The 121,896-nt window shown below is 33.2% G+C and overlaps 16 protein-coding genes and 1 pseudogene across 18 annotated transcripts; 6 read left to right on the top strand and 11 right to left on the bottom strand.

Moving 5' to 3' along the window:
• Positions 1–5,409: 5,409 nt before the first annotated feature.
• LOC123912779 (coiled-coil-helix-coiled-coil-helix domain-containing protein 10, mitochondrial) lies at positions 5,410–7,672 on the bottom strand. Its single transcript, XM_045963346.1, has 5 exons — positions 7,522–7,672; positions 6,832–6,879; positions 6,678–6,749; positions 6,404–6,579; positions 5,410–5,677 (listed from the first exon to the last, which is right to left on the bottom strand). Exons 1-5 carry the CDS (start codon positions 7,541–7,543, stop codon positions 5,579–5,581), a joined length of 417 nt encoding a protein of 138 aa, XP_045819302.1. The 5' UTR covers positions 7,544–7,672; the 3' UTR covers positions 5,410–5,578.
• A 1,714-nt stretch (positions 7,673–9,386) lies between these two features.
• Positions 9,387–18,829, bottom strand: LOC123912778 (dynamin-related protein 3A). Its single transcript, XM_045963345.1, has 20 exons — positions 18,215–18,829; positions 17,822–18,104; positions 17,689–17,717; positions 17,482–17,583; positions 17,208–17,276; positions 17,062–17,121; positions 16,732–16,845; positions 16,537–16,585; positions 16,253–16,362; positions 15,209–15,301; positions 14,999–15,091; positions 14,773–14,910; positions 13,053–13,166; positions 12,841–12,936; positions 12,679–12,721; positions 12,358–12,503; positions 12,112–12,258; positions 11,199–11,251; positions 11,010–11,109; positions 9,387–9,992 (listed from the first exon to the last, which is right to left on the bottom strand). The coding sequence occupies exons 1-20, from the start codon at positions 18,542–18,544 to the stop codon at positions 9,855–9,857; spliced, it is 2,307 nt and encodes a 768-aa protein (XP_045819301.1). The 5' UTR covers positions 18,545–18,829; the 3' UTR covers positions 9,387–9,854.
• Positions 18,830–21,810: 2,981 nt separating this feature from the next.
• LOC123912777 (GATA transcription factor 19-like) lies at positions 21,811–27,212 on the bottom strand. Of its 2 annotated transcripts, none has more exons than XM_045963343.1 (12): positions 26,834–27,212; positions 26,255–26,350; positions 26,023–26,156; positions 25,407–25,508; positions 25,174–25,288; positions 24,883–24,939; positions 24,252–24,320; positions 23,528–23,596; positions 23,125–23,193; positions 22,388–22,456; positions 22,170–22,241; positions 21,811–22,085 (listed from the first exon to the last, which is right to left on the bottom strand). In XM_045963343.1, exons 1-12 carry the CDS (start codon positions 26,984–26,986, stop codon positions 22,044–22,046), a joined length of 1,047 nt encoding a protein of 348 aa, XP_045819299.1. In that variant the 5' UTR covers positions 26,987–27,212; the 3' UTR covers positions 21,811–22,043. The 2 variants fall into 2 exon arrangements, with proteins under 2 accessions (XP_045819299.1, XP_045819300.1); XM_045963344.1 differs by having other exon boundaries at positions 25,174–25,279.
• Positions 27,213–29,654: 2,442 nt separating this feature from the next.
• On the bottom strand, positions 29,655–32,428 carry LOC123912776. Its single transcript, XM_045963342.1, has 4 exons — positions 32,215–32,428; positions 31,766–31,856; positions 30,911–31,178; positions 29,655–30,107 (listed from the first exon to the last, which is right to left on the bottom strand). The coding sequence occupies exons 2-4, from the start codon at positions 31,835–31,837 to the stop codon at positions 29,959–29,961; spliced, it is 489 nt and encodes a 162-aa protein (XP_045819298.1). The 5' UTR covers positions 31,838–31,856; positions 32,215–32,428; the 3' UTR covers positions 29,655–29,958.
• A 671-nt stretch (positions 32,429–33,099) lies between these two features.
• Positions 33,100–34,422, top strand: LOC123912775 (costars family protein-like). Its single transcript, XM_045963341.1, has 2 exons — positions 33,100–33,303; positions 33,980–34,422. The coding sequence occupies exons 1-2, from the start codon at positions 33,223–33,225 to the stop codon at positions 34,157–34,159; spliced, it is 261 nt and encodes an 86-aa protein (XP_045819297.1). The 5' UTR covers positions 33,100–33,222; the 3' UTR covers positions 34,160–34,422.
• Positions 34,423–34,670: 248 nt separating this feature from the next.
• LOC123912774 (KH domain-containing protein HEN4-like) lies at positions 34,671–41,885 on the bottom strand. The gene is made up of 7 exons (XM_045963339.1): positions 41,194–41,885; positions 37,988–38,371; positions 37,608–37,877; positions 36,288–36,587; positions 36,127–36,209; positions 35,333–35,444; positions 34,671–34,981 (listed from the first exon to the last, which is right to left on the bottom strand). The coding sequence occupies exons 1-7, from the start codon at positions 41,716–41,718 to the stop codon at positions 34,841–34,843; spliced, it is 1,815 nt and encodes a 604-aa protein (XP_045819295.1). The 5' UTR covers positions 41,719–41,885; the 3' UTR covers positions 34,671–34,840.
• A 5,254-nt stretch (positions 41,886–47,139) lies between these two features.
• On the bottom strand, positions 47,140–50,079 carry LOC123912773 (fructose-1,6-bisphosphatase, chloroplastic). Its single transcript, XM_045963338.1, has 3 exons — positions 49,388–50,079; positions 48,242–48,638; positions 47,140–47,748 (listed from the first exon to the last, which is right to left on the bottom strand). The coding sequence occupies exons 1-3, from the start codon at positions 49,796–49,798 to the stop codon at positions 47,348–47,350; spliced, it is 1,209 nt and encodes a 402-aa protein (XP_045819294.1). The 5' UTR covers positions 49,799–50,079; the 3' UTR covers positions 47,140–47,347.
• Positions 50,080–50,502: 423 nt separating this feature from the next.
• Positions 50,503–52,445, top strand: LOC123912772 (nicotinamidase 1-like). Its single transcript, XM_045963337.1, has 5 exons — positions 50,503–50,740; positions 51,095–51,278; positions 51,573–51,703; positions 51,809–51,994; positions 52,113–52,445. Exons 1-5 carry the CDS (start codon positions 50,600–50,602, stop codon positions 52,203–52,205), a joined length of 735 nt encoding a protein of 244 aa, XP_045819293.1. The 5' UTR covers positions 50,503–50,599; the 3' UTR covers positions 52,206–52,445.
• Positions 52,446–53,537: 1,092 nt separating this feature from the next.
• LOC123912770 (protein EXECUTER 1, chloroplastic) lies at positions 53,538–63,630 on the bottom strand. The gene is made up of 13 exons (XM_045963335.1): positions 62,965–63,630; positions 62,696–62,812; positions 62,510–62,575; positions 61,813–61,919; positions 59,777–59,858; positions 57,672–58,499; positions 57,435–57,558; positions 57,139–57,305; positions 55,109–55,183; positions 54,888–54,980; positions 54,631–54,777; positions 54,129–54,200; positions 53,538–53,846 (listed from the first exon to the last, which is right to left on the bottom strand). Exons 1-11 carry the CDS (start codon positions 63,355–63,357, stop codon positions 54,685–54,687), a joined length of 2,145 nt encoding a protein of 714 aa, XP_045819291.1. The 5' UTR covers positions 63,358–63,630; the 3' UTR covers positions 53,538–53,846; positions 54,129–54,200; positions 54,631–54,684.
• A 2,797-nt stretch (positions 63,631–66,427) lies between these two features.
• Positions 66,428–70,329, bottom strand: LOC123912769 (annotated as a pseudogene).
• Positions 70,330–72,187: 1,858 nt separating this feature from the next.
• On the bottom strand, positions 72,188–75,656 carry LOC123912768 (beta-ureidopropionase-like). Its single transcript, XM_045963334.1, has 6 exons — positions 75,361–75,656; positions 74,476–74,583; positions 73,672–73,860; positions 73,358–73,585; positions 73,053–73,277; positions 72,188–72,757 (listed from the first exon to the last, which is right to left on the bottom strand). The coding sequence occupies exons 1-6, from the start codon at positions 75,466–75,468 to the stop codon at positions 72,395–72,397; spliced, it is 1,221 nt and encodes a 406-aa protein (XP_045819290.1). The 5' UTR covers positions 75,469–75,656; the 3' UTR covers positions 72,188–72,394.
• A 2,693-nt stretch (positions 75,657–78,349) lies between these two features.
• LOC123912767 (magnesium-dependent phosphatase 1-like) lies at positions 78,350–79,554 on the bottom strand. The gene is made up of 4 exons (XM_045963333.1): positions 79,368–79,554; positions 78,979–79,150; positions 78,745–78,861; positions 78,350–78,648 (listed from the first exon to the last, which is right to left on the bottom strand). The coding sequence occupies exons 1-4, from the start codon at positions 79,478–79,480 to the stop codon at positions 78,514–78,516; spliced, it is 537 nt and encodes a 178-aa protein (XP_045819289.1). The 5' UTR covers positions 79,481–79,554; the 3' UTR covers positions 78,350–78,513.
• A 1,652-nt stretch (positions 79,555–81,206) lies between these two features.
• On the top strand, positions 81,207–83,161 carry LOC123912766 (ycf20-like protein). Its single transcript, XM_045963332.1, has 3 exons — positions 81,207–81,340; positions 82,034–82,289; positions 82,456–83,161. The coding sequence occupies exons 2-3, from the start codon at positions 82,108–82,110 to the stop codon at positions 82,898–82,900; spliced, it is 627 nt and encodes a 208-aa protein (XP_045819288.1). The 5' UTR covers positions 81,207–81,340; positions 82,034–82,107; the 3' UTR covers positions 82,901–83,161.
• A 2,681-nt stretch (positions 83,162–85,842) lies between these two features.
• LOC123912765 (guanosine nucleotide diphosphate dissociation inhibitor At5g09550) lies at positions 85,843–89,211 on the top strand. Its single transcript, XM_045963331.1, has 13 exons — positions 85,843–85,974; positions 86,495–86,557; positions 86,666–86,749; positions 86,837–86,944; positions 87,027–87,199; positions 87,354–87,465; positions 87,552–87,632; positions 87,716–87,778; positions 87,881–87,982; positions 88,111–88,235; positions 88,321–88,531; positions 88,786–88,860; positions 89,035–89,211. Exons 1-13 carry the CDS (start codon positions 85,888–85,890, stop codon positions 89,086–89,088), a joined length of 1,338 nt encoding a protein of 445 aa, XP_045819287.1. The 5' UTR covers positions 85,843–85,887; the 3' UTR covers positions 89,089–89,211.
• Positions 89,212–92,058: 2,847 nt separating this feature from the next.
• LOC123912764 (3-hydroxyisobutyryl-CoA hydrolase 1-like) lies at positions 92,059–99,098 on the top strand. Its single transcript, XM_045963330.1, has 14 exons — positions 92,059–92,186; positions 92,437–92,517; positions 93,457–93,525; positions 93,778–93,841; positions 94,798–94,877; positions 94,979–95,062; positions 95,233–95,317; positions 95,709–95,794; positions 96,573–96,694; positions 97,632–97,692; positions 97,808–97,906; positions 98,273–98,374; positions 98,457–98,498; positions 98,723–99,098. The coding sequence occupies exons 1-14, from the start codon at positions 92,154–92,156 to the stop codon at positions 98,861–98,863; spliced, it is 1,149 nt and encodes a 382-aa protein (XP_045819286.1). The 5' UTR covers positions 92,059–92,153; the 3' UTR covers positions 98,864–99,098.
• Positions 99,099–100,784: 1,686 nt separating this feature from the next.
• LOC123912763 (mitochondrial import inner membrane translocase subunit TIM22-4-like) lies at positions 100,785–104,594 on the top strand. 2 transcript variants are annotated; one of them, XM_045963328.1, is made up of 6 exons: positions 100,785–100,914; positions 101,103–101,277; positions 102,022–102,212; positions 102,303–102,375; positions 104,159–104,284; positions 104,318–104,594. In XM_045963328.1, the coding sequence occupies exons 2-5, from the start codon at positions 101,145–101,147 to the stop codon at positions 104,242–104,244; spliced, it is 483 nt and encodes a 160-aa protein (XP_045819284.1). In that variant the 5' UTR covers positions 100,785–100,914; positions 101,103–101,144; the 3' UTR covers positions 104,245–104,284; positions 104,318–104,594. The 2 variants fall into 2 exon arrangements, with proteins under 2 accessions (XP_045819284.1, XP_045819283.1); XM_045963327.1 differs by having other exon boundaries at positions 104,159–104,594.
• A 189-nt stretch (positions 104,595–104,783) lies between these two features.
• On the bottom strand, positions 104,784–112,994 carry LOC123912762 (MADS-box protein JOINTLESS-like). The gene is made up of 9 exons (XM_045963326.1): positions 112,834–112,994; positions 112,335–112,548; positions 109,987–110,068; positions 109,666–109,730; positions 109,270–109,369; positions 109,115–109,156; positions 105,525–105,566; positions 105,324–105,424; positions 104,784–105,083 (listed from the first exon to the last, which is right to left on the bottom strand). The coding sequence occupies exons 2-9, from the start codon at positions 112,517–112,519 to the stop codon at positions 105,065–105,067; spliced, it is 636 nt and encodes a 211-aa protein (XP_045819282.1). The 5' UTR covers positions 112,520–112,548; positions 112,834–112,994; the 3' UTR covers positions 104,784–105,064.
• Between the last annotated feature and the right edge of the window lie 8,902 nt (positions 112,995–121,896).

Here is a 121,896-nt window from a genome sequence, read left to right as displayed (position 1 = left end):
TTACTTTTTAGTCAAGAAATGAATTGATCATTTGATAATCTAAAGTTGATGTTGAAGGTGGTCATTACAATGCGATGCCATCTATCGCCACCACCACCACCACGAAGAAGCGAAACCCGGCAGCCCAATAGAGCACTGCAGCAGGACGTCCGACCTAGATCCAAACAAAGCACGTATAACCCAAATAGAAACCGACCTCCAAAACCAAAATATTGGTGCCATCTACTGCCAACACAACACCAATCACCGAAAAACGAAGCTAGAGAAGCGACGACGTGAGAAAAACGATGCGTTCTCCGGCAAAACTCCAAAAGCAGTCCACAACGAGGAAACGTCGACGAACTACTGGTGGTGACGCAATACCGTAAGGCATGATCGCACCACCCAATCACATGGCTACATCTTGAAAGTAATAGTTTTGAATGAAAATGGGAGGAGACTGACGACAGATATGAACTTTGAGACTAGAGAGAAGTCAGAGTAATTTTTGTAGAGAAAGAAAGAAAAAGTAAATCCAATTACAATTTCATATAATATATTGATCTCTAAATTTTAATTCTTACACATCAAACATCGTACAAGACAAAAATTTGTTTAATACTTTAAGTTTACCACTTTATTCTATAAATAAATTTTCATGGAAATACATTGATGAAAATTTTGTTTAGATATTTTAAAAAATATGTTTGGTTAACATTTAAATATTTTTGAAAACCTTTACAATAAAAAGTTTAATTGCTAAGTATAAGTGAGGGTGAAATACAAAAATGAGACTGTCGTACAGGTCATTAGCCGAGCTAGCTATGTGTTGCATTGCATACATGGAAACAAGCGCAACAACCTATTACGCGCAGCAACAACACATATTAGATTCACAACACGACTTGTCAATTATCACCTACAAGTTTTATTAAGTGCAGTTTAGATGCAGCACTCTCATTAACTGAATTTAAGGCTGAAATGGGGGTGTACATAAATAAGAGATGACAAAAGACAATTTATAACCGCTATGACAATAGTCAATAAGTGTATTACGATTGCGGAGACAGAAGTTTGGAATTTGCAGCGATGCCTTCAATGGATAGCAACACTTGGACACCAAGGTGATGTTTGACATGGGTTGCATTATTGTTTTTAATGTGCACAATAATAATTGCAATAATTTAGAGTGTGCCTTACTTTTTTTTTTTTTGATAAGCTAGAGTATGCCTTACTTATTGACAAATGTAAGACTTTACCGAGCAGTAAACAAATGAAAATGTTCATGCTCTTGCAAGGATTACTTTATTCCACCCTAGGGAGTTTAATCTCTTTTTCATATGTTTTTTTATATGGCAAACATAAATTTTTAATTGTGATTCTTAATTCATTGATCAACATCAAATTCAATCATTTGTTCTATTGAGATTGTTTACCAATAATGATAATAAACTCTAAAACCACCATTCAACATTTGATTATTGAGTATAAATAAAAGAATGGCAACAGAACAATTCTGATTACTAGGTTTTTTCAAATACACACAAATTTGCAGAAAATAAACCACCAACTGACAGAAATTTAGATTTAGAAGCTAATTCATAGCATTACTAAAATGCGTCTTTAGCGCTTTAAAACACATTAACCAATCTTATAGATTTCTAAAATTACGATGGATTTTTTTATAATCAGACACAAACAGCAAAAGCAATAGTCAACTGCATGCGTAACATACCACTTAGACCTAGTAGTCCGGAAGAGAGCATCACTACTAGTCAGGAGTGGGACTGTTGAGGGCCCTTCTGTAGGTAGCTATGAGTTCGGAGCTGGAAGCAGGACACCAATACCTTGAAGAGGTATAGAGGTCAACGATGAGAGGTACCTAGAAAGTAGAACTCGCCAAGAGTCATGCAAATACATAGGCCCCATCCCCTCTCTTTTAGATGAATGGGGTGGTTTGTTTGGTTTATAACATCTTTTCCTATCTACGGTCCCTCAGAGCGAGGGGGTAGGCAGGTAGTATGGCCCCTCTGACTTCCAGCTATGTGTTGTGCAGCTCCGGCGAAGCGAATGAAGGGAAGCTCGAAGAGCGAATAAAGAGAATGCAAGCTATGCAAAAACGAATTTCAATCATTTTCTTAGTCGGCCAGAATATGCCCTCAATCTCTTTTTGACACAGGGTGCATGAGTGAATCTTGATCTGTATTCAAGGTATGTCGTCATGCCATCGAGGGGCTAGTGTGACCATCCATAGCATACGACGGGCGAGAGGGGTACGTGGTGGCTTAGTGTGTGTCCCCCCCCCCCCCCCCCCCCCCCCAACACCCTAGTTCTAGTTAAGGGTGCTTGATAATATTCCATTCCTTGAAAGCCTGTGAATACTAGAGCTAGGGAAACGGTTTCATCGAAAGAGTAGGCGGTTGAAAGACCCACCTCTGAATAAACGATTACGTTGGGAGATATCAAAGGGGAACCTCACCTAGTTTATCTGTCACCATAATCCAACCACCACCAAAAGCTGCAGTGAATAATAATTACTGTCGAAGAACCAACACCCCTCCACATTCCGCGGCGGCAAAAGGACGTCGGCGACCCTTCCACCAGAACCGAACCTCAACACACGCCAGATCCAAACACCACGTCAGCACCACACCACCATCACACCACCACATCAGCACCTCACCACCACCTCAACACATCACCACCACTGCACCACCTCACCACCTCATCACCTCCAACAACCACCACCCCAACACGTCAAAAGTGGCGGCGAACCACCACGTCAAAAATGGCAGCAAACGGTAGCGAACCACCAGATCTGTCGCCACCACCACCACGAAGAAGAGAAACTCAGCAGCCCAATAGAGCACTGCAGTAGGACGTCCGACCTAGATCCAAACAAAGCACGTACAACCCAAATAGAAACGACCTCCAAAACCAAAAATCTGGTGCCATCTACTGCCAACACAACACCAATCGCCGGAAAACGAAGCTAGAGAAGCGACGACGTGAGACTCCGACAAGGTGGAACCGGAGAAAAACGATGTGTTCTCCGGCGAAACTCCAAAAGCAGTCCACAGCGAAGGAAACACCGACGAACTACTGGTGGTGACGCAATACTGTAAGGCATGATCGCACCACCCAATCACATGGCTACATCTTGAAAGTAATAGTTTGGTTAACATTTAAATATTTCTGAAAACCTTTACAATAAAAAGTTTAATTGCTAATTATACGTGAGGGTGAAATACAAAAATGAGACTGTCGTACATGTCATTAGCCGAGCTAGCTATGTGTTGCATTGCATGCATGGAAACAAGCGCAACAACCTATTACGCGCAACAACAACACGTATTAGATTCACAACACGACTTGTCAATCATCACCCACAAGTTTCATTAAGTGCAGTTTAGATGCAACGCTCTCATTAACTGAATTTAAGTCTGAAATGGGGGTGTACATAAATAAGAGATGACAGTAGACAGTTTATAACCGCTATGACAATAGTCAATAAGTGTATTACGATTGCGGAGACAGAAGTTTGGAATTTGCAGCAATGCCTTCAATGGATAGTAACACTTGGACACCAAGGTGATGTTTGACATGGATTGCATTATTGTTTTTAATGTGCACAATAATAATTGCTATAATTTAGAGTATGCCTTACTTATTGACAAATGTAAGACTTTACCGAGTAACAAACAAATGAAAATGTTCATGCTCTTGCAAGGATTACTTTATTCCACCTTCTCACATTATTTATGATGTACTTTTTTTTTTTTTTGAAAATTTATGATGTACTTCTTGATTTCAAATAAAATCCCTTAATTTGACTTGTGTAAAAAAAAAAAGAGATGTTTACTACATATGTACTCCCTTCAATCGGATGATGGACAATTAATTTGATGAAAATAAGAAAGCCAAAATCTACTTCAAAAAAGAAAAAAGCCAAAATTTGATGGAATTTGCCTATGTCAATCTGAGAATGTGAAAGTCTATTTTTTTTATTTTTTTTTACCATCGGTTTAATCTGGTTCGGGGGACAGTTCTGACATCAAGTGGTTCTAGCCCCTCCCGATCGCAGTTGCGGGGATCGAACCGCGATCCTCCCTACCAAGTTCAGCGCCAATCACCATTGAACCAACTAACAATTGATTGTGAAAGTCTATTTTAATTGCCCATTTTTTCTCCCTCTTCTTCCGCTTGACAACCAGAACGAATAAGGAACCTTAGAATTAACCTTACCTGTCGATGATAAAATAGGATTTGAGAGGAGTGAAGTTGCTTGACTGAATAGGGTAAGGAGTGGTACCTGAGATTGATTGCGATAAGTCCTTCTAATATATATTTTCTTCTGGCGTTTGAACACAATTGAGAAACATAAAAAACAGTGGCAGTGTTGTGCGAATTTTGAAATCAAAGCCACGTCATTTGGTAATGAAAGCTGAACTACTGCTCCTTGATCTCTGAACCCTTCTGCAGAAAAATATTCTTACAATAGTGTTGGGGGAAAGGTTTCTCTCCACTGCAAGGACTCAAGTGTGTATCCTTACCTTTCAATCCACCATTTTTTGTTTTTCCTCTCTCTCTCCTACCTAAATCAAAGGGTGAGATTTAACAGGATGGTAATGTCACATGAGACAATCCCCACCCAGTGTTGGGACTCTGAGTCCCCAAAGAAGTCTAGTGTGACAGTAGCGGAGGCAGCGGTACAAGATGTGTGAAGTTTGATAGTAAAATTGAAGGCATGGAAGTTGAAGAAAGTAAGGATGAAGACAATATGTCAAAAGACATAGTGCAGCCAGAAGATAATAAAATCAGTATTCCTACACTTTTCAATTGATGGAAATAGAACTACCCTTTTAAGGAGGAGATCAAGGATGGCCCTAGGGAGTTTAATCTCTTTTTCATGTTTTTTTATATGGCAAACATAAATTTTTAATTGTGATTCTTAATTCATTGTTCAACATCAAATTCAATCATTTGTTCTATTGAGATTGTGTACCAATAATGATAATCAACTCTAAAACCACCATTCAACATTTGATTATTGAGTATAAATAAATAAAAGAATGGCAACAGAACAATTCCGGTTACTAGATTTTTTCAAATACACACAAATTTGCAGAAAATAAACCACCAACTGAAAGAAATTCAGATTTAGAAGCTAATTCATAGCATTACTAAAATGCGTTTTTAGTGCGCTTAAACACATTAAGCGATCTTATAGGTTTCTAAAATTACGATGGATTTTTTTATAATCAGACACAGCAAAACCAATGCACCCGCAGATCAGTAAGTATGCTCTATTATGTTTTCTTAGATAAACTTTATTTGTTTGAATATCTTCTAAAAAACAGCTTGGATAGAGAAGGCTCGACAACAATTAAAGCAAAATCCAAGCATGCTCTAATGAAGCAATGAAAGTTAAGGACAAACAAATTTCAAATATCAATAACAAATAGAACAATAGATTGATGCAACTTTCACTTCAGTTTGTCACCAGACAAATAGAATTTATTGAAATTATATCTTTCACCAGTTGTAACCATCTTAGTACACAGACGCATACTCCAAACCAAAACATGTCATGGGTAGTTTACATGCTCAATGAGGCTCCAGAGTTCTTTTTGCATTCTGCTAGCATATCCATGTAAAACTGGCACTTGCTGATGTCACTTCCGTAGTAGTTGATACACTGCAACCATATCAACACAAAAATTAACAAAAAGTATAAAATTGTACTGGCAAATTCCTAATGAGCGAGGGATATTTAATTTAAAACAGAAACAAAACAATTCAGATATAAATATTTCAACATGACAATGCTCGGTTCTTGTATAATTAACAAGTTAACAAACAATGACAGACTCAAAGTGAGGTATGTTGATAAAGAGGAAAATTATGTTTCTAATACAAACACAACTATTCATGGTGTTATTCAATTATTACAGCCCAAAGAATCTCAACACATAACAATCAAAACATATAATAAATTTAGCGTACATCAACAGTCCCAATCCAATAACCAAAGCAAAGTCATACAACAGTAACATATTGCTTGACCAAAGCAAAATCACCAATAGGCAATATGATGACATAAGGATAATATATATAAAAACAGATACAGAGAATTAAGAACAGAGCTGTCTTTTGCTTTTCATAAGGAAAAGAAACAGACTTATATTGTTATTAGCAGCCTTTATTGATTTTCAAAACATTAAAACATATATTTTACTGTCAACGTCTTTCGAAGTGGAAAAGAAACCTTTTAAGGTTTGTAATTGTTATGTTATTATCAAGGATACAGTACTAAACCACTACATTCAATGTTAAAAAGCAGATTATGTATATCCCAAAAACTATTGATGATATAAAACAAAAGGAATTTTCAAGAAATAAGAGAACAAGATAAACAACATACATCCTGGAATGCCTTTGACTTATCATTGCATGCATCACCACCAAAAGAGTTCGCAGTTGGTGCTGGGGCGGCAACAGCAGCTTCATTACCAACTACTTCGTGTTGAACAGTGCGGGGACCCATAACGGCAGAAACAGCCCTGTGTGCCAATTCACTTCCAGCGCCAAGAGCCATACCTGCAAAAAAAAATTGAAATTTAGTACCAAACATGAACATGAAATTTCCATTATAAGGATCCATATTGCATAAGCAACATTTGTTTTGCTTGACATACCTTGGCCAATCATACCCATCATACCACCACCACCACCACTCTGAACATTAGCTGGAGGAGGAGCATGGTTAACTGCATTAAAACATTAAGATAGTGTTATTAGGAAAGTTCTTTAGCAAAGGTTACCATGTTCTTGTACTGCCTTTATGCATACCTGGAGCAGGGCGAGGTGCAGCCCGTGGAGCTGGACGAGCAGATCTTCCTGCAGTAAGAAACAAAACAATACGGTAAAAAAAAGTACCAGGCAAAGTAACGGTGATCTTTTGATCCATATTAAATCTAACCAACAATCAAATTTCAATTCAATTAAAACATATCAATATTAATGGTGATAAAGTTGATTGATGATCAATAATAATAGCGACGAATTTCAATCCAAGGTTACCAGTCAATATTCTGATTATATATATATATATATATATATATATATATATATATATATATATATATATATAAAGAAATTCTTATATAAACACATCTTCAAAGTTGATTGATGATCAATATTTACGAGTGTGTGTGGGTACATATGTTGATAATCATATGTTAATTTCACGCCCAATCTAATCTAAACCATAGCCCTAAATCAACCCAATAAATTCATTTGTTGGTTAATTAGGGTTTTTTTGGATCAACCAGAACCACAGAACAACCAAGTAAAAAGCAAACACAACAACCATTTAAAACAAAAAACAAATTAATCAAGAAACCCTAATTTTCCTAAAACTTAAATCAAAATCCGAAGAAAAAAAAAACTAGATATCATGATGGGTGAATATACATCAGAAGAGTGGTATGGGAATGAAGAACGAAAATAATAAGAGAAGATCTGAGATGAGAAGGTTACCTCCGGAGCTACGGCGTGCCATGGTTGAAGTTTTAGGGCAAAAACGCAAATGGGAGCGAAAGGGGATTTTTAGGGGTAAAAGAAAACGAGTAATTATCGAGGAATAGTACAGAGTTTGTAATGCGGTGCGAATGGTCTATTTAAACCCTAGAAACATTGGAAATGGTCTACGAGAGGCGTGTCGCGTTCCCATTGGTTTATTCCGGATCTTACTCGAACAGTCTAGAATCGAATTTGTATATGCTCAGCAAATACGTAAAATATTTTTTTTGGTAAGGAAGCAAATACGTAAATATTATTAGTAGTAGTAAACTTTTTTTTTTTCAATTAAAAGAAAACAAAAATAACCTCTGATTTTCGGAGAATAGAACCGGTAATTCAAAACTAAAAGGCGTAATAAATAAAATCTGACAAAAAATTAAATTTATATTCTATTAAATAATTCGTTCTAAAGAAAATTAATTAACTACTTGAACTCAATATTTTTGTTAAATAAATAATAATTTTAAGAATAATGTTGAACATAGGAAGGATGAAAGCACAAATGAAAAAGCTTAGTTTAATTGACAAATTTTAATATTTTTGACCAACACTAATGAATTGGTTTAGCCGTAAGACTTACGAGATTTAGTTGTATTAAACGGTGTACGGTCCAAAAATCTATTTTTCTTTACTAAAAATAAATAAATAATACCTTAGAGTAAGTTTGTAAAAATTTTTTTATAAAAATAAAATGGTACAAATGTGACAATTAAAACAATCCAACTATATTGATATTTCAAAAAAAGTCATCTAAAGCACCCTAATAAAATATTGTGAGGCAATGTACTTTTTTCAAAAAATTTAAATTATTTTATATAAATTCTACAAAAAAAATAAAATAAATTTCCTCAAATAAAATTGGATAACCTCAAACTTTTGACTACTAATTTAAGTTGGAATAAAAAAAATGTCATTGAGGTTTTTTTTTTTTTGACAGAGGTCATTGAGGCTTTGTTAGGAATTTAGGATTGAAACACTTTTTAAGTGTATTGATTATTGATTACTAACAAAGCCTCATTGAAATTAAAAAGAATTGAAGTACTCTTGACAAAAAAAAAAAAGAATTTAAGTACATATTAAAGAAATGTTGTCACTTAAACTAATTCCCCAAAAGTTTCATGCTACTCAATAGTTTTCTTTCATACTGCCTCTTGTCCTATTTATTTATATTTATATAAATCCTAAGACACTAAGGGACCTAATTTACTTAAAATTTTGAAGACACCTTTTAATAAGTCTAAAACTATTTTTTCAACATTGAAAAAAAAAAAAACTAATTTTTCACCATAAAACTTTCTTTTTAGATTTTTTAACAAATGGCGTTAGGACACAATGACACTTGTTAACAATGCTCCTTTCTAAAAGTACAATTTAATCTTTTTTTTCCAACATAAAACTTTCTTTTTAGATTTTAGATTTCTTAACAAGTACTCCTCAGTAATACAGAGAAGACAAACTTCTGGCAAAACTAAACCTTTCTTAACAATTACTCCTCAGTAATACAGAGAAGACAAACTTCTGGCAAAACTAAACCTCGAAATAAACCAGGGCATAAAAGTAATATCAATAATCAATACACTTAAGAAGTGTACTATGTTTCTTATATCAAGGACAGAATATTGTACTATCAATAATTAGGGAGTTTTTGTTGTTATTCTTACATTTATGTTGTCAAGGCATAATATGGTTGGCGGTTTTCACCCAACCAGATACGCAGAATTAAGAACAGTGGGACACTTTGCCAAGTGATGTATGAATTCAATATAGCAAATGTAACAAGAAAAAGTAACAAGGATAAGTCCAAAAATCAATCTGACCAGCCATTCGAGATATGCAAGTTTGCTATTGAGGCGAACAAATCAAGAATGAAAAGAATGCAAAACTCACAGGACACAACATGGAAAGTTCCTATGAACAATACTAAATATACATGAATGTAATGAAGGATGTGAAAGATCATCCACTCCTGTTATTCGTTCTGGAGCCTGAAAAAATAATGGCAACTCGATATGAGAATAGAAAGGAAATTACTAATTAGTAATTGAATTCAGTCCAGCCAGGCCCCCAAAAATTGAAGCACAAATGTATAAACAAAATACTGAGTTTAAGCCAATTCCCTCGGCCAACAAACATGACTAGCGCTCATTTGTCAGCCATGGGATCAAAACCTGACATGTATAACCCTCAACTTCCATTTGAAACTTCACAAGCATGCAATGGTTATTTAAGCTAACCAAGAATGTCAATACTTCAAATACTTTCGGCTCTTGTAAGAAGAACACACAAACTTCTTAGATATTGTCTCCTGAACTGCTAGTAGAATACATAGAAGAAGTTGGCAATCCACGTATTTTAGGCAAGCCAGTTGTTTCCGACGAACTGTGTCCCCATTCAACTGTCTCAGCTTCAAGAGGTAGTTCATCCAAGTCCTACGAAGATGAAATACAGTCATCAGAGACCAACCATATTTTGGGGTGCATCTAAAGGTGAAATACTTTAATATTTTATGCAGAAAAGATCATGGATTTCAAGATCATATAAATACGTCTAAAAGTGTCATGAGAAGAAACTGATTAATTAACAGTAACAAGTCAACTACACTCATGTAGAAAACGGTGTCATCATGTCCAAACATTGAGACAACCTAATTAGTAATTATTCACAGAAAATCAAGGTTTCAATGATAATATTAATACCATAAACAAACCAGTTAAAAATTTACCACTACTATGAGTGCTTACCATGTGAGAACCAAATGTAAGTAGTCAACAACTTGAATCAAGGAGAACCACAATTATCTTCTAATAAAATATTAATCCAATTAAATATAGATGAGCAGAGTAAGGGTGCATTTGGTTATAAGAAAGTGAGAAGAGAGAAAAATGTAAGAAAAAGTGGAGAGAGAGAGAGAGAGAGAGAGAGAGAGAGAGAGAGATGAGAAATAGAGTATATTTGATGTAATGGCAGGCAAGAGAGAAAGAAGAGAGAAATAGAAATGTAAAACCCGCGGGCTCATTGTTTTTACTCTCTTCCCTACTCTCCCTAACCAATAAGAGAAATTATCAATCTCTCTTCAACTTATCTCTCGCCTCTTTCTCTCTTTCCAATTTGTACTCTACCAACCACACCCTAAAGGAGAGCATTGATGCAATAGTTGGTGATATCATGTGATTCAAACAAGGTCACAGGTTCAGCCATGGATCCACCTTCTTACAAATATAATGCAAGACCTGTTATAAAACTACACAATGAGGCCAAGCCTCTCCAGGACCTAGCAGTATCTTTATAACACCCTTTTTCTCTCTATAGATGCTGGTCTAAGGCAAGCAGATCAATATTAACAGCAAATATCACGGTCTCTCCACAGAAAACCAGAAAGTAACTTTAAAGGAGATGCAAAACTGTCATATAAAATAATGCAGACTGAAGTGTTACAAAAATCTCACCCTATAAGCTTGTTGATAAGCTCGGAGCAGTTCTCGACAGCGCTTTCTTTTAACGGCTATCTCAGCAGGTTCCTGCAACATCTCTTCAAACAGATCGTCTCTGGTTTTAAAGTACATAAAGAGCAAAATTAGCAATCAAAATCAGACAAATTATATGAACTCCAAAATAAATCTGAATCACCGCTTTACCTATATAGATTTGCGATGAAGACATTGTGCAGCTCTCTCTTTGTGTTATTTACCTAGTTATAGAGTGCATGGAAATTCAGGTATGTTCAAACACTCAAGGAAATATGGTGAAATCTAATGAATCTAAGCTGTTAGAATATTTAGGAAATATCACATAACACTGTCATTATATATTTTAGAGATCTCTCAACTCAAGACTTGTTTACTTATTACTCCCTCCGTCCCAAACCTTTAGTCTTTTTACCTTTTTAATTTTGTCCCAAAACTGTAGTCCTTTTAAGAAACCAATGCACATTTAGTGATACTTTACCATTTACCCTTACTAAAGTTAAAGCATTAATTAAATATATTTTCTCTTTCTTAATAAAGTAAGGGTAAAAGTGACTTTACTTATCATTTTTTATCATTTCTTAATCTCCGTGCAAAACTCCAAAAGGACTAAAGTTTTGGGACGGAGGGAGTAATAAGGATCAGCCTATCAGGAATCTAGTAATAATATAAATAGGGATTAGTGCATTGTCTTTTGTACACAATACCACACCATATATTATATAATATTACAGTAAGTTCTATCATCCAGATACTTTTCTTTCCCTTTTTCGCCTAACTATCATAATTTCAATATTAACAAATCAAGGAGAGAATTAAAACAACTGATATCACTTCTAACCATGCATTGAGCAAAAGCAACTAGTGGATTAGCACCTGTCCCATTATGCATCAGTGCATCACATCTGATGGATGGTCATTAATCAGATTGCAAAACAGATCCGGTACATGGGAACAGAAGATTTTTGTATACCACATAACATACCATTCAATTTGAAAGCATCATATGATATCACTTATTTTAAATTTATCGCTGAAATGTTTAATTAAAAAATGCAAAGACTGAAAAAGGTAGGGAAGATACCAAGAAGTGCATAATCGCCTTAGGAACAAAATCTTCAACATTTTTTCTAACAATCTCGTAATACGATCTCAAAAGCAACTTTGTTGCTGTAATTTGAACAGCTAGTGTGTCTGAACTTCTCTCAGATGACCTCAAGACAGCAGGGGGCTACAAAACCCAAATCACATTAAATACACATGTGGGGACACACACATGGAACAAATTGTTATACTGACGATTGTTTTAACTATAACATAATATATACACCTCTCTCAAATGAATTATAGAGGATGATTGCACACTTTGAACTGGATCATTATGAGGTTTACTATTTGTATTCTCCTTCACAGTCACACGGTTATCACCTCCACCAAAAATAGATGAGATCCCCCAACTAGATCCACCAGTGGATCCTGAGGGGAAACAAACACCAAGAAACCAAAAATTAATAACTTCATGATAAGACAGATGCTTGTTGAAATATCAAAGAGAGTTGATTGAACAAAACAAAATAAAGGTGCAAAATTAAATGCACAAAAAAGCACAAGCATTAGAAAACTCAAACATTAAAAAGAGAAACCAATTTACCTGAATGTACTACTTTATCAATATCTGATGCAGCACGCACACCCTGTTTTTTTATTCATATCATAAGAATCAACAAATTAGAACAAGTTAATATAGTATCACTTATCTTGCCAGGGTATAACATATGCAAAATATTCGGTCAACTAAACAGGACAAAATTACATGATCAACCATTCCTCCATTAGCATGTCTTGCAAGAATAGCTCGAGACTTTACACTTCTTTCAGAAGCTGATCCTTTATCAGGTTCCACAGCATCCTATTGGAAATTAAAATGAGAATTAATGCCAAAAATAGGAAAGGACAAAACTAGTTTTCACAGCTAGTATGAAAAACAGTGCATAATTGGATGAGAGCACAAAAATGTATGTGTACCTTCAATTTAGAAACTGGCAGAGAAACTGTAGAAGACTTGGTCTGTTGCGCTGCAGCTTCTAATGCTTTACTTCCTCCAATAAAATTTGGGTGGGAAGTGTTTATGTAATCCATCTGCAGAATACAGTAGTTTAATTAATACATCGAGGATAAGGAATAGAAGGTTCACTTTAATAAGTTATTCTTATCTGTGGCATGATAATGGTTTTCTACTAGAAGTCCAAAAAATTATCAATATTTTTTGTTGAAGTTCTAGGATTTTAGATAAAGAGGAGAGAAATTATAAGAGTTTGAATATTATTGATGATCACAACTTGATACATAAGAATAAACACTAATCCTTATTTATAGGGATATATAGACTCAATCTTGACTAAATAGAGAAATTAGGAAACTTATAATAACAATAATAATAAGTAATATAAAACCTAACTTAAAAAATAATCTAAATAAAATATATTACTCTCTCCATCGCTTATTATAGAAACATCTAGAAAAAATCACGAGCATTAAGAAAAGTTGACGGAGTAATAAATTTGTCCAAAATGTGTTAGAATTACACATTTACCCCAATAAGTACTAGATGGGATAGGATTAGAAATGACAGAGAGAGTTGGGGTAGCACCTAGTAGAAAAGATGGTGGAAATTAGGCTTAGGTGGTTTGGGCGAGTAGAGAGAAGACTTGTGGATTCTGTTCTAAGGAGAGTAGATCAGATGGAAGGTATTCAAATAACTAGGGGGTAGAGAAAGACCTAGAAATACTACAAGAGAAACTATTAATACAGATGTAGAGAATAATGAGTTGGAAAGAAATATGGTATATGATAGAACATTATAGCTTCGTTTGATCCATGTAGCCGACCCCACTTAGTGGGATAAGGCTTGGTTGTTGGTAGAGAGAAAATTCATTTACGTTTTTCAGTGGTAAATTAAATAGGGACATTTTTGTAAAGAAATCATTCACACATGTGGAATTTTGTAAAGGGTCTTATGCTAAGGGACAAAACAAGTTAAAAAGGGTCGTATAAATTGGGACGGAGGAAGTATAAGATATTTTCTAATATTGTAACACTCCTCCTTAAGCATACAAGCTTTAAACTTTTTACAAATATACCCTTTGAAATAGAAAATGTAATACCTGACATAATTAAACCCAAAAAAGATATATTGGATAAACCAATGAAGAACTCCAGAACAATCATTTGTGCCGAAAATTAAAACAAACCACTGAACAATCAATTGAAGAAACCACCAGCGACTTTCATGAACAGTAGACAAACCAAACTGAAATAATAATAGCCCAGCGCTAACAGCAGCTGAAACCTAAACTATCGAGAAGATGTCACATCTGCAAACCAAACCAAAAACAATCTAGGGCCAGTGCTACCCATAGCTCAAGCCCCAACTAGGTGTAACATCTTCAAACCAAACTGAAACTATATTGGATCAGCGCTAACCGCAGGTGAAATCCTAAGGAAAACTTAAAATTGATGATAGTGACAGTGTTACTACATCGAAACAGACTGAAATGATAAATTGAGGATTGGAAAGAGCAGCAGAAACAGATATTTGGTGCATCAAACATCAACACTAAAGAAGCAGCGCGACTATAACAACAGGAGGTCATGAATTTTGAGCATCTAATACTAATTTGAAGATTGCAGTAGAAGAGGAAGCACATATACATTTACATAACCATGATGCAAAATTTCAGCATACCTCCATTTCTATGATGTGGTGTATCATAATCTCTGAGGGTTCAAGGCCTTCTCGTAAAAAGTTCCCAATAACTTCATCCATGCGTTTTCTCAAGAAAGGGAATCGCTGCAGATCATTCACCATACAACGATGGCTGATCTGAAAAAGATATAGTAATTAATCTGGCATACATTTGTGTGGAACTGAAACTGAACAGAGGTGAAAGAAATGGCAAGCCTACCCTTACCTTCATTAATTCATCATATATAAACCTGGCACATTGAAGACTTGGATCCAATAGCCGAGATATTTGCCTTCGTACAAGGACTTCAAATGGAACCTAATTACAGGAAAATAATAGATAAGAATGTTCTTCAGTTGGAGGGAAAATTACATAATAAGATAATGTGTTCGCTGAAGAAAACTTAAAATTATAAGTGATGAGAACAAGTCCTACGTCTGGAACAAACAGTGCTGCTTTAGGTCCAGTTGCATTCTGTATGGCGGTACGAATGTCATCATCAGTCAAGTCTTCACACGGATCCACTTCCTACAAGATACATCAAAATTAATTATATGATAGGATTCACTATCTAGCTCTGAAGAAATGAACAGAGCAACACAACATAATCATTGGATCACATGGACTTCCACATAATTTTACTGTTGCCTGAAAATGAATTGCTTCCTTCGTTATTTATAAGACATTTTGGCACTTTTCCCATTATTAAAAAAAGTTGGTAGTGCAATTAATGTGTATCATTTGTGTATCACTACAACTAAATTATCCTTTGCGTATAATTACTTTCAATGTTGACTTTTCATATTCAAAGAAAAATTGGTGGTATTGATTAGGGGCATATTTGAAAAAAGAATAATAATTGTATCTAGAAATTTGCAAAGGGTCTTATATTTAGGGACAAACAAGTATTCCAACGGGGTCTTATAATTAGGGGTGGAGGGAGTATGATTTTCCTTTTCCCATTGAGCAATGGAGGGAGTATGATTTTCCTTTTCCCATTAACCATTTCAATTTGCTACCAACTTGTTTGCATCATAGTTTGCTTGGACCGTAAAAACAAGGAAAATGAAGCATTTAGTTCAACAATTGCAAAATCAAAATGGTCATGTGATTTGAACAAAAAGACTGACTAAAAAATCAAACATTTGATTAATCGCAGCATGTCAAAGGTCTTTGTCAGGTGTCAGAATCACAATTTAGATTGAATAATACTTACATTTGCGTTAATGATGTAAGAATAATGAGCAGAGAATGAGTTAATGGACTTCTATCCATTAAAAAGGAAAAATTGATGAGAAGGACGCAAACTACAACAAACAGATATATGGCAGATTGGTCGTTATTTGGTAATAAATTACACGGGTTAATGGCATAATTATACCTATACCCATTTTCTGTCCTTAATTTCGACATCTCATGATAGTGCACCTACATATAGTATTCTAACACGATCATATATAAAAGACAAAAAGTTCATACCTCTAAACTCCCCACAAATATGGACTGAAAAATGTAATTAATCCGTGCTCCACCTGATAGCTCAGATGTAGACATCGCCTCATTCTTCCCGTCTACCATGGAGGTGAATGCTTTTTTCAAGAAAGAAAAAAGGTGTTACTGACTTTGGGGGATAGTTAATAGTAAATTATTTATATGTGGAAAATTAATTCACAAATGTGATCACAGATCAGAAATGGAATAAGTTTGCAAAAGTGAAAGCTGCAGAGGAGATAAGAAATCAGATGGTAGAGATAGTTATGTACCGTCAGAGTATTTAGAAAGGATATTCAGGATAACTGCACCCTGTCCAGCCTGTAAGACATGAAGAATCATATAGATAAATTAATGTATGGTCAGCCAAAGCAGAAAATGTGTTGCTTTATATTACAAGAAGGAGAATCATCATACAATATTATTTATAAATGTCATAGAGACACATTAAAAAATTTAACACATGCCTTGGACTCTGAGATTTCTCCATAGCTTTGATGTTCCTTTGCAAGAGTGACTAATGAAGTGCTTATACGTGCTTTCAGCCCTGGTAGCACGGCCTTGATATGTTGTGCAAGAATCTGCAAAAGATGAATAGGCGAATGAATATGCCTATGAAATGCCCAAATCCAGAAACTGGAATCTTCTAAGAATTTAAATTGGTTTGATATTTTGGGTAATTTCTAGGAACTCAGTGTTTTTAATTGTATAAGCAGAAAGTGCAATTAATGCCACCATTTAAAAAATTAAAATAAATAATAAAAACTAATTTGGGTTTTCAACATTGCAAAGCTTACCTTGTTCAACTTCTTTGCCAATTGAGGAACGCCACAACTATCAGCTAGACCACTATATATCTTGAATAGCACAGAAAAAAAAAATCAGTATAAAGAAGCTTCATGTAATGAATATTAATAACTACTAAGCAATGGCACTTCCTTACGGGATGACTGCGGAAAAACTTCTCTTCAGCAACAAGAGCATCCTTTATACTCCGGTTCATCAGAATATCCTGATTTGATATGAAAACAGACAACTGAATTTCAGTATTACATATTGATTGACCTAGAGTCCTAGACACTAATCATGCAATTTACACAAGTGCATATTTGTTTGTGCTAACAACATATTGCCCTGATGTTCATGCACTCAATATTTAACAACAACCTAGAAACTGTCTGCAACTCATTACAGCAGGATGGAGTAGAATACATTACCTCCTGACTACGGTTTACAACACCGACATAACCAAGTCGGAGGGGAATAACTTTTCCCAGCAACAGATTCCGAGCATCAGTACCTCTGTCCATAATATCCAACTACGATCCAAGTCCAAGGAATACCATTCTTAAACTCGTCAAAACAAAGAAACCGCATAACAAAATTCACAATTACATTTTAATGTCATAGAGAGTATACAAAACCTTGGTTATGACGCCTATAGTTCTATGACCTACAACAAGGACAAAAAAAGAAAGAAAAAAACATTTAAAAACCAATCACATACATTTGAAAAAGATAAAAATTAAACAGTTTTCAGGCATATGAAACGCCCACCATCGGGATCAGCAGTTCCGGCCATTTGAAGAGCATCAGAATTAGCCAAATCTGAATTAGCCGGAGTAACAGCAAGAATGAGACAAGTGGGAACTTTGATATAAGACATAATCATGGTTCTAATTCGAGCTTCGATATCCGACGGTTGATCACCAACAGGAACCTTGGTAAGACCAGGAAGATCCACAAGCGTAATATCGAGAACATTAGGCGAAAAAATCTTCAAACGAATTTGCTTATCAGAAACACCTTTGTTTCCACCAGCTTCCCTATCAGTTTCAGCCTATAATAACAACATTACCTTATATAATCAATATCAGATTCAATTCAATTCAATTCAAAAATTCAATTAAACTAGTTTTGTTGAAATTGAAAGAGGTGAAATGAACAAACCTGAATTTCAGAACGGATTTGGGAGAAATCATAGAAGGTGCGACCAGGTAAATGAAGAAACTCGGCGGATTCAGTTTGAGAAGATGGAGTGTGAACGAGTTGGAGAACAAGAGGTCTTCTAGTGCAGATTTCGTTGCCGCGGGGGAGGAAGTCGCGACCGACGAGAGCTTCGAGGACGCTAGACTTGCCGCTACTTTGGCTGCCGACGACGGCTACTTGAGGGAGGTCGATGGTGGATTGACTTCCGACACGGCTGAAGATGTCTTGAAGTTTGTTGACTAGTTGGATTACGGTGGATCCGAGCGGGGCACCGTCGTTGGGCACCGCCATAGGTTGATTAGGGTTTTAACGGCGATTGGATTGGAAATGTAAATGGTAGTTAATTCTTCTGAGGTTAAGTCACTACTTGGTGGTGTGATTGTTGTGCGCGCTTTTCAACTACTTTCACTTCTTTCTTCTTTCGAATCAAAGAAGTGAAACAGCTTTTTTGAATGATTATGAAAAATCTCAGTTTAGGGAGTTTGGAATTTTCAATAATCCATAATAGTACTATTTTTTTTTTATTATCAAAGTAATAGTACTCCTATTTAGTTTATCAAGAATGATTAATTGTTTATCAAGAATGATTTTTATTTTATTTTTTATAGAAGAATGATTAATTTTCTCGATGAAATGATAATGATTAATTTTTTTTTACACATGATAATACAAATTCAATGATTTCGTTGAAAAAAAAAATTCAATATAACTCAATGATACTCCTCCAATCCTAAATATAAAAAAATATATACTTTTTAATTCATTGAGAATCTAATGTATTTAGTTTATGAGTTTAATTATTGCGCACTGTCGGTGTAAAGATTTTTTACACATACATCTAATGATGCGTTGCCACATCATTTAATGAATGTGACACATCATGTGTTTTTAAAATATCATACATGATGTGTCGGTATATTATTGGACGCATGTATAAAATAACTTTACATTGACGGTGTGTATAAATAAAGGGTCTTGCTACGAGTGTTGTCGGGGCACTTTTTAAGCATTCCATTAAAAGAAACTTTTTATTCAAAAAATTAAACACTCTAATTTCCAATGTGTTGACTTTATGCATTTCCATAAAAATTCTATAAAAAACATACTATTTAAGGCTTAAAGAGTGCCCCGGGGACACTATTTAGCATTTGTCATAAATTAAATTCTTAGTTTATATTATAGACTAGATACATTGAATTCTTAATGTATCTAAAAAGTAGATGTTCTCTTGTATTTATGACCGAATGTATTGATAATGACATCAAGAAACTTGTCCCATGAGCATAGCTCAGCTACATTACATGTTACATATAATATACAGAATCGGTACTTCCACTTATTTACGGGGAAATACATTAAGGACTTCTTAGTAAAATAAGTAAATAAATAACAATAGGGAGTTTTGTAAAAGAAAATAAGCAACTCTTACTATCATAAACATAACAACAAAAGTTAGATTTACATTGAGCTCAAGTGATCGGGAGATGACTGAAACCACTTGATGCAAGATCTGACCTTCAAACTAGATTAAACTGGTGGTAAAAAAAGAAAAAAAAAATATACATTGAGCTCAAGCGAGGTCCTCCAAGGACGAATCATTCGCGAGAATCTAACTACAATTTTTGGGAGGAACAATTATTTATCAGACTATTCTTAATCAAATTTTATTTACCTATCATAAAAAAGAAGTTAAATTCATCTCATTCTCCCCATCACAATAACAAATGATTAATAGGTCGGATCATTCCATCCATTTGATAAGAAAAATAGTTAGCAATCTCCTACATATATTTCTTATCTTTTTAAAATCTATTGGGTCACCTTACATAAAATTATCAATTACACAACTCCTTCATCTCATGAGAGAGCATTCTCATCCCATTACTATTTACTAGTGTTAGAATAGAAAATATTATATTATTTGTTAGAAAATATCTCTATGATTTGGTTTGTTTATTCTTAGCCCTATAATAAAGGGATTTAGTTTAGATTTAAGTTTATTCACTTGGTTATAAATACCAAGGTAGTCATACTATTTTATTAATGTAAATAGTAATGTAAATATTGTAATTAGGGTTATTGACTCCATTATCAATAATATTTTATTGTTCCTTATTATTTTCTCCTATTTTTTCACCTAAATTACCACAAATTTCAACATGGTATCAGAGTCATGGTATCCACCTTGAAACATAATTCCGCTGCAATTTCTCCCGAGAATAATTAATTCTTGGTTATTCTTCACTTTACCTTTTTTATCTTTTTTTCATATAAACCCTAACCGTCATTAGAATTTATTTTTATTTTGTTCCACACCTTTGTGGTTCTTGTTTACCCCTTTGCTTTCTTTTCTAACCCTTATTGATATGTTACTTAACACATGCAGTCACATGCCAATTTTTCATGAATCCTTTACCTTTAACCACCGTTTTTTCCCAAGATTGATCATCAGTCTCTCTTGATCTTGTTTTGGTGGCCTAATTACCTGTTTTGTGATACCTTAATCCGCGGGCATACCCCGTTTGTGATCCCTTAATCCGCGGGCATACCCCGTTTGTGATCCCTTAATTTGCGGGCATACCCCGTTTGTGATCCCTTAATCCGCGGGCATACCCCGTTTGTGATCCCTTAATCCGCGGGCATACCCCGTTTGTGATACCTTAATCCGCGGGCCCCGTTACCTTTAATCATGTTACCCGTTTGTGATTCTTTAATCCGCGGGTCCCCGTTACCTTTAATCCCGTTACCCGTTTGTGATTCTTTAATCCGCGGGTCTCCGTTACCTTTAATCCCGTTACCAGTTTGTGATTCTTTAATCCGCGGGTCCAGTTACCTTTAACCACAGTTACCCGTTTGTGATTCTTTAATCCGCGGCCCCCATTTGTGATATTTCAATCCGCGGGTATTTTTACTTAATTTGATAAGGATTCATCTCTTCAGTCGCTCCTCTACTGCTTCTTTGGTTGCTGCTCTTCGTTGGCTTGCTATCAATGGATTTAATTTATTTTCAGGGTTAATTTTGTAACAAGCTTAAAGCTTAGTAAGCTTTAGCTTGAGGGGGAGTGTTAGAATAGAAAATATTATATTATTTGTTGAGAAAATATCTCTATGATTTGGTTTGTTTATTCTTAGCCCTATAATAAAGGGATTTAGTTTAGATTTAAGTTTATTCACTTGGTTATAAATACCAAGGTAGTCATACTATTTTATTAATGTAAATAGTAATGTAAATATTGTAATTAGGGTTATTGACTCCATTATCAATAATATTTTATTGTTCCTTATTATTTTCTCCTATTCTTTCACCTAAATTACCACAAATTTCAACAACTAGGTTTGTTGTCCTCATTTTTCATTTCCTTCTTTTGTTTGTTTTTCGATTGCATTATACTACTATCTTTTTAATAGTTTCTCTTTGTATGTGATGTTTTATGTTTGTGTATAGCTAAGAAATTGGTCAATATTATTTAGTATTTACCATCTCTCTTATCTCCCTTCTTTCTCCCATTCAATTATAACTTGAAAATACGCGATTTCAGCAAAGAAAACAAACTCAGTGGGAACAACTGAAGGGATAAAAATAATTAACTATTCACATTATGTACAAGAACTATCATGTATGAAGATTGTTAAGTCTCTACGATAATCTACTTCACAGTGCTTCCAGAAACAGTTTGTCTATAAAACATAAACCATCTCCAAAAGTCCAGAGTTAGTTGAACCAGCGCCACAAATTTGGTTCCATCATGAACAAACCATGCCTCGGGGCGCGCACACCAATGTCTTTAGATCATAGCCAGTAAGTCCTCATGTTAGAATCCTCGATATCAATCTGTATGTATGCATGTCAGAACTCATCTCATAAACTTTTTAACAAGTAACTGATAGATAAAGGCTAGAAAGATCGGATGGATACCAGATCATCAAAACCTGCAGGAATCTCAAATTCAGTCCCAGAAGCATCGGCAAAATCCTCCATAGTATTATCCTGTATACCAATTGTCAAATAATGTCCTAAGACTGGGGATGTTATCAGCTATCGCCTCAAGTCTCTCAACCCTTTTCATGACTTTCTCCTCTCACAAGAAACCTCATTTGAAGAATATGAAGTCAACAAAAGTAAAAGAAAATTACCTGATCAAGCAGATCCTCCACTTGAATGGACAGATTGTGAGTAACCGCTTCAGCAGATTCGAGCATATACTGTAATCATATCATCAAATACTCAATGAAAAAAAAAAAACCAACATTGAGCTCCCAAATAAATAAAAAGCAAGCACGCCAAAAAACTAGAGAAAACTATTATCCTTATCCACATGTGGCTAAAGACGCTAATTAGGCATTATTAGACTAATCTAAAAACTGCATAAAAAAAGACTAATCCAAAAACTTGCATTACCAGTAACATGAACTGGTCTCAATTTTTTGGAGGAAACTGATTGACAGGTGTCTCCTGGTTAAAAATGAATGGAAGAGAAAACTAAATTTGAAGTTGTGAACTTCATATTACGAGACTTGTGTAAGCTAAAGTGAATATCTGCTTCATTTAGTTATTTTTTTACAAATAATTTTGAAGTTCTGAATGACAAGAATTTTAGAGACCGTAGAAAATATGTTATTACATGTTTTTGAGTTCTGCCAAAGTTTTTTTTTTCTTGACGCCATGCCAAAGTTTATCTGATTATTAATTTATGCATATTTCAATTGTCTATCTATTCAATGAATTGAATTGCATTGCATAAGCATAATCTCATGCGACCAAACAACACAAATTTCCTCATAAACAGCCTGGGGCTAATTTAGTTTCTTTAACTCAAAAAATATAATGATTCCACTAATACAAAGTTTACAAACAAATAAATATATAAAACCTGCTCATTTATCATCTCATGTGGCTGTCTGGCATCCATTAGCACAGGCTTTGTTTCCTGGGGGCTTTCCTGTGGAATAAAAATACGTAACAAAACAAAATTAGAATTAGTATTAGAGTCCAGTCATGCAAACAAGAGTACTCAACTATCTGAACAATAATCAGCACAGGATAAACAAAATAGAAAAACAATATATTTGCCACATGGATCCTCAAGCAAAACAATATACTGTCATAGAGTTGCACTATTCTTTGGGCTATTCTGAAGACCCATAAAAAAGACTGGTAAAAGATAAAGGGACACAACTAATGTTCCAAGGAAATAAGTAAAAGAAAAGCTACATTTTTCGTATCAACAAAATTGTCATTAATTTGCGGAAGAAAAGTTCAAAAGAAAAAGATACCTCCTTGTCCTGGGCAGGACATGAATTTTCTGGCTCTGTTTTTAAAGGCTTTATATTAGTTGAAGTATCCTGAAAATAAACAGAATGCTATTAGACTTGAAATTCCAAGCATCTTTGGTTATGAACAAGTGTCAAGAAACTTCAAAATGGTGACCAGTAATAGATTACACCCTAATTTTCATTGGATTTTGAGGGCAAGTAATCAAAATAAAAAGATGATGTGTGTATGTGAAAAAGGCTGTGTTAGGATCACTCGTCCATAATCATTAACCCTCTCATTAAATTTAAGATCTTTAACCCTCATTAATCATCATCCTTGAATACTGTAGAAGATGAAGATGTTTGTATGTGAAAAGGTGTGCATATGCAAAAGAACAAAAAATGGTGTCTGAGGTATGACATGCATTAGCATGGGCTTTGTTTCCCGGGGGCTTTCTTGAGGAATAACAAAACGTAATAAAACAAAATTAGTATCAGAGCCCAGTCATGCAAACAAGAGTACCCAGCTATCTGAACAATAATCAGCACAGAATAAAAATAAATAGAAAAACAAGATATTTGCCTCATGGATCCTCAAGGAAAACAATATACGGCCATAGAGTTGTGCTATTCTTTGGGCTATTCTAAAGACCCATAAAAAAGACTAGTAAAAGATAAAGGAACACGACTTAGTAAAAGAAAAGCTACATTTTTTGTATCAACAAAGTTCAAAAGAAAAAGATACCTCCTTATCCTGTGCAAGACATGAATTTTCTGGCTCTGTTTTTAAAGGCTTTATATCAGTTGAAGTATCCTGAAAATAAAAGGAATGGTATTAGACTTCAAATTCCAAGCATCTTTGGTTGAAAACAAACAAGTGTCAAGAAACTTCAAAATGGTGACTAGTAGCGGATTACACCCTAATTTTCATTGGATTTTGAGGGCAATAATCCAAACAAAAAAAATGAAGATATGTGAAAAGGCTGTGTTAGGATAGCTCGTGCATAATCATTAACCACCCTCCAATTAAATTTAAGATCTTTAACCCTCAATCATCATCCTTGAATATTGTAGAAGATGAAGATGTTTGTAAGTGAAAAGATGTGCATATTCAAAAAAAAAAGAATCAAATGGTGTGTCTGAGGGTCAGCCTTATTTGCAACAATTCTCTGAATTAAACATGTGTTGTACAGGTGTCACACGAGGGTCGAACAAAGATGTGTGTCTGACACCGAGACACACTCAATCCTAGGAGTGTACTCCGTCTGTCCCATATTATAAGCAAAAAAATACCAGTTCTTGAAATAAGTGTGAATTTTTTGTGAAGATCAGTATTAAGAAAAGTAAAATATGAATGATGAAGAAAAAAAAAATACCAGTTCATTCTGTTCTAGAGCAATCCCTCCTGCTTTGCTGAGATCTCTCAGAGTTCCCTTCATATCAAAAAATCATGTAAATGAAGATCAGTAATTGAATACAATAAATAAATTCTCCTTGGTCACTTCAGGCAAGATGAGAATACAAAAACTTATGACATTACAGGAGACAAAAGCTCCTGTTTAAGCCATGGGTTTTAGTTGGTATAAAATAAAACTACAACAGAAAGCATACAAAAATGAGACATAAAATATAATCCTATGCCAAGCTAACAGAAAGATATTAATTACCTTATTTGCCCACATGAGCCCGCAGGCATTGCATAGAGATCTTGGACCAGCTGGTCCTCGACGCATCACTGGAGTAGACTTCTCACCAATTCCACAATGTTGGCATCTACGCTCCCTTAACAATGGCAGGGATGCAACAAAACAATAGCCATATTAGCACCAATTTTTAGAATAATAAGGTTAAAAGGTTGTGTCCTTAACTTTTAAACAAATGATATAGCTTTGAAACTCACGTAGATTCTGAGCAAGGTGTACCGTTGCTAGAGTCCTGGTTTTCAGAAGGAGAACAGTACTCTTCCTTCAATGATGCAAACTGTCCGTTCTTCCGCTGCATCCTATTAGATAAATTAATACCATCAATCTCAAAAGCACGAAATGTCAAGATGAAGTGCAAAATATGTTAGTGTCTAAACTAAAAACTCCAATTCTTTATTCAGAAAGGAAGCATATTCTTATGCCGTGCAAGACACATACAACAAACAGTTAGGGACATAATGCTACATTACTAATTACCAAGGTAGTCTTTCAACATAAATGCAAGCATATTTAAAGAAAGAAAGAGCGAGGGAAGCTGGGGTAGGCAAGCTTACTCATGAAGCAGTAACACCAATGTGAACCAACTATTTGCTCAATCTCAGACTAGCTCATAAGTTTTGTTTAACCAAAATAATTAAAAAAGAAAAAAGAGGATGAGACAAATATGCATTTTTTGTCAGGTTTCAATTTTTCAAATGTTTGTAACTGTGACACAAATTTATAATGTTAAAGAAGAAAATGTGAAACAACAATATCAATAGGAAAACATCATATGGCAGACTGCACCAAAGATCCCAACTACCAACACCCTACCTCTCAGCAACCTCTTTACGGCAAGTGTACCGAACTTTCTTCTCAAAGCATCTCTCTTTTCGTTTTTCACGGAACCTAACAAGTGATTCAATTCTCCGTGAAAGCTTTGAACTACGGGAAGGATCATTTATCCCCTGGTATACATAAGAAAATTAAAAATGCTTAATAACATGTTAAGAAGCCATTAGTACTGAAATATGTCTGGATAAAGAGTTATTTCGAAATAATATACCCAAACGTCCTGACATTTTTGCTGCACCAAACAGTCGGAGGTGGTGACGGCATTCGGTGTCTCCTGCCCTCCTAAGAATAACAATACAGCCTGCACCTGTATTTCAGAATAAAAGAGTGAACAAAGACTGATAACAATTTAATAGGGGTATACAAGTAAGATAACCTATGAAGCAAGGATACTACTCAGATTAGCCGTGTTCCGGTCTCCGACACGCGTCAGTGTTGGACACTGACAGGACACTTATGACTACACTAAATTCTGTCATTTTCTCAAATTATTATCGGCGTCGACGTGTCACCGTCTATCTTGTGTCTTGTCCTTCATAGAAGATAACTCTATACTATTTATTTATCTTTATATGATAAAACAATAGTCAATAAAAAAGGGACCACTGAGGTACCCTTTGTAATGGGGAAGTAAATGCACCTACATGTAACCAAAAAAAGGTCCAATCATTTAATTAAAAAAAAAAAAAAACTTAGTTATTAAAAATAGATAATTAATTTGGAATTTGGGAAGAATGTTAACATGAAAATGATTTGGAATTGGAAGTAAAAGTAATAGAAAAAATGGAACCTTTTCAGGAGTTATGGAAGGGAAAACATAAACTTCGCCTTCAAAGGAAATGGCGAGTTCATTGGCACGAGAGAGTGGAGGTTGTTGTTCACCTTCATCAGAAACCACAGAGTGCAGCATTAATCCGTTGTTGTTCTGAGATGAATTCACCATTTTGATTACTCAAGCTAGCATCACTCAAATTGAGTGGGTGTTGGAATGGGAACCCTAGAGTAGAGAAGAGAAGAAGAATATTGAAAAGGCGTAGAGAGAATGGAATTGAGTTGGAGTTGTGCTGTTTCCAAGATAGACAAAGGAGTCAAGGGAAGACTGCCACTGAACTCACTCACTCACTCTCTCCATTTTCAAATCTTTTTTCTGTGCATTTTCTTGTGCCTTGTGGGCCTTGTGTTCGTTTGTTCCCGATTAAAAAATTACTACTATTATTTTTTATATTTAATAATTTATTGGTTTTTTTTGTTTGTTCAGGTGGTTTTTATTTCTCTAATTCCACTTAAATATGTTTTCGACTTTTTTAATATCTTAAATTAGTTTATACATGTCTTTCTAATCTGCTCTTAAATAGGTTTCTGATTCTTTCAATACCTTAACGGAAAATGTTAACGAATGTTCTGGGATGAGGGTTGTCTCGAATCTCGAGTGTATTTTTCATTGGATATCCTCAATCATCCATCGATTGATTCAATTTTTTAATAATTAAAATTATAAGTGGTGAAAAAATAAAGGGTTGAAATTTCCCTAAAAAAAAATTTATGGGAATTTTTTTTTCACTTTTTAAGAATTTCACTTTAAAAAATTATTGATGTAAATGTTAAGTGACACATGAACAATGATATCACACGATTTAAGTGTCATGTAGTCAATGGTCAGTTTAAAACAATGATTATTTGATAAAAGTTGGTAAAATTATGGACTAATTTGACGATAAGTTGAAAATGTCAAGAATTATTTTGATAGGAAGTGGATGAAGACAAAGACTTATTTGACAGTAAGGGAAACAAATGTTCATGGAGGGACAAAATTGAGAAACATTTGACAGAGACAAGAACTAATTTGAGATATTAAAAGAGTCAGAGACCTATTGAGAGCGGATTACAAAGACAGATATCAGTTTGTTAGTTTATTCATTAATTTTTAGAGATCTTATAGAAAAATTGAATTTGTTTTGTGTTTGTTTAATCGTAATAAATATTTTTTTTAATAAAATAATCTTTAATTTTTTCTAACATGTGCTCTCACATTAGCACGATCTAGTTTTAGCAAGATCATCTCTAATCTCTAATAGAGCACCAAAGGAAACCATTTAAAAACAAGCAAGTTTATCCGCATAAGGATTATATTCTCTATAAATATGTGAAATGAAGAAGTTCATAGACCTAAATTTAATAATGCAACTCAACCATCTATTCTTCCATTGCCAAACTAATTTTCAATTCAACATTTCTATAAATGGCGTTTTACTGTACTTTTCAAAACCAACGAAATCATTTTATCCAATAATAAAAGGCAAAAGCTGTACTTTTTCACTTTCACTTTCCACTCTTTTTGTACTGTAGTTGTTTTGATCAAGATCTAAAATAGAGATAGCACTAAGGAAAAGCCAGAGAATAGTACTAATAAACCCACTTCCAAAACCACTTTGAGCGTTCCAATGGGGCAATTCAAAGCAAGATATCCAACAAAAGAAGAGTGGTTGATTCCACCTGTAAATCCCATTACTCAAATCAAAACCTCTAGTGTTCATAGGTTTTATACATCAAATGTAAGAATGAGAGGTATGGCTTTTTACGAAGCATATGAAGCAGCAACTGAGTCAATGGACAACAAAGAGTTATGCACTAATGTCGGTTCTATGTTATGCGACGTCTATGATGGATTCAGAAGTTCCGTCGAAGAAGCATTGTATGGAATTGGTGTAAGACCAACTATGGTTTGGGTACCATCTGATGATCACACTGCTCAAGGATTGGTTTTGGTTTGGCCTTTCATTCTTCTCAACTTTGCATGTTGTATTATTATGCTTTTGAAGAATTTTACTGATGAAGTAAACTATAAAACTTTTATGATTAACTTTATTACTGAATTGAAAGAGATAATTGGGCATGATGCTGATTTGGAGGATTTTCCATTTGAGTTCAAGAGAGCAAATGCAATTAGGACTAATCTTGGTTCTTCTGCAAGATTATGTCAATATGCAATTAGATTTATCATGAAGAAAAACTCGTAATTCGGTTGAAACAGATCGAGAAATTGGTGGTGTCGTGCATCAATATTTGTGTAATGTGTTAGCTTGGTCTGATATGCGTCATTTCACACTTATCAATGACATGTTAGTTAAACCTAAATCTACTGTTTTGTTTAACTCTGCTATTACAAATGAGGTGGAAAATTACCTTGAGGCATGTAGTGTTATTACCTCTCATATTTGTCCTCGGTTTTTCATGTATCTGGCTCCAAAGGTGGCTTTGTCAAAGGTGGATCCTATGAGATTTCCTACTCTGATTGTTGTTGCTCAAGAGCTGGAGAGGAGAGACAGCACTTGTTCAAATGTTGGTGAATTTGAGTTAGCTTCAATGGATGGAGTAGACCCAGAAATAGTACAAGATTTGGTGAAACTTCATCGCAAACTTATGCCACATAACCAATGTCCAGCGTGAGACTAATTTTCTTGTAATACTTTGTGACTTAAATTTGATTAGAATCATTAGGCAGACAAACCGTGATTTAATTTTATGTTGATCTTGTTCACTATATATATATATATATATATATATATCAGTGTGATTGTGTGAGTTAATTTACTGTTGAGCATCTCTAATGGTAAAACAAAAACCAATTTCTTAATTCTTTTTTGTGTGCCAAAAAGTGCTATACAAGATTCACAAACTTCCAGGGTCTTATGATGATCTAAAACTTCGGGACTCATAATTTACAGAGTGTGACTCAGAGAAACAGATGCATAGGTTACTAGTTGGTGCATGTAGAAGAAGTAAAGTTGAATGGTAGAGATGATCCATGATAGTATTTAGTTTACTTAAACAGAAATACTAGATAGACGACCTAAATGCCTTAAGAAAGATTTCTCCTGAAGGCACTGCAACATGCCATAGTCAGCATAAAGCATCTTACTTTGGTTTGTCATTTAAGGTTACAAGCGATTTAAGCACTCCTGGACTTATAATGTCGGTGAGAACACCCATCTCTGATATAAGCATGGTCTTTTCCTTCACAAGGCTCTGTAGTTTCTTTGCCTCAAAGTCAAGTTGTGCTTGATCTGTAATTACACACTTTGTAAGAATAGGCCAACCAATTCTCAATAGAAATTAGCATTTAGACAAAAAGGAATTGACATAGAGCTATAGTTCAAAGTTGGACTTTCAGAATAATAATTATAATGATAAAAAAAGTAACAGAGATATTCAGTCTCATCTTAAGAAACTTTTGAACTATAAGTTGATACATAATAGTATACTGATCACCCATGTTCAATCATTCGCTTGTAACTACTAAGTACAAATTATCTGTTTCATGGTGAAAAACAAACTAATATAAAAGGCATTTGGAAGCAGTTCAAGTTAATTAATTACAGACAAAAGACTCTTTTAACTGGCATTTGAAAACCTACACAAAGCACTGTTTTTTGTAATCACATGATGAAACAGCTCACCACAAGCAATTTTAATATCTTCAAAAAATGTATAAAGATTTTTTTTAAAAAAATAACCAACACAAAATTCCATCTGCATATTGTTTCATATATCAAGGATAATGGTCAAGAATTCAGATTCAAAACTAATGCATATAAGTATATTACCAATAAAAGATGGAAAATAATCTCAAGTGTTCCTAAATCGCACTGAAGCAAATACGGAAAAATTCCAATAATTATGGATTTTTATCAAGTAAATACTACGGAGTGGCCACATACATAAGTATGAGTAATGAGTATTTTTGCCACATAGATGAAAAAGACAACTTACACAAGCATACATTTACAAAAAAAATTTCATACTTCATTTTTCAATATTGTTTTTCTTAACAATTAGAGGATTCTGAGAGCAGAATAGAATAAAAAACCTGTTTCCAATATAGTATGAGCAGCATGAAATGGAATTTCCATAAACAGATCAGTTCCTGGAAACATCATCCAATTCTGCTCAAAAGAGTCATGGTTACCACATGTGGTGCACACCTCTTGTACCAAAGGTCTTGAGCCGGTTCCTGAAACTCCCTTCATTATTGATCCAAAAGGAGATGGAACACTACTCATTGTTGTCCGAGCCTTTTTCCTTAGTGCAGTAAGTGCTTCTCTGTTCCCATTCCTCAACTTATCATTCTCAACCAGCTGAACATTCACCAAAACGGGAAATTGCATACCCATTTAATTTTCTAGAAAATATAATAAACAAGGGATCCAGTAGAAGGAAAACAAAACAGTTTTTGTTAATATAATGAACAAAACATCTGTTGATCGAAACTGCTGAATTTCAGGCAGCTAAAGATATGGCATGGTAACACGGAAATTATTTTTGGGATCAAGTGATTTGTTAATAGTACACACAAAACAAATTGCATGAGTCATTTTGCACTAGGTTGGTTCTTGTAGTATTTTTTCTTATGAAGTTCATGTTTGGGTTCTGGTTTGACACTTCGATACATAATTGTCAATTGTAGATAGCAACATAGAGTGTGGTTTGACACTAACATGCATACTACATATAAACTACCCAAAAAAGCTATTAGCTATAGCTGAACAAAAAACAATTACTCCGTTTGCGACAAAATATAAGTAAAATTCATCTTTTTAGGTTCATTTGCATAATTAATGTATCTGGTTATAAACTTAAACAAGTGTTTTCTCTTTACTGCGGCACTATTTTCTATGTTCTCAATGTAGTAATGATTCACCTCGAATATGAAATTTGGAATTACCTCATGTCGAGCTAGAAGAAGATGTTCAGCTTCAAGTTCCAATTCTGTTAATTTCTTTAGAAACTCAGCCATATTTGAAGAAAATAAACTCCTGCAAAGTTGTAAGAGTCACGACGGTAAAAAAATTTCTATAATTAAAAGAATATATATAATTTTCATTGCGCTAACACATTGCAATCCATTGGAAATAGTGTCAGATTCACGAATTATATAACTACATCCAACTTGAAATTAGTCTGAAACAAACTTGAGTGAATATGAAGTTAAATCACAATTAATTGCTAAAAGTTTAGGAACCTAAAGTATCCGCTAGTGAAGACTATAATAACTGAATTGCATTATCCATCGATAGGAATTTAACAGACAAATAGTTTATAGAAAAACTCCATTATGACCTAAGAAACAGTTTCCAATCGCACAATGAATTAAGGAAGAATTAAAAAGCTTACTGTACGAAGGGCGCGAATCACGACGGCAGACGCCGCGGTAAAGACGGAACGGAGATGCAAGTCCGCCTGCGTTTTCCGGCAGTTGAGTTCTGATAGTAGAGCAGCAGAGATGAGCCTCCCTTTAAAACAAAATTAAATGGGCTTGGACTTACGATTCCATCTGGTTAGAAAATTTCTCTTCCCCCTCCTATGGATGTTTTCTCTCTGCAATCTCGTGAATCTTTTATTAATTTTCAATTTTGCCCTTAAAAAAACTTCGGTTCGTAGAAGCCAAAGTTTTATTTTGCCTTGAAAGCAAATTTCAGTTTCTAAAAACCAAAATTTACTCTGAATTTGCATCAGTAAAAATTCGGCTTCTGCGAACCGAATTTTTCTGCAAGGGCAAAATTGAAATATTAGAGGTATAAAAGATTCACAGTAGGTGGGGAGAAAACTTCCCTCCTATGATACTTCCCCACCCCCCTAAAAAATCTGTTTTGGCCCTTGGAGAAATTTCGGAATCTATTTTCCGAAACAAAATTTTTTTGGAATCTATATTCCGGAAACAAATTTTATAGTTGCAGACAATATCCATTGTAGTTTCACTTCTTCTTGAACTGATTCTTTTGTGTATTCAAGATTTAAATCAATGTCAAAGCTTGTCTACACTCATTTCGTATTAAATACAAGGTAATGCGTATTTTAAAACGATCCTTTTGTGTATTTAAAGTTTATAATTTAAATAATTTTATTTCCTTTATGTTTTTTATTAGAGACCATTTTAAATATTCGAGCAGACCTCAAAATAGTGGGGACGACAATGATCATGACACTAGATAGACCTCCAAACATTACTTTAATCTATCAAAAGTCCACCATACATTTTATTTTAGTAAGTAGTATAGGTACAAATATAAAAATCTCATAAAGAAAAAGATACAAATATAAAATGCTTTTAGGCTGAACATAAACTTCACATAAAGAAAGACATTTTCTTATTTCTTGTTTGTCTGCCAAGATATTGTAACAATGAATGTAGAAGAGGAGGTTGAAAAGCTCAGGGAAGAAATCCAGAGGCTTGGAAAGGTTCAACCAGATGGTTCTTACAAGGTATAGGACTCCTCCTACATCTTTCTATATATCTTCTCATGATGCATAGATAACCCCTTTAATTAAGCACCTGACTCAGATCAAGAGATGTATTGGTAGAACACTTATAAGTTATATGCGGTATTTATTGAATATGATCACTTTCGTATTATTCTTATGGATCTAGATCACGAGATCATTCACAATTGTTGGATCTTCATTTCTTCACAGATCCATTTTTATTGTGACATATATATCATAAGAAACATGTGTGCTCACAAACATATGCATAATAATTACCAACGTATCTATAGTTACATTTGTTTACTTTATACAAACTATGAGGTAAAGATATCATGTGAGATTTGTTCCGAACAAAACTGATCTGGCTGTCCCTTTTTGGTGCTCACAAAGATTTGCCTGTCAATGTTTGCCTTGTGAGCACCGAAAAGGGACAACCGTCTTCAATGTTACCTCATAGGTTGTCCCTTTTCGGTGCTCACAAAGATTTGTTCCAAACAAATCCATGAATCAACTTAAGATATAGGAAGTGATGGCAAATTTATTTGCCTGTCAATGCACATCTATGTGAAATTTGTAGTTCACCTATTATCTTAAGATGAGTCTGTTTTGATGGTCTTATGACAAAATGCATAGTGCTTTATTAGTTGAATAAAATATGTAATGTATTGTGAAGGTTACATTTGGAACAATCTTTCACGATGATCGGTGTGCAAATATATTTGAAGCACTTGTTGGTACACTAAGAGCAGCTAAAAAGCGTAAAGTAGTTGCATACGACGGTGAGTTACTGTTGCAAGGAGTCCATGATGATGTAGAAATCACTCTTAATCCTGCCCCTGCTGCTGTCAACTGATACAATTGTGAAGGGTCATTGATCATCCTTTGCTGTTTAAATTGCTAACTTGTTTGTTTGGCTGGTGTGATACTATTTCGTGTGATTGTGTAATATATGCATGTGTGGATAAGGCTTATACAAAAAACATGCTTGTGGAGAGAACTAAGACATGTATGATAAATTCATTACCGTTTAGTTTGTGAATCAAATGTAAAACCAACATATTTTGAGTGGCAACTTTTCATGCAACTATTTATATCTATATATTATTATTACCTTTACTTTTATCCTATTTATTCATAAACTGGCCACAGAACCATTGAAATTCATGGCTTGACTTTTCATCTGATGTTTATATGCATTAAAATGTGAAGTATTTAAAGGTGAGTTCGTCTAAAATCATGAAACAGAACTACATTCAATAGTTGAATCAAAACATGCTATGGCATCCTTATTAGGCAAATATTTTCAAAAAAGTTTTTGAACACAAGGAGTTGAAGTATACCCTAAAGAGCCTGCGCTGAATTGATTTATCAAAAGATTACTGGCGTAGTATACTTAAAAGGCTGTACATGCTATCCGGCGAGGTCAAAAAATACCGCAAAAACGGGTCTAAAAATATACCGCAAAACCGGGTAAAACTAAATTGCGAAGTTTAAAACTGTTGAAAATTTATAGGACATCCGAGAAGGGATATTGTCATGATGATCCATTGAGAATATATGCTTGGAGAAGGCTCTGAGCTGCTTGAGTTTCATCAGGTGTGCCCGATAAGATAATAGTTGTCCTGTTACTTGTTCCAGGACGAGGTTCACGAACGGTAACCTTGGCACCTGATATCTGATGATGAGAACACAACTAGTTAAAAAGACAGTTAAAGGTACCTTTCACAATATCTTTGTAACAAGTCTCATTGTTCATATGAACAATACCACACACCTATCAAGACAAAAATATGAAAGCACGACGAAAATTTCTAGTCCTTTCAGTATCAATGCATAGTTTTTGCCATTAAAAAAAATATGCACATTATTTATCTAGGAACAAACTTTTGAACAGATAAACAATTATGAAATCAAATTAGTGATCAATGATACACACAAGCAAGTTCACAATAATTAACAAGACAAGCTTGCAAGCAACAAAATAAACTGTAATCGTATGTGAAAAAACTTTTACGAGAGTATGTACCTGTCTTAGTTGATCCAGATTGCTACCATTTTGCCCATATACAGAGCCAATAACGTCATTGGGAACCATAATTTCCACGGTAGTATTAGTTACAATGACATTTTTGCTCCCACTGCAGACCAAAAATGAGTAATAATCAGAACATGACAGTTTGTGCATCTTAGTCTATACTCCATAATATTTCAACTCATTCAGAAACATCGGTTTCCCTTCTTTTTGCTTTTAGGGTGAGGAGAGGTTCTCCTCATTCCAAAATTCCGAATGTTGAGGCAAACAATCAACCTCAACAATGAATTATAGTGGAATTACATATCACCTACCAATAGGCAACTCGTCTTGGATACAATACCAAGTCATGCAATTGTTATGGGACGCCCAGTCAACACTTGAACAAATCCTTGTGGGCATCAGAGACCATTTCATAGGAGTTCATTCATATGACTTCCCTCAATGCCAGGGTTCCAAATAATATCAAACAAAAAAAGATTCCAGAAATTTCAAAATTTTGTCAAATATAAGATGCTAGTCTAGCACAATGATTTGCCACCAGACAGTTAAGTACATGGTATAGCTTAATTCTACAAAAATAACAAAGCCAGTATGAGCTCAAAGATACGAACATGCAAGCACACAATCTGACCAAGGTTATGCACCAAACCATAAGTACCACTTCCTAGTCATCCAGATCTTTGATCTTATGATACTAAGAAGGCCTGTGATTTGTTCTTCATTAAATTAAATAACTGACTTATATTAAAAGCAGGTCTTTTTTATTTTGCATATATATCACCAACCTGGCAAGTTCTAAGCCACCTTTATGAGGAGTCAATCTCCTGCTAACATCATTGAGGCATTTGGAATTTATCCCACCCACCGCCTGTCATCAAAGTTAATACTATAATAACAAGGGATAAGTTGCAAAGGAAAACCAGCCAATAGAGAGAAAGAGGAATACCTTTGGTGCCCATACCCCTGGCGAAGAAGAACTATCTGAATTTTGAGACAGTGTGAGATGATCTATGCTTTGAGATAAAGAATGGATATTACGACCATGATCAGGAGTAACATAGTCTCCCAGTCTCCCATTGGGACCAGTTCCACCACTGTTTTGCGCATGATCAGGAGTAACATAGTCCCTCAGTCTCCCATTGGGACCAGTTCCACCACTGTTTTGCGTTATGCCAAAAAGATGATCTCGCAGTCTACTAGTAGCATTATATAATGCATCTTTAACATTTGGAAAGTCACCTGATATCTGAGGGGAAAAAATGACCGAAGATACAGTAATTAATAAATGCCTGAAGACACTGCCAGATTTTGATGACTAAGTAAACGAAGTACAGTGACACACACATTATGATTACTTCATAGGGGTGAAAGTATATGCATCAGGAAGACCATCAATATCATTTTGACTAATATGAATGTGATTTTAAGAGTACAAGTATATAATAAGATACAAAAAAAAAAAAACTCAACTTTAGAATATTACTCTTTCCCTCCATAAAAGAAAAGATAACTTATATTTCAAATACAGCTCATAAAGGGAGATGTTTGTCTGAGAGATAAGCAAATCACATGTTTGAACACACAAAGCACACCCCAGTTGTTTATTACTTACAAACCAGTCAAGGACAAGAAAGAAATAAAATAAAATATGAAAACAGAAGAAGTAACTAAAACCCTTAATGCTGGAAAAATAAACTCGCTAGAAGATGATCTGACTCGATCATGTTTCTATTTGGGTTGAGCATAACATCATAAACTGATGAGGACCTCGGGAGCACAAAGAGAATCCATATTTTAATAATTATTAGTTTGTTTTAATTTAAATTGTAATAGTTTAAGTGTTATTTTAATTAAATGATATCAGTCCAATATGGGCCTAGAGCCTTATAGCCCATTTTGGAATATGTCGTCTTTCTTTAAATACTATTGTAAAACTCTCATTTGAGACAAGTTTGAAATGAAATAGAATTTATCCCATGAGAAATGTGAGTGAGCTAGGTCTCCTCTTTTGAGTTCTTGGATCAGAACTTGTTTGAATCTTATCAATGGCTTCCTTACCATTGTGGCGATTCCTCTTGGCTTATCAATCATCATGATTGTGGCGCCTTCTTACCATCTCCTTCCTCAATTCCTCTTGTCTTTTATTTTAAGGGTGAGAAAGTTTATTCTTTGACATAACAGGATACAAAAATGTCATGTTGAGAAAATATAAAAGCATTTTTCAGCATATTTTGATTGTAAATCCAAATAGCAATCATCTCCGCACCTGTACCACTTGATCATTATGTGATGCACACTTTGGAACTTGACCATTCCCAGTTATTCGGATGCTAGTCCAGGTAGCCTTACGCATTTCTGAGACTATTGCTCCTCCTTTCCCCAACAAAACACCCACTTGGTTGGATGGCACTACAAGTTGTGCAGTGACAGGTGACTCCTTGTATGAGTCTTGCACCTTCCCAGCAAAACCCTCAACAGACTTGCAGAAAACAAGCACAACAGCCGTCTGTGCTGGAGAAGATCTTGATTCATGATTCTTCCAAAAAAAGAAGCCATCAGCAAAAGGAAAATCAATAAGTACACATAATGATACACATAATAAAAGACAAGAAACAAGTATACGAAAAACGATTATATTTGACAAACCTCTAAAGCAGTGATAGTAATTAGCCGATCCTCACACTCAACTACTGGAGGACCAATGCAAATAGTAGCCCCAGTTTCATTCTGAAGAGCTTTAACAATACAGCCTCCTCTGCCAATTACCGCACCAATTCTCTCACCGGAAACAAGAATCCGGAAGGTAACTTCTTGCTGAAGTGTTTCCGGGTCTAGAGCTGAGGCATTGCCATTAGATCTGATGGATGAAGTATACAATGCAGCCTCATGTTGAATAGCAGAAGTTTTAGATTGAAATACTTCATTAGGTCTGTGTTCCATCATATTTGTTTTGTCAAGTGGAGGGCAATCTTGAAGCCGACCAGCGACAGCAACAAGGGCCTTCTTCACTGATGATGCAATGCCTTGTATCTGACAACAATAAAAAAAAAAAAATATCTACTCGGTATTTCGAAGAAAGAAAAAATAGCACAGATAAATTCGAAGTTCATTTAGCATAATCACATGTCCTTTTGATTAGTCTATAAAATGTTCACAGCCTTAAGCATGAAATTGAAGTCCTGTTTTACATTGCACCCAAGGTAGTAAAAGCTAAAACATAATAGAAACCTATAACACACTTCAAGACAAGACTCCCTATCCCTCTTATGGCAAACATAACCACTAAATAGGTCTACTCCTTCAACTTGAACTTCAAACTCTACTAGGGTGGAAAGTTAACTAATCTATTCAATTACGGAAGTAATTTTTATGCACCGACATAGTTGGATCAGTCATTTCTGGATAGAATGACAAATTAATTTGATATCCAAGAGGATTCTACTACTAAGGTCACATCATAAAGAGAAATACGTAAGAATCAGGAGAGCTGAACAGTGTTTTACCTAGAGGCAGCCTAAGCTAGCACACAGTACAAAATTTTCCTTCGACGATCAATGAATTCCAGTATTGCCCCTAGGAAGTGCCATACTAAACAAATTCACTCATGTGACTGGCCGAAATACCCAACCATCTAAGTTGAACAAATACTTGTATGGTACCGGTACCAGTTACTAGAATGAGGTACAAGATTTTTCCCATAGGTACAAATATGTCAAAATAACTTTTCAAAAACAGGAAATAGATTCTATATAAACATCACTAGATTGTATAGACGATAAAAACCACAAATAAGTGTAACATATAACATACAAATATAAGGGGAAACATCAATCAGACAAAAATATAGGAAAACGGAAAAATGAAGATGGAAAACAGGATAAGATTACCTATATGGCCCAAAATAGGAATATCCAATCTAATATGAAAAGTATCAACATTGCAAAAAAAGGAAAATACCTATTTCATTTTTAATAAATGTCATTTTTTTGGTACGTGCCGCAAGTATCTAACACGTACTCGTACAGGTACATACCATGTATGTGTATGACTTTAATTTTTGGAGCAGTAATGCTTCATAGCTAACCATCGTTACCATGCCTTGTGACAAGACCATGAGTGAGCATGTAGATGCACATTCACAAGAATTTATCATGCACCCATATGAGTATTTTATTACTTTCCTTTAAAGCACGTTCTGTTTAGATTGCAACTAAGTTGGAAATTTACACATTATCAGTGCTATGGTTTCCCATTTAACCATACTAACCAATGTCATCAATGACAAGATCTATACAGACAATAATTTATTAGTATTACGCAATTAACCGTCTGAGAATTTTACATGTTTAGATTTTGAATTTTGTTGGGAAACTTGCACATTTTCCATGTTATGTTTTCCCATTTAACCACACTAACCAATGTGCTCTTTCTCTGTCTCCATTGAATGAAAATGAAATCCACCATCTCCGTTATTGTCTTTCACATATCAAATACTCCTTGTGAACAAGGTGAGAAGTTCAAATCAAGGTAATTGCTCTTCTCCCCCCTAGTGTTACTCAAACAAACAAAATACACTGCCAAAAGATATCTTCCGCTGGGTTGGGGGATTCTGAGACACACGGGGGGAGAAGAGGAACTCGTGCACCAGTTCGGACTGCCCTTTATTGTTCATTAACAAGCAGGGTGAGGGGTATACACGAGTTCAGAGATCCCTCCTTTAACGGAAGTTATTTCTACAACTTCTTTAATTCATATTTTCAATAAGTTTAAGTAGTTTAAATAGAGTGATATAATGGTGGATTGTGGTTAGGTCATAGGTCAAATATCCATCCATTGAATGGATCATGGATGCAACAGGTTTTCACAAGAATTCATTAACAAAATGGTGTACTTATCTGGAGATGTGTTATATTGAAATTTGAAACAAATTCGACAACAATTTGTATAGTTAACAACATTCAAATATATGGTTAATTGCATTCAGTGGTTGCTCTCCACTCATTAATCATCCATTCAACACAATTAACCACAATTTCCCGGTGTTCATATATATGATTTTCAAGTGTTCAAATATACATGATATTCATTAACCACAATTTGCGTTCTAATTTACAGTTAAAAGGTTGTGGTCAGTGATGTTCAAAATACTGATTAATCGTGTCTGCTGAGTGAATGGCTGTTGAGTTACAACACCTTGTTATATTCATTAATCATCCACTCAAGGTAATTAACCACCTAAATTGTTGTCGAAATTCGATGTCAAATTTACACATCAAAATATCATTTTTATGTATCTTTCAATTCAACATCTAGTCCAAAATTAATCCAGTTTGCCAAACCTTAATTATTCACTACAAGGCAGCCTGAAACTATCAGTATATCACCATCAACATCACCAACACAGAAGTAATCAAATGCACTATTCCCTCTGTCTCAAAATAAGTGTCACTTTAGGAATAAAATTTTGTTTCAAAATGAACGTCATTCTCACTTTCCAATGCAATATTTTTCAATCGTACCCCCTTAATTATGCGCTATTCTCAAGGAAACCAACCAATATAGGGATAATTTAGAAAAAGTAGTACTCCCTTAACCTTAAACGACATTCTTTTCGAGACAGAGGGAATATTCAATAACATTGAAACAAAAAAACAAACAAATATTGATTTCAACAATCAGATAAAGTGATTCACCATCAATTCAACATCTAGTCAAAAAATAATCCAGTCTGAAATTATCAGTGTATCACCATCATCACTAGTGCAATAACATACCAAAAAAAAACATTGATTTCATTTCAGCAATAAGATAAAGTAATAAAAAAAAAACAAAAAAGAAAGTAAGTAATTGACCTCAATGATTTCATCAGAAGGATTAGTGCAAGCCGGCAACTTCTCATTCAAAACCCTAATTCGACATCCGGTATCAATCCTAATCTTCTCAACAACCTTCCCACCTTTTCCAATAACAGAACCAGCCTGACCAGCATTAACCAACAATCTACAAGAAACTACTCTATCACCAAAATCAGAACTTCCTTCACTCTCAGCAGCAACATCAAGAATCCTCTCAAAAACCTTAAGCAAAGCCTCCTGTGGCTTAGTTAAATCTCCATCAACTTCACCGTCGAGTTTAACGATGACGACGATAACTCTTTCAGGACAATCAAGCGGAGCTTCATCAATTCGGATCTTACAGTCGATGAGTCGTTGCAACGATTTGATAACGGTACCAGCTTTTCCGATGAATGCTCCGATACGTGACGCGTGGCAGAGGAGACGGAAAACAACATAGCCTCTAGTGCGCTTGAAAGAAGCGCTGTTGTTGTTGTTGGAGTCGGAGATGGTGGTGAAGGATGGTACAGTGTTGCTACCCATAGTGACGGCGGTTAGTGGTTTTGTTTATTTATTTAAATAAATAAATAAATAAAAATGTTTTTTTTTTTTGTTGCTGCAAGGTTGAATATAGAAGAGTTGCAGAAAGTGGGAGAAGGAAAAGGGGGATCGGTTTTATATGTGAGGGAGATGAGATAATGAGCGCGCCGTATTTTTATTCAATTCTGTTTTTGTTTATTTCTATTGAAGATAATTCGAGATATTTTTGTTAGAACAAAAAAAAACCTTTTTTTTCTTTTTATATAAATAAAAGAGGACCAAAGTTACTATATTATTTTATTTCTATGTAAATTAATTTATTTTTTTGTGCTTTCTTGATTGATAATAGTATAATATTTTACATTAATTAATTTAATCAACGCGTGAATTTAAATTTGTGATTTTTGTTTCTTTATATTTAAAAGTGTGCATTTATTTTTTTACTTATAAAGTGTGTGATTCTTGTCAATTTGATTATTTGACCAAAATAAATTGTAGTTGTTCTATTTTAAGGATATTTTTTAATGAGTGTGTATTTTTATGGTAATAAATGGGAATTAAATATTTTCTAGAATATATACCATTCATAGTTTTTTTTACTTAAAAGAAAATACCCATTCATAATTTTTTTATCAACTTTAGTAAAAACAAATATCAATTTTAGTAAAGAAGATGTTTTTTTTTTTTATCAATTTTGGTGAGGGGTTTGAGTAGTATATTATAGTTCATGGGTTCGATCCCCAGCTCATTGTAAACAAAAAAAGATATTTCTTTTATCAACTATTGATTAGTCAAACAACAAATCACCTATTCTTAATTAATTATTATTATTAATAAATATTCTATTAAAAAAGTAATAATTGTCCCAGCGAACTTAACTCGGTTGGTAGAGACTTTGCATATATAAACTCCTTCCGGTCGTTTTTACGAGAACACTTTGAAAAAATCATATAGACCAAGGAAACACATTATACATAGTTATTTTCATTTAATACTCTTATAAATTTAAATTTATTCCATATATACATTTATTTAATTACTCTTAATTTAACTATTTTACTTATTTTTAATTTTTAATATTCTCTTTCATAAAAAATAAGAACATAAATGAAATTAAATATGGATATTCCGGATTGATATCGGTAACAATAAAAACCGAAGAAGATATTTGTACCAAAACAAAATCGAAGAAGATAGGTAAATGTATTATAAACTAATGTAAATAGGAGCAATAGTATAGATGAAGAAGAGAGAAAAGAGAGAAAGAATAGTGTATGTTATTCACTATTAGGATTAAAGTTACATTATATTGATACATGATATCTATATATAGGTAAACATAATGGGCCAATTACATGGGCCAGGACATCCACTAATAATATTCATAACACTCCCCCTTGGATGTCCATGGAGGATATGCTTCATTAAAACCTTTACTAGAAAAAACTCGGTGGGAAAAAATTCTAGTGAAGGAAAAAGAGTACAACATCCTTTGTATTTGAACTGCCTCGTTAAAAACCTTATCAGGAAAATCCAATGGGATAAAACCATAGTTAAGGAAAAAAGAGTGCAGAACACAATTATATCTTCCCCTCATGAAGACAATTATATTTGAGATGAAGAAGGCCACTGAATCTTCTCTACTAGTTGATCAGAAGCTTTACTTGACGATGACTTTTGTAGAAAGATCTGATTATTCTCCTTTAATATACTCTTCTCTAAATTAGCTGTTGATGCTGTATTATCTTCTCCCAATTTCTTGTATGTGTAGAATCACAAACTTCAACAAATCCACATTTTGAACTTTATGGATGTGATGCTAAAACTTCAATATAATTGGATGATATTTTTGTATCTCTAACATAAAAATTATGTACTTGACTTTGTTCCAATATCTTTGAGTTTATTGATATCATCATATACATAATTAGCAAAATATAATAGTGTTCTCAACGGAACTAATATATGGTACTTCAAGACCAATTTAAGTAACCGATCATTTTCTTGAAACATGAAATGATCTTTGTTCACATCAAGTGACATCAAATTATATTTGTTAATATCAAATATATTTCATTTCAAACTTTTCTTTAATCAATAGATTTCAACTCTTCAGGAGTTCCGATCAAGTTTATATCATCATTAACAAGTAAACCATACAAATATTGTAACACATTTTTCAAATAAATCGACTCTTTCATGTGTTACTAAACATAGTCAAAAGAGATTTTGATTTCACTTCGGGTGAATATATCTCTTCACATTCAATGGCAGACTTTTATCAATATGCTTGAATAAAAAGTCAAGCTTTTTGTATTTCGACATTTTCTATTCACACGAAAATTGGTTCGTATCTCATCAAATTTACATCTTCAGGTATATGGACGGCTGGTCCAAAAATCTTTCACTTTGCAAAGTGGCTTTACGTAGTAACTGCGTCTTTTCATTTACACAATCATTGTGTTGTCTATAATTTTCAATAGACTTTGATTCATGATCCTCATTATCTCTTATCACATATAGCGCTATATTATATATATCGTCAACGTTGACTTTCTTCCAGTTCCATCATATTCCATTCATGACATAATTTTCATTCATGACATAATTCGTCGAGAACTCTTTAATAATAAATTTCAGGTACCTGATAAGTTCTTCTGGAACTGAAAAATCAATTATGTCAAATACTCTTTTCATATCCTCGTTTGGGTCATCTTTCTTTTTAGCTCATTTTCTTATTTGAGGATTTTTATCATTGGAACCGACTGACCTACCACACTTCAGGGTGGTTAAAACTCATTTGCAATATAAAATTGTCCAATAGAGACATCTATTTTGATTGGAGCATTAGCAGCTGATATTTGATTTCATATATTTTGCAAATTATTTATCTTTTGAACATTTGATTCAAACTATGAGGATCAATGTGAGATAATAACATTATTTTATTTCAAGTGATTCATTTGAACTTCTGGTTCATATTTTTCAGTTGCTTATTCTCTCCCCCTAATATTTGGAAAATTAACTCATCACTTGGTAATTAGCCTTCAGGGCTGTAGATAATTCTCCAATTTTTCTATCTCAAAAAACTTTATAATATATGGAGATTCATATCAAATATTTTTTTCCCAATATTCTTTAATAACTCCTCTTAGTGCATTATATAAATTAGAAGTCATGATCTCATAAGTATCGGTCATGTAATTAACTTTAGACGTATAAAGAATGGATCTTCAAGTCCATTTTTTTTCTTGTATGAACATACTACCGGATGTTTCATAGTAATTTCAATTGACATAAGATACTTATCAAATATTTTCTAAGAATTTAGAAAATGAGATCTTAACAAAACTATTTGAGAAAATAATCTCACAAACTTCTGGTTGTGAGTAAATATGCATGTGACCAATTTAGTTGATGCATCAATTCAAGTCAAATGTCTAAATGATCCAATTTCTCAAATTATCAATTTCTTTTGGTAACTAGTAACACATAAAAAAATTATTAGAATGAAGGAACTTCGGGCCCTTCAATACATATCTATATTTTTTTTTTCGCATCATAAAAATCCGAGATTATCCAACCGGTCTTGCCAAAGATAAATTTAATACGACTTGTAAACTTCTGGTTTACAATAATTTGTGCTTCAATTGCACTAATAAATTAAATTTTAAAGTTCTTCAAGAACTTTATGATGTAATTTATTAGTGCAATTGAAGCACAAATTATTGGATTGAAGAATCTTTTGGCTCTTCAATACATATTCAATAATATAATAATTATTTTTTGCATCATAAAAAAATGTATAAAATTCAGACATGCATAAGCAATCTCAAAAGCAATTCATTAGAAAGGATCGGTTACATGGAATGCTATCATGAAAGCCCTTTTGACTCTCAGAGAGGGTTTTGATTATCGCTTGGGTAATGATAATTCCTCTTTCTGGTTCTCTAATTGGTCTGGTACTGGTAAATTAGCAGATAAGGTCTTGTATGTGGATATCTATGATTTAGAAATGTGTGTCAAAGATGTCTACACCTATGGGAATTGGAATTTTAATATGAAGATGAAGAAGAGAGAAAAGAGAGAAAAAATAGTGTATGTTATTCACTATTAGGATTAAAGTTACATTATACTGATACATGATATCTATATATATAGGTAAATATAATGGGCCAATTACATGAGCCATGACATCCACTAATAATATTCCTAGCAAAATGGTCAAAGTAAAACATTTTACCTTCAATTTTTTTTTTAATTATAGAAAATATTATTTATACCATTTTTCTTCTAACTTTTTTTAAAGAATTTTATAGTTTTTATTTTATGGTAATTATCCATTGATGGACATATTATTATAGAAAAATGTTTCAAGAATATTAATAAAATGATTTCCCATTGCATTGTTTTGTAGGAATATTTTATTCAAAAGCCATTTCCCTATAATTGTTGTCGTTTCTTTTTTTGTTGTCGTTTCTTAGCGATCGTTAGTTAGTTTAGTTGTGATTGACGCTGAACTTTGGTAGGGAGGATCACGGTTCGGTCCCCCACAACTACGATCGGAGGTGGCTGAAAACACTTGATGCCAGAACTGACCTTCGAACCAGATTAAATTGGTGATGAAAGTAAAAAAAAAAAACTTGTTTTATCACAATTATAACAAACTTTTAGTTTATCCAATTTATCACTACCAAACAAACCTTGTTTAGTTAGTTGAACCAAATGCTATTTACTAACATTCCATAATTTCAAATGTTACACAATTTGGTTTTACAATGCGAATCTTAATTAGCTAATAATGTGTCATCAATAACAGTTATGTATAATAATGATGTGTAACCGTTATGTGTTTTTTTTTTATATATAATGATGTGCATCCGATATTTTTTTGGTGTAAATCAAGTATCCTCTGCACGCAACTGTAGAAACTAATCCCTCGAGCCTCGTGGAACCCAAATGAGTGGCAAACTCTCCATAAGAGTTTTAATACTGCTGCAGGCCCAAGCCAAAGATCGAACCCAACACCTTGGTTAAGCTATAAGAGACCCGCACCATCTCATCTAAGTGCTCTTGGGTTATCCGATATGTTATTATGGTTAACGAAGTGATCGATTTTTTTTTAAAAAAGTTTTCATTGTTTTTTACTATAATGAAGTGATCGAATATTAATCATGTTTATTTGATTGCATTCAAATACCACACATGCGTTGCTAAACATCCGATATCTACCTATTCATACACATGAGAAAATATTCATACACAAGAGTCAGAGATTGAACCCCTAACTATTTGCTTAACGGACCCAAAACCCTTAACATTTTGAAGGGTATGAATGCACACATTTTTAAATCATGCTAAAACATTTATACACTTAAAGCCATAGAAATGGAGAGCTCTCCATTCCTTTTGAAAAATGAAAAGCATTCCTACTCAAATCACCATAAAACTTTAACAATAAGTGAAGAGAAGAAAGTGAGAGAGGATTCCATTTATGTGTTTACAACCATGAAAAAGAAAAATAAAGTGCAAAGTATATATTAACACAAATGATGTTTACAAAAGATATATAAAGAACAAAAATAGTTAGGAAACATGAAGGTTGAACACTCAAAATTTCAATGCTATAGCATCAAACCTCATAACCAGGATTTACTTTTTGTTGTACATCTCCATAACTTTCCAACTCTTCTATATCTTCCAAACTCCCTAAAAAGAGAGGAAGTCTTTGGTGCAGTTTAACTGGTTGAAGGGAAAGAATCCTACTTTTTCCATCAGACCCTCTTCCACCAGCTTGCTCCACAATGAAACTAAGAGGGTTTGCTTCATAGACAAGACGAAGGTGGTCCCTCGGATTCATCGCCACACCCCCATACAACAAAGTTCGGTGGAGATCAGCCACTAGAGAACATATATACCTTGCAGAGTACTTCTTAGGGTACCTGCCTTTTCCTTGTCTCACAGTATCTATATATTTCCTTAAACCTTCGGGCCAATCGAAATATCTTGCATCATTCACAGAATATATTTGCCCTGAGTAACAAAACAAGAGAGTAGTCAGCAACATAAACTTAGGGGAGGTTTCGATTAGTTTATTCGAGCTTATCTACTAGCATAAACATTTGTGAGTTGTGAGACTGTTTGGTAGTACTTATGATAACAACTTTTGACATGTTCATCATAAGTTGTTTTCAGTCGAAACAACTTTTGACGTGTCTCTAAGCCGACTCTTTAGGATAGCTTATGAAAACAATGTATAGCTTATATGATAAGGGTTTATGCTATAAGCGCATAATTAAGCTATTTATCTAAACAGGGCCTTAAACTATAAGCATTAACTTCTACACGAAGAAAGAAAACAATGACAATATCCAACTAAAGGAAATTAACCTTATTTAAGATGTTTCCAACATCGGATAATATAACAGAAGACAGGAGTTATAAAGTATCTATGAAATTAGGAAGGTTAATATTAGATTTGCAAACATTTATATTGTGTATGTTATAATTAAAGTGCATGTGTTACCGCGGGGAGGAATTTTAATGCTTGGATTTGTGAGAATGAAGTCTCCTGTTGAGCGGTCGAGAGTGAATGCATGTGTTCCAGAGCCGAAGGTAATGCAGAGTATAGTTGCAGATGAATAGAGAACATAACCAGAAGCTATCAGCCTATTTCCACTTTGAAGTGAATTCAGTAAAGCCTTCTCCTCTGTTGGTAGATCATCTAGCTCCTCAAGGCGCTTATAGATACCGAAAATTGTACCAGTTGGAATGGATGCATCGATATTTCGTGAACCATCTAGGGGATCTGTCACGACCACATATGGACCATCGTCACTTATCCAAGTTGGTGCATCATTTTCTTCAGAAGCCATGACAGCCACTTTTCCAGATTTTTGAAGTGATGACAAGATAATCTCATTCTGCAATGATGCATGGTGGGGAGAATTGATTAATCAGATGCTCTTTTTCTTTAATAAAGGATTTTATTAATAAAGTAAATTACGCCATTTATAGACATAATGAGTTTAATTGAAAATAACTCGAATGCTGATATGAGATCAAAATTATTAGCCTAACAATCCATTTAATAACATTCATAGAACTGCTTGTCGCGACTCGCAATGGTAATATAGGTTATATATCTTATGCAAGAATTAGATACATCGATTTGAGTCATGAGGATAACCACCAACACTCTAACATACGCATTCTTAAAGGTTTAAGTAGATATATCACTATCAGCAATCAAAGTAAATGGCGTTCTACAACTTAGAGATAAGGGTTAGTTTACATTAACTTTCCATGAGTGATTCAACTGATGCACATGGAAACAAGCATGGAATGAAACCCTCATCTCATGTTTACCTTAACTTATATAACTCATTTTCAACAACCCCCTTTTGTCATCATTCCCAATAAAATCACACACAAACACAATGGAAAAACATCACACAACTAACCACAACAATCTAAAAATTAATTGAATTGACTTATCTGAGTTTATCTACTGACATAAAAACTTGTGAGACTCTTTGGGAGAGTCTATGAAAACAACATATACATAAGTTGTTCTCAGCCTATTTCCATATGCTTTTTTGAGCTTATTTTCATAAGTTCTCCAAGATAGCTTATATAAAAAAAAAAAACTTATAACATATATAAAACATACCGTGAGAATATCAAGAGGCTTTGGAGCATCCCTATCAGAACCACTAGCTGGAACATCCGTTTGTTTCCCAATACTATAATTGAAAGGAGAAGCAACAAGAGCTGCAATTCTCTTACAAGCATACTGTATGTGATCAATCAAAACCACCAAATCATCATTCACACCAATTCCTCCTCCCTTACCCAAATACTCAATCAATGTAACAAACCCATCATCACTTGTTGTTATTGCTGATGATGATGATGAAGAAGAATTACTCAAGGCTAATAGTGGTTTTATTTTTGTTCCGAACTTAGAAACTGAACCCATTGTAGGATAGCTGAAAAGGGTCGGAGTTTTTGGTTGGAAAGTTTCAAGCTTTGGTCGGAAGGTCAAGACTTGGGAGAAGGGTGGTGTTGTTGCTGACTGCATGCTCACAAAACTTATCCAAAGGTTGTTATTTTCATTTTCAGAAGTTAAATTATAAAAAGTGAATCAAATTGTCTCCGGACACTACTAGTTAGAGTCCACGTTAGAGGTAATTTGTTTGATTTTTTATAATTTCAGGAGGGTGTTTGCCTATTTCCAAACTTCAAGGAAATATTTAACAAATTTTAAAATTTCAAGAAATATTTAACGGTTTACTTATTTTGCCTTTGACTTTAGCTTTCGTAACAAAAACACATACGTTGTTTCAAAAGTTGTGTCTAAATAACATTTCTCTTATACTTTATAGAGGTCATATTCCCCCTACTACGGATAAGTCAAAATAATTCCCCTTACGTAAGTAATACTATATGCTTTCGGTGTATTAATATATTTAAAAGGCTTAATTAGTAAAACGATCCCTTAAAGATATTTTTGGTTTCACATTGGTCCCTTAAAGAAAAAAAGGTCTGAATAGGTCCCTTAAAGAAAAAAAGGTCCGAATAGGTCCCTTAAAGACATCTCCGTTAATCAGTTTGGTCCCTAAAAAGAGGTCTGAATAGGACCAAATTGATTAACGAATATGTCTTTAAGGGACCTATTCAGACCTTTTTTTCTTTAAGGACCTATTTGGACCTTTTTTTCTTTAAGGGACCAATCTGAAACCAAAAATATCTTTAAGGGACTATTTTACTAATTAAGCCTATTTAAAATTACAATAAGATAGACATACAAATAATGGTGTGACATTGAAATTGAATACACCGATTGCCATATCTGAAAATCAGACTGAGAAGTGAAAACAAGATGGCGTCACACACAATTGAACTTTTGAAGAATGAGATTCCTCTTGAGCAAGAGTCAGTGGTTTTAGCTGAAGACACAGTAAATGGTCTTGTTCTTGTTGATATCATAAATGGCTTCTGCACAGTTGGTGCTGGAAATCTGGTACTTATATCTTCTACTCAACTAGAATCTTCTCCACCGGCTATAGAACCGTCAAATCTAAAGAGAGATAAAGTCCTCTTTAGATGTGATGATTCTATGACCGTTTAGATGATTCTAGAGGATTATATTATTTCATAGATTTCTTAGAAATGAGAGTTAGACCTGACTCTACTCTATAATATTGACTTATAAGGTGAGGATATATATTCGGATCATCTTGTAACCGATGTGACACAGTTCTTTTGTGATTGCTTCACTAAAGAGTTAACTAGTCTTGATAAATTTTATGTTAACACTAGAAATGGATATTGAAATTCAAATCTTAAGAGATGATTAATGATATATAAATTTCAGGCACCAAGAGAGCCCAATAGACAAATTTCAGAAATGATCAATGAATCAACAAGACTAGCTAAGCTTTTCTGTGAGAAGAAGTTGCCAGTTATGGCTTTCCTTGATTCTCATCAGCCTAACAAGCCAGAGGACCCTTATCCTCCTCACTGTATTGCTGGGACTCATGAATCAAATCTAGTTTCAGGTTTAGCAATTATTCACACATGTTTCTCTTTATTCATTGGTTTATTGTTTTATTTTTGCTAAGATTTTTTTAGGTAAATATTCTTCGGCATACATTTTATTTGGATATGTATCAGTAAACTCGCTGATGTGGACAATTGTGATAGATTTACAAATAGGGCGTTTATTAATTTTTCTATATTAAACACTATTTATGGACCACTTCAACAATATATCGGTACATATTCAAATAAGATGTGTATCGGAGTGTTATTTTTTTTTAACTATTGTCTTATATTTTTGTGGAATATTGTAGAATTGAATTGGCTAGAGAATGAAACCAATGTAACAATCAGACGTAAGGATTGTTTTGATGGATATGTGGGATCAATAGAAGAAGATGGTTCAAATGTTTTTGTTGATTGGGTGAAGAATAGGATCAAAACTGTGAGTATATTTTCAAATTTAATAATTTAAAATAAAATAGACAAGAGAAATTATCGTTAATTAAAATGAAATTAATGATTATTTTACAACTATCTCGAATCGAAGGTGGTGGTGGTAGGTGTATGCACAGATATATGTGTTCTGGATTTTGTATGCTCCACAATATCAGCTAAAAACCATGGTTTGCTGAAGCCTCTAGAAAATGTGGTGGTATATTCACATGCTTGTGCTACCTTTAATTTCCCTCTTGAGATAGCCACAAATATCAAAGGATCTTTAGCTCATCCTCAGGTACATGTGTAACAATTACAAACTATTTACCTTGGATTGTTTTTCCTTTCTGTTTTTAGTAGTATATAGAAAATAGTAACAAAATAGTAGTTTTCAACATTTTATATACAATTTGCAGGAGTTTATGCATCATGTAGGTCTGTATATGGCCAAAGAACGTGGAGCCAAGATAGCAAAAGAAGTGTTGTTTGGTGCAGTAGACAAAGTATAAACCTGTTGTGATAAACAAAATTCTCTAAGATGCATATATATTATGGTTCGGTTGGTCTAAATAAGTAGCAAATGGTGGTAGGGGACATATCATCACATGCAAAATATAAGCAGCACCTTCGTCCCTCCGTCGACTGTATGTACGTCTTGCGGTGGTTCAATCTTTTATCTTGTCTAGAGATTGTACTTGCTTGTTTCTTTTGTAATGTTTTTCTTCTTGAAGGAACCAATTGATTATGTCTCTTCTTTTTGTATTTTTATCTCAATATATTTTTCTCACTGTCAAATTAATTGAGATGGTAAAATTCATTTTTCTTTCTTGGTTACAAAAAGGGCTGGAGCCTGAAAAAGAAAAAATTACAAAGAGACTACACGAAGTAGATATCCTCAACAAATCAGCTAACACTAAATGACTAAATTGAGATGAACAAGCCTCAATAAAGATCGAGAAAATGCAACCGCCTTGCACATTTGCGACCTTCCAAAACACCCGACAACTCAGACACATACGCATTACACATAAATCAAACTCAATTTATTAGAAGCAACTTTGTGTTTGCTTCTCTTTTTTGGTCAAAGATATTTGTCTTAAAATTAGCATTAGGAAGCTAGGAAGCACCGACACTTCTCAGATTAGGCGTGTCCGTGTCAGACACGTGTCGATGTCCGTGTCCGACACCGACACTTATGATTACACTAAATTATGTCATTTTTCTAAATTTTTATCGGTGTCGAGGTGTCAGTGTCCGTGTCGTGTCCGGTGTCTGTGTCATGCTTCATAGTTAGGAAGTAAACCAAAGCATATTGATTCATGGATCTTGGAATGTCCAACCAGACCACAGAAAGTGCCTGTAATATGAGCTGCTCTTGGCAAAAACAAAATGAAAAAAGGAATTAGTAATTGACATTTTAAAAAGAAAACGTGAATTTAAAACATTTCCCCATAATTTCTAAATATAGAGATCAATTATAGAAAAATTAAAATAAAATATTATTCATTCTCTTTTCCTCTACAACTCTTCAGCTTTCTCAAACAGCATGAACTTGCACCCTAATTTTTATTCCACCACCACATTTCCATTTTTTATCCATTCCAAACCGAGATTAAGCAGGTCTCAATAAATTCACTGCAAATATTGGGCATACACTCCCAAGTTCATTCATTGAAGGTAAGGCAAGAATTAAGAAGAGGCACACCAATTTTATTTTTTTGACGAAATAACGGTTTTGTCATGTCCAACTAAAATTATCACTCAAAATTTTGGCAAGACCCTTTCAGGACTATATATAAGATTTAACGAGGATGCTAAAAAGACCTGAGTACTATCCAAAGTGGGAAGATGAAATAATGCGACCTGTAATGAAATATTTGATTCATCCTAACAGAAAGAACAATGAAACCCTGAACACAAGACTACACCCGATTATGAAATTATGATACAAGGGAATATAACATAAGAATAATTCCGACCACTGTACAAATTGATGAAGGATGCCATGTGAACCTTACACCTCTACAATACATGAAATGAAGTGCACTGCGCGTGTAGTGCTGATATTATGAATCCAATAAGTTGAGTTAGGAATACACAAGCAGCCCAATGCTCAAAAACAATGCTGCTTGGCAGAAAGCTATTTTACACTGTATGTAAGAGAAAGTAAATATCAGAGGAAAATGTTCAATGAAAAAAAGAATAAAACAGCCCTACATAGTTAAAATAAATGATTTAATAGATAAATGCTACCAGGGAAAACAAATTTTACACAAACATTCAATCGTATTTTACTATCATGTCTCAATGTAAACAGATTTTAACAATATTATGGAATGACGACATAGTAAAATAAGATTAGACGCATCTATAAAACTTGTTTACATTGTTGGCGTATAATTAGTAAACTCTAAAATTAAAACACTGAATACCTTAACCAGAAAAGTCTACAGTGATGGATGATATCTTCCATCGAAGCACAGGATTTTAGCATTCCTCGAAACCTGGAACCAACAGAAAACAAAAACAGAAACAGTTATAAAATAATCATAAACTGCATACATTAAAGAAGCTTAAGTCTTTTATAGAAAACAAAAACAAAAAGATATAGACCAGATAGAAAACAACCGGAAGGAAAACTTCTGTTGCTTATAAACGAATCTTTGCTTTCATTACTAAAACATTCCAATATTAGAGATGGAAGTCGGCTATGCTAGGCTTTGCATAAGTTGGCCAGGTCACTTAATTAAAACACTGGCCTTCGCCTTAGATGCTCATAAAAACGCATAAATTTGTCATGGCTTAAAATAGGCCAATTATAGGTTTCAAATATACCCAAGCCTTTAGCAAAGTTATTATATCGTGTATATAATGTATAAAAATAATAGATGAGCTGCCGGTTAAGCTAAAAAGGCCTTTTTAAAGAGAACTTACGCTGAAATCTGAAGAAAGAATTTACAAGTCTCTGATAGTATGAACATTGAAACCCTACTGTTGAAGCCTAAGCCGATTGAAGAAGACCAAAAATTGATACTCAGGGGCCCAATACACAAATCCAACAACAGGCCCTGCTTTTATGTGCTGCAAAAAATCAACAAAAGGCAAGAAACAGTTAAAAAATATTGTACAAAAGTAAGCTGGAATTACAATAGGAAAGGTTAAATAATTAGACCAGGCTGGAGAATACAAACCTTTCCATCAAGTATCACAAGTTCACCATCTACCCATCGAGGATTCTGGAACCCTGGCTCAGCCAATCTTCCTTCACCTTTGTAGCGAGCAATCTGAAGTATTAATAACATCAGATAAGATTACAGAACAATCATAATCTCCTATTGTTTATTGTGAATTGATGGCAATTCAATAAACGTTTTGAAGGGAGTAGAGAATGGAGGAAGCAATAAAACCATACCACTCCAAATTCTTCAGGAATTATCCCTTTATGTGGAAGTTGATACCTCTTTCCAACTTTTGCGCGAAATGCCACCTAAGGGGGAAAAAAGAACATCATTCATGAGATTTATGATAAATAATACATAATGCGAAAATCGGCTTCAAAAGGAAACCATGCCTTTCAGACACAAAATACAAGAAATATCTTGGTTTCCATTGAACTTGGTCAAAACCACATCATATTTGTCTGTTTCCAAAGAAATAACTATTCACTTCTGAGTTCCGTCAAAAAAAAAAAAAAACTATTCACTTCTGAGTTCTAACAGAACACATTGAAAATCTTCCCCCAACCTAGTAACAAGCTTGAAATTTTGGTTATCATATAATAAAAAACAAAAGAACAATAATAATAAAAAACAAAAGAACAATAATGTTAGTTTTCAAAGTTTAAGATGTTTAACTACTTCACAAGACAAACCAAATTGAAAGGTTGGGCAGCACAACATGTAATAAGTATCAACTATATTACATTAGTTATTATTCCATAATGATGCTTTTAAATATAGCAGAAACACATAATATATTCATGTCATAGAACACCCACAAATTATGTATGGGATGCACTCATCCAATAGATGTGCTACTGTTAACACAGTGCCTACAACAATTGCCAGCAATCAAAAAATTGTCAATCAATCAACATTATGTATGGGGATGCACCCCATTCAGAGCACATCATTAGCCTTGCTACCCCGAATTACTTCTAAAACAACATTTCAGTGCTCGACAATATGTTATGACTAACTGGAAGTACGGAATCTCGATTTTCTTATTGTATATTATGTCCATGAGCTGTTTGAAGCTCAACAGCACACAGCACCTCAAATACAAAAATCCATGGGATAAATTTGAAGAAAAATAGTTCCCTAGATCTTCTCATATATAAGATGATTGTGACGCTGTTTAAAATTATCTCCTCTCACTTGTCCCAAAAAAAAACTCCTCTCATAACATACAAAGAACGACCCAAATCATCGTTTGCAGCGTGGGTATAATCTTTACACATGTCTTATAAGTATTTATCACTTCAAAATTGTATATAATTGTATCTAGGGAGCTTCTAGTATGGACCAGGATGCTTCCAGTTTCAATGGTTTTTTAAATGTTTATGTATTTCAGATTTGAGGCATCAGATATTGAAACATTTACAATGTAAACCTTAGTTCCACATTTGGCAAAAAAGGTGAAATTGGATATCTTGGAAATGCCATCTCCATGGTCCGACACATGGGTTCACCTTTCGAACTCTTTCTGACAGAGTCTATATTAGAGGCACCCTTGTTTATATATATATATATTAATCAAGTTATCAAGTATTTTTAATTCATTACAAAAGAAAATGTTAAAAAATATTTAGCCTATGTAACAATTTTGATTTGAATTGAAAAAATCATTTATCACCTTCAAATTTATTCAAACATTATTAGTTACTATTTTTAATAAATGTTTTCAAATTAATAAAGAAGATAAATCCAGTTATCTTGATAATGACAACTTGCATAGAAAACTCATTGCTATCATGGTTTACAACTCACAGATATTTCTCACCCATCAGCACCAACATCCTTCAACTTTTATTAACACAAACACAATCAAACACTACATCCCCCCTCCTCTCTTTTTCTCCCAGGTGAATTGTATCTATAGAAACCAACATCACAGAATGATGAAGGATGAAAATTTAAAAAAGAGTGAAGACCCATTTTGGTCCCTCACAAATTTTTTACGGGACGATTCAGTCCCTAACAAAAATAAAACCCAAATTAGTCCTTTGACATTTTCATACTAGGGACAAATTAGTCCCTCTGTTATAATGAATCGGGGACTAGTTTGTCCCTAATATGAAATGTCATGGACTAATTTGGATTTTATTTTTATCGGGGACTGAATTGACTTGTCAAAAATTTGTGAGGGGTCAAAATCAAAATGGGTATTCACTCTTAAAAGAATAATAATTTGGAGGTCAATAAAATAAAATCATTATATTACCTGGCCAGCTGGTACATAAGGATCCCCAGTTAGTTTCAAGGCTTCTACATATTCATAAAACTCAAGATCCGAAGTCTCCTCCCTACCATCCTCTTGCCATTGACCGTATCTACGTCTCATTTGAATAACTTCAGAGGAGTAAAGACCATATGCACCAATATATAAGCCTGTTTGAAAATGAGAATATTGGTTACTTGGTTTACAGTACAATATAGATTAAAAACTAACATTCTACTGTCAGCAGTCAATAATAAGTGCCTCATAATAATCAAATGACAAATACACTAGAAAATCACCGTTTAAAGGATCAAATGAAGTTGGTATTTCAATGCGATTGAAAATCGTTGACCCGGATAATGGTTGATGATTCTGAGCCTGGCTTAGAGTGAGACTTATCAATTCTCCTACCTCTTTCAGCACCTATAAGATTGAAGCAATGCATTATAGTCTAGCAACTTATGACTACATTTTAATAAGGATATGAATTTTGCCAAAAAACTATGATTTGCAGATTATTTTATTACTTAGCCTACCTTTGCAGGTACTTTTTCCTTGCCAATGAATTTAGCAAGGTCAGAAATAACATGATCAACTCTGCGACGACTTTGAAACTTAATTGATTTATCTGATGAATATTTCCCTTTGTCACGATCATTCAGCTGGCCGACTTCGTTTTCAACAGTAAAGGAAAATGAACGACGACCCTTCATCTCCAGCTTAGCAGCAACTCGAAGCAAATCTCTAGGGGATAAATTGCTGGAAAGTTTCTGCACAAGACCACTAATGACAACTTTGACAGCAATTTCATTCTGTTCATCAATTTCAAAAGTTCCCAGATCAGCATTTATCTCAATCTCATCATCTCCCTCTCGCTCAGTTTCCATCTTAATGTCTTCCAGTTCCAGACTTTCAGTATCACTTTCCTTCTCTTCATCTTCATCTCCATCTTCATTGTCATCTTCTTCATTGCCATCATCTTCTCCATCTTCTTCATTGCCATCTTCTTCTTCTTCTTCTCCATCTTCATCTTCATCCCCACTCTCTTCTTCTGCAAATAACTGCTCAATCACCTTAGATACCATATCCTTGTCTACTTTCTCTGGAGTTATCACTTTGAAAATCTTCACCTTTTTACCAGGAATCATATCTTTCAAGACATTCTGAAATCCAGGCATTCCCTCAGCAGGGTCAGAGCCATCGTTCCTATCATCATCACTTTCTGGATCTTCAGTACTCACAACAAACCGCTCACTTCTGTCTTCTGTAGATTCCATTGAACTTGATCTCCCACTAGCATCCAATGTTTTAGTGGACGTTGTTGGGGGGCCATGGTAGGACCCTTTTCGCTTTAGGTACACAGCCTGAAAATTAAAAGAATACTTTATTGCAGTATTACTGTCAGGATAACAGAATAGGTTGAGACTGAGTTATATATTATTGTTATTAATACTACATTTTTTTAATTTTTTTTATTATCACTGTTATTTTTATTTTATCATTAAATGTAGTATATTCATTTCCATATAAGTAAAACATGAAACCACAAAAAACTGGTTTAAACCCAAACCAAACCAACAATGGTGATTTCCTTCGAAAGTTTAATGAAAAAAATAAGTTTGGATTGAAACTCTCTATTTTGGATGCAGTTAACTAGTATTGAGTTAAATATATTTTTGGTCCCTACAATTTTTTTATGCATGCAGTTTTAATCTCTGCTTTTTCAAAATTTTAAAAATTGTTCTATCCTTAAACTTTTAAATTTTTGAATAATTATTTCAGGCATGTTTAGAATACTATAAAAAGTTTCTTTACAAAATTTAATGATAAAAACTTATTACTAATCTTTAAGTCTCCTTCATGTGTATCATTCCACACACTTCATTCGAGAAAACAAACCAGTTTTGAGACTGTTTGTTTAAACCAGTTTCAGAAGCAATGCACTCAATTCTTGCATGCAATCCCATTTCCTCAGCCATCATGCATGTCATGGCTTAAAATTGAGTTTTCTAAACAGAATAACTATCAGAAAATTTGTTCAACTGTCAGCATAAAAAATGATGGCTTAATTAGTCTATTGGTCCCTTAAAGACATTTTAGGTTTCACAATGGTCCCTTAAAGAAAAAAAGGTCCGGATTGGTCCCTTAAAGACATATATGTTTGCCATATTGGTTCTTTCCGTTAAATTTTAACTCCAAATATAACAAAAAATTCCAATGGTTAAAATTTTAAAAATTAACAAGGTTTTTGGTGGACTACTTACACTTAATGGCATCCACAATTCAGTCAACTAAAACTAACGTTTTTTGTAAAAAATTGACGGAAAGGACCAATGTGAGAAACGGATGTGTCTTTAAGGGACCAATCCGGACCTTTTTTTCTTTAAGGGACCATTGTGAAATCTAAAATGTCTTTAAGGGACCAATAGACTAATTAAGCCAAAAATGATCCTTAGCAATACATATATATTCAGATAGCAAAATTTTGAACGGGAATAAAGAATCCATTTTTGGTGCAATGAGTTTTCTTTATGAAAACATGTAATTTAGCTAAGATGTTAGATATGATTGCTCTCGTCTTTAAAGCAAATACCCCAGAAAAAAACAAATAGAAGTTATAGGTTCAGTCAAGAAGAGATACCTGCGACTTGAAGTCACCTTTTTTATCCATTGTAAGAAAAAACTCAAATAGAGGAACACCAGCAGCAGAAGTTCCAAGTTGCCTAGTGAAAATATGGTAGAAGGTTAACAATAGAAACCACACAACTGGCAGAACAACCAAAAGTATCACATGCAGAAATAGTTTGAAACTATTAGATTGTTATAGTGTGTCTAACTCATTATTACAAAACCAGCTTGAAAAGTGGAGGATACTTCTAATTATAAAATATTTTCGGGCTTTATCTCTTTTCAATGCAGGGCTTGGGTTTTACCCAATACACCCGCTCGCGCCCAACCGTGTTGGCAACACTATTGAGCTTGCTGTATGGATAATTTGGTGGGTGGCTTGGATCGATAGGCTCCGTTATCATATTAGGTTTTTATATTGGTTCTAACTCATCCTTACAAAACCAACTTGTAAAAGTGAGGGATGTCACTCATTATAAATTTGACATCTAGACTTTTAGACTGGGACTAAGTCAACCGTACAAACTCTGCATTGTTCCCTCTAACCTTTGAACCAAAGCAAACTCTTCCGGCAGATAAACAGAGAAGGAAAAAGGAAATGGGAAGGTTTCTATTTTGATTTCTTATAGTAGGTAAATGAACTGAGGATGATGAAATCAAGTAACTTACTTATTCGGATCAACGTCTTTTCTCTCCTTTTTCTTTCTTTTTTTTTCAAAGAAAAAGGGTAAATCACGGTCCAACCTGCAGAATCGGCCAAACCGCCAATTTTCCCGATTTTTTTTTCCGGTTTCTGGTTTTTGTCCCGGTTCTCTTGTTGGGCAGTTTTAATAGCGAATCAGACCGGTCTTAGGTCCGTTTCCCGTTCAACCAGTCGAACCGGTTGGTCCGGTCCGATTTTAACTACCTTGATAATTACAGTTTATCTTCTCTGTTTAAGCACATGCAATGTGAAGTTCAATCCTATTTGCTTGATAAACACAAGTAGAAATAAGATTTATATTTGCTTGATTAACACAGGTAGAAATAAGATTCGTTTAACAGAAGTTCAATCCTTGCAAACAAAGTTGTTCCTATTTGGTTGATAAACACAAGTAAAAATAAGATTCTTCTCAATACTCTCCCCAACAAAACGACAATCTATTTCAATATCTTTTGTTTTGTCTACTATTGAATTCGACAAAATATGCAAATAGCTGATTGACTATATCACCTTAATATCACTAGGGTTTTGCACTACACCTAGTTTTGTAAATGTACATGCACAATGGCACAAATCTAACTAGTAAGCAATTACTATCATTGTATTTATACACAAAGAAACTAGAGTCACAAATAAGTGTATCAGCATATGTTAAGGTCCCCTTCGATGAGCTTATTTAAGTTTATCTACTACAAGCAGCGCTTGTAATTTCAACAATGTTCCAATGAGCTTATTACAACAACTTTATAAGCCTGCATAGAGCTACTTCGGGATTAAGACTAACAGAGTGTGCTAAATTTCTATGATCAAAAGAAAACTAAAAGAAAGGGAGAGAACATGAGAAAATTATGATATAGCATTTTTTGGAGATATATTGAATATTCTAGAACTGAATCTTTAATTATATTTATGTGTTATATAGAGATATATAGATCTGATTCTTTTATAATGTATGTATTCAGTTAGACTGTAATGCTAAATATTCCAACACCTAAACATTCGAGACATAACAGAAACATTAGCCGAGATACGTGCTCTACAGACTAGCTACTCTAACATAAAATATAAACACAAAAATGGTTAAATTATTCCGGAACACCTCATCTATCAATGTTTTCTGTAAGTTTCAGGTTGAGGTTGGACACAACTTGAAACAGTTGACAATCTTGAAAAAATGACTATGGCTACATATCATAGATAGTGGAACTCCAACACAAATATTTTAGAACCATTCCTCCCCCAATATAGTGATGAGGTGGTGGCACATCACCTATACAAGAATAAGTTTTTTCTTTCAAGAGGCAAATCAGCTCACATGTTTTTTATTATCATGATATAAAAATTACCTAGGACTATAACTCCTTGCCACATATCTTCCATGCTCTGGAGTTATGCGGATAATTAAACCATGTGGATCATTCACATCTTTTGAAATACCAGCCCACCAACCCACCTGCAAGAGCCAATATATGTGTAAGTTTAAATAATTTGTATGGGTTAGTTCAAGATAAATAATAATAATACTGAAAATTACAAAACAAAAACAGATGTTACAAACAACGCAGATCATTGGCTTAGCATACAACACTAAAATGTCCACCACAAGTTTAATCTATTTTAAATGAAAATAAAGGATACAATCAACTAATACACATATTTAAAAGAACCGGAATCATATTTGAAATGAAGGTGAAAAAAGAAATGTACCTTAAAATTTGAAATCATGATAATAAGCAAACAAAACATTTCATAAATGGATTATTATTTTCTATCTGGCTATCTCATAATATTGACATTAGGTTCCACATCTGATTTGCAAGCTCAAAGGATAAATTTAGTCTAAAAAAACTCCTAACAAATGAAGTAGCAAGGAAAGTCTTGTCTTGATGTCAAAAACAAATTATCAACCCAAGTAATAGCAATTTAAACACCCAGTATGTATTCTTAGGGTCACCCTATGACATTGCATCTGACACTCTATTTCCACCACAATTCAAAGACATTCATACAAGTTGCCATTAAACAAATTCCACAAGAACTCACAAGTCCAGCACCAGCGTTATCTCTTAGAAGAGCTGCATCACCGTACCGCTCTTCTTTTATGGCTCTCTGCAATATTAGAAAATATACAAATTATATTTAAAATATATTAAAAACATACACAGTATTGTGAATAATTAAAGCACAAAAAGCAGCTAATTTATAACATTCATTTGTCAAAATCCCTACTTTGAGAAGAGATATCACTTTTCCAACACTATCATTGTTAGATGCAGCTGCAATCGCCACTTTAACCCTAGCAGCTTCTTCATAATCCTCCACATATACAGCATGACGTAACTGAGACTGTTAAGCACAAAAAGACCAAGCAAAATTTTTCAAGATAAATTAGCATCGAAACTATATAAAAAAAAATAATAAATTCTAGAATCAAAATAAATTAGAATCGATTGAATCATGATATGCAGAAACAAGAGGACGAAATCACAGAAATGCACCTTGAGGATGACAAGAAGACGTTCCTGGTCATCGACTTGATCGAAATGCTGACGCCAACGATTCCAATCCCAATCCCATTCTTCATCGTTAACATCAGTGCGGTCTTTAGCAGTAGAGCGGTCTTTTCTGAGAGAGTTCATGTAAGAATCGAATTGTTTGATCGCTCCGGTGAGGAATTCGTTGAGCATAGAATCCCATCGGCGGTTGGTGGCGTCGTTGTTGTTGTTGGTGTTGTTGTGGTTGTCATCGGAGACGGAGTTAAGACAGATACATAAAGGTTGAGAAGGGAATTGAAGAAGTGAAGGTCGTTTGAGAGGGAAGGTAACGGAGGAGAGGTTTTGCTTCGGGAAAGTGAGGTTTGGGGAAGAGATATTTGGAATCATCGAAGCCATGTGGTGTGTGCGTGTGTGTGAGAGAGAGAGAAAGGAACGAAAATGAGAAAGAAAATTGGGAAAATGTTTGTTATATGAAGCTATGATATGGTGTGTATGTGTTAGTTAGTGTTGTAGCAGCTGAATGATGTGTGATAATAATGGAAGGGAACAATGTGTGAAACATGATGAGGTTATGATCTTCACTGTCGATAAATATTTGGGGTGATACTCACCGCTGAAAATGTTTTGAAGGAATAATAAAGGGATAAGGATTACATTTTCCTTCCTATCAGAAATAAAAAGAAAAGACTGTAATGATATTCACTACGATATATAAAATATTTTTTTACACGATCATCCAATAAACAATTACTTCCTCCAGCCTCATATGTAAGCTAAAGTAACTTTTTAGATTCATTGGGAAAGTGGTGTATTTGGTCTATATTTCAGACTAAATACATTCATTTTACGATGAATCTAAAAAAATTACTTTTGTTTATATATGGGGTCGGAGGGAGTATCATTTTGCAATATCATATCAAAAAAGTGATGTGAAATGGGGTGTTGTGACGGAAAACATGGTTGATAAAAAAATGTTTTGCATATTCCTTTTTCTCATAAGAAAATGTTTAGAGAAAATGTTTAGGAAAATTTTATAATCATTTATATCTTTTTTTTATTTGTCATTTACCACAAGTTTAATCTGGTTCGGAAGTCAGTAGGTGGTTTCGGCCCCTCACAATTGTCGTTGTGAGAATAGGACCGCCTATCAAATTCATCGTCAATCAACCCTAGACCACGATCGATAAATCATCGTAAATTTTATTTGAAACCGTTTCAAACCCTTCGTCCAACGTAAATTGAAAATAAATTTATCTTCATGTCTCTAATACATCAACCCTATTCATCAATTTGATATTTCCTGTTAATTCAAACTCTCCAATATACTTATTTAACCCTATCCTTTATCATTGTTCCAATACCTATCAACTCCAAACGCTTCTTCCGCTTACCCCTCGTCTCACTCGGAGCTCAATCCGTTCGTTCCCTTCTCTTCTCTCTTATGACGACAACTAAGTCAGCAGAGCACATACCGTCACAACATTACATCACACAGCAGGTATATGTTTGAAGTACTATGTTCTTGTATTTTTTGGGTAAATAATTGTTGTTTCTTTATAAGTAATAATCATATTCATAAGTAGTACAAGGAGTACTCAAATCATTATTGGGTAAATAAGTGTGATTTGTGCTGATGAAGTAACCGTAATGAACAAGAAAAATGGTAATTAGGATGACTGATGAGGGTTTGCAGAGTTGTTCCTAAAAGGGGAAAGATATTAGGTTCCTCAATCTCATAGTATTTTTTTGAAAGGAAATTTTGTTTTAATTTGATTGTATGATTATGCGTGTATCTGAATTTTCCCTTTTATCCATTTATTGTGATACTAATATTGTTGTTCAATAATTGTATTGTGTTGCTGTTATACAATCATGTAACAGGAAATATGGTCTTGGTGTTCATGACTTCATGCACATAAGTTGATCGTAAGAAAGTAAGTATAGGGTATACTGTTTCTCTGTGTTCTTTGTAGATGGACAGCTCTGATGAATTTTCAAATGTTAATTTCGATGAGGATGAAGATAATGAACATTATACAGACCACAATGTATCTGATGATAGCATCGAGAATTCTGATTCTTTTGTAATAGGTGGTAGGTTTGTTAGGATTAATACCACACAAAAGATGATATTGAGGGTCTGATTTTGGTAGTGAAAAAGAAGCTTATGACTTTTATGTAAAGTATGCAAAATGCACCAGTTTCGTTGTTAGGAAAGATTTTGTGAGCAAAAATGTTAGGGGAACGATTGTAATGCGGCAGTTTGTGTGCAACAGACAATGAGAATGAAACAAAAAACACAGTAGATCATAGATCTGTCATCCAGATTAATTGTGATGCCCACCTTCGTATACATTATAATGTAGAGAAGTTGATATGGGAAGTGACCGCTTTTGAAGCATGACATAACCAAGAACTAACATCATCTAAATTTATACATTTCTTATCTGCCTACCAGCCTACCATGAAATAACTGATGTTGACAAAGCTCAAGTTAACAGTTTGCATTCAAATGATATCCAAACATGTCATGTAACGAATCACACGGTGGCAAACAAGGTGGCTATGATATTGTTGGTTTTACAACAAAAAAAATTGTAAAACTATTTTGGCAAGAAATCAATTGTTGATATTAAAGATGATGATGTTGTTGTTTCTTTAAGCTATCCGCGGGGGAAAGCGGGCATGGATCCTATGTTATTTTCCATCACTACAAATGTATTTTGCAAAATAACATAGGATCCATGTCCGCTTTCCCCCGTAGATAGCTTAAAGAAGAAACAACATCATCATGTTTAATATCAACGATTGTTTTCTTGCCAAAATAGTTATACCAATCTTTTTTTGTAAAACCAACAACATCATATCCACCCTTGTTTGCCACCACACGACCCATTATATGAAATGTTTGGATACCATTCGAATGCAGGCTGTCAATTTGAGCTTTGTCAGCATCATGGTTATGTCGTGCTTCAAAAGTAGTCCCATCTCAAACTCTCTACATTATAATGTATACGAAGGTGGACATTACAATTAATCCGGGTGACAGATCTATGATCTCTTTTCCTATCAACCCTCGTCAAGTGTTTTTTGTTTCTTTCTCCTTGTCTGTTGCACACAAACTACCGCGTTACAATCGTTCCCCTAACATTTTTGCTCACAAAATCTTTCCAAACAACGAAACTAGTGCATTTTGCATACTTTGCATAAAAGTCATAAGCTTCTTTTTCACTACCAAAATCAAGACCCTCAATATCATCTGCCGTCATGGTATTAATCCCAACTTTTAAAATATAATATATAAATGATGATGTGGACAAAATTTACTTTTCTATTGGTTGAATCTTTTATAATACCAGTACATTAAGTTTTGGCATGAATACAGTAGAGTTTTCCTAATTTATTTATTATTCTATTTTTCCCTACTTTTCACTTGCTAGTGATTGTGCATGAAAATGATACTGAATAGTGAATATGCTACTGTTATTTAATTCTTCTCTGCGGTAACTTCCCAACAAAAGCAGTTTCAAAACAGATAAAAGGCAAACTGTTACAAGATAGTAGTTAACTGCATAAAAACCAACATAACCTGTAGGGCATAGAGAGCCTAGTATCCCAACCTAAACCACACAAAAAAACCAAATGGGACTTTGTTTCCCACCCTTATTCTATTGAAAAAAATGCAATGAACACTTTCTTGCATAGCTCATGAGGATTTCTTAAGTGAGGGATCCCGGATGACTTGAGGCTCGAATTCTGGTTTCACATACCGAGCAAGTGTCTCCGCATACATCTCGTATCGTGCGGTCATTCTAAAACACCACTTGTCTTTAAACTGTCTACACAAAGTTAAGATCCATATCTGTTATTAATAAGCCATTCCTTTTGCGTGATAAAGACGGCGTGCAAGATGCATCTGGGGCTGAAACATAACTTGATCCATAAAAATATCCCGGATCTACATGTGCTGCCTTTCCATCACCAGGAGTAAATGAATTGAGGAATGTCTCAGTCCCAACACGGTTGATTGTAGCAACAAAGTAACTATTTGCTATTGCAGCATAACGTCCCTAAAAACATAGGCCAAATTCATTCAGGGTACTTCGTGTTTGTAACAGTTAAGTCCTTGTAACAGTAGTAGTTATTTATTTTGGTAAACAAAAAGCATAGTTAGTAGAAAAGAGTCTAACATGTCTTCCATCAATATAAAAACAACTAACCTCTATTGGCCACATTGCTTCAGTGAGTTCACCAACAGTGGCACAAGGGTTGAAAACAATTTCCGCGCCATTTAAGCCAAAAGTTACACAATTTAAAGGATGGTGCCTACCATAACATATATTAACAGCAATTTTTCCAAATGCCGTTTCAAATACGGGGTGACCTGTATTTCCTTCCATATAATACATGCTCTCATTGAAGTCTCCAACTCTTGGTATATGGTTCTACGAAATGTGTGTTCATTAGATAGCTAAAAGAAGTGCTTTTGCATTAGAAGCAAAAGCAGAAAGTTTAGGAAAGTTACCTTCCTGTGTATTCCAATTATATTGCCATGATTTCCAATTACAACCGCGGTGTTCCAAATAACTTCTCCATGGTTCATATCCCTCTCAAGAATTGGGCTTATAATCACCATGTTATACTTCAACGCGTAGCTTCGCAAAAATTTCGTTGATTCTCCATCAACAGGTTCCGCAAATTCACACCATCTTTTGTCTCGTGTACAAATGGCAAATGGCATCATCCATGCTTCCTACAATGAAATTATTAAAAACAAAAACCAAAGGTTTTCTGATAAATGTTCATACTTCATATGCAAGCAACCTACTTGCAAGCATAATATGTTGACTCCTGATGAACCAGCAGCATCAAGAATTGGCTTTACTTTCTCAAAGATAGCCTTCTTTTGGTCCACAAAGTGAGCAGTTGTTGGGAGGGCAATAGAGTTTTGAATCAAACCGACCCTCACGACTCGAGGTTCCCTTATTACTTCTTTATCAGCATGAAAGCTGTAAGCCTCAAAGGAATAAACTTAAAATCATGAGACCAACCAAAAGTTATAGCTTAACTTCTTAGAATTGAGAATTGGGTCTAACTCATCCTTACAAAATCGGCTTGTAAGGTGAGGATTGCCTCTAGTTTATAAACACTTAGTCAGGTCATCTCTCAACCGATGTGGGACTTCTTAACACACTCCCTCGCGTCCAGCGCTACTGGGCTTGGTACGCGGATATAAATGGTAGGTGGCCCGATATCGGGTGGCCCAACGGATCTTGGAGAGGCTCTGATACCATCTTAGAATTGAGTATTGGGTCTAACTCATCCTTACAAAACCGGCTTGTAACGTGAGGATTGCCTCTAGTTATAAACACTTAGTCATGTCATCTCTCAACCGATGTGGAATTTCTTAACAACTAACAGATAAGTTTCAACCAGACAAAATATCCGACATATACTCTGTCGGTTTAAGGAAGCAACACAACCAAATTAATCCATGATACCTGGAGGTCAAAACCATGTGTGGCAGAGAGAGATGTTGTAGATTCTGGTAGAGCAATGGCTTCAAGTTCTTTTCCACAATTAAGGCCAGTAAGCAAACGATTGACTTCCTGCAAGAACATGAAGATATGTTAGTTAGTGATTGTTTGTTTTTAGGATCGAACCCGAGACCTCCACCTTAGTGATTATGTTAGTTTTAAGTGTTATTGAAAATTTCATAAATTTAGCTTTGACAAAATATAATTCATAAATTTTTATCATTTAAATTTTTTATTTCAAATTAATTATCCAAACAATAAAATTTACAAAAAAGAATTTAAATTCCCTCAAAAACCACCTATCCAACCACACTCTTTTAGAAAAACAATTGGTAATTAAGGACAGGGCAAAGTGAATAGAGAAATTATATATTTTGACACAATTTTGACATTAATTTTAACAATAAATTAGATGGCTAAAGTAGTTTGAATGTGTACAATTAACGTAGTTCAGTAAGTGGTTAATGAAAATAACAAGATGTCACGGTTCATTAACTATATACTCATTTGTGATAAATTGTGTTTAGTTGATGATTAGCGAGATCGAGCAACAATTTACTAAGGCTTAAATATGTTTTTGGTTCCTATAGTTTCTCAGAATTATTATTTTAGTCTCTGAAGATTTTTTTCACACTTTTTAGTCATGAAGTTTTTTCCTTCAATGGTTTTAGTCCATACTTTTCATTTAACTCGTGCATACCATTTGAAATATGTTTAGTACATTATATGAATCTCTGTTACAAAAGTTTAAATATTTTTAACAAAAGATGAATTAAATATGAATTTATTAGTTTTTTGCACATAAAAATTCATAAATAATTCATCTTATGTTAAAAAATTCTAAATTTTTATCGGAGATGTTCTTATAATATTATAAACATGAATACAAAAAATCATTCAAAAATGTGAAAGCATACACTAGTTGAATGAAAAGTATGGACTATAAACATTGACGGAAAAAACTTCAGGGACTAAAAAATATGAAAAAAATCTTCAGAGACTAAAATGAAAATTATGGGAAACTATATGGACAAAAAACGTATTTAACTAAATTGTGTTAATCATATAATTTGGTCTCAAAATTTGATGTCAAATTTGTGTATCAACACTTGACTTCACTATACAAAATTTCACATGATGATGAATAACATAACCAAGGAAAGTCAAAAGAGCACTTGAAAGAAATAAAAAAGATTGATCAATATTTTAGCATGTCAACAAAATGAATAAATTATAAATGGGTTTGAGTTTAGAGTATAATAAAAATTGGTTTGAGAATATAATGACCTGGAAGTGATGTGGTTTGAGATTATCCTTGAGAAGATGGTGAAGGGAATCATAGCCACAGATAGAATTATCCTCAGAGAGGTTGAGTAATTCATTCTCTCCTCCATTTTGGGACTTCTCCAACTCCATTTTGAGACAGTTTGTAAGAGTGGCAGTTTGAATGCCCTTATTTATAATGATGAATTCATGTTTTGTTTTTTCTTTGTAATTCCATTTTCTCATTTAAATCGTAGTTTATTATGTTGCGTGTAGTATTTGATTTGATGTAGAATTGCTAGCCAAGTAATTAGTAAAAGGTCATTGCAATGGAAATATATCGTGTAGTAGACTGTAGACCAAGACTAATAGTGATTTGGAAAAAGTACACATAAAGGATGTGGAGTAGCAATTTTAATAATGTGTGCTTATTTTTCAATTTTAATAAGGCATATACATTAGTTACTCAATGTATCTAAAAAATAAATTTTCTCTTTTATTAAGGAAGTTTCGTCGAAGAAGGCAGCGTGGAAAAGAAAGGAAGGAGGTCTCAAGAGGTGGAATATATTCAATAATGGTGGAAGTTTTAGACCACTAAGAACTTTGTCGATAAGAATATTTAGTTTTTTTTTGGCCTTGAGCCACCACCACCATAAGCTTAATCTTGTCCAATAGTTGAATGTGAGACAAGTGATTTTGCTTAAAAATCCTTCACAAATAAAATTCTTTCAAATGATCCAAATAACTTGAAAACAACCGCGACCATCTTCCTAAATAAATGAGAACCTCATAACTGAAGCGCGTGCATATCCCATATGACAGAAAAACATTAAGAAATTCCCAACCAACTAAAATCACGAAAAAAAAAAACATAATATTGTAATATACTAAGGGTTAAGAAGTTGGAGGTCCAGGTAAGTCCTGGCAAAGAGAAAAACTAACATAACATTGTAATATACTAACAACTAACATTGCTTATAAAAAAAAAAAAAAAAACGAAACCAAAGATGACCAAAAAAATCACCATAAAAAAAGGATGAGAAATGCTCTCCTTTTTTCCCACCCACAACCACATGAGCATAAGAGAAGCAGAGTTTAAGATACCTCTCCTTGCCAAATTATCCTTCGTCGGAATCTTGTTAAGGAAAAGCATCCAAGCAAGCAGGACAACTTTGTTCCAAATAAGCTTCTTACAAGGCATGGTTTCCACTGGCATTGCTCGAGTTAGGGGTGTTCGCGGTTCGGTTTGGATCGGTTATGAGGCAAAAAGTCATCCGATCCAAAGAAAAAATAGCATGCGGTTTGGTTCGGTTTTTGGATGACTAAGAAAAATATCCGATCCAATCCAATCCAATTTTATGTAGTTTACTTCGGTTCGGTTAGTTCGGTTTTATTCGGTTTTTAAATAAACAATACATAAATACTTGTAATATAAAAAATATATTTTATCTGAAACTATTAGAAAATAAAATTAAGCAGACAACTGATTATATAGCTAGATTTAAAACATATACTGAAAAAATTATATATATAGAATACTTGGTGGACGGTTTAGAAAGCCATATTTTCAGGATTGCAAAAAAAAATCGAAGAGTATTATTATGGAAAAGAAAAAGAACCAATAAAAATTTTATGATTGTTGCCGTTATGACAATCGAGTTTTAACATGGGATTGTATATTGATTTGGAGTAACTATAAAATATATAAAATAATTTAAAACCAATATATAATAGGTTAATGTAATATATCATACTAATAAAAAGAAAAATAAGTATTAAAATATATGTTAAGTCAAAAAAAAGTATTAAAATATATGTATGCGGTTTGGTTCGGTTTGGATTGGTTTTGAGAAATCAATCCAAAATCCGATCCGATCCAACGGTTTTTACAAAAGGGCATCCAAATGCATCCAAAATTATTCGGTTTTTTGCGGTTTTCGGTTTTTTTGGATCGGTTTTCGGTTTTTAATTGGATTGGTTTGGATTTGAGCACCCCTAGCTCGAGTCAAAAGCCGATAAACTCCTCTAACAGTGTAACCAACATCAGAATCAAGTTTCTGAGATCGCTTATCAGCAACATTGACCTGCAAATAACAATTTTCCGATAAAGAACAACACTACTCCACCAACTCCTCCTCCCAAGCAAAGAGCCTCCTCCACCTCCACCCTACCCCACTGATCCCCCAACGGATCAACCTGCCTATACACATCTCTGCCATTGGCACACATATCAACAACTAGCTCAAACAAACGTCTGAAACGAGTGCAAACAACACCTCAAACAAACGTCTGAAACGAGACACTAGAAATGATGGTACATGTCATGAGGACCCCTCTTCCAATAAACAACGAGAATGGATAAATGAATAAAGAAATATGAAATGCTACGATGCATATGAACTTGAACACACCTTAACAATTAAAAGAAGGGAAAGTAACTTCAGATTCATTTTATTTATGTATAATTGAATTAGTTCATTTTAGAAAAGGGAAAAAAATAAAAAAAGTGATTTTCCTTGTTCTTGACAGTACTGAGAGCTGAATAATGGAAACTTCATTTGAAGCTGTTTCTTTTGAACATAATACATAATATCCCACACAGAAAACATATTAACACTTTCTAGCACAGGTTATTAGGATCTCTTATGAAGTAAGGGGTCACGGATGACCTGAGGCTCAAATTCTGGTTTCACATACTGAGCAAGTGTCTCTGCATACAACTCGTATCGTGCAGTCATTCTGAAACCCCATTTGTCTTTATATTGCCTGCACAAGTTAAGATCCATGTCTGTTACTAATAAGCCGTCCCTGTTACGTGATAAAGACGGTGTGCAGGATGCATCTGGTGCAGAAATATAACTTGATCCATAAAAATGCCCAAAATCTGCATGTGCTGGCTTGCCATCACCAGAAGTAAACGGATTGGGGAATGTCTCAGTCCCGACACGGTTGATTGAAGCAACGTAGTAACTATTTGCTATTGCAGCATTACGTGCCTGAAAAAACAATTTAAGCCATGTATGAATACGCAGATGTCCTACAAGTGTAAAATCTACAGTTTTTGCATTTAAAATTAGTCACTACTTGTGCAGGTTAAACGGGAAGATTAATGCACGCCGATTTTCTAATTTTTTGGCCATTTATGAACTAGTTTCCTGCTGAATATTACCTATAGGTATTAGCATCAAATAATATGTTGTAAACATTATGAAATTAGTAGAAGTTGTAAACATTATGAAATTAGTAGAAAGGAGTCTAACATGTCTCTTCCATCAATATAAAACAACTAACCTCTATTGGCCACATTGGTTCGCTAAGTTCACCAACAGTGGCAGAAGGGTTGAAAACAATTTCTGCACCATTCAACCCAAAAGCTAACCAATTTAAAGGATGGTGCCTACCATAACATATATTAATGGCAATCTTTCCAAATGCTGTTTCAAATACAGGGTGACCAGTATTTCCTTCCACATAATATGTGCTCTCATTGAAGTCTCCAACTCTTGGTATATGGTTCTGCGAAATGTGTGTTCATTAGATAGCTGAAAGAAGTACTTCTGCATTAGAAGCAGAAGTAGAAAATTTAGGAAAGTTACCTTCCTGTGTATTCCAATTATATTGCCGTGATTCCCAATTACAACGACAGTGTTCCAAATAACTTCTCCATGGTTAATATCCCTCTCAAGAATCGGGCTTATAATCACCATGTTATACTTCAACGCAAAGCTTTGCAAAAATTTAGTTGACTCTCCATCAACAGGTTCTGCAAACTCACACCACCTCTTCTCTCGTGTACAAAAGGCAAATGGCATCATCCATGCTTCCTACAAGTGAATTATATACAAACAAATACTATAAATTTTCTGATAGAAACAAGAAATCAACAAATGCTCAATTGCATGCAACCTACTTGCAAGCATAATATGTTGACCCCCGATGAACCGGCAGCATCAATGATTGGCTTTAGTTTCTCAAAAATAGCCTTCTTTTGGTCCACAATGTGAGAAGTTGTTGGGATGGCTATAGAGTTCTGAATCAAACCAACCCTGACAACTCGAGGTTCCCTTAATACTTCTTTATCAGCATGAAAGTGGAAAGCCTGAAAGAAATAAGTTAAAATTATATAAGCCTAAATAACATAATTTTCAATGCTGTGGAAAAAAACTGTTGTACCGTCTCGTTTAACCAATAAGAGCTAATAGATTCCAACAATAATTTGACAGACAACAACCATACAAGAAAAAGAAAGAAAAATTGTTCCCCTGGTTAGGCAAGAGTGAAAATTAGATGAAGGAGAAGCGAAAGCGAGTTTTGAGTTTTCACATTTTGCTATAATCATCCCTATACATACACCCATTCTTTCCATATATATTACGCTCCTGCCAACTCAAATCAGAGAGTTTGCACTTTGCAATATACATATAAAAGCAACTGTTTATCTTAAACCAAGTGATTTCACTTTCTGTTGAACATTGATGGAAACAAATAAATAACTGTGTAATTCACTTTGATCCATGGCTTAAAAAGCAGCAGCAGATATTCGCGATTTATGTATACAATTGTTTTAGAAGCATACTTTTCATAATTTATGTATAAAAAATAAATAAAAAAATCCATCATACACTCCATCATTTCAAGGAATAAATACAACCAAATTAATAGTCTATCTTTAATCTTGAGATATCATTTGGGAAAAAGTGAATTGTATTGATACCTGGATGTCAAATCCGTGTTCCACAGAGAGAGCAGTAGCAGAATCTGGGAGAGCAATTGTTTCCAGTGCTTTTCCACAATTGAGCCCGGTAAGTAAACGATTGACTTCCTGCAACAATGTAATTAAACCAATTTTAGAAGGAATATTTACAATCCACTTTCCATGAAGATTGAATAATATTCAAAAGTAATAACATGTGTATCTCAAGGAAGCAAAATTTGAAAAGAAAGATGAAATGAAATCACCCAATTGTTCAGATGCTACTACAAATGCATAGCTAAAAATAATGTCCTTGGATTATTTAGAAATGAAAAATCCCCATATTAATATCTAAAAACTTGTTAAAAAAGTTTGATTCCTGTTTCGGACTAGGACAAGGTCCAATCCTTTAGTTCACCTTGAGCTAAAGGATGGCCACCCTCAGAAAAAGAAGAAAATAACAAAGTATGTGATGCTCATTCTACCTTTCACACTCCTAAACTCTTACTAACTTGTGTGTTGGAGTGTTTGCATGTACCGGATGGCCAAAAGGTGGAGTTGATGATCTCGTGGAGGTACCTGCAAACACGAGGATCATCAACTCCACCTTTCAGCATCTCCGATCTCTAGGCAAGTAAGGGTGTATGACAAAGACATTCAAGTCCATTTCGAAGAGAGTCACAAAACATGACATCACATCACTATACAAAATTTCACATGATGATAAATAACATAATCCAGGAAAGTCAAACTCAAAAAGAGCACTTGAAAAAGTACGTAATATATATAGAAGAATGATGAATTCAGCATATATGAACAAATCCGTTGAAAATTACTATTATTATGTATGAATTGATAACAAGTTCAACAATAGATAGTGATATAGCATGATGAGTGAATAATGACCTGAAAATGATGGGGTTTGAGATTATCCTTGAGAAGATGATGAAGGGAATCATAGCCACAAATAGAAGAAGCATCATCGTTATGTTCTCCGTTTTGGGACTTTTCCATCTCACTCGTTATCCAATCTACGAGAATAGCAGTTGGTTGGAATACTCTTCTTCTTCTTCTTCGCCGTGAATCGTGATGATGATGATGATGATGATGATGATTTGTTTATTTATGATTTATTTATGATGACGATGAGTTCATGGGTTTGTTTTCTTTCGCACGTGAACCCATTTTATCATTTTATTTTTATATTATACCTTAATTTTAATCAACCAATAAATTCCTAATTTTTTCACGCACTTTCTTTTCTTCAATAAATTTAATATATTATATAAAAAAAACAAAATTTAATATGTTATGTACCAAAAAAATTTAAAAAAAAAAACTTTAGTTTTCTAAATATATAGCATTAATTAGATTTATTGAAAAAGACAAGAGTAATTCACAAATGATACAATTGACAAAACATATCCTTAAAATACCAAATTGATAATTAAATAGGAACACTAAATCCGACGTAAATAGACAATATAAAAATGGAGGGAGTAACATTTTTTATTTTGCTAACGAGTGTTTCGTCGCTCTTTAAGCATTTAAGATAATATATTTTATGAATTTGTTACGTAAATGTGTGAAGTTTATATATTAAAAATTAAAACTTTTGAATAATTGAATAAATAATATTTTTAAATAAAATACTTAAAAAATGTTTGGGGCACTCATTAATTAGATTTTTTTTGGTAAATAGTTTTTTTTTATTATTTTTACGAAACATAAGAAGTCAAATAATATATTAAAATTTTCTACACATAAGGTGTGTCTAAAAAGAAAATAAAGTTGTTACAAAAGCAAAGGGAATAAAAAAACATAATTGTCAGATAGACTCATATCTTGAACAAATTGATGGACTTTTCATCCAAATATTCAAGTCACAGCCAAAGAATATTTATGGTATCTTCGAATGTTGACAACTGTTTAGTTTTGTTTCTAGTTTAATCGTAGAAGGTTTTCTTCTAGGATTCTGAAATGTAATAAATTTTATTTTCCTTGTTCTCTTTCATACTATTAATTTAGAAGGTTTATTTTGCTAATACATTTAAGTTTTGAATTAATAATTGTTTGTTTCGTATAAAAAAAAAAGAAAGAAAGAGGGGACGTTTGGAACTTTATTCCCAGGTATTTTAAAAAAAATATGTTTGGTTCATATTAACTACATTCCTAGGAATTACTGATAAAAGTGGGTAAAAGAGAAGTTATTGGAAGTTATTTAAAATGTATTCCCATTTTCATGGGAACTTTTCTTTCCCACCCATTTCCTTGGGAATAAAATCATGGGAATAAGAGAAGTTATTGGAAGTTATTTTATTCCGATGAAACTTCATATCCAGGAATAATTTCATGTCAACCTTGTAACAAACATGAGTATATTTATTCCAACCCATATATTTCCAGGAATATTATTCCTAACCTTGAAACAAACACCCCCAGAGTGTTTGTGCGCGGAGTAACAAATTAAGAACAGAAATGCTAAATGGTACGAGTAGTCAAAGGCAAGAATTGCAAGAAACATGGTGTGTCAATTTTTAATTAGTGAAGAAGCTTTTGTTTCCTTATTTGGTGGAAATCAAGGGGGCATGTGTTCATGAAAATAAGCCTTCTTATATTTCTTGTTTTGACTAATTCGTACCTTTTATCATTTTCCAATTAAGAAACCGTCCCAAAATTTTGGGGCCAAAAAGTTTTCAATGCTAGTCTCTAAGGTGTTATTTCTTACTCCCTCCGTTCCAAAATATAAGCAAAAAGTTGTCAACAAAAGTTGATGGATTTGGTTTAAAATTTAGTTCAGATACATTCACTTTTGTTGACCCATTTTTGCCTATATTTTGGGATGGAGGGAGTATTTTTTAACAAATTATTTGGAGTATTAGTTAAAGAATTAAAAAGGTAAATTTTATATTGAAAATAACCGTTTTAATATCTTATAGAGGCTTTGGCTATTATGCACAAGTCTTACAAGTCTTGTATGGTGCATAACCATTTATTATCATTGGATTGAGTAGTACCACGTGATCTTACGGTATGACTTCAATACACACACATGTCTCATCTTCTTGTTCACAACACAGACCCACGTGTCACCACACCCCACATTTTCCGACCACTCTCCACCACCGTTTGACCACCAATTGATGAGTCACCACTCACCACTCACCACTCACCACTACCAATTTTCTCTCCTTATCAAGCTTTATCTCTTACATTAAATAGATTGTTGAACCACCACCATTGTCATCGGAGCTCTATTGGCCATTTTTGAAGAAAAAAAATCAGATCTGCGTTGCTTGCCATCTCTTTTACGAAATACAACAATTTATTTTATGATGGAAGAACTTTAGATGTTTAATCGCTGCATTTTCGACGACCGCAAGCTTTGATAGTATTGGCCATGGCTTGAACACCCATCATCCACGATTGTGGTCTAGTGTTGGTGATGGTTGGTATTTGCATGACGGCGCTGATACTCTCACGACCGCGGTGAACTGTTTTGGGTGGCACAGCGGTGACGAGAATAATTTGGAGGTGACGGGAAGAATTGAGTGAGTGAGAAAGAGATCATGTATTGCAATGACATTATAATATTGTAAGGAACAATTTAATCTAAGGGTGAAATTTAGTCTTGCACCGTGAAAGACTTAAGTGGCTAGTGCATGATAGCATTCGCCTCTTATAGAATAGTGACTATATAAATTCCAAAATTATTTTATTATATTTGGTATTTTTTATTATTATTATATTGATTTGGTTATCTTAAGTAGTGCATGAGAGCACTGGTTGACATTTTCCCAACGCAATTTAACCCACAAAACATATTTATACATGCTGCAATACTTCACTCGTCTCAAACTTTTGGTTCTTTTAAATACGATAAAATTATATAAAATTATACGATTTTCCTTTTAATTTACTTATTCACATCACACACAAAAAAATACACATATTTCAATCCATGAATAATATTGATGAGGTTCCGAATAAATAATGCACATAAAGAAAATTCATTTGGACATCCAATCTCCAGTTGGAAGAATATGGCTTCTGAGAACATTACTTGCGCCTTTTCTGCTTGTTCTTTGAATTTGATACATCCCAATTTTGAGAAAATCTTGAGAGGCCTTCTCTAAATATTCCAAGATTTACACCATTTCTAACCAAAATACTCGTTACTCCCAATTTTTGAATCTGTTATTGCCACAACATAAATTGATAATCACTTTTCCACACGAAGAACAAAATTCAAGAACTTAATTTAAAAATAAAAAATAGAAATATAGATACCTCTTGTATGTTATTGTTATCATCATCGAAAAAGAGCATAGAGTTATAGGAGACCCCGGTTCTTGAATAAATTTTCTGAAAATGTTCTGTTTTGTGCGTCGAGGTGTAAAATATTTCCTAAACAATTTAAAACAGAAATTAAATATACGAATAAAAGGAAATTCATTAATCACTTAAGCTCGGTCTACTGGTTACGTCAACTAATTTTGTCGAGTTAAATTTGTATTAACAAACCTTGGCAGCAAACATTGAGGTGATATTGAGTTTGTCAAGAAAAGTGGTTGCAATGTGAGGAGTTGGTGATTTGGAAGCAATGGCAGTTTGAATTCCTTGATCTTTGAGTGCAGTCAAGATGCCTCTGGAATGAGGAAATAGAGAAGGAGTGTCGTGCTTCGAGCGGCACTCACTGAAAAATTGAGATTCAACCTATGTTTAGTATTATGGATGGTAATCCACCGTACTTTTTCAAAAACTACAATCTATAATTTCTGCAAAATCACGGTAACTCTGACATATCCATCAACCATGATACTAAATATATACTCAATTCAATTGGTGCAGTAGTAATAACAACATATATAGAAAAATTACTATAGTATACTAGAGTAGTAGGATTTACAAACCAGTAGAAAGGCCAAATAGTGTAATCGAGATCGAAAACTACAAGCTTTGGTAGTACTTGGAACACTCCCATCATTTGCACTGCTTCAGCCCTCACATTCTCCAGCTCCTCCATCTTTTCTTTCTTTCTCTCAAAGTGGATGATGGATAGATGGTCCTAATGGTCCTTGTTATCTGTTGTGAATTGTGATGTACTGATTATTATTTATAATCAAACATGAAGTCGCGCATCCACTTAAATTATGACATATATTCATAATTAATTTATGGATTTTGCTAACAAGTGTCCCGATCACTATTTAAGCATTTTAAATCGTAAATTTTTATAAATTTTTTTATCAAAATATGTGAAATTAATACATTGAAAATTGAAATGTTTTTTTTTTTAGAATAAATAATTTCTTTAAGTAAAATACTTAAAAGAGTTCCTAAGAAATACTCGTTAGCATTTTTCTTAATTTATATATCATTTTTGTCTCGTATGGATAGGCGGTAGCTGAGTAGTAGCTATTAGGAATATTGTTGTAGGGGCAAAATTTCGTCCTTAAAATAAGTAAGTGGAGCGTCAAACTTCGACTCCGACATATAAAATGATATTAGCATCTCTGTTATTATTTTATGTTCTTTTTACTACTACTTCTCATGTGAGAGATTCACTACTAAAATAAGTTTTTAAATAGGTTATTTAATTAATTTTTTTAAATTGAGTTCAAATTATTTATTAATAGATTTTTAAGCTAAAAAAAATAAAAAATCAAATCCCAAAATTTTGAAATAATTTTTAAGGGTCTTGCTAATGTGTTCCCTAAGGGTAAAAATTTATAATTTTTTAACATAAGATGAATTATTTATAAATTTTTATGTGAAAAAACTAAAAAATTCATATTTAATTAACCTTTTGTTAAAAAAATTTAAACTTTTGTAACAGAAATTCATATAATGTACTAAACATGACCATAGAAAAAAAATTAAAATTCCAAATGGTATGCACAAGTTGAATAAAAAGTAGGGACTAAAAACATTGACGGAAAAAACTTCAGGGACTAAAATGAAAATTTTGTAAAATTATAGGGACCAAAAACATATTTAACCCTTTAAAAATCTATAGGTATCGTTTGACCTGACTTTTTTAGATCTTAGAACGTATCTGAAAGCTAAAAATGAAAATAAAAGCTTAAAAAAAAACTAAAGATGTTCGATAATAGTTGTTTTTTTAGCTTCAAAAGTCTTCTATTTAGTATTTATGTATTTTACTCATAAAAATTAGGCAGATTTTTTCTATAAAAAATTTCTTGAAAATCTATCTGGTCTAGCTTCTCCTTTTATTGAGTAAAAAAGTTTGAAAAAAGGTAGGCCAAATGATGGCTAATGCTACGGTGTACCATCTTCACAAGTGGTCCACCATGGACAAGTGATCTACCGAATATGAATTTTACGAAATTTACTGTTAGATTGAAAGTTTATATCGTATAGATCATCCATAAATTTTTGAATTTTTTTTGAAAATCATTTGATATATTATTGAGACCCATCAAGATTTACGTTATTTAATAAACCGTTAATCTTGATGTGTCTCGATAACATATCAAATGATTTTCAATTTTTCTAAATTTTTCTATGGATGATCTATATGATATAAACTTTCAATCCAACGGTGAATTTTATAAAATTCATATTCGTTATAATGTTATTCATGATTGGTCTACCATGGACCACTTAATGAAGTGGTTCATATTAGAATTTACCCCAAATGATATCTAAAATTTTTTAATTTACAAGAACCCGGTTCAAATAAAAAATTCACCCGACCCGTTTGGAGCAGATCGAATGAGACCGGGCTGATCCGAACGACGGTGGCATCAAAATCAATACAAGGCTGGCTTTGCATTTTTGTGTAGGCCATGGTCCTCTTCCACTCTCCACTTCCGGTCACCGGTTCTCATCATTCTCTCTCCAAACAAAGATAAAGATAAAGGTATGGTAACTCTCTCTCTCTCTCTCTCTCTTATTCCATATGTAATGTAATTGCTGACTTCAATTCTTGAACTCCATGCTTTTCCCTAACTGAATTTTTCTGTTTATTTATTTCTATTTTATTCACTTAATTGCTTAATGCATTAATCACTTCTAATGTATTCACTCATTATTTATTTTATCAATTTAGCTGATAAACTGTTTTCATAAGGTTAGTAATCTAATACTGTCACACTACACTCCCCACAATTTTTGCAGCTGTTGTGCCAAACTAAATTATGATAGTAGTTAAGAGCTGAGTTACAAAATTAGCTATCGCTTTTGAATTATTTTAAGTGGCTTTGTGGAAGACAGTATTTCTCTAAGAAAAAAATAGGATGATAATGAGTGAATTAGTTTACTCTAAATTCATTTAGTTTTTGCTTATCCCGATTTGGTTTCGGCCATTTACTACGATACTCTGTGAATAAGTAACTTTTACAACACGAATGCAACGATAACAACATTCGGAGCCTTTTTATGCTAGGTAAGGTTGTCTACATGGAATAATAAAATATACAATATGTTTCTCATGTTTTGAAGAACAGTGGTTGAGTTGTGTAATGTTAAATGTAACTACTATTTAGTTGATCGAAAGAAGGAATGTTATTGTGTTTTAGGCTTTTAGCTTAAACTCTATTTTGAAATTATGCAGATTAGGAGCCTAAGAATATCAATACACAAATCTGAAGACTTGTACAACTGGTTAACAATTACTGTTCAGAATACATGGCTTGTCAAATGGGATCTATGAATCTGCAGTGGAGGTTATCATTGACAAAGAATGAAGGATGCAAAAGATCATTTATAGCTCTCGCAACTTCTAGAATCCATAAATGTTATTGTGAGCCACGTTTTAGTGGACTAACTCCAAACGTTGGCATGAAGTGTTTGCCTTTTTCTCAGTGCCGGTAACTCAACTGACTTTAACACTTTGTTTTTTCCGTTGGTCCAAAATGAAGTTCACAATTTGTTATATGATAGTTATTTGCATAATATAATCCTTTGATCGGTAAGAATGATAACGTGAGGGGAAGATGTTTTAATGTTTTAATATTTTTCAATACATTGGTTCAGTTTCCTGGGAAGAAGAGCTGGGTGGAAAGTAGCGTTGGCGTTGAACACAGATGGATTGTCCGATAATGGTGAGCAACAAAGCCTCAATGATTCGGGTTCCAGTTTAGGTGGCACACGATTGGGTAGGATACTGAGTGCAGGTGGCAAGCAACTTCTAGATAAGCTGAATTCAGCTCGAAAGAACTTCCCTATGAAAATATTCCTACTACTTTTGGGTTTCTACACAGCAAATGCACTAGCCACAATCCTTGGTCAAACCGGTGATTGGGATGTTCTGGTTGCTGGAGTTGTGGTGGCTGCAATTGAGGGCATTGGTATGCTAATATATAAAAAGGTACCTACTGAGAGGACCGGGAGGTTGCAATCTTTTCTAGTGATGGTGAACTACTGGAAAGCAGGCATATGTCTCGGCCTCTTTGTAGATGCTTTCAAGCTAGGAAGCTAAGGACCAGAAACCGGTCTCTATTGCTCTCTTCAACATATTATTGTCTTCCATAAAACCATGGTAAGCCATAAGTGCAAAGTTACTTTTCTTCTAATGCTACCTTAGTTCTATTAGTACTTAGTGCACATGTAATTGTATTATATATGAATACCATTATTTAATGATGCATATTGCACAGTGCGCCGTTGCATATGCTTCTGTGAATGAGAAACTGTTGTATTCTTGACTCAACCTGAATTCATTCAACATTTGCTTTAGGAATCCCCATGCACAATCAATTATATTATATAGAATGTATACACAAGATTCATAATTTAAGATTGGAAACTAATAAATAAGGAAAAGAATTATATGCGAGTTATACAAAAAAAAATAAAAAAATGTATGAAATTAAAAAGATACTTTTCAAACCCCCCCCCGCCCCCCCCCCCCCTTAAGTTAGTGCATGCAAACCACATGCAGTAACCAAACTTGTTAAAAAGAAACTAAATTTGGTGACCTCAGAAACTGTGAGAATACTTATAATTTATAAGCTGATATCATTAGAGTTTACAAATTCAATTGCAATTTTCTTAGTGTGAACTTCTTATTTGTGAAGTGATAATTACTTTCTACGTGTTTTGTTGTTGTTCTATAAAAGATTATGTTTGACACTAGAGCAACTTGATTATCATAGTCAGTTCAGCTTATGAATTCAATCAAATTTCACCTTGCAAAGTAGCTATTTTTCAATCTATACAAATCTCAGAAGTAATTTGACAACTACAAGGAAAGTATCATGAGAGGATATAGATCATGGGATTGATGGCTTTAAGGAGGAACCTTTCCCATCCTCAAGCATTTCGTAAGCACACATTCGAAAAAATGCGGTTTTCCTGTCCAATTAATGTGTATTTTCATACAAAAACACTGTTTTTTTTTTACTTCCTATTGTGATGTGTATTATTATGTGCGGCTTCTAAGAAATTCTGGGATTTGGAAAAGTGGCTCTCGTTGTTGTTTCGTACCAAGTTGAGTGCAACTGTTCTAATATAATAATAATCATCAAAGGCTCATAATGGATTTGAGTCTAAAGAGGCTCAACCAAATCTACAATGTGATTGTTCTTCTGCCCCGCCTTGCTCACACAGAAAAATTACATTATAGAGAAATATCTTATTATCTTCTGATAAACTTTATACTATTGGAAGATATCTTCCGGTGGAAGGGAGATTTCTGAGCAATGCATGAGGAGAAGAACAATCACTGATCTACAAGGTACCTGTGCACCTCTTGATGCGATTTAAGAGAGATAGAAATATAATTTTAATATAAACGGAGAGGATTCGGAGTGCGTACTAGTTTCCATATTACCCACCATTTGCCCCCATATTTTAAAATTGGGGAAAATCAAACTCACTCAATTCATATTTTTTTATCCGGGGTTCGGACGGCTATCTGCGGATACAAATTTTGTTGTCATACTTTCACATGAATCAACTACATATTACGATCATACAATGGACATGCATTACAATTGTATGATCATACGATTTGAATACAATTTAATTCATGTAATATATATTTTTTTTTTTTACAATTGCATGATCATACAATACAATTCAGTAAGACACAACAAAGGTCATTATAAATATTTGTTTAGTAAAAAAAAAAATTCATTATAAATATTTGTCATAGTTGATATTGAATTCAACAAATTTTTTTGTCACAATAGTTCTAAGATATTGTAAATATTTGAATTATTTATCCAGTAATAGTTTTCATAGTTATTAAAGTATTTATCAATAGAGAAATGTTAAAATCTTCTACATTTTTTCCATCATACAGTACATGAACTTTAGCAATTACTTATCTTAAGTTTTATTTTGTCATATAAAAAACATTTTTAGTAAAATATCTCGAGCAAGTATGATAAATAAAAATTAATGTCAATTATCAAATAATTCATAAATACACAGTCCCTAAATAAATAATAATAAAAAAATTTGAACAAAAACACGACACTTTTTTGTATAGAGATTAAATGACTTAATTTAGTAATTTTTTTAGGGGGAAAAAACTTAAATAACCGAGTATAAAAAATATACTTAAAATAATATACTTGTTTTACAAATATTTTGATTTACAAAAATATTAGCTCTAACTTGTTTTTTTTTTTGTGAAGTGGAGTTTCATTAAAGCTTTTTACTCATTATTCATGAGTTTTATTAGATGATTCTACATAAAAAAAATTGGTTTTTTTCGCAGACATATTGATTGGAAAAAGAAAGATGTGCCTCTGAAAAACCTTTCCTACGTCGTAACTGCACAAAAAACATAAGAGATGCCTTGAATTGGGGGAGGGAAATTACAAACTGTGTTGGTGGATATTACAACCTTGCCAGACGGTATCCACCTACCAACACAAGATGAACCTAACGGCAATACACAGGCAAGCAAAGGGAAAAAATAGTACATAAAATCTCACGACCAACCCAACCCCTGATAATGTCAGACCAAACCGTTGCAATCATAAGTTTATAGAGGCATACGATAGAATCATTATTAAATAAATTGCAAGATTGGTTATCCAAAAGGATGAAAATCCTACCTACATTGTATCAATATCAATATGTATTTGATTAAAATAATTTACAATAATAAATAAATCTCTTTATAAAAATCTCATTCGAATAATTTTGTTTTTTTTCTTTTATTATAATTATAAACAAAATAAACATAAAAATTGGTCCTTAAAAAGAGTAAAGACGTGTAACCATGGTAAGAAGAGTTATTTTGAGGTATGAGAGCGTTAGTCTCGTTAGTTTGGCGCTAAAGACGTGTTCAGCTTCAAATCTATTAACATAAACACAAGCCTTTCCTTATTCCTCTCCTCATTCACTCCTCAAATTCTCTCTTTTCTCTCTTTTTTTGTCTTTGTCTCTCTACAATTGTATTTCAATCTCTCGTGCTTATTCTTCTTCTTTGAATCTCTCTCTCAATCTACCATGGATGAAGAATATGATGTAATTGTCCTAGGCACTGGCCTCAAGGAATGCATCCTTAGTGGTCTTCTCTCAGTTGATGGCCTCAAAGTAATTCATTCTTTCTCACACACTCTTTTTTTATTGCAATTAAGTCTTTTTCTCTTACATTTTTTTTAACTCAAATGTATTAGATTGTGAATTGTAAAAGAGGTAATCTTAAATTTGATCACCATGAAACATAGATACCGACACCAGACAAGACACATATACTTGGTAATAATTTGAGAAAATGAACCATGAAACAGAGACACAGATACCATACAAGACACGTACACTTGATAATAATTTGAGAAAATGAAAATAATTTTTACATCGAACACCCGTTAATTTGAAGTATCAGTGTTACATAATGCTACGTAATTGATCAATGTAAATATTTTTAACAATGATGACATGCCATTTGTTACATGGTAATTGATCTATACACCTCTAACATGATTAAATCTTGTTATAGTTATTTCTTTTGACAACTCTATTATTCCTCAATTTTCTCAATGCTGAAAAGGAAAATTGTTTTGTGCATTTCAAAAGATGTTTAATGACAAAGAATGTTGTATGCATATGTCAGGTGTTGCACATGGATCAAAATGACTACTATGGAGGGGCTTCTACATCTCTCAATCTTACACAGGTCACTCTCCTCTGATGCAGATTTTCAATATAAGCACAGAAAATATCTCTCTCTTTTTTGTTTCATGTTAGTTCGCTTTTCATATCAAATCCTTTTTCTATTATGTAGCTATTTAAGAGGTATAGGGGAGATGACAAGCCACCAGAGACCTTAGGCTCGAGCCGAGAATACAATGTTGATATGATACCTAAGGTAACTGTTCTCATATACTTTTTTCTTATATGTTTTTCTTTTCGATTCATTTATGGCGAAATTAACTTTTCATCTGTATTATGTTAGTTTATGATGGCCAACGGAGCTTTGGTCCGTGTGCTCATCCACACCGATGTTACAAAGTATTTGAACTTTAAAGCTGTTGATGGAAGCTTTGTGTATAATAAGGGAAAGGTATGCACCATACTTTAGGTTACAAGCTCCTGCATATTCAGAAAAATCTTACTACATAATATCTTTCTTTATTCTTTTTCAGATTTACAAAGTTCCAGCAACAGACGTTGAAGCACTCAAATCACCCTTAATGGGTCTGTTTGAGAAGCGCCGGGCTAGGAAGTTCTTCATTTATGTCCAAGACTATGAAGCAAATGATCCCAAATCTCACGAAGGCCTTGATTTGAACGAAGTTACCGCAAGGCAGCTGATTTCGTATGTATTTTCTTCCTTTCTTCGTCTTTTTTCCAGTGAACTATTTTTCCTGTTCGTAAGCCGCGTATGATCTACAAGAACTATCAATTATTCTAACACAATTCAATACATTCAATCTACTTTTCTACATTCTTAATAATTTCTCCAAATGCAGGAAATATGGATTGGAAGATGATACAGTTGACTTTATTGGTCATGCCTTGGCACTTCATCTTGATGACAGTTACTTGGATAAGCCAGCCAAGGATTTTGTAGACAGAGTTAAGGTACTAATTTGCAAATTATCCTCATTTGCGATATGTTGTATTCTCAGATAAATTTATAAGCATGTAATGCTGTTTGTTTTGTATAGACTTATGCAGAGTCCCTCGCACGCTTTCAAGGAGGTTCACCTTACATATATCCATTATATGGACTGGGAGAGTTGCCTCAGGTTTTCCATATCTACATTTCCTTTTAAACTTAATATACTTACGAAACTACGAAACTAACTTCGATACCTTTGATTACTGGAAGGCATTTGCACGTTTGAGTGCTGTGTACGGTGGAACTTACATGCTGAACAAGCCAGCATGCAAGGTAATAAGTTTGTGAAGATACTTCTATACTCACGAAAATCAGTTGAATTACTATAAGTTTGCAATGATATTTCGCCTCACATTTTAGTATTACGTTACATAGGTAGAGTTTGACGCTGATGGGAAAGCCATCGGTGTGACTTCAGAAGGCGAAACGGCAAAATGCAAGAAAGTCGTGTGTGATCCATCATATCTGCCTGATAAGGTATCTCTGCTAGATTGCCCGTTTCTCAGACTTAATTATTAGCAATGTTAGCTTGAAACTTTGCACGAATGTCTAAACATGACTAAGTGTAATCTTTATCTGAAACCATTTAATCAATCCAACAACAGGTTCAAAATGTTGGAAAAGTTGCGCGTGCGATATGTATTATGAGCCATCCTATTCCAGACACTAACGATTCTCACTCAGCACAAGTCATTCTGCCACAGAAGCAACTTGGTCGTAAATCAGACATGTACGAGTTTTTCTTTGAACTTCTAGAAAGGTGCTTTCGTATTTTTAATTCGAAGCTAATCAAGTGTTTGTGATTATTATTGCAGGTATCTTTTCTGCTGCTCTTATGCTCACAATGTAGCTCCAAAAGGAAAATATATTGCTTTTGTTACAACATTAGCAGAAACTGACCAACCTGAGGTTGAATTGAAGCCTGGAATTGACCTTCTTGGACCAGTTGATGAGATATTCTATGACATCTATGACAGATATGAACCTAACAATGATCATGCTACTGATGGCTGTTTCATCTCTACAGTAAGTACTACTAAGAACAATCAAATACTCTTTTTATTTAAATAAAGCAACTGATATTTCTTACCTTAATTTTTTCTTTGAATATTGTACTAAGCCTATGTTTGGTTTGGTATCACAGTATATGTATCAGAATTTCAGTGACCCACCTGATTTTGCAGAAAACTATACTCTGTAGCTTTTGGAAAATTAATGTGGATCGCCATGATTCTAGCATATTACCTGACATTCACTAACTTGAAATTAAATCCTTGCAGAGCTACGATGCTACAACACACTTTGAGACCACAGTAAAAGATGTGGTTGAGATGTACAGTAAGATCACTGGAAAGGTATGTAATTTTTGGATTATTATACAGTTAATTAAATACTATACTCTATACATATTATAAAGTATAATGACATAATAGTATGCAAAAATAGGTAGAAAACATAATGTAGCACTTGAGTACAAATTTATATTTCTTGATCATATGGATTTTTATTTTTATTTTTTGTTTTTTCAGGTTCTTGATCTTTCTGTTGACCTGAGTGCTGCAAGTGCCGCAGCTGAAGAATAAGATTTCTCGCAATTATAAGGATGCTATTAGAAAGAAAGCATATCACATTTTTATTTTTGATTCCATTTGTTTGCGTTTAGATGAATTAATGGGAAGATAAAAAAAAATCCATTGTTCCTTTTATTTAATTTTGTTTTATTGTCCAGAAGTGACTGCATTAGTTTGTAGTTTTTGCAATACACAAATTGTTTCTGATTAAATTGAATATGTTTATTTATGTTACTATTTTTTGGGGTTTGCAAGTTACTCCACCCGTTTTAAATTACTTGATTTTTTAGAAGAAAAAAAAAAAGAAATTAAGAAAGTGTATTTTTGCACCTTATTTTTCTATTATATCTTTATTTTAATTCACCAATAATTTTTTTTTGCACACACTTTCTGTTTCCAATAAATTTAATAGGTTATGTATCAATTTTTTTTTAAACAAATTATACAAAGAAGTTTAGTAAAAAAAAAAATACAATAAAAGTATTTAGGTTTTAATGCAGTTTTACTCCCTGTTTTGATTAAATCGGAATTTTACCCCCTGTTTTAAAATGTGGACTTTTACCCCCTATGTTTTATAATTTTTTGGATTTTGCCCCCCTAAAATTCTACTTTCGAGTCATAAGTTCAAAGCGTCGTATACAACTCAATTTGGATCAATAATTCACCAAACGTATACTGAAATGACTGCAATCGAGTTAGTTTTCCACAGAATCAAACTCCACTAAATTTGGAGTTACAGAGAGAGATTAATTATCATTTTAGTGAAGGTCTGTCCAAATCAATTATTGTATGGAACTACTACTAGTATTTTTGTCATGTCTCTCACCCTGTAGCTCATTTTTCAATAGTATTTACATGTCCGGAAAGCTAACGAAATTACCCTTGTTGTCATTTAAATTTCTTCAAATTTGGAGTTACGATGTGTTTGGTAGACGATGTTGAATTTGAAGGTCATAAGTAGATTTCTGCAAAATTAGTAATTGGACAGACCTTCACTAAAACGGTAATTAATCTCTCTCTGTAACTCCAAATTTAGTGAGGTTTGATTATGTGGAAAGTTAACTCGATTATGGTCATTTCGGTATCCTTTTGGTGAATTATCGATCCAAATTGAATTGCATGCAAAACTTTGATGTTGTGACTCGAAAGTAGATTTTTTGCAGAATTTTGGGACATACCTTCACTAAAACGGTAATTATCATACAATACGAAAATGTTGAAGGTTAGCGTATTCGTATCATACAATACGAAAATGTTGAAGCTTCGTATCATAACCTGATTACACAGCACAGTACATAGGCACTGTTTGGTAAGTCCAATAAGCTAGCTTATAGCTTATTGAACTAGCTTATAAGCTTGTTTGAAAAAAATGTGAAGTGTTTGGTAACAAGCTTCTCTACCTTGCTTATAGCATTTTTTGAGATGTTATTTCAAGTAGCGTATGAGCTTATAGCTTATAACGTTTTCATTTTATTCCATATTTACCGTCATTAATTTTATTTATTTATTTTTTAAAAATTATAACAACTACCCACTAACACTTACCCAAGAAAAAAAAACTACCCACTAACCATGTATTTTTATGTCATTTTGTACTTACAACAGCTAAATTTGCCAAACACTTTAATTTTATTCTACTAGGCTCTGTTTGGTAACACAAATAAGCTAGTTTATAGCTTATTATATGAGCTTATAAGCTTGTTTCAAAAAATTAGAGGTGTTTGGTAACAAGCTTTTTGTACTAGCTTATAGCTTTTTTTCAGATGCTATTTCAAGTAGCATTTGAGCTTATAGCTTATAGCTTTTTACACTTTATTCCATTTTTACCCTTTAATTTAATAACTAACCACTATAAAAAATAAACTACCCACTATCAATTATGTAATTTTATATTTAATAACCACTTTAAAAGCTAATTTTACCAAACACTTTAATTTCAATAAGCTAGTTTTTCAGCTATCAGCTATAAGCTAGCTTTTCAGCTATCAGCTAGCTTATCAGCTATCAGCTAGCTTATAGCTTATTTTTACCAAACAGACCCTAACTTTTCAGCTATAAGCTATCAGCCATCAGCTATAAGCTATAAGCTAGCTTTTCAGCTATCAGCTGGCTCTGTTTGGTAAAAATAAGCTATAAGCTAGCTTATAGCTGATAGCTGATGGCTGGTAGCTTATAGCTGAAAAGCTAGTAGAATAAAATTAAAGTGTTTGGCAAATTTAGTTGTTGTAAGTACAAAATGACATAAAAATACATGGTTAGTGGGTAGTTTTTTTTTTGGTAAGTGTTAGTGGGTAGTTATTATAATTTTTAAAAAATAAATAAATAAAATTAATGAGGGTAAATATGGAATAAAATGAAAAAACTATAAGCTATAAGCTCATACGCTACTTGAAATAGCATCTCAAAAAAAGCTATAAGCTAGTTAGAGAAGCTCGTTACCAAACACTTCACATTTTTTTCAAACAAGCTTATAAGCTAGTTCAATAAGCTATAAGCTAGCTTATTGGACTTACCAAACGGTGCCATAAGCTAGCTTTTCAGCTATAAACTAACTTATAGCTTATAGCTTATTTTTAACTAACAGAGCCTGTTTGGTAAAAATAAGCTATAAGCTAGCTGATAGCTGAAAAGCTAGCTGATAGCTGAAAAACTAGCTTATGGCTGATAGCTGAAAAGCTAGCTAATTGAAATTAAAGTGTTTGGTAAAATTAGCTTTTAAAGTGGTTAATAAATATAAAATGACATAATTGTTAGTCAGTAGTTTCTTTTTCAGAGTGTGTAGTTATTAAATTAAAGGGTAAAAATAGAATAAAGTGTAAAAAGCTATAAGCTATAAGCTCAAACGCTACTTGAAATAGCATCTGAAAAAAAGCTATAAGCTAGTAAAAAAAGCTTGTTACCAAACACCTCTAATTTTTTGAAACAAGCTTATAAGCTCATATAATAAGCTATAAGCTAGCTTATTTGTGTTACCAAAGACACCCATAGTGTCACTCATTTTAGGTCCTTCTTTAGTTTCAGTCCTCGCCCCTCGGCCGTGAAAATCCATCTAACCTCCAACAACGAAACTACCGACCATGACATCCCCCTCCAAACTCGACGAAGATCAGGTTACTTTTTCTCTACTCTCAATTTTCCACTTCAATTCTCTTTATTCTCCTTAATCTCAAATCAATCAATATCCCATTTTCACTTATCCGAGTAGTATTTTTCAATCGGAATCGTTTTCTTACCTTAAAACTCATTTCGCATCTTCACTCTTTTTGTTTATATATTTTTATTATAATTTGTTAAAATTTGATTTGATATGTTAGAATTAGAAAAATGATTTCATCTTACTGGATTTTGTTTTGTGAACAGGTTGTGGTGGAACGTAAATTATCTGCTAGAGTTTTGACATTGAACAGACCGAAACAATTGAATGCCCTCTCTTATTATATGGTACTATTTCAATATACATTCAGTTTCTTTTTTATACATAATTTTATTTCTTCGGTAATTTTACTTTTGAGTAATTTTTTTTTTTGGTTGAGTAAGTAACATATGATAAGACTTTATAAACTTGATTTCACTTCACTAGAGCATTTTCGCCATGTTTGGATGAACAACTTAATTAAGCGTTTACGGCACAAACATTTACTCCTTCCTTGGGTCACTATTATAAGCAAAAAAAAAATACATTTTTAAATTCATTGAAAAAGTAATGCATCTGGTCAATAATATAGATAGATACATTATTTTTTCAATGAACCTAAAAAGTAATTTTTTGCTTATGATATTTTTCCTTCTTTCGAAGTTGTGTTTCTTCATAATCAGTTATTCCTTGTACTCTTAGATTTTAATGATTGTTTTCTAACATGTACTGTGTACCCATCTAGCCTATGATGGCTCAACATCAGAAGGGCTAATATGTTTATGATCTGAAATGTATTTTCAAAATTTTAAGGTAGTGTTGTTCGACAGAATGCAAGAGAACTGTTTTTTCATTTTAAAGGATGAAATTAAATTTATCATTTTTTCTATCTTTATTTTGTTTCTTTTGTTTTAAATATTCATAAAATATATAAAGTAAGCTGATATATTTTGTTTTGTTTTGTTTCAATTTCTTCACCAGATGCTACCGAAGAGTGCATTTGGTTTGTCTAAGTGTTTTTTTTTTATTTTAAGTGATAATTACAAAAATATCATTTTGTTTTCATGTTGTTTTTTTATTTTTAAATATTTCTACCGGAAATGCAAGACAATTTTCCACAAACCAAACTGACCCTAGCTTTTTCCATATACCTGTCTGAACTCTTTAAAAAAATATTATACTATATGCGAAGTTCCAATTCTCTTACTTCTCTTTGTATTCTTTCTTCTTTTGTCTTCCTGTTATAGGTATCTAAGCTACTGGAAATATTTCATGACGACGAGGGAAATTCTGATGTTAAATTGGTTGTTGTTAAGGTCATTTCCATCTATTGAGCATTTTCCATTTAATTTATTTTACATTTTTTTATTGCCTATATAGAAGAGGGAGAAAAAAGTGCTAGCAATTGGAATAAGAATGAATCAACTGCTAAATCAGTTCTTGAAATTTTTTGCAAGAGCAAATTTGGTGCCTGAAATTAATCAACATGTCTGCAAGGAAATCTGAATAAATTAAAGACTCAGACCGAAAAGAACCTTGATTTACTAACTTTTGGCTACCTATATCAGGGAAATGGAAGGGCATTTTGTGCTGGTGGTGATGTTGCAGCCGTTGTTCATGATGCGAGAGGAGGTATGCTATCTTCTTATTACTTATATCAGATAATATAACCATAATGCTCATTGCATTGTTGTGAGCACTGTATTTTGTACTAGACTTTAATAATATAATTTTATTTCATATTATATTCTTTTATTGATTTTATTTTTCCATTTATGAGCTATTGTAAATTTGTAACCATCCCTCATTGTAATTTGATTAAATTATTCAGTTATTAGTAACCATACATAGGGGATTATGTTTTAGAAAGGGTATTAGTAGTTAGGTCTGTAATGAAAAAAGGACCATGTTTGGATCTTTCATTGATAATTTTCAGTTTTTGCTCCAAGTCTTTTTATTTCATGTTGGTATTTGAATTGAGACCGTGATTTTACAAAATCTTAGGCAACCTTCATTGCAGCTGTGGCTCAACTACCTTTATTGTGGCTGACCTCGATACTCTCTGATGATAGCTTGATGCCTTCATTGCATTCATCTTAGTATCTGGAAACCAAACCAGTTGTCACCACTACCACCATAACTTCATCTGACAACCTTATTAGACGAACTGACACTGACACCCTTCATCCAACCAACCACCCGTGATCCATCTCTATTGAGTCTTACTTGCATATGAAGGCACACCTTGCCTATATTCACCTTGCTAGCAAATAGCAATCCCATCTTTCTATCCTCGGTCCCTGGTGACCTTCTGTTTTGGTGGTCAGTTTCGGTATTATCCACCTCAAGGTTGACTCCCCTTACAATTAATCATGGGATAAATTTAGTTATCTCTCCTTGCAGTACCCTCCATGTAATTGGGACAATTGTTTCAATATAAGTTTAAGAGGGTAGTTATTTCAATATGCAATTTCACGCTGCTTCTAAATTCCTTATGGGAGAAGAGAATATAGATTTGAATGCATCAGTTTTCAAATGTAGTATTTAACATAAATGCAAAATTAATTATTTGTTTTCCTATGGAATAGGTGATTGGAGGTTTGGTGCAATATTTTTTGATACTGAATATAAATTGAACTATTTGATGGCAACATATAGTAAGCCTCAGGTAACCCTTTCTAATTTTACAAGCACTTTCCCTGTTTTGTGTTTGCACTCATGGCTCTAACACTATCGCATTTCCTTACACCTGTTTCCAAACATTTGCAGGTTTCAATTCTTAATGGAATTGTCATGGGAGGCGGCGCTGGTGCTTCTATGCATGGAAGATTTCGTGTCGTTACAGAGAATACAGTACGTTTTGTTGATATCATTATCATGTAATTAGTGTCTAGATACGGTACATAGTCTAACTAAATCAAAGAATTATTGCTAAGAGAAACTCCGTCAGCCAATTTATAATGCCGACTTATTTGCCTTTCAGAACCCAAATCCCTAAGTTTTAAGGATTGACTTATTTGCAGGTCTTTGCAATGCCAGAAACAGCTTTAGGATTATTTCCCGATGTAGGCGCCTCATATTTCTTGTCTAGACTAGCTGGATTTTTTGGTATGAATGTTGTATCATAGATCTCTTTGAATTTAATTCATTATGACTGGTTTACTTGATAATAAGATTACTCAATTTTTCAATCTTTTCATGTTTTTGTCACTGATGTCTCCTGCATACTTTTGGTGTGTTGTTCATTTTGTCAATTCATTAAGAAATTAACATACAGAGAGTACCAGGGGGTGAGGGAGGGGAGAGGCTAAGATTCTTGAATTTTTCATGATGGTTTACTTTCTCTTGCATGGTTGGATTATGTATATCAAATACTGTTTCATTGAATACTTTTGATTATGATTCCAACATCTTTTCAGCATTTGCAAACTTCTAATATGAAAAGTACAATAACATTTATGTCTCCTTTTCCTCCTTCCTATTGGAAAACAAATTGCAGGAGAATATGTTGGTCTCACAGGTGCTAGGTTGGATGCTGCAGAAATGCTTGCTTGTGGTCTTGCAACACATTTTGTCCCTTCATCGGTATGCTTCACTCATACCGCTATACTTTTGTGTTCTTTCTGCATATTTGCATCTTTGGTGAATAAATACCAAAACTCCCGATATCAAAAAAAAAAAAAAAAAAAACCAAAACTCCAATTGAGTCAAAAAAAGTGTACATGCACCGATCATTGGAAATGTAGTGCAGTGTTGAAAGATAATTGTTAACTAATGGTTTTCAGGCTTGAGATTTAAAAGTTATCATGAAATGTGTAAGGATAAGTATTCAGAAGTTAGAGATGCTTTTCATGTGTCCCAAAGTTAGTGTCACACTGTTTTACCTAAGGATTCTGGCAAGTGTTGGCCATTCAACTGCTGAATAAGGAGGTGACAGTTTTGTCCCTACCCGAGGCATTAACCTTCTATCTATTTACAGGACGAGATGTTGTTTAATTAATCCCTAACAGTGATTGTAAGCAATAAAAGAAAGAAGAGTAGAGAAACATGTTTCTTGCAATTTGAGTTTTTTTTTTTAATGTTTAGGAATATGCATTTTAAAGGCCATTATCTGACCTTCCTTATTCTTATAATAGAAACGAACTTTATCCAATCTGAAACCTCATGCAAGCTAGGTACATGGAGATTCATTTTAAACAAAGATGACATTATCCAAATTTAACTGCTTGACTTTCATCGGTTTTAATTGATCTTCCTTTGGAACTTTATTACGTCATGACTTTATTAATATGATTTATAAACTCTCTGGTTTGGGGTTTGTAATCTGTGTCCCTGTTTGATGCCATTTGCAATGAATGCACAGAAATTATCGTTATTGGAAGAATCATTATGCAAAGTGGAAAATAATGATCCAGTTGTAGTATCTGCAATTATTGACAAGTACTCAGAGCAGCCTTCCCTTAAAGCGGACAGTGTTTATCACAGGTTGGTGCTTATCTTCTATCTATATATAAATATATCATAAATGTATATAGCAAATATCTGTTAAATTAAAGGTAGAAGTTTTATAGTTCTAGGCTGGTGAATTTTGTATCCTTTAAATTCCCCGTTTCCTTTAATAACTTTATACAGATGGTGAGTTTTGTCAATCTGGATGTAGGATTGGATGGTCTTATGAAGTAGATCAGCTACAAAGATAAAATAATGCCATTATGTCCCACCGTAAATCATGTATATAGATAAACTGTTTAAATTTAAATCTTTCTAAGTGGTCGGACATGTGGTTTTTCTAGGTCTTACTCTACTTCTAATTATTGAGCTCCCCTCCGGTTGATCTACTCTCCTATGTAAAATTAAAAATTTGGATGATCAGAGGAGTAGATATGAAAAGGCTACTTTGTGGTGTGTATTTTACAAGTATAGTAACCCGTGCCATACATGGGGTATATGCGATTTATCAAAGCTCATGGTTGAAACTTGAAAGACTGCTACAGTTTTCAAGGATAAATTTTGAGATGAATTGTTATTTATTTGTACTTCTCTATGGTGCTTATTTTACGGCTTCTTTTTTTCTTTTTTCAAAATGCATAGGGTATGTAGCGCTTTGCTTGCTTGATGTGCTTTAATAGCTGAATTGATGCGTGATGCGTTTTTCTTTTTTGTGCTGGTTCCTGTTCTTTGGTTTCTTGTAAGGGGATATCTTATCCATTGCTCTTGTACTTGTTTTTCTTCTGTGATAACTTCTTTTATCTAGAAAAGCATCTAAATTAACTATGTAGAGCATGAGCTCTGTACGTTACTGAGAACTTGGAGCTTGTCTAGTCTTTGTTTGTTTTCGTAACTGTTTTTAAACAATTGAAACAGATTACACTATCAAGTATCTTTCTCCTTTATATTTGCTTATCGTGGCAATTCGTTGCAGGATGGACATAATCAATAGGTGTTTCTCTAGGAAAACAATGGAAGAAATATTATCTTCTCTTGTAAGTTATATTTTGAGTTATGCTATTAAAAATATCTTATTGAATATATTCTTCAGCATTATCAGGAATGTACCCTTGTCATTTAGCAACCATAAATTTTGTCGTGCTGTTTTAGGAAACCGAAGCTACGAGCAAGGCAAATAATTGGATTTCTTCAACTCTTGAAACCTTGAAGAAAGCATCTCCAACAAGCCTTAAAGTCTTCCTTAGATTGGTATGTGTCGAGAAAGTATTAAGGAAAACACTATATATAGCGAAAAATGCTTCACGAAAAACATCACGACACATATTGAGCTGCGTTGCACCCTTTTCACTTTTACTTGAACCCACCCATGTTTTCCTCTAAAGCAGAGATCTAACGGCCACAAATTATTCGCAGTGATTTCGTGATAAAGTTGTTCGCTGCAAATAGCACAACTGAAGTATTAAATGTTTTGTTTTAGGGAAGCATGATATATTTGGTTACAAGAGGCTATTATACTACTTTCACATCTTAAAATTTTTTTATATAAAAATCTTCAACCCTTCTGGCCTTCTTCTTACTATTTTAATGACCGTTAGTTTTTATTCACTTATTCAGATTAGAGAAGGCAGGCTCTTAGGTGTTGGTCAATGCCTTGTTCTTGAGTACAGAATTGTTTGCCATATCCTACGAGGACACCACAGCAAGGATTTCTACGAGGTTTTCCGTTGATCCGTATACATGTTTCTATTTAGATTATTTTGATTTCCATGCAATACTCAATGTTTATGCCTTACTGCAGGGTTGTAGAGCTATACTTATAGATAAAGACAGGAAGCCAAAGGTAATTATAGATATAAATTAGCTATAGTAACTTGGTAAATAGTGATATGCACTATCAGAATTGTTTTACACTGACAGCCAATTACAACTCGCCAACACAACAAAGAATTCTGATGGACTGTCAGTGTAAAATAACTTTACACAGAGTGCATATCCCTTAATCTTATTCTTAGTATTAATGAAATTGTATTTCTTTGATTCTCATATTGATTATATCTTTATCAGTGGGAGCCTTCCAAATTGGAGTTTGTGAGTGACAGCGACGTCGACCTTTACTTCTCTAAGGTTGATGCAGAAGGATGGAAAGATTTGGAGTTTCCCAAAAGGTTCAACAACTTGCCCGCACATGCTATTTCAAAGCTTTAAGGCATCAATAATCTCATCTGTTGAGCCAAAAGTGTAGAAACCAAGGAATCACAACATTAAATGGATTCTTGAAGGTTGAGTGTATAGCTTTGTGAATTAACCTTACAACTTACAAGTTGATTATATATCACTCATATCAACAATAAATAGTCAGATTAAATTAATTGGTAACTGCATGTAGTATGTGATGCAACATTTGAACGTAAACTATTTATATTGGAAACTATTTATACTACTTGCACGTTTGGATGTCATAAAATTAGTATATAATTTAGTACTATCAAAATATTGAGTATTGAAAAAACTTACCTATACATAGAAGGTGTGTATTAGCATGGTGCACCCTTTATATTTTGACCAAAAACCCACACAATTCTTTTAAATTCTTTTAAAAGTCATAAAAGGAAATGGGTATTATGGTAATTTAATTATTTTTCCACTAATTTCTCTCTCTTGCAATTAATGAAGCAACTTGAACCACTAGGTTTGGTCTAGTGGCGAGGGATTTGAGTAGTATTTTTTAAATCTTGGGTTCGATCTTCAACTCATTGTAAAAAAAAATAAATTAATGAAGCAACCTCATTGTTTTAGAATTAGAAGCAGCAAATCAATTATAAAAAAAAAAATGCAGCAAATCAAGCAAACCATGATGATGTGATTCGTAACCTTTTATATTGCCGTTTTAGCTTCACTTATATACTCTTTATTGTTATGTTGCCGTTGAAGGTAAAAACAAGGATTTGATTCATAACCATTTGATATGTCCTTGCACACAAGTTGTAACACTTAAATTTTATACCAATTCATCTGCTAAAAGTTTGGAATTTTGAGGATGTGAACAACTTTCATGACCAATATATAATGCTTTGTCAATTGGGGAACAAAACTGAAATGATAAAATAATGGTTTCAGGTTAAAGACTAAACAAAGAGTGTGGATGTTTCCAAAAGTTTGAGCAATGACGCGCCAGGTAGCCTGATACTCATAGAATACACCCATATCACCATATGGTCGGTCACCAAGAGAACTATGCGGCTCTGGTTCCCTAATCGCTTAGGGATACGTAGGACCGGGGACCTTCCCTATCGAGTCATAATATTACATCACCGGCCGGATCTCAGGAACCATAGCAAGAACATAATTTATTCTAAATTACTCGAATAATATTTTTTTAAAAATACATAAATAATATTAACAAAGAAAATCATCTCGTGCATGACACGTGCTAAGATACTAGTAACACTAGACTAGATGACATAACAACACATAATAAAGTTCAACATATTATTCTACCATGTTTCAAAAAACATATTATTCTACCCAAAAAAAAAAGTTTAACATATTAAACGAATTTTGTCATGTATGACGTTTGATGGAGAAAAAGTTAGTATTTTAGTATTTTAGATAATTTGTATTTTACACAGAGGATAAAAAGTTGTTCCGTTACTTAGTAAAAAAAAAGGAAAATGCTAAACAGTGCCCCCGGGGCACTGGTTAAGCATCTTAAAATAGAAATTCTGTCTCGAAATGCGTACATTCAATGCCTCAAAAGTACAAAAAATTGTCTTTTCAATATAAATTTTATTTTTTATTTCCTTTCTAGGTATGCTTAACAAGTGCCCTGGGGGCACTGTTTAGCATGACAAAAAAAAAATATTTCTAATAATAATGTAATTTTAAAATAAGTTATTTCGAACATGATACATCAACTTTTGAAAAAAATAAAAAATAAAAATGAAAAAATAATATTTAAATGACTAAAGTTTGAAGAAAAAATTTAGAGGACTAAAAATGAAATTTGCTATAATCTTAATTTTATTTTTAAAAAGGAAAAAAAAGTGATGTCATCTGGCATATTCTGGACCATTTGATGGATCTAACGGTGCAAAAAATAGAGAAAGTTACATGCTTTTCCCGTAGTAAAGTTAGACCCCAAGCACAAGACACAGGGTTCTACCGCCATTCTGGTTTTATACTGAGCTCCGCCTCTCTTTCTCTCATCTCGCCGGTGGACTCCTCACCAGCAGCGGTGACTTCTCTCTCGTTCTTAGGTTTGTATCATTCAATTGAAATTCATAACTTATTATTATAAACATGTTCCATTTCCTTTCTTTATTAGCCTTCATTAATTTGTTTTTATTATTCTAATGAAAATCTCAGTTAATAATAATGTTATGCTTTTTTGAATACATAAATGTGTGATAATGATAATGATATTCATCCATTGTTCATTGCACAGGTTTTGTGGTAATTTCAATTCAACTAGCTTTGTGCTTCAACAATGGCTGATGAATCGGGAAAAGAAGCTGAGAAGCCTCAGATTCAGCCCATAGGTTTGCCCACTGTCGAGGAAATTCGTGGCCAAGACATTTGGAATAATTGCGCTGTGCGCAGTGTCGTTAGTGGTGTCATGGGTATGCTCATTCAACTCTCCCTTTCTTTATTCTGTTTGATCCATGTATTTGATTTTATCTAGTAGGAGAATGCTTTGGGCTCTGTTTGTTATAAAATAGCGGATAGCTTATAGCGGATAGCTTATAGCGGATGAGCTTATAGCGGTTAGCTTATAAGCTTGTTTTTAGCTTATAGCGAATTAGCTAACTGATTGAATTTGTAGTGTTTGGTAAAATTAATGGTTGAACTACCTTATAAGAATGAAATGACATAAAAAAGGTATGTTTAATTAATATTTAATTTTTTTCAAGTAAGATGATACGGTTAAAATTGGAGGAAAATATGATAAGCTATAAGCTCATAAGCTACTTGAAATAGCGTTTCAAAACAAGCTATAAGCTCGTTTTTAAAAACTGTTACCAAACAGAGCTTTTAGCTTATAAGCTAAAAGATATAAGCTAGCTTATTGGCTTTCCCAAACAGAGCCTTGGTGATTGTTGTTGTAACGTCAGTTTGAACAAATCAATACAATGATACCAACAAAAATCCTTACTCCTCATTACATATAATTTTCTAGTGAACGCATTTTGCAAAATAAAACGAAGGGATCTGGAAATTTCTTATTGTACAAATGTCAACATAGCCAAATTACTATGAAATATCAAATGTCATTGAAGAATAATTTCAGATTTAGAGACATTGCAAGCTGTTGAGATATGTATTGTAAAATAATTGTTTGTTGGGATTCATGTGATAAATTCCAGGAGGTGGTCTCGGCATCTTCATGGGATTGTTTCTTGGAGCATTGGACAACCCACTAATGCAGGAGGAAATGACTGGCAAACAACAGCTTATATTTCAAGCAAAGCAGATGGGGCGAAGGAGTTTGAGTTCAGCCAAAGCATTTGCTGTTATGGGTTTTGTATTCTCAGCTGCTGAGTGTGTTGTTGAGAAGGTCTAATGGATTTGGGAATGTAAATATATATTTACATCAAGCACGTGAGTTTAATTTTTCTTCCTATCATCCGTGTTCTTTTGTTTTCAGGCCCGAGCTAAACATGACATCGCAAATACTTTTGTTGCTGGATGTGCTACTGGAGGTGCTATATCAGCTAAAGGTAACCCTCTTTTTCATTCATTTTCTGTCATTTATTATGTTTTTGTCTCTCATAACCTGTATTTAAGAAATGAGGGGCAGGCATGGCATGGCATGGCATGCCTCCATAAGAAAACCAATGGCAAATGACCAGAAGTGACTACCCTAATGATTGCTTCTTCTTGGTTGCTAAGGAGGCATTGAAACTAAATTTTAGCTAAATGGTATACCTTCGGTTGTTGTGAGCTTATATACTCTAGTCCTGTAGTTCTGTTTGGTAAAATGATTAACTTCAAGCAAGATTGAGTTTATGCTCTGCTCTGTCTTTCACCATAGTATAATCCAGATCACTATAAACACTTAATTAAACTTAATTCAAAGTCCATAATAAAGTCATACATACACAATCACAAGTGATAAATTAACAAGTTAAGCCAGAGCATTAACAAGTGCAACTTAGCAACTCCAAATATACAAATACAAAGCACCAAATTTTTAGTAAGTGGCAAGACATAAACGCCAAAATTAAGTAGTCAAATTTTAGATATCTAATCTAGACAATCTTTCAAGTTAAAATGACTGATCCCACCAATCTTACAAGTAAGATTGTCGATCCCACAGAATCCTACCAGATTGCAATTCTGCCTGTTATTTGCATCGTCCAAGTTGTCAAGGATCTTATGAGCAATATTGCAATTTTGACTATATTGGCAAATAATTTCAACGTATTATTACAACCCTAGTCTTTCTCAAAAAAATTTAAGTGTGTTGCATGGTGTGGGGGTTTCTTTGTATGGTTTTTGGTGTCTGGGATGGTTAGAAATTTAGAAAGAAGAATATTTATAGGAGTGACTTAGGTGGGTGCAAAGGTGGATTTTGTTTCTTTTAGGAGATGGGGTTGAGCACTTATGGGATAAAATGTATGGCAACAAAGGTTGCAATTCGACGTCATTGTCTTTGTTGTGCATACTCAAGGAGATGGGGTTGAGCACTTGTGGGATAAGTGAGTAATGGTGATGGGATGCATGCAGACATACTCATGAGCTGGGCTTGCTTGCATTTAGAAGAGAGAATGCTACTTAACACTTTAACTGAGCCAAGCTTGAAGCTACATATACTGTTACCGTATTCTCAATAGGGTCTCCTTACTGAGGTGTTACTAAAAACCTTAATGCAGTGCCCTAATATTAAGAGCCAACAAACCACTGAAACGGTAGTGCCTTACTCAAGGAACTGTTTCTCTAATTCTTCATTGAGTGCGGTGCAAAGGGAGTTTGGTGTGGATGGAGAGCACAAAGTGGTGTTCATCAAGTGTCTAGAGGTTTTCTGTGTTTGCAGTGGCTTAACAACATTTATCTTGTATTTCACCCAAAACATAAGGTTATTGGTAGAAATATTTTTTTTATCCCTTTCAAAGTTGTTTTCTATTTAAATATAAGTTAGGGCTGTTGATGAAAATTGAAAACCAAAAATCAGAATACGCAATTGTAGCTGCAAGTTTTCATAGGGTTCTGACAGTGGTCCAATATGGATGCAGTGCTTTGATATAGGTGCTGTATTTTTAGTTTTAGGTCTTGTTGGTTTACTCATCTCTTTCCTCGTTCTTGAAGAAATTTGTGCATTGTAGGCTGTTAAAATGAAAAAGCAAATTGATTTAAAAAAGAGAAAAGAAACAATTATCAGGCCGGATAAAGAACTTGCAAACCAAGAATTGAAACCCTTAATGCTCCTTGATAATTCTACTCTCTCCCTGTGTTTCGCAATGACATTTGTTAATGTTTTCCAATGTTTTTGTGTGGTTGTAGGTGGTCCAAAAGCTGCATGTATGGGTTGCGCTGGCTTTGCAGCATTCTCTGTCGTAATAGAGAAGTTTTTGGAGAGGCATCAATAAGTGAACTGACTTGGACCAGTTTTGTATTCTTCAATCATAGTTTGACTTCTTGATAAAAATACTTTACTCATAATGATAAAGGGGCATGATAGGGAGAAACATGAATTGCATTATTAATCACATCTGTAATTTATTTGTATACAATGTCATTGATGGATGCATTCTCCGAACTTGGGAAAGCTCTTTGTAATGACATGATTTAGTATTGGAAAATGCTTAGCATTACGAAAACGCGAGGAGCAATAATTGCGATAGACTCTAGTGTTTAGCACCGGTGCTTAGTAGTATTAGTTAGTTTAAATAGTTTTTTCTTTGTAATTCATTCTTATTTTTGAAAGTTTTTATGACGCTTATGTACCCTTGTCATATCTATTTAAGTGAAAAATGTATTAAATTTTGGTTCTTGGGTAAAAAATTATATTCAATCATGAAAGACTAAAATCCTGGAAATTTTGCAAAGACACATTCTGGGTTTATTCAGGTGAGAATTGTATCGAAACCAATCAATTGAAGAGAAATAAACCGAGTACAAACAAATGCAGAACCCTTTAAAAAAAAGCCATAAACATACCATATAATTGTAGTATACATTACCTTGACATATATTTCCTTCAATTTACCAAAAGAAAACAAAACAAATGTGTATTGAAGTACAATATTTGTCTAAGGAAGGTCTTATTTTCCTTAACTAGACTTAGTACTTTACATGGCTTGTTTTCAAACAGAAAGCAACAGTACATGATGTAATTGGCTCATCAACGACCTAGAAAGGAAGGGAAATCATTCTCTTCTTCTCACAGTCCTTTAAATCAAATTTTATTTATTTAAGTAATTGTAACCTGCAGGACACACAGACAAACTCAAATGAAGTAGCTTTTATAATAAAATATAATATTGATTAAAATAATATATAGTAAAATGAATTCATTACGGTGAAACCTACACTGCCTCTTGATAATTTAGAAATATTTATCCAACGACCAATGAGTATCAGACAAGTATTACTGGCTTCACCGTTTTACAATAACTCATGCTAAAACCTTGGATGATATGATATATTTAAAAGGAAACTAACTAACCCCAAGTTGAGAGATGTGTCACTGTCATCAAAATAAGATGATGATCCGCTAATAACAGATTCCAATGATTGTTGCATATGTCCACTTATAAGGTCTGGTACCTAAATTCACATGTAGTATTTCATTATTATTACTATGCTGCTGTGAATTATCCATCCAAAGATTGTATTGAGTACACATGATGAGTTTGAATAAGCTTACCACATATTTCAATCTTTGGTTTTCTTCTATCAGTTTCACTTCCTGTATGTGTAATATAATATAATAAAGCAGAGAGAGCCTTCATCAGTTCAACAATCATAAAAGCTGAATGATAACCTAATAAAATTGAATGATAATCTACTACTAACATAAAAAATATAGAACACTGACATTGCTGCATATTTATATAAAAGATTATACATGTGTGTCTAAGCTACGCAAGTTATTTAATTAAAAAAAAATTTTAAAACAAGATACAATACTATTTGATCTTTATTTATTCATCTACTATTGAAAAAACTAAAAATATTGTAATCAAAATGTAAAGACTTTAATCTCTCAATGATCAACATTTTTTTTGACACATCTTTAACCTTTGTGGACAAATCTTATGGTCTAAGGAGAGCAGAAGCAAAGAAAAAATTTTTTGGAACACTTGTCCGACACGTGTTGTACGAGTATTTTATAGGTGTCGGACACCTATGTAAGGGAAGTGAAAGTACATTTGATATCAACAATCTACTCCTCAAATGTAAAATCCTACATTAATACGTCACTATATATCCTTATGAATAGGTCACCTTATACTTGTGCAATCACACATCATTGATTTGTATCTATTATAAGTCAAAATTGATTTTCGCATCAAATTTTTCTATATCACTTGAAAAACTTGACAGGACACATGTATCCATATTGTAAACCAAGCATAAGATAGGTTATTAGGAAAGAGAGGCAAGTCACAATGGACACGTTTAAATAACAAGTCTTGTTTAATCAGAAATTTTTTGAAACAACACTTTCATAGTATGACTCTTCTTTTATGATGTCAAAGATTAGACAATGTTGTCTCCTTAAAGCATACTAATAAATTAATATTCATATTAAACTAAAGTTTTGATACCGATTGTTGGATAAAAAACAACATAGAAAATAAGGAAGACCATCACAATACAAGAATATAACTTATAAAACTCTAAAACCAATGAGAAATCATGTTTGTTGTCTAATAACAACTAGAGAATAAGTTATAAAACACCTTTTAATATCGTTTATATTAATCTAGAGTATCTCTAGGATCAGATTATAAATAAGGATTATCAATAGGAGGGGACACAATTCTTGTTATATTTTTTATAATTGGTGCACTAATCTTCTAGCTTATTTAGAAGGTATTTGATGTTTTCTTGTAATTGTAAGGGTTAAAGTACCCCTAGTACTTTCTTAATACAAATTTTTGCTTATAAAAAAAATTATAAATAAGGATTAATATCAAATCTTTTATAACACAATACTTTTTCTCTCATTATCAATAATATTCAAAACTCTTTATTATTCGATTATAAAAATAAATTAAAAAACTCTTATTATCATGTTGGAACATGATGTTAAAATCGAAGGAAAAACTTGGTATGGAAATTAAACACAAGTTATGAACTAAGAGAAGTGTGAATTGAAAAAAGCATTTTTAAGTCCAACATTGAAGAGAACACACCTCTTAGAAGTGTTTATATATAGAAAAGTGTCCTCTTGGGATGTGCCCCAAGGGGTACCCAGTTTTTTAAACGGGTGACCACGCACTCCTTATCAAATATCACGCGCGCGCGCCGCCGCCGTCCAGCCGGCCCAATGGCTTGAGCTTGGGCCTAGGTGATATATTAATTTTTTAATGCTAAGAAAAAGAAAATATTATTTTTCTTTACGTGTACGGGTGTGCGTGAGCAAGTCAGAGGCGGTTATCTGCGTCAGCATCTATATATGTTATGCTTTGCCTTATTTTACTGATCACGTTTTCATCTAATAAGGCTCAATTGATTCCTATTATTCGGTCGCCACTTACTCGTTAAATAGTAGTTCCTTTATTCATTCATCAGTTCAAAAAAATATCACAAATTGCTTTTGTTTTCTTCTCTCTGCTTGTTTTTTTCACTGGAAAAAAAAAATTATTTTCCTTATTGTTTCATCGAGTGGCTCTGCAGCCATATTGAATTGATGCTTTTGCATCAATTATTGATTGATTCATCGAATCAATAGAGAAGGGTGTATCTCTGCCCGAATTCTACAGTGCAGTAGCAATTTGGTACTTAATTTGTGAAGGTTGTTTTATCCTGGAGACGTTGATCGTCTACCTTGCACAATTTTGGGTAGTGCCGTGAAACGTAAAGAGAGCATATTCACCCGCGACTCAGCCGATAAATTGTTCAGTAGTAGCTTTTTCGAAAAACTGTTTTTTAAAAATCAAAAACAACATATCCTCTCTTCTACTATTTACCTAAATCTCACAAATTCATAGGTCTTTTACAAAATTTTACAATATATATATTGCCTATTTTATCATGATATATATATATATATATACACACACACACACACACACGTTATTTCCAACATTGTATACGGTTAGGATATGATGAAGTTTTTAGGCTAAATTGCATTTTTGGCCCCCTAAGTTTTACAAAATTGCGATTTTGGCCCCCTATGTTTCAAAATAGCAGTTTTGGTCCCCTATGTTTGCCCTCTTTTGCAAAAGGCCAATTTTGACCAAGTCAACGCTGATGTGGCAAATCACTTAAGTGACTCAGCTGCCACGTCAGCTTTTTTTACCACCTAATACTTAACAAAAAAATAAAAATAAAAAAATAAAAATGAATGGAAAGGAAGCTTCAATTTCACATATATATATATATATATATATATATATATATACTCTGTAAAAAAATTCACATATAGACACATTTCGGCGTCATAAGCGGTGGTGCCCTTAGTACTCAGTACTCACAATGAAGTTGAGCTTCAAATCAACTCTCCCAGATAGAGTTTAGGGAAAAGAGAAAGATTGGACAATGGATGTTTTTGGTGTTTTGTGGTGTTTGTTTATGGGTGTTCTTAAGATTTGTGCTAATGGTTATTGAAAAAGCTCAATCTTATCATATAACTTTAGTATCTTTTTTGTATGATTATTGTTTCTTATGAAATATTTAATTAGAGATTTTGAAATATTCAATTTAATCTTTGAAAGAGTTAAGTTCTGTACTTTTGTAAATTTGGAAGAGTCAACATGGTATTACTAATGCTAATACTAAGTTTTCAATTTGCATCTTCTTGTGAGTATATTGGTTTTAGTTTCTGGTTGCGTGGAATAATGTCTGCCTTTATGCATGCTACTGAGTTGTTTGGAACAATATAGGAATTGTTTAAATTTCTCAACTCTTGCAGTATTACTTTGTCAACTATAATGAGGTGAAGAACTTAATCAAATCTATTACCTTGTCAACTATAATGAGCTTAGAGGTAGAAGAAGATGAAGTTCGGTGACTTCTTTCCATTCCTTTTTATTTTTTTGTTAAGTATTAGGTGGCAAAAAAAGCTGATGTGGCAACTGAGTCACTTAAATGATTTGTCACATCAGCGTTGACTTGGTTAAAATTGACCTTTTACAAAAGAGGGCAAACATAGGGGGCCAAAAATGCTATTTTGAAACATAGGGGGCCAAAATCGCAACTTTGTAAAACTTAATGTGCCAAAAATGCAATTTAACCAAGTTTTTATAACAACAAATAAATGATATTTAAAAAGTATGATGCATTTACCTTTCTCTTAAGGGTGTTGATGTCTTGCATAAACATTTCATCCTAAAACATATATCAGTATATCCAAAAATGTCAGAAGCATGGATAGATGCATTTTCACACAACCAAAACCATTATAAGGAGAAGATATATAGTGCAATACTGAGGATACAAACCTTTATTTTTGAAACACTGGACAAACTTCTTTGAAGTATAGCCTCTAGTTTCTGGAGTTCTTGTACTGTCAATTCTTGCAGATCTTCTCCATTCAAATGCCTGTGTTCAAGGTGTAAACTAAGTCTATGTTAGGGCTCGTTTGGCCCGACTTTTTTTAGAGCTTATGCAAATATCTTATGCAATTTTTATATATTATTATAAGTTTGTCAAGGTAGTTTATGTTAAAATAGCTTATAAAATTACAATTTTCACTAGTGTGAACTTATAAAATAGCATAAAAACTAATTTATATAGCATAAGTTGTTTGCATAAGCTCTAAAAAAAAGCTGGGCCAAACGGACTCTTAATATAGTTAATTAACTTTAGGAATAAAAGTACTATATATAGCACTGTACCTCACTTCACGAGATTTATCTTCTAATTTCTTGCACAAAGTGTTGTAATTGGAGTCACTCTCAACCTGTACATTAAAGGTCCAAAAAAGATGCATTCCTTTTTGTCAATCACATTTCATAAACGCAATTTTCCTTGTTTTGCTTTATTTTAAGTATACATTTTTAAATGATATCAGAGTTTTTTTAAGATCTGTTAAGCCACTTGCTATCTAGCCACTCACCCACCATTTATATATACGCACCAAGCCTAATAGTGTTGAATAACCATTGCCGGTTTTGTAGCTCAAGTAGTCCAATCTAAATAAGTTGAAGTTAATTTACCTGAAGCTGATCAGTAGATGGGTGGTCCATGAATCTATGATTTGCTGAATATCCATTACGCCTTTCAATTACTTGTTCTATACTGAAAACAACAAAACACATTATATAAGGATCTAGTTTCATGTGAATCAATTATCCATGCTGATGAAATATGAGAACTATATATATATATATAACCAATATTGTACTATGGCCATACTATATATTTAGGTTTTGGTACACATATTTCTTTTTAGAAATTGTTGAATCAATGAATTCCAATTAATGATTTTGTAAACATGACCCCCAATTTGTGGAAGGATCGTGCGGAACGGATTAAGATTTTGTCTTAGAGGTGATGATTATCTCTATTTATAAATTCATGTTCAAGTTATCTCACTTGGTGCATGGGTATAAATGGTAGATAGCTTGATAGCGAAAACCTAATAGCAGGTGATCCAACGGATCTCGAAGAGTTCTAATATCATCTCATAATTAGGAGTAGGGCATCACTCAACCGTATAAATTTGGTTTGTAAGGTGAGAATTGCATTCACTTATAAACTCGTGTCCATACCATCTCACACCCCAACGTAGAACTTCTTGACCAAAACCACAAAACTATACATGCATATTTTATTATTAAATATTTCAAAAAGCTAAAGATCAAAATTTGTTGTTACAAAAAAATGATAGAACTAAATCTTTCAATTATTAGGAAACCCTAGAGGCTCTCCTTGTTGTGGGACCATCGTCGTAAATAGTAATTTAGGCCAACATCAATTAGTTCCGGATGTCCAATTTCAACTTGGACTCCAAAATAGACTATGTGCACGAGATAACGTTAGAATAACAACTTCTAACATAACATAAGAGAAAATAAACGATAAAGTGAAAATGGTAAAACACGAAGTTCGGCCAAGTATGTTTGTGTTTTTTACTTTGAGTGTGTTTGGATTTAGCTTATTTTTTAGCTTATTTTTTAGCTTATGAAAATAACTTATATAAATAAATAAAGTTTTATGTTAATTTATAAGTTTTCACTAACAAAAATTGTATCATTAAGGTGGATAAGTGGGATAATCGGGGTTCGAACCCCGACTCTCTGCATATATAATGCAATGTCTCTGTCAGCTGAGTTAAGCTCACGAGACCTCATAAACTATCTTTAAAAGCTTATAATATTGCATAAAAGTTTATTTATAAGCATAAATTATTTCTCGTAAGTTTAAAAATAAGTCAATTCAAATGGATCCTATATAAAGCATGTGTAGTTTCATTTTATTTTATTTTTGGTAAAGGTTGTAGTTTCATTTTATTGATAGTAAATGAATTAGAGTTTACATTGTTACACAACTCATAAATACTCCAGTCCAAATTACACGAATATATACAAGAGCCTTCGCCACCGGCACCCCCAATCAAGAATTAGGGTTTAGAAGGCACATGGATTAGTGGAAAATCCGATTGAAAACTTCATAATGTGTAAAATTTTTAGACAAGGAAATTCACTCTCACCTTTTATTATTGTTATAGAGGGACTTGTAGGATTAGTTAACAAGGTGATCTTTTGTGAGGTATAAAATGGATTGAAATTTCATATTTCCTTGAGTTTGCTGAAAATACAATTATATGTTGGGTGAAGGTTCATTAATGGAAAACTTGTGGAGCTAGCCTAAAAAATATACGAAGATCTTTGCAGAAGACACACACACTATGACATTAGGTTCAAATTTTAAGAGAGTCTTCAAAGACGACACTCTTCTTGACATATACAATTTAGTCAATATAATCATTGTCTTCTCTAATAGTATGGATGAAAGACAAATTCCAATTCAAATGAAAATGGTGTCGGATGCCGGACCTGATAAATAGAAGACCCATTTCTTTATTTTTTAATGACAAATTGTTAATATGTTAATGGTTATGTTAGTTTTTTTACACCTTATTGGATCTTAAACTCTAGATTTCCAACTCTTTTAACTATTATCTCAACTAGTTCAATCAGTTGAGCTACTCATCTCATCCAAAGACCCATTTCTAACCAACTCAATAACACAAGTAGAAACTAACTCAATGATGATATTTGTATAAAAAAGCATTTTGGTTAATTTGAGAATATTTTTTCATTTGTGTTTTTGCTAATATATCAATAGAAATATACTAATATATTCATTTTCTTATTTTTGAAACTAAAGGATAAATAAATAAATACAATAACATATATCCTTAATTAATAATGCAAGAAGTAATAAAATCATAATTAAATCTCCCTAATCATATAAATGTGGCAAAGGAATACTATTTCTCTTTCTTTGTACATATACATGAGTGAATATATATATATATATATAAGAAAGAAGTACATACCTTGAAGTACTAGCATACTCAAAGAGCTTACCAGTTGCAGAAAAAACCATAAGAGCAATGTCTGCATCACAAAGAGTTGAAAGCTCTTGAGCTTTCTTGAAAAGCCCTTTCCTCCTCTTAGAGAAAGTCACTTGCCTCGAACTTATGTTATCGATTTTCTTTATCTCTATTTTCTTTCTAGTCATGATAATTATATAATAATATTCCTCCCTCTCTATCAAAAAAATTAAACAATATTAAAACATCAACCAAAATCATCAAACATCTAAAATAAAACTTGAAAAATGAGCATACATACAATAATAATAATACTTATGTTATCGAAAATTAGGTTAGTTTATTACATGGAAGATAGTACAAATTTTTTTACTTGAGTTGATAAAAACATAAATAGAAAGTGGAAAGCAGAGAGAGAATTGAGAAATGCTAAAAAAAGAAAGCAGTTAATTTGAATGAAACAGCAAGAGAGAGAGGATAATTAGGTAAAAGCGGATCTTACAAGAGGGAAGGGAGGAAACGGGACAGTTGTTGCTGAAACGGGTGATTGAAATGAATCAGGTGATTGCCAGTTCACAGACTCGGAAGATATAATAGTAATAGTAATAAAATTGATGATGATGTGATTGTGATTGTGATTGTGATTGTGAGGATGAGCTTATTCCCTTTCTTTTTATGTTCATGTTCATGCTTTTGTACAATACTTATAATACTTTTAAATAGTTTGGTTGCTAGAATTTTATTTTTAAGATAAATAAGTTGAAGTATCAGGATTTGAATCCTGATCTTTGCAATATCACTGTCAATTGAATTATGTTCATGGTGATATACTCGTGTTAGATTTTAATTAGGCTTATATATGATTTTTGGTCCCTCAAATATGTCTCTTTTGATTTTGAATCCTATAAAAAAAATTAGTTTACAATGAGTTGAAAATCGAACTCAAGATCTTTAGTATACTACCCAAATCTCTCACAACTAAACCAAATCTAGTGACATATCAAATTTCTGATTATTTGGCGGATGTTAAATAGACTTCGTTTGCTAACGTGAATATTTTAATAACATTTCCATTTAAATTTTCATTTTTAAATTAAATTCTCATTTTTCTTATAAAAATAAAATTAATTAAAAAAAAAGAATTTGGTACGTTTAAAATAGAAAGTGGTAAATGAAAAATTAGGGTTTATCGTTTGTTGAAAAAAGAAGTGCGAAGAGAAACAAATGAAGTCTACTCAGCATCTACCAAATCATCAGAAACTTGGCATATCAGCAAAAAATCCAGTTAAGGGACTATTTTAAAAGTTGTGAGATTTTGCAAAGACTATAATCAATTTTTTTTACAGACCAAAATCAAAACGTGACATATTTGTAGGAACCAAAATTATATTTAGGTTTTTTATTTACTACAGTGTTTTTTTTTCGCATAAAATACTAAGTACAAAGTCTAGTACTTATCATCTTATTCTTTCTCCTGCCTTAAAATTAAAAATCTTATTCTTTACAATGCTAAGAAAAAACAAAAGAAACAAAAGAAAAAGACTAGAAACTAAGAGAAATTATATGGACACAACCATAAATAAGTATTTCTTAGGCACACTCAAGCTAAAAAATTAAATAGAAAATAAGTGAAGTAATACTAACTCATGTGACTATTTTATTTTATTTTTTATTTTTTTGATTTGTGTGTCTAAATCTTGTGCCAAATATTTGTGCTTAGGTAAAAAACTAATATCTGAAAAACATAAAGTTTCAACTAAATCATTTTTTTTTTAAATGTAAAAAAAATATAGAATTTTTAAGTTTGAATTCAGACTACTACATATTACTAATATTTTTGTAGTAGTTATCAATTAAATTACGGTGAACATTCTTCTGATATACATCTTATTTGGACATGTACCGATATATAGTTTATGTGGACAATTCTAATAACTGCACCAATATTTAATATAAAAAAAATTAATAAGTATCATCTATGAATCTATCATGATTGTCCATCTCAATAAGTATTCCCGTACATATTTAAATAAACGTATGCTGAAAAATTAACCTTAAATTATACTCCATCCATATTAAATTATAAGAGAGAGAAAAAAAAACACTTATTAAAAAAAATGATAATTTAAAATATGTTTAATTAGTAAAATGATCTTTTAAAGACATTTTTGGTTTCAAATTGGTCCCTTAAAGAAAAAAATGTCTGAATAGGTCCTTTAAAGAGAAAAATGTCTGAATAGATCCTTTAAAGACATCTCCGTTAAGAGGAGTGCTAGCAACACACTCTTTAACAAACACACTTTAACACACTCTCTTCTATTGGTTAAAATTTATATGAGTCCCATAAAAGTTCTATGGGTCCACATTTTTTTATGGGACCCATGTGAATTTCAACCAATAAAAGAGAGTGTGTTAGAGTGTGTTTATTAAAGAGTGTGTTGCTAGCATTATTCCTCTGTTAATCAGTTTGGTCCATAAAAAAGGTTTGAATAAGGACACGGATATATCTTTAAGGGACCTATTCGAACTTTTTTCTTTAAGGGACCTATTCGATCCTTTTTTCTTTAAAGGGCCAATATAAAACCAAAAATATTTTTAAAGAATATTTTATTAATTAAGTATTTAAAATATGTTTCGTGGATTTTCCTCGAATTTCTGTGGGAGTATTTACGAGACTGAGCAACACACGTTCTAAAATTCATTTTCAACACACTTTTATATCGGTTAAGATCACGAGTCCAACCAAATGAAAGCATGTTGAAGAGGTACTATATTTTTGGCTAAAAAGAGTACTACAGTATATATCTATTTGAAAATAGAGTATAGTATCTAAATATAATGTTTAAAAATTTAAATGCATCTATTTTAAAAAATATAAATCTATATATATTTTTTAACATGTACCATTAGAGCATGTGAAGCCTCGATACTCATTTGATACTATTCGATACACGTATCGGAGAAGTATCGGAAATTAATATTATTTTTTTAAAAAAATATAACTGATACGTGTCGAATATTTCTCCGATACGCGTATCGGAAAAATATCGACCAATTAATGCTCTTTGATGATGGAAACGTAGGGAATGAGACTGAGTATTAAATGTTAGAGTATGATGTTACCAACTATGTCTTTTTCGAGTAGTACGTAGTTTTTATATAAGCAAATGTTTAATATATTATATTGTTATGTTAGTTTTTCTCCTTGTCAGGACTTGAACCCTGATGTCAAACTCTTTAACTCTTAGCTCAACTAGTTTAACCAGTTGAGTTACTTATCTCACTCCCTTTTTGGGTAGTACTTAACTTAAGATATGTAATTGTCACTTGTTTGCTCAATTTGAGTAATTTGAATGTTAATTTTATCATTATCGATTTTAGTTATGTTTATATATTGTGTATTTATATATTTAATTTTTCAATAACGTATCCTGGCCGTATCGGATCGAGAATTTTGAAAATTTTCTTATATTTCCGTATCAGTGTCATATCAGTATCGTCTCACGTATCAAGACTTCATAGCATCATTATGAGTTGCTCTTTCACAATGACCAAGAATATTGTGTCGAAAGACAACCGATAATTCACTCTCTAGTCTCTACATCATTCACAAACTTAAAGTCGGTTTCTCTGCACAATAAAGTCGGTGTCTCGTACGGTCGTACCGTAAGCATTTTAGAATTTTTATGAGTTATTTTAATATTTAAAAAATATAGTTAAGTGGTTTAAATAATTTTTTAATGCAAAAGTAGTTTAAATAATTAAAAAGCATAAAATAATATAAAAATTAAATGAAACCCATTTAAAAAACTTAATAAAAAATATCATATATGTAAGTTATTTACGTAGTAGTTTATTCTCATTAATTATTCCATTAATATCTCAAATTATAGTGTAAGGTTTCATCCATTTTTTACTTGTTTTTCTCTTACATTAATTTCTCGTATACCTCGTAAAGTGACTTCCGTACAGGTAGGCATCTTGCATGCATCGATGGCAAAGCATTGACAACTGAAGCACCTTCGTACTCAGAGCCAACCCTCGTACAGGCATGGTATGGTAGCCATTTATTTGTGGTCCCATGCACATGTTTTATGCCGACACTCATAAAGGACTACGATCCAAAATTTTCAAAGAAAATAGACCTTCCCTTAATATAAGCCCTCTTTGAAATTTTTCATGAATATTAAAAAAAAGTTGATAGTATAATAAATGTGTATTTTTTGGATATTACAATTATTATATTGTCCTTTATAAAAAAATGTATTTATAGTTGACTTTACGCATTCCAATGCAAATTATGATTATGTTTGCAAAAGTAATGATAAATGTGTCTAGAGAATTGAAAATAGACTTATATTTAAGGACAAATTTTTTTTTTAAAAGGGTGTTTATAATTAGGGACGGAGGGAGTAATTAATACTCCTATGTGTAATATTTCACATCTTAATGCAATTTAAAAATAATAATTTTTTATTGGAAAATAATTATTATAGTACTTATTAAAAAAATTATATATTTAATATAAAATGTATAAGTTTCAATATAAATTTACTATTTTGAACTTTTTAACATTTGCAAATTTAAACGTATAGAAAACTCAATTATTTATGGTATCTATATAATTTTCTCCATTGTATATTGAAAAAAATTCACTTCTTTTGTCTCAAAAGTATTCCCTCCACATGTTACTTTATTTTTTTAATAGGGGTTTTCTATCATGTTCAAATTTGCATATTGAGAAGTTTAAAATAATAAATTTGTATATAAACTTGTGTATTTTATATTAAATGATTTTTTTTTTTCCTTCAAAAAAATAATAAAAAGTTTTTACTTTTAGTACTTGAATATTGTAAACAATTATGTTCTTAGTTTCAATAAGCTTTTTAAGTAAAAAATAAGTCTATTATATGTTTCTAACGTATTGCATTGTTACCTTTATAACATATTGTATAGTTAACTCAAGCGATTTTTAAGATGGTAAGATTGATTAACAGCTACGAGCATAAAAAAGATATTATTTTCATTGGTTGGAAGCAACCTCAAGAGAGTTTGGTAAAACTCAATTATGAATTTATGATAGTACTCATAAAACCCCAATTAATCTTTCGGAATTATGTGGCGGTTGTAACGACCCAAATTTATTATTCACTATTTAAGTGTTTAATTATTTGGTGACGTGGTTTTTAAGTAAGATAATAACTTTATGTTATTTATCGAGAGTTTTAGTTAACGCGCGAGTTAGTGAGAGTTAACGTGTTATTGGGCCAAGCCAATTGGGCTTGAGGCCCAATGGGCCTTGTGTGTGTGTGTGGCGCCATATGGCCATGAGAGGGAGAAGAGAAATTCATTTCTCTTTTGTCCTTGTGTTCTTGAGAGAAAGGAGAGAGCTTGAGGAGCTAGGGCGAGAAGAAGAGCTAGGGATTCAAGAGCTTCGTCGTGTTTTCTTCGAATTCAGGTAAGAGAGTAGATTTCATATTCGTGGGTGACTCGAGGAAGGGGAGAATGTCGATTTCTCCTCACCCGAACTTCCTCCACCCCATTTTCGTTTTAGCTTAGAACGGATTTTCTTGATGGAAATCGCTCCTAAGGTTCTTAATATGTTTAACATGCTTTTAACATGATTAATGAACGGATTTAATGGTTAAAAACGAGTTTATGAAAGATTAAACTCAAGAACTTTGTGTTCTTGAGAGTTTTGATGAAAAAGTGTTCAATCTTTACTTTTTCGATGTTTATGATGTAGATCTGAGAAATGAACTGTCCTTTTGTGTTTATCCATGTTTGTTATGCTTGAATACAAACTCTTTTGGGATTTATAACATGAAAAATGGGATTTTTGGGTGATTTGGTGTAGAAAACGCAAGTTTTGAACTGTCCTGACAGTAGACACTCGCCAAGCCTTCGCTCAGCGAACGTGTGGCGAACAGCTCGCCACAGCTCGCTGCAGCTCGCCACGAGCAGGTGTCTTCCTGGCGTTGTTCGCTTAGGCTCGCTGAGCCTTCGCTCAGCGAATAGTTCGCTGATGCTCGCCGATGCTCGCCATGAGCCAGTGACTTCCTGGTGAGGTTCGCTATGTCTTGCTGAGCCTTCGCTCAGCGAAGGTCTCTGTGACAACAATTTTTGTTAATTGTTTTAAGTGCATTTGGGCACTTGTAACATGGATTTAAGGTATCCTAACATGCAATTAAGTGTTTGTAACCATGATTGATTGCTTGTTGATGAATTATTGTTGATTGTGTTGATGATGTTTATTTAAATGTCAAAGAAGTATATTAAGGTGTTAATCAACTTAATAAAGAAGGATATTAGGATTATGTTATTCTAATAAAGAAGTATATCGAATTATGTTATTCGATAAAGACGGATATTAAGGTATTGATTATCTTAATAAAGACGGACGTTGGATAGTGTTCCACGTTATTGTTGATGGGCTATATGCCAAAATTGTTGATGGATATATTCATGAGTTTTGAGTGCATGCATCATGAATATTTAGGGATATTGGCTTGTCCAATAAAGACGGATGTCAAACTATATTTGTTTGATAAAGACGGATATCGGAGGTGAGATACTCTGATAAAGACGATGGTACCACATGCATTAGAGGTGTCTAGAGGACATAACATGAATGTGAAGCATTAGATTGCATTAGGGATTATGTGTGCATTTTATGATAAATGATGTTTGACACATACTTGGTAAATGTTGATTGTTAATCCGTATGTGAGGAGCAGAGTCCGTCATGACTATAAAATGAACAACGCAGGGTCCGTCATGACCATAATCTGAACAATGTATTTGTGGTGTTAGATTACATTAGGAACTTTATGTATATTCCTATTTGTAACTGAGTTATGTGATATTTGTTGATGTTTTGGTATTGTCCGAGACGACGTGAAACTATATGTTTGGTGTATTTTGTGGATGATTGATTATGTGATAATTGTTGACGTATAAGTGATGTTTGAATTATAATTTGTCTGGTAGATTATAATGGAATGATAGATGTTGGTGAATATGTATAGATGTATGAGATATGCATGAATATTGAGAAGTGTTTAAGTACCATTTACTTACACTTATATTTTGAGTATGTTATCTAACTCTCTTTTATGTGTTATGTGTTGGACCGTTGGGGGTCCAGATTCACAGGTTTTGTGGTTATCGATGTCAAGTCGTCGGTGAAGCTTTGCTCTGATTGTGACACGGGAAAGAGTTTTATATTGTATATAAAGTCTATTGTCTAGGTTGTTTTGTATAATCAATAAATACATTATTTGATTCAAAGATTTGTATAAACATTGTTTTTACTAATTAATTACATTAGTATTATTTTGATTGAAGAGTGTAATGCTCGAACCATGACTTTTATAATAACAAACTTTGATTTTCCCGCCGCGTATTTTGAAAAAGATTTTATTAAAGGTAGAAATATATAAATAATGGGTTTGGGTGTTACAGCGGTCTTCTTTGGGATAATATATAGTGTCACTTGTTTTGTTAGTTATGCCCGCAAAATTGGAGCTTTTGCGATGCACTTTATACAGAGTTCTGAGCCATGTATATCAATATGGATTTTGCTTGGAGACAAGGGACTATCCACCTACATGTAGATAGTGATTTGAATGTGCTAGTTGACATGGTAATAAGAAATTACAATAGTAAGGAGGAATATTCCTTCCTTGATTCGGCGTATTCGTCACCTAAAAAACATGAATTGACAAGTTCATATCAACCATACATAGCGTGAAGGCAATAAATCAATTGACCGGCTAGCTAATTTTAACCTAACTTTAATCTCTTTAAATTTGCATGTTTTGAAGGCTCCTTCTAGCAATTTTTTAAAACTCGTTTTTATGACATTTCTAATGCTTGAATGCCTGAAAATGTTCTTTTACCTATGAATTTTTTTTTCTTTGGCCTTGCCGTCTTTTTTACCAAAAAAAAACTTATGCAAGTTAAGTGCTGATTAACGTCTTAAATACACAAATTTTTATGCAAAACATTATTCATTCTTTTCCAACTAAATATAAAACCTTTTCTGAAGTTTTTTTTTTTTTTTTTGTTGTCTCAAGCACCTATGCAATTTACAAGGTGCATTTATAACCTTGATTTTATTGACTAATTTTATTTTCTAACTTATCCCTTACTAATATATTTTGCCCTTAGTGAAACGGTGGACGTCATCTGAAAAAAAGGAGGTGGGACAAGCGAGGGCCATTGTCATAAATATGGATGGGGTTCTCGGCTTTTTGTTGGACAACATTGTTGATATATGGTGACATAGAGATTTTACATACAAACGATGAATATATAAGGTGATAGAGGGTCGTCTTGTCTAAAACCATGTGTTGGTTTAAAAGAAGACATTTTGTTACCGTTCCAAAAAATAAAGTAAGTTGAGGAAATAACACAAAACCAAGTAGTAATATCAGAAAAGTACAAGTGTTAAAGACAAGATTGAAGGAACTTCCAATTAACATTATCAAAAGTTTTTTTCAGGTCAAGCTTGAAAGCAACGTATATAACATTTCTTCAAAAATGTAAAGATATCCCTGGTGCACTTTTATTAATAATTTTATACCGTAAATTGACAAAAAAAAAACACATTTGAATACTAAATTAGTTGCCCGAAAATAGAGTACAAACCAAAATAATTAATAAAAAAACATTTATAGATATATTTAGCATTTGCCATTTATAATTTACATTTTCATAATTTCAAAATAAATAATTTACATTTTTGTTTTGGATTGGACCAAGGTCCATGAAGCTGGCAGCTCATTTACGTCTTAAGCCCAACATTGCTCCCACAGCAGATAAATGATCAGTGTCATGAGATATTCATTTTTCATTGCACTCACATAGTGGGACCTACGAAACGGCAAGACACGACATTCTCTATATATACACTTATGCGCTCATGCTCAAGGTACACATATTTCATTTATTTCACACGCACTCATCTTAAACTGTTATTGACTTGAACGTTGAAATGTTAACATACTCTTTCACATACCTATCTCCACTGTGTCCGAGCTCAACACCATCATTACCGGCTACATCAAATCAAACTAGAGGAACTATCTAGCTCTACCCGTTCGGAACAAGTTTCAATATATTTAAAGACGCAAAATAATGTGCCTACTGATATATATATATATATATATATATATATATATATATATATATATATATATATATATATATATATAATTTTTTTTTTCTTTTTTTCTTTTTGTACAAGCCTACTGATATATCTAAACATACAAATGTTAAAGTAATGATGATGCAGCTGGACGAGAGTTTTGAAATTCCAAATATGTTTGTTTGGGCTGCTTGTAGAAGGTCCATACAAAGATAGTGTTTTTTGCACCCTTATGTTTTTATTGCATGCCCTTTGAAAATATCAAAATATACCTATCACTATTTAACTTGTAGAATTATGTTTTTTTGCTTAATACGTGAACACTTTCTATACATCAAGTTTTCAAATTTTACACTGTTCTTTATTTTTATTTTTTTTACTAAACATTGTTCTTTATTTAACATGTGAAATGTG

The sequence above is a fragment of the Trifolium pratense genome, linkage group LG3, assembly GCF_020283565.1.
Source record: "Trifolium pratense cultivar HEN17-A07 linkage group LG3, ARS_RC_1.1, whole genome shotgun sequence".
Classification (NCBI taxonomy): domain Eukaryota; kingdom Viridiplantae; phylum Streptophyta; class Magnoliopsida; order Fabales; family Fabaceae; genus Trifolium; species Trifolium pratense.
Note: the sequence above shows the minus strand (reverse complement) of the source record. Positions and strands in the feature narration are given on the sequence as shown.

What these genes read in the sequence shown, in the direction of transcription:
- LOC123912774 (XM_045963339.1), bottom strand. Translation starts at nt 41,718, where the DNA reads ATGGGTAGCAACACTGTACCATCCTTCACCACCATCTCCGACTCCAAC. An exon ending in ATAATGATCAAGTGGTACAG is followed by an intron (nt 36,588 to 37,607) that starts GTGCGGAGATGA and finishes TTTTCCCCTCAG; the next exon opens with ATATCAGGTGACTTTCCAAA. An exon ending in CAGGGGTATGGGCACCAAAG is followed by an intron (nt 36,210 to 36,287) that starts GTATTCCTCTTT and finishes CTTTGATGACAG; the next exon opens with GCGGTGGGTGGGATAAATTC.
- LOC123912779 (XM_045963346.1), bottom strand. Translation starts at nt 7,543, where the DNA reads ATGGCACGCCGTAGCTCCGGAG. An exon ending in TGCACCTCGCCCTGCTCCAG is followed by an intron (nt 6,750 to 6,831) that starts GTATGCATAAAG and finishes GTTTTAATGCAG; the next exon opens with TTAACCATGCTCCTCCTCCA. An exon ending in GATGGGTATGATTGGCCAAG is followed by an intron (nt 6,580 to 6,677) that starts GTATGTCAAGCA and finishes TTTTTTTTGCAG; the next exon opens with GTATGGCTCTTGGCGCTGGA.
- LOC123912767 (XM_045963333.1), bottom strand. Translation starts at nt 79,480, where the DNA reads ATGGAGGAGCTGGAGAATGTGAGGGCTGAAGCAGTGCAAATGATGGGA. An exon ending in ACTATTTGGCCTTTCTACTG is followed by an intron (nt 79,151 to 79,367) that starts GTTTGTAAATCC and finishes TCAATTTTTCAG; the next exon opens with TGAGTGCCGCTCGAAGCACG. An exon ending in CCTCAATGTTTGCTGCCAAG is followed by an intron (nt 78,862 to 78,978) that starts GTTTGTTAATAC and finishes TAAATTGTTTAG; the next exon opens with GAAATATTTTACACCTCGAC.
- LOC123912777 (XM_045963343.1), bottom strand. Translation starts at nt 26,986, where the DNA reads ATGGTGAATTCATCTCAGAACAACAACGGATTAATGCTGCACTCTGTG. An exon ending in ATGAGATGATAAATGAGCAG is followed by an intron (nt 22,457 to 23,124) that starts GTTTTATATATT and finishes ATATGATTACAG; the next exon opens with TATATGCTCGAATCTGCTGA. An exon ending in TGGAGGATCTGCTTGATCAG is followed by an intron (nt 22,242 to 22,387) that starts GTAATTTTCTTT and finishes ATTGGTATACAG; the next exon opens with GATAATACTATGGAGGATTT.
- LOC123912776 (XM_045963342.1), bottom strand. Translation starts at nt 31,837, where the DNA reads ATGGCTGAGTTTCTAAAGAAATTAACAGAATTGGAACTTGAAGCTGAA. An exon ending in TTCTTCTAGCTCGACATGAG is followed by an intron (nt 31,179 to 31,765) that starts GTAATTCCAAAT and finishes GTGAATGTTCAG; the next exon opens with CTGGTTGAGAATGATAAGTT. An exon ending in TCATACTATATTGGAAACAG is followed by an intron (nt 30,108 to 30,910) that starts GTTTTTTATTCT and finishes GTGTAATTACAG; the next exon opens with ATCAAGCACAACTTGACTTT.
- LOC123912766 (XM_045963332.1), top strand. Translation starts at nt 82,108, where the DNA reads ATGGCTTGTCAAATGGGATCTATGAATCTGCAGTGGAGGTTATCATTG. An exon ending in TTGCCTTTTTCTCAGTGCCG is followed by an intron (nt 82,290 to 82,455) that starts GTAACTCAACTG and finishes ACATTGGTTCAG; the next exon opens with TTTCCTGGGAAGAAGAGCTG.
- LOC123912763 (XM_045963328.1), top strand. Translation starts at nt 101,145, where the DNA reads ATGGCTGATGAATCGGGAAAAGAAGCTGAGAAGCCTCAGATTCAGCCC. An exon ending in TGTCGTTAGTGGTGTCATGG is followed by an intron (nt 101,278 to 102,021) that starts GTATGCTCATTC and finishes GATAAATTCCAG; the next exon opens with GAGGTGGTCTCGGCATCTTC. An exon ending in CTGAGTGTGTTGTTGAGAAG is followed by an intron (nt 102,213 to 102,302) that starts GTCTAATGGATT and finishes TTTTGTTTTCAG; the next exon opens with GCCCGAGCTAAACATGACAT.
- LOC123912764 (XM_045963330.1), top strand. Translation starts at nt 92,154, where the DNA reads ATGACATCCCCCTCCAAACTCGACGAAGATCAG. An exon ending in CCAAACTCGACGAAGATCAG is followed by an intron (nt 92,187 to 92,436) that starts GTTACTTTTTCT and finishes TTTTGTGAACAG; the next exon opens with GTTGTGGTGGAACGTAAATT. An exon ending in AAGAAATATTATCTTCTCTT is followed by an intron (nt 97,693 to 97,807) that starts GTAAGTTATATT and finishes GTGCTGTTTTAG; the next exon opens with GAAACCGAAGCTACGAGCAA.
- LOC123912768 (XM_045963334.1), bottom strand. Translation starts at nt 75,468, where the DNA reads ATGGAAAAGTCCCAAAACGGAGAACATAACGATGATGCTTCTTCTATT. An exon ending in AACACGGATTTGACATCCAG is followed by an intron (nt 73,861 to 74,475) that starts GTATCAATACAA and finishes TATTTCTTTCAG; the next exon opens with GCTTTCCACTTTCATGCTGA. An exon ending in TAATTGGAATACACAGGAAG is followed by an intron (nt 73,278 to 73,357) that starts GTAACTTTCCTA and finishes CACATTTCGCAG; the next exon opens with AACCATATACCAAGAGTTGG.
- LOC123912762 (XM_045963326.1), bottom strand. Translation starts at nt 112,519, where the DNA reads ATGACTAGAAAGAAAATAGAGATAAAGAAAATCGATAACATAAGTTCG. An exon ending in CCAGTGTTTCAAAAATAAAG is followed by an intron (nt 109,157 to 109,269) that starts GTTTGTATCCTC and finishes TATATGTTTTAG; the next exon opens with GATGAAATGTTTATGCAAGA. An exon ending in ACCAAAGATTGAAATATGTG is followed by an intron (nt 105,425 to 105,524) that starts GTAAGCTTATTC and finishes ATGTGAATTTAG; the next exon opens with GTACCAGACCTTATAAGTGG.
- LOC123912773 (XM_045963338.1), bottom strand. Translation starts at nt 49,798, where the DNA reads ATGCAGTCAGCAACAACACCACCCTTCTCCCAAGTCTTGACCTTCCGA. An exon ending in AGCCTCTTGATATTCTCACG is followed by an intron (nt 48,639 to 49,387) that starts GTATGTTTTATA and finishes GCATCATTGCAG; the next exon opens with AATGAGATTATCTTGTCATC. An exon ending in CATTAAAATTCCTCCCCGCG is followed by an intron (nt 47,749 to 48,241) that starts GTAACACATGCA and finishes TTTGTTACTCAG; the next exon opens with GGCAAATATATTCTGTGAAT.
- LOC123912778 (XM_045963345.1), bottom strand. Translation starts at nt 18,544, where the DNA reads ATGGCGGTGCCCAACGACGGTGCCCCGCTCGGATCCACCGTAATCCAA. An exon ending in CGGAACTGCTGATCCCGATG is followed by an intron (nt 17,718 to 17,821) that starts GTGGGCGTTTCA and finishes TCCTTGTTGTAG; the next exon opens with GTCATAGAACTATAGGCGTC. An exon ending in AGGCGATTATGCACTTCTTG is followed by an intron (nt 11,252 to 12,111) that starts GTATCTTCCCTA and finishes CTCTATAACTAG; the next exon opens with GTAAATAACACAAAGAGAGA.
- LOC123912775 (XM_045963341.1), top strand. Translation starts at nt 33,223, where the DNA reads ATGAATGTAGAAGAGGAGGTTGAAAAGCTCAGGGAAGAAATCCAGAGG. An exon ending in AACCAGATGGTTCTTACAAG is followed by an intron (nt 33,304 to 33,979) that starts GTATAGGACTCC and finishes TGTATTGTGAAG; the next exon opens with GTTACATTTGGAACAATCTT.
- LOC123912772 (XM_045963337.1), top strand. Translation starts at nt 50,600, where the DNA reads ATGGCGTCACACACAATTGAACTTTTGAAGAATGAGATTCCTCTTGAG. An exon ending in TGAATCAAATCTAGTTTCAG is followed by an intron (nt 51,279 to 51,572) that starts GTTTAGCAATTA and finishes GGAATATTGTAG; the next exon opens with AATTGAATTGGCTAGAGAAT. An exon ending in TGAAGAATAGGATCAAAACT is followed by an intron (nt 51,704 to 51,808) that starts GTGAGTATATTT and finishes CTCGAATCGAAG; the next exon opens with GTGGTGGTGGTAGGTGTATG.
- LOC123912770 (XM_045963335.1), bottom strand. Translation starts at nt 63,357, where the DNA reads ATGGCTTCGATGATTCCAAATATCTCTTCCCCAAACCTCACTTTCCCG. An exon ending in TTCATTTGATCCTTTAAACG is followed by an intron (nt 57,306 to 57,434) that starts GTGATTTTCTAG and finishes ATTTTCAAACAG; the next exon opens with GCTTATATATTGGTGCATAT. An exon ending in TTCCTGAAGAATTTGGAGTG is followed by an intron (nt 54,981 to 55,108) that starts GTATGGTTTTAT and finishes TTAATACTTCAG; the next exon opens with ATTGCTCGCTACAAAGGTGA.
- LOC123912765 (XM_045963331.1), top strand. Translation starts at nt 85,888, where the DNA reads ATGGATGAAGAATATGATGTAATTGTCCTAGGCACTGGCCTCAAGGAA. An exon ending in ACCGCAAGGCAGCTGATTTC is followed by an intron (nt 87,200 to 87,353) that starts GTATGTATTTTC and finishes CTCCAAATGCAG; the next exon opens with GAAATATGGATTGGAAGATG. An exon ending in TGAACAAGCCAGCATGCAAG is followed by an intron (nt 87,779 to 87,880) that starts GTAATAAGTTTG and finishes TACGTTACATAG; the next exon opens with GTAGAGTTTGACGCTGATGG.